This window comes from Ornithorhynchus anatinus, chromosome 11, assembly GCF_004115215.2.
Source record: "Ornithorhynchus anatinus isolate Pmale09 chromosome 11, mOrnAna1.pri.v4, whole genome shotgun sequence".
Lineage (NCBI taxonomy): Eukaryota > Metazoa > Chordata > Mammalia > Monotremata > Ornithorhynchidae > Ornithorhynchus > Ornithorhynchus anatinus.
The window spans coordinates 12,870,336-12,985,316 of record NC_041738.1 but is presented as its reverse complement, the minus strand read 5'-3'; the positions used below and the strand labels follow the sequence as shown (position 1 = coordinate 12,985,316).

At 55.1% G+C, this 114,981-nt stretch overlaps 2 protein-coding genes and 1 non-coding gene across 7 annotated transcripts; 1 reads left to right on the top strand and 2 right to left on the bottom strand.

Annotated features, from left to right (window-relative positions):
• The first annotated feature begins 4,957 nt into the window (after positions 1-4,957).
• FBXL20 (F-box and leucine rich repeat protein 20) lies at positions 4,958-84,506 on the top strand. 5 transcript variants are annotated; one of them, XM_029074386.2, is made up of 15 exons: positions 4,958-5,085; positions 42,147-42,208; positions 57,868-57,922; positions 63,065-63,139; positions 63,906-64,000; positions 65,025-65,093; positions 68,822-68,917; positions 72,464-72,590; positions 74,355-74,429; positions 76,923-77,053; positions 79,190-79,250; positions 80,055-80,099; positions 81,246-81,302; positions 82,609-82,821; positions 84,355-84,506. In XM_029074386.2, the coding sequence occupies exons 1-15, from the start codon at positions 5,038-5,040 to the stop codon at positions 84,460-84,462; spliced, it is 1,317 nt and encodes a 438-aa protein (XP_028930219.1). In that variant the 5' UTR covers positions 4,958-5,037; the 3' UTR covers positions 84,463-84,506. The 5 variants fall into 5 exon arrangements, with proteins under 5 accessions (XP_028930219.1, XP_028930221.1, XP_028930220.1 ...); XM_029074388.2 differs by lacking the exon at positions 4,958-5,085 and adding an exon at positions 5,481-5,587; XM_029074387.2 differs by lacking the exon at positions 4,958-5,085 and adding an exon at positions 5,481-5,594.
• Positions 84,507-92,004: 7,498 nt separating this feature from the next.
• Positions 92,005-103,555, bottom strand: LOC114814955 (transcription factor CP2-like protein 1). Its single transcript, XM_029074384.1, is given in 16 exon segments — positions 92,005-92,284; positions 93,060-93,111; positions 93,567-93,739; positions 94,142-94,224; positions 95,292-95,382; positions 97,182-97,275; positions 98,091-98,121; positions 98,123-98,143; positions 98,265-98,362; positions 99,186-99,296; positions 99,389-99,541; positions 100,349-100,455; positions 100,565-100,670; positions 101,963-102,036; positions 102,762-102,913; positions 103,367-103,555. Coding segments are annotated over 16 exon segments (1,467 nt in total). The 5' UTR covers positions 103,450-103,555; the 3' UTR covers positions 92,005-92,246.
• Positions 103,556-103,810: 255 nt separating this feature from the next.
• On the bottom strand, positions 103,811-103,948 carry LOC114815276. The gene has a single exon (XR_003763040.1). It is a non-coding gene; the product is annotated as a small nucleolar RNA SNORA7 (small nucleolar RNA).
• Positions 103,949-114,981: the final 11,033 nt, after the last annotated feature.

Here is a 114,981-nt window from a genome sequence, read left to right as displayed (position 1 = left end):
GCACTGTACTAAGCGCTCGGTGTAACCACAGGCAGACCCATTGCGGCCACAACGAGCTCACGGTCCAGAGAGGGGAACGGGAGGCAGTCGGCGGCTTCTGACTCGGTGGGGGGTAAGGAAGAGGGAAGGGGGGACGGCAGCAATCGGAGCAGGGATTTCCAGGCGGTGGCCTGGGAACGGCGCGGGATAAGAAGTACAATGCCCAGCAGGGCAGCTTGGGAGGAGATTTGTTTTTATGTGATTGTTAAATCCCTCGATGGTGTTTGTTAAGCGCTTACTGTGTGCGGAGCACTGTCCTAAGCGTGTGGGAGACTATATAGATGAGCAGCGTGGCTCAGTGGAAAGAGCACGGGTTTGGGAGTCAGACGTCATGGGTTCGAATCCCGGCTCTGCCGCTTGTCAGCTGGGTGACCGCGGGCAAGTCACTTCACTTCCTCTGGGCCTCAGTTCCCTCGTCTGTAAAATGGGGACTAAGACCGTGCGCCTCACGTGGGACGACCCGATGACCCCGTATCTCCCCCGGCGCTTAGAACGGTGCTCTGCACAGAGTAAGCGCTTAACAAATACCAACATTATTATTATATGAAAACAGGAGGGCCCGCAGAGTGGCCTAGTGGAAGGGAGCCAGAGGTCATGGGTTCGAATCCCGGCCCTGCCCCTTGGCAGCTGGGTGACCGTGGGCAAGTCACTTCACTTCTCTGGGCCTCAGTTCCCTCATCTGGAAAATGGGGATCAAGACCGTGAGCCTCACGTGGGACGACCCGATTCCCCCGTGGCTACCCCAGCGCTCAGAACGGCGCTCTGCACAGAGTAAGCGCTTAACAAACACCAACGTTGTCATCATCATTAAAGAGCTTGGATGCGGGAGTGATCCTGGCGCTGCCGCTTGCCTGCTGTGTGACCTTGGGTAAGTCATTTCTTGGTACCTCAGTCTGTAAAATGGGTATTTAATACCTGTCTTCCCTCCGGGCGGCCCTGTACGGGACGGGGACTGGCCTTATATCATCTTGGACCTACCCCGGCGCTCGGTACAGGGCTCGGCACATAGAAGATGCCTAAATGTATATTGCGGTTATTCATATTTCCACCAGTCCAGCCCCCCCGCCTCCCAGCCAACAGGGTTTTCAAGCCTCGATGGGGTCACAACTTCCTTTTGTGGTCTGTTCCCTCTGTTGGAACGTCTGTGGTGTGCGTGGTATTAAGCACTTGGGGGATTAGGATCGAAAGCGGTCCACGGGCATTGAATTAACAGTCTAGCAGGGGAGAGCTAGAAAATGGATGACCTGGAGAAGCAGAGAGGTTTAGGGGAAAGAGCCCGGGCCTGGAAGTCAAAGGACCTGGGTTCCCATCCCGGCTCTGCTATCCGCCTCCTGCGAGACCTTGGGAAAGTCACTTAATCGCCCCATGCCTCCGTTTCCCCCTCTGCGACGTGGGCATGAAATATCTGCCCTCCTCTAGACCTCAAGCCCCAAATGGGACGGAGGCCGGGTCTGACCCGACTAACCCGTCTCTCCCCCGGCGCTTGCCAAATACCGGAATGGTAATGGTTCGTCGAAGGGAGAGAAAGATATGCGGACGAGCGTTTCAGCAGGGTGTGTCGGTCAGTATGTACAAAAGTCTTTCGTGAGCGGGTGTGAATGAGCGGTGTGCCGAGAAGCGCCGAGATCCATCGAATCGTATCCGTTAAGCGCCTGCTGTGTGCGGAGCGCTGTACCGGGCGTTTGGAAAATACAGCGGTAGAGATGATCCCCGCCCACGCCGGGCTTGCGATCAAGAAGGGGGGAGACAGACATCACAGCAAGTCACCAGGCAGCAAAATAAACGAATAGAATTATAGATACGTCCCCATCGAAACAAGTAAGCGGGCCTTAAGATAAAGAAATAGAATTATAAGTATATATACAAGTGGGGTGGGGAGGGAGGGTAGAGCAAAGGGAACCGAGATGGTGGTTGGTGGGTGGGGGTGTGGGCGGGAGGTGGAGGAAAGGGGGGTGTAAGGACGAGAAAAATCACGTGGAAGGTGATTTCAGAAGGACTTCGAGGCCGGGAAGATCCGCGGCCTGGCGGATTTGAAGGGGGAGGGAGTTCCAGGCAGGGAGGAAGGTGTGGACAACGATTCGCGGGTGAGAGAGAGGAGGGTGAGGCAGTGAGTAGGTTAGTTGGAAAAGGGGGGGGGGGGGGGGGGAGAGTGCAAGCTGGGAGGCAGTGGGAGACGAGAGCGGACGAGCCGGGAGGAAGCGGGAGAGGAGAGCGGATTAAAAACGGGGAGAGTTCACGGAGTCTCGTCTCACGCCGTCGAGTCGTCTCTTCCAGAACGCCCCACCTCCATCTGCCGTCGTCCCGGTAGCGGATCCGTAGAGTTTTCTGGGTCAAAATAAGGAAGTGGCTCACCGCGGCCTCCTTCCGCGTGGAAAACTTAGGTCTCCGCCCTCGTGTCTGTCCCCCGCTGCCCGGCACGGGTGCGTTTTGACCGGTAGCCGACGGCCTTCCACTCGCTGGCCACCGGCCGGGCCGGGAGTGGAACGGACAGGCCTCTGCTTGACTCTCCCAGGCCTGCGCTCTTTTTTCCACGAGGCCTCACTGCCTCCTGGAAGTGAGTGAAGGCAACGGGGGCCCAGCACAGAAGCGCCGGCAGCGTGGCTCAGGGGAAAGAGCCCGGGCTTGGGAGTCGGGGGTCATGGGTTCGAATCCCGGCCCTGCCCCTTGGCAGCTGGGTGACTGTGGGCGAGTCACTTCGCTTCTCTGGGCCTCAGTGACCTCCTCTGTAAAACGGGGACGAAGACCGTGAGCCTCACGAGGGACGACCCGACGACCCCGGAGAAGCAGCGTGGCTCGGTGGGAAGAGCCCGGGCTTGGGAGTCAGAGGTCATGGGTTTGAATGCCGGCTCTGCCGCTTGGCAGCTGGGTGACTGTGGGCGAGTCACTTCACTTCTCTGGGCCTCGGTTCCCTCATCTGTAAAATGGGAATTAAGACCGGGAGCCTCACGTGGGGCAATCTGACCACCCTGTATCTCCCCCGGCGCTTAGAACAGCGCTCTGCACATAGCAAGCGCTTAACGAACACCAACATTATTATTAATTCCCATTTTATAGATGCCGCAGAGGCATCAAGCGGCTTGCCCCACAGCCAAGAAGCGGGGGAGCCGGGATTGGAACCCAGGTCCTCCAGGCTCCCACGCCCTCGCTCGACGTACTAGGCTCTGCTGCTTCTCGGGCTTTCCAGGAAGAGCGACGGGCGCCGTAAAGTCATCATAAGGGAACGTGACGGATTGTCGCGTCCCGGTTACCGAAACCCCCCGGAATCTAGGAATCCGCGTCCCGGGCCCGTGCTTCACAGTGGGGCTGTCAAGCCGGGGCCCCCCCCCCCCCCCCCCCCCCCGTGGGACCACCCGATGACCTTGTACCTACCTCAACGCTTAGAAGACCGTTTGGCACGTAGTACGTGCTTAACAGATATCATCATTATTACATAGGAATCACCTAACCAATACCATCATCATCGTCATTATCATTATTATTATTATCTACCCCAGCGGTTAGAACAGTGCTTGGCCCATAGTAAGCGCTTAATACCATCATCATCAATATCATCATTATTATTATTATTAATAATCTACCCCAGCGGTTAGAACAGCGTTTGGCCCATAGTAAGCACTTAACCAATACCATCATTATTATCATCATCTACCCCAGCGGTTAGAACAGTGCTTGGCCTGTAGTAAGTGCTTAAACAATACCATCATCATCATTATTATTATTATTATTATTAATAATAATCTACCCCAGCGGTTAGAACAACGTTTGGCCCATAGTAAGCACTTAACCAATACCATCATTATTATCATTATTATTATCTACGCCAGCGGTTAGAACAGTGCCTGTAGTAAGTGCTTAACCAATACCATCATCATCATCATCAATAATTATTAATGTACCCCAGCGGTGAGAAGAGCGCTTGGCCCATAGTGAGCCCTTAACCACTACCCTCATCGTCATCATTTCCATCATCAGTTATTAATGTCACCCCAGCGGTGAGAAGAGCGCTTGGCCCATAGTGAGCCCTTAACCAATACCGTCATCGTCATATCATAGTATATCAATTGATATACCAATCTCAATTGATATTAATTATCGATGTTACCCCAGCGGTGAGAACAGCGCTTGGCCCATAGTAAGCACTTAACCAATACCCTCATCATCATCATAATATATCAATTGATATATCAATCTCAGTTGATATTATCAATTATCAATGTTACCCCAGCGGTGAGAACAGCGCTTGGCCCATAGTAAGCCCTTAACCAATACCCTCATCATCATCATTAGCGTTATTAATTATTAATATACCCCAGCAGTGAGAAGAGCGCTTGGCCCATAGTAAGCCCTTAACCAATACCCTCATCATCATCATTATTATCATTATCAATCATTAACGTACCCCAGCGGTGAGAAGAGCGCTTGGCCCATAGCCCTTAACCACTACCCTCATCATCATTTTCATCATCAGTTATTAATGTTCCCCCAGCGGTGAGAAGAGCGCTTGGGCCCATAATAAGCCCTTAACCAATACCGTCATCGTCATCGTCATCACTATTATCAATTATGGATAGCATTATTCCTGGGGGGGCGGGGGGCGGGTGGGAGCGCCCCCTGGCGGGCGGAGTCGGGTGGGCGCGCCCCCTGGCGGGCGGAGTCGGGTGGGGGCGCCCCCTGGCGGCGCCACGGGGCCCGAGGCTCCGCCCCTCCCCCCCCGCCCCGCACGCTCGTTTCTCCCGCCAGGATGACGTCACGGGCCGACTGCCACCAAGCCGCGCTCCCATTGGCCGGCGCCCGGGCCCCGCTGCCCATTGGGCGGGACGCCCTCCCCGCCCCCGCCGCCGCGCTCGCCCCGCCGTGCATGGCGCCCTCCCCCTCCCCTCCCCCCGGGGCCATGCACTGGAACAGACGCTCCGCCGCCGTCGCCGCGCCGCAGCCCCGCTCGCCATCCCCGGGGGCGGGGGAGGCCGCCTGAGCCCGACGGAGACCCCCGAGCGGAAGATGGCCCCCAGCCGGGATCGCCTGCTGCATTTCGGGCTCAAGGCGACAGTGAGTGACCCCGGGGGGGGACGGGACGGGGACGGGGACGGGGACGGGTCGCCAGATGCGGCGTTGCGAGGTCCTGCGCGCCCCCCCCTTCCCGTCCCCCCGGTCGTGCCCCGCGGCGCCGCTGGGGGGCGACGGAGAGCGGAGAGGGACGCGCGCGCGCGCGCGCGGGGGGGGCGGCGCGCGGGGGGGGGGTCTCGCGCCGCTCCCCCTCCCCGCGCGTGCGCGTCGGGGCGCGCGCCACCGTCCCCTCCGCGCGCTGGCCGCGCGTGCGCGTCCCCCCCCCCCCCCCGCGGGCCGGGACCCGCCGACCAATGAGCGGCGTCGTTACTGGCGGGTGGGGGACTGTTTTTGTTTTGGGTTGAAGTTGAGGCCGAGACGACGACGAGGAGGAGGAGGAGGAGGAGGAAGGGGAGGAAGGGGAGGAGGCCTGGGCCCCGCCGGGACCGTCCCCTCCCCCGCCCGGCCTCATGAGGAGGGACATGAACGGGGTCACCAAGGGCAGGTTTGAGGTGGGAGCCGGACCGGGGGGAGGGGGGGAGGGGAGGGGAGGGGGCGCCGCCCTCGCCGGCCCCAGTCGGAGGCGCCCAGCGCTTAGCGCAGGGCTGTGCGCGCGGGAGATGGGGGAGGGGAGGGGACGTTGGGCCCGGCTCGAGGCCCGAGGGTTTGCTGAGGGGGGGCGGGGGGGGGGAGGCCTCGGCTCGGCTCGGCTCCTCCCCGGAGCGCGCGCGCACGCGGAGACACAGAGTCACACACACAGTCACAGACACACACACTCAGACACACACACACACTCAGACACACACGCAGTCACAGACTCACACACAGACACACACACTCAGACAGACACACACGCAGTCACAGACTCACACACAGACACACACACTCAGACAGACACACACGCAGTCACAGACTCACACACAGACACACACACACACTCAGACACACACACACACACACAGTCACAGACACACACACACGCAGTCACAGACTCACACACAGACACACACACTCAGACACACACGCAGTCACAGACTCACACACAGACACACACACTCAGACAGACACACACGCAGTCACAGACACACTCAGACACACACACACACAGTCACAGACTCACACACACACACACGCAGTCACAGACTTACACACAGACACACACACTCAGACACACACGCAGTCACAGACTCACACACAGACACACACACTCAGACAGACACACACACACAGTCACAGACACACGCAGATACACGCACACTCAGACACACACACACACACAGACGGACAGTCACATACAGACACACACGGAGTCACAGACACACACACACAGACTCACAGACACACACACACACACAGTCACAGACACATGCACAGACACATACAGACAGTCACAGACACATACAGACAGTCACAGACACAGACGCACACACAGACACAGTCACAGACATACACGGGCGCACACACACAGAGTCACAGATGCACACACGGGCACAGACACATAGTCACAGACCCACAGAGACACACAGACAGTCACAGACACAGTCACAGACGCATACACAGTCACAGACACATAGACCGTCACAGACACACACACAGAGTCACAGACACACACACGGGCACAGACACATAGTCACAGACACACACACACAGAGACACACAGACAGTCACAGACACACACAGAGTCACAGACGCACACACAGAGTCACAGACACACACAGACGCAGACACATAGACAGTGACAGACACACACGCACAGTGACAGACACACACAGAGTCACAGATACACAGACACCCTCCCCCCCCCCCCCCCCCAGGACAGACAGAAGGAAGGAAGGAGCGGCCGACGCCCGCGGGGGAAGGAAGAAAGGAAGGAAGTCCTGCCCGCCCTGCTCATCCTGCTCACCCTGCCCTCCTGCCGCCCTGTCGCCCTGCCACCCAGCCATCCTGCCACCCTGTCACCCCACCGTCCTGCCATCCTGCTCCCCCCACGGCCTGTTCACCCTGCCATCCTCTCACCCTGCTCGCCCTGCTCGCCCTGCCGTCCTGCCACCCCGGCGGCCTGTTCACCCTGCTCACCCTGTTGTCCCACCACCCTGTCACCCCACCGACCTGTCACCCTGCCGTCCCGTCACCCTACAGGCCTGTCACCCTGCCCCCGCCCCCCAGCTGGCCTGTCACCCTACTGGCCTGCCATCCTGCCACCCTCTCGCCCTGCCATCTCATCACTCTGCCATCCTGTCACCCTACTGGCCTGCCATCCTCTCACCCTGCCGCCCTACCGACCTGCCACCCTGCCATCCTCTCACCCTACTGGTCTGCCACCCTGTCGCCCTACCGACCTGTCACCCTGCCACCCTGCTCGCCCTGCCACCCCACCGGCCTGCCCCCCTGCCATCCCCCCGTCACCCTACCTGCCTGTCACCCTGCTCACCCTGCCACCCTACCTGCCTGCCACCCTGCCACCGTGCCATCCTGTCACCCTGTCACCCTGCCATCCTGTTCACCCTGCCATCCTGCCTCCAGGAAGGAAATAAACAGCCCAACCGCCCGCCACGATTAACGGGGCCTCAGGGGAGACCCTTCCCCACTTCCCCCTTGTGACCCAGCCCCCCTCCCTTCCCCTCTCCACCCCCACCCCACCTCGGGTTGGGGCATCATCCCCTGATTGCATCCGCTTGTACGGTCCCCTCCCGAGCGCTTAGTGCAGCGCTCCGCACGCAGGAAGCACTCGGTACGGTGGAGTGATGGCACAAACGCGCTCCCGAGCGCTCAGCGCGGCGCTCTGCGCACAGGAAGCGCTCAGTCTGTACGATGGACTGATGACGTGATTGCCCGTCCGAGAAGGAAGTTGGGGAAGGGAGCTGGCGGCCACCAAAGTTGGGGGACCCGAGCCCCCTCCCGTCTCGGCTTCTGAAAGGCCCGCTTGATTTCGGGGGAGAGAAACGCCAGAGAGGACCGTACGGCGTTCAGTACGGTGCCAGACGCGTTGCAAGAGCTTAACGCGTACCACTGTTGTTATTACCGTAGTTATTATTGTTACGATTATGACAGAGAGGCCTATCCCACGGAATCGGGAAGTAAACGGCAAATCTGAGTGAAAGACAAAAGGAAAGGGATCAGACTCGGAAAGTCTTGGAAATTTTTCATCCCAGAGAGAGCGCGAGTGTGTGTGTGTGCGCGTTCTGGTTTTTTCTAATGGTATTTGTTAAGCGCTTACTATGTGGCAGGCACTTTACTAAGCGCTAGAGGAGATAGACGGTAATTTGCCAGTACCTGTCCTACGTGAGGCTCACAGCCTTAAACCCCCATTTTAGAGATGAAGGAACCGAGGCACAGAGAATAGTGATGATCGTAATGATCACGGTCTTTACGTGTGTCCATTTTCCAGATGAGGGAACCGAGGCCCAGAAAAATGAAGTGAATCGCCCAAGGCAGACGAGGGGCGGAGCGGAGATTAGAACCCGGGGCCTCCGGCTCCTCGGCCCATGCGCCGTCTGCCGGGCCACGCCGCTTCTGCGCCCGTGGCTTTGACTAATGCCAGGGGACACTGCCGTGGAACGACTAAAGCGTGCATTTGGGGTTTCAAATGAAATATTCCGGTAAAAGGCGGGGCCGTGTGATCGAAACGTTATTGAGTGGAAGTCTTGCAGCCGGGACACCCGCGAGGGGAGACCAAATATAGAGAGACATTTAGGGTAATAGTTATTGCTTTTTCTATTCGGGCTCATTCTTGGCCAGTGACTTTGCGCCGTAACTCATTTTAGGGTCAATAAATAAATCATCGTTGGAAGCCGTTCTTTGTTGTAGCCGTGCTTTAAAATTACATTAGCCTTCCTCCGCTTCCATCATCCTCGGGCCTTTTACCGAACGGCTGCCGGGAATAACCAGCTCTGTCACTCTAAAGTAAAATGCCGCTTAGCGCTCTTTTGAGCTAAAGTAGAAAGACCCTTTAGTGAAGAAAACGTCTTCCTGCCCTGATAGGTAGGGAGGCAGTTAGCAGCTAGTGTTTCCTAAATACGTCCTCAGGTGGGGAAAGGGTTGAGGAGAAAGGCCCACTCAAGAGCCGAGCGTAGCGTCGTCGTGATTACAAAAGCGTTTGCTTATAAAACCCAGATGAGGCAGAGCTCTGTAACAATGTGGAAGAGTCAAGAACAGAGGAAATAATGACGCGCTTTAATGAGTTTCATCATCAAAAATGAGTGTGCCTAAAAGTATTTACCACCCGCCACCCCCCCCCCTTCTTGGCTGGATTTCACTGCTTGTAAATTATTAGTAAACCGGAGGCATATATGAAGTCACGTGCTTATTGCCAGCTGCATCGAAAATGTCTTAGAGCTTTAAACGGGTTGGAAAAATCTACCCTGCAGTCGAGTTACCTTACAGGTTTGTGTTTGTCAAACGCAGGCATTCTTTTTCCTCAACGTGTTTGGTGTTTGGTGGTGGGGGGTTTTTTTCTTTCGTTTTTTAACGAGAGCCCTCCAAATCAGCTGTATTTGACCAGTTCGGAGTTTTTGTAAACAGGTATTAAAATATTACTTGGGAAATGTGTGATCAAAAGAATCATTTCTAGTACTAATGACGGTGATATTTCTAAAGTATCGGGCTGAGTGCTGGAGGTAGAGACGGATACATTGCCCGTCCCACATGAGGTTCTGCACATCGTAAGCGCTCAATAAATACTGTTGAATGAATGAGGCCCAGAGTTCTTCAGGGGGAGGGAGAACGGGTACTGAACCCCCCCACTTTACAGGTGAGAAAACTGAGCCCAGAGTAGTCAAGTGACTTGCCCGAGGTCCCCCAGGAGGCAAGTGGCCGAGCGGGGATCGGAACCCAGGTCTTCGGCCTCCCGGGCCCGGGCTCTTCCCACTAGGCCACCCTGCTTCTCGGTAAGAGCTAATTTAAAAGCATTTTAACTCCGAATTCAAAAAAAAGAGACGGCCTTCTCATTTTGCTGGCCGAGGTTTTTTGGGGAGGGCGTCAGAAAGGCAAGGTCTATCGAGTATTCCGCGTCACTCCCTGAGAGCCTCTTAGGCAGGGTGTAATTGGGTGAGACTGGAAGTGACTGCCTTGAATCCCACGGCGCCGCTGGTGACGAGGGTTGGAAGTTTTTAACGAGTTTTTAAAATCTAAGGGCCAAGAGGGTGGGGCGTGAGATGGGGGATAGGACCGTCCTTGAACCGTCCAGCGGCCTTTGCTGTCAAGCCTTTAATCCAGTGGTCGGCGCAGCGTAAGCGCTCGGTAAATCCCATTGATGGACCGGTCACCCGTTCATTCAGTCTGAGCACGTACTGTGTGCAAAGCACTGTACTAAGCGCTTGGGAGAGTAATAATAATAATTACGATGGTACCTGTTAAGCGCTTACTATGTGCCAACCTCCTTCTGAGCGCTGCGGTAGATATAAGGTGATCAGGTTGTCGCACGTGGGGCTCACCGACTTCATCCCTATTTTATAGATGAGGGAACTGAGGCCCGGAGGAGTGAAGCGACTTCCTCAAAGTCACACAGCTGACAAGCGGCGGAGCCGGGATTAGAACCCACGACCTCTGACTCCCAAGCCCGGGCTCTCGCCGCTGAGCCACGCTGCTTCTCCAATACAGTACAAGAAGACATATTCCCCCAGTACTTAGCCCGATACTTTAGAAATCCACGGTTGTTATTAGAATGATTCTTTTGATCACACTTTTCCCACTGAGCTCCCAGTCTACAGGGGGAGACGGATGTTAATCTACACAAGTAAATAATTAAATCACCAAATAATTCAGATCTGTACATAAGTGCTGTGGGGCCTGGAGGGAGGATGAACAAAGGGAGCAAGTCAGGGCGACGCAGAAGGGAGCGGGAGAAGAGGAGAGGACGGCTTAATCGTGGAAAGCTTCCTTCCAGGAAGGAAGCTGCAGAGCGCCCGAAGAGGAGGACCGTTAGACACCTCAAACTGCCTCATTCTCATCGCTTAGTACGGTGCCTAGCACATAGGAAGCACTTAAATACTATCATTATTATTAATAAGTCTGAAGAAATGTGGAAAATTTGGCTGCTCCGCTCCCTGTTGGGTAACTTGGGAATTAAACCCAACAATGCTAGCCACCCTGAAATGATAAAATACAGGCATTTTTACTTCATTTTTCGCAATTTCTTTCCCAGCCCACGCTCCTCTGAGTTTGAATCTCGCCCTCAAAATTCAGCGCCGAGTAATCCTCACGGTCTGTGAAACGTAGCGGCCCCTACCAATCTCTTACGATTTGGCCCGCGTGGTCAGCGTTAAAGCCCTTAACAGTGTGTGGCCAACGACCCTTCTTTGAAGTTTACCTTCTGTGAACTTTTCTACCATCTTCACAGTTAGAAAAATCTGTCTCTGCGCGCAGGACACATCGAGAAAAAGTTGCAGTAATCCTCATGAACTCTTTGCGTCAGGGGCAGGTGGTTTTATCGCTGTTTTTCCAGTGGATCCTTGTGTGGCAGGCCAGAGTGTGAGGCGGGACGGTGCTTAGCCCGACCCACCCCGTGGCTCCTCGTGAGGCCTTTCCAGCGGAGGAAAAACGTCTGCTTTAGCCATCAATTAACATAATGATGATGATTGTGGTACGAAGCGCTTGCTTTGTGGCAGATACTGTTCTGAGCGCCGGGGTAGATTCAAGATAATCAGTTTGGACACAGTCGCTGTCCCACACGGGGCTCTCACTCTCAATCCCCATTTTCCCGGAGGAGCCAGTTGAGGCCCAGAGAAGTGAAGTGACCGGCTCAGCGGACTCGTGGCAGAGCCGGGATTAGAACCCACATCTCCGGTCTCCCGGGCCGGGGCTCTTTCCACTAGGCCTCGCTGTAATCGTGGTATCTGTAAGGCTGCCCCACCCCCCCGGCTTCCAATCTCTCATGCCCGTTGTGTCCCCTGCACCCCTCCGCAGTCTCCAGCCCCCCAGATCCGACGGACCGTAGATCTCTCCCCCTAAAATCCCACCTCCCTCAACGAGCCCTCCCCATTTAACTCCCGACAGCCACCTCCGGTACGCAGGAGTTGATTTATATCTCTCCGTCGGTTACTTGTGTACGGAAGTGCCGTCAGGTGCGCAGTCCATAATTGGGGTTGCTCTCTCGGCAAATATTTTTGGTGCCCGCCTCTCCCATCGTGAGACTGAGCCGTTCGTGGGCCGAGACTGTGTCGCGTGTTCTCCCGAGCCGTAGCCACCGACTAGGCGATAATATTCGATTACTCCTCATGTCGATCAGTAATAATAATCGGGGCGTGAAGCACTTAGCGTTTGCCAAGCACCATACCGGACACCGGGGTAGATGCAGGATAATCCGGTCGGACACGGTCCCTGCCCCGCTGTAAACACCAGGGAAGGCGGGTGTCGAATCCCCGTTTTCCGGATGAGGAAGCTGAGGCCCAGTGAAGTTATTTGTCCCAGGTCGGAGCTGGGATTAGGGCCCGGGTCTTACGAAATCAATCGGTGGTATTTCTTGAGCGCTTAGCGTGCGCAGGGCACAGTACTAAAGTGCTTCATTTCACCAAGAAAAGCAGAGTGGTTTGCCCAAGGTCCCGTAGCGGGCAAGGCGGCAGAGCCAAGGTTAGAACTTGGGTCCTCGGACTCCCAGCCCGGGGCTCTTTCCACTAGGAATGAGTGCCTACAGGGTATGGAGTACTGAACGCTTTTGGGGGAATATAATGGAGTGGGCAGACGTGGCCCCTGCCGTCAAGGGGTTGGCAGTCTAGTGGGGGACACTGACCCTAAAATAAATTAGAGAGGGAGCATGGTAAAGGCCGGATGGACGTGAGTTAGGGCTCAGGTAATGGGATATCTATCAATCAACCGTATTTATCCAGTCCTTGCTCTGGGCAGAGCAGGGCACCTAGCACTGGAAAGAGTACAGCCGAGTAAGAATAATAGATATGATATTTGTTAAGCGTTTACTACGTGCCAGGCACTGTTCTAAGCGCTGGGGTGGATACAAGCAAACGGGGTCGGACAGAACCCCCGTCCCTCACGGGGCTCACCGTCGCAGTCCCCTTTTGACACGTGAGGTAACTGGGGCACCGAGAAGGGACTTGCCCAAGGTCGCGCAGCCAAGCGGTGGAGCCGGGATTGGAACCCGTGACCTTCTGATTCGCGGGCCCCGGCTCTGGCCGCTACACCGTGCGGCTTCTCAAGTAGATACGATTCCCCTTCTCGAGGAGCCTGTGGTTTAGGGGGCGGAGGAGGTTAGTGAAAGAAATAAATTACAGGTAAGGGGAGGCGACCCATTGTGGCTCGGTGGAAAGAGCCCGGGCTTGGGAGTCAGAGGTCATTCATCCATTCAGTGGTATTTATTGAGCGCTTACTATGCGCAGAGCACTGTACTAAGCGCTTGGAATGTACAAATCGGTAACAGATACAGGCCCTGCCCTTTGACGGGCTTACAGTCTCATCGGGGGAGACGGACAGACGAGAGCAAAATAGCAATTAATAGAATCAAGGGGGTGAACATCTCATTAAAACAATAGCAAATAAATAGAATCAAGGCGATGTTCATTTCATTAACAAAATAAATAGGGTAATGATAGGGTAATAATAGGTCATGGGTTCTAATCCCGGCTCTGCCAACTGTCAGCTGGGTGACTTTGGGCAAGTCACTTTACTTCTCTGTGCCTGTTACCTCATCTGTAAAATGGGGATTAAGACTGTGAGCCCCACGTGGGACAACCTGATCACCTTGTATCCCCCCAGCGCTTAGAACAGTGCTTGGCACGTAGTAAGTGCTTAACAAATGCCGTCATTATTATTATTATTAACTATAAGGAGATATCCATAGACTCTGGGGCAGGGTGAGACTAAATGCATCAGGGGGTGAGCGTATGTAATAGATACTTCCCTCTTAAACGGTGAGCTCTTTGTGAGCAAAGAACGTGTCAGTTTACTGGTACATTGTACTCTCCTGAGCGCTTAGCACAGTACGAATGAATCCTTAGCAGACAGCTTCTCCTAATGGCCCGGTTCTGTTCCATTAAAAATGGGCAAAGTGTTGAAGAGAGGGAGTAGCGCCCCTCTATTTGTGCAGGGTTTCTTCCCAACCCTCTTTCCGTCCATCTGTCGCGATACCATTTTCTACGTGGGCCCGCTGGATGACCGCTGAGGCCGCGGCAATGATATATTAAAAAAAAAAAAAGCAAACCCCCAAAAAACGAAGAAAAAAAACCAAACAGGCCCCAGAAGAACGAACCCTCGTACCATGTAAATAACCACATTTTCCAAATTTGTTCGGGTGGAAAACCCGCTCTGTTTTTCCAGGGGATGTCAGTCACTCGTTCCATTTTGTGGAAAGAGCTCTGCCGGGGAAAAGAAGTGCCGAGGCGGGTGGGGCCCTCGAAGCAGATCCCTCCATTTCGAAGGACCGAGTCTGGGGGAGAGGCGACGGGATCCACCCGTTCTGCTGGACTGTGCTCTCCCAGGCGCTTAGCACAATGTTCGGCACACAGACGCTCGTTAGTTCCCACCGGGTGATTTGATTAGGTGAGCAGAGCAGCAGCAGAGCAGCTTTCTGTGGGCTGTAAGCTTGTTACGGACAGGGCACGTTACTGCCGATCCTGTGGTACTCTCCCAAGTGCTTAGTACAGTGCTCTGCACGTAATGAGCGCTCGGTCAGTACCACTGATTGATTTATTAGGCTAGCGGGGCGGCTCTCGTTAGCCTCTAAGCTTGTTCTGGGCTGGGAACGTGTCGGCGGATTCCGCTGTACTCTCCCAAGCGCTAAGCGCAGCGCTCCGCTCATCGTGAGCGCCCGGTAAATACCACCGATTGATTCTTTAAGTAAATCCGGGTTAGGCAGTCGACGGCATCCGGAAGATACCGGGGTCCACTGGCTGTCCGAAGCTCAAGCCTGAGGTCGGGGCCGCCAGGCCTAAATTTGCTTGTCGTCCATTGCTGTCTTTGAGAAGTCATTTTGTTCGTGTTGCTCCGCCCCAGTACGCTTATGATTACTACTATTATTATTGCTAATATTATTACTGTTATTATTGCTAATTATTATTATTCCCAGTATTTGTAATTACTACTATTATGATTGCTAATTATAATAATTGTAATACTTGTTAAGCCCTTCCTATTTGCCAAGCATTGTTCTAAGCGCTGCGGTAGATACAGGTTAATCAGGTTGGGCACGGTTTCCTGTCCCATGTGGGACTCTCCCTCTTAATCCCCATTTCACAGATGAGGGAACCGAGGCCCAGAGAAGGGAAGTGATTTGCCCGAGGTCACACGGCAGGCGTGGGGTGGAGCCGGGATTAGAACCCAGGTCCCGGGCCCGCGCTCTATCCACTAAACGTGACGGCTTCTCGGTGGTTGCGAATATGCAGCGATATGCACAGTACCGGTCAGAACTCGGAGCCAACAGAGTGTGGGCCTGGGGAATTTTGGGTCTGGATTAACAATAATAATAATAATAATAATTATGGCATTTGTTAATCGCTTATTGTATGCCAGGCACTGGGGTGGATACAAGCAGATGGGGTTGGATACAGTCCCTGTTCCACGTGGGGGATTAGACCAGTGGCTAAAGAAGGGGAATGTGTACCCCAGGGGTAATGGAGACAACGATAATGGTAAATAAAGTGCGCAGGGACTGGGTTTGAAAGATCAGAACAGACCCTGCCCCATCTGGGGCTCGCCATCTAAGCGGGAGGGAGAAGGGGAATTTTTTCCCCATTTTACAGATGAGGGAACTGAGGCCCAGTGAAGTGACTTACCCCAAATCACACAGCAGGCAAGTGGCAGAGCGGGGATTAGAACCCAAGTCCTCCCCAAAGCACTTGTGCACATTTGTATATGTGATTTATTACTCTATTAATGATGTGTATATATCTATGATTCTATTTATCTTGATGGCATTGACCCCAGACTAATTGTCTTGTTTTGCTGTCTGTCTCCCCCGTTTAGACAGTGAGCCCGTTGTCGGGCAGGGGTCGTTTCATCTCTTGCCGAATTGTCCATTCCAAGCGCTTAGTCCGGTGCTCTGCACATAGGAAGCGCTCAATAAATGCGATTGAACGAACGCATGAATGACTCTCAGGTCCGTGCTCTTTCCACTAGGCCACGGTGCTTCTCATGACGTTTTATATAATGCTATGTGATATATAAAGGCCGTATCGTACGGTGGGGCCTCTGGCCTGTTGAGATCGTCCCGCTCGGCACCTGCCCCGTTTCCTAACTCTGAAAGGGATCATCTGGATAATTCTGCCTCCGCCATGAGGCTGCCGCTTGTTTCATTAAGTAATGCTCTCCCTCCCTCCCTCCTCTGAACCCGAGGCGTGTCTCCTCTCGAAGCAGTCACCATCTGGGGGTCTTCTCTCTCCGGTTCTGGGTCTCGATCCGTCGGCGTCGAACGTCAGGCCGTCTGAAGGCGTGGGGTGGGCGTCCGTCCACGTGAGCCCTCCCGGCGTCGAGGGGTGAACCGTTCGAAGTCGAGGTTTAGCAGGTTTCTTTCGCGGCCGTTAACGCTTTCCCTTTCCGAGGGTCACGGGCCTCCTTGTGATTGATTCCGTATCTGGTAAGGAAAGGGTAAATAAGGTTATCCTCGGTATTACTTTTAATTTTATGGGGTGTCAGTATTATTTTTGATTTTATGGTATTTGTTAAAGCGCTTAATACGCGTCAGGTTCTTGAACGGTAGACACAGACAGGGCGGTCCTCAGGTGAACGACAGACATTGATTTCCCCTACCCACTTCCCGAACTTTGGAGTGTTCTCTGGGGATTGAATTTTTCTGTTGGATTTGCAAATAGATTGGTGTCCAGCGTGGTTGGAAACAAGGCTCCATCAGGTCTTTTAATGCGTGGGGGGGGGAGGGATGTTTGAACATTTCTTTCCCCCCATCGATGCTGCGAGTTCTCTACCTTTCCCATCTTATAATAATAATAATAATGGTGGTGGTGAAGCACTAATTCACCCTGTCCCAAGGCAGATTCATCAGGTACTTGTTTTCGGCATCTGGACGCTTCTTTCCCTACCACCGGTGCTGTGCGTCCTATACCTTTCCCATCTCATAATAATCATAGTAATAATAATAATAATAACTGTAGCGTTGGAGCGGTCACTCACTCTGTCCCACATCAGGTTCATCGGGTCCCCGTTTTGGTGTTTGAACATTTCTTTCCCTACCGCCAGTGCTGTGAGTCCTATACCTTTCCCCTCTCGTAATAATAATAATAGTAACGATGATAATAACTGTAGCGTTGGAGCACTCATTCACTCTGTCCCTCATCAGGTTCATCACGTCCACGTTTTGGGTGTTTGAACGTTCCTTTCCCACTGCCAGTGCTGTGAGTCCTGAACCTTTCCCGTCTCATAATAGTGATAATAATAATAACTGTGGCATTGGAGGGCTAATTCACTCTGTCCCACATCAGGTTCATCAGGTCCATGTTTTGGGTGTTTGAACGTTCCTTTCCCCACCAGCGATGCTGTGAGTCCTACACTTTTCTCATCTCGTAATAATAATAATAATCATAGAAATAATAACAGCTGAGTCGTTGGTGTGCTAATTCACTCTGACCCACATCAGGCTCATCAAGTCCTGGTTTGGGGTGTTTGAATGTTCCTCACTCCACCACCAAAACTGTGAGTCCCGAACCTTTCCCATCCCGCGATAATAATAATAATAATAGCTGTGGATCGTTAAGCACTAATTCACGTTCATCAGGCCCTTTTGTTGGGTGTTTGAATTTTTCTCTCCCTCCCCCCGGCCCCCCGACCACTGTGAGCCCTATATTCCTTTCCCGTTTTCATAATAATAAAAACTGTGGTGTTTTAAGAGCTTATTCGTCCTGTCCCACTTCAGGTTCCTTTAGGAAATAGTTCTCTTGCCAGCGAAGAAGTTTGTTTTAGGAATCCTTACTAATTCTGTGGCATTTTGAGGCTATTTTTAGACAGTCGAGAATAAAAATTCCATGACCAACAAAACCCAGGAAGAAAATAAAACAAATGTCCCGAAACTGACCATATTTAGATGCTTCTCCCGGTTTGTCCCCTACTTGCTCCTCTCTACTCAGCAAATTCCTCGACCACGGGTCCAAAAAACCTAAGAGAGTGAAAACAGGGGCCTTCGCAACTGGGATCTCGACTTTAGGAGAGAGAAGCAGCTCCAGCTCCCCGAGTTTTCGCAGAAGGATTCAGACCTGCTGGGAAATGGATCGATAGGTTGTGGTTCTGATGCAGCAATATTTGCGTTCGTGGGAGCCCAGCTACTTATCTAGCTGTTTTGGAAAGTCACGCTAAATACTTAGATTGCGACTGAGCCAAAACAAATCTGCAATTGTCTAAGGAAGGTTTTCATTACAGGCCCGGTTCTCCCGGCAATTATTTTAAGTGGCTACCCCGTATAAGATCTGTACTCGATGGGCGTTTCCGCACACTCATATAGACACTCATACATATATGTATATACGTATGAATACATGTGTGTATATAAGAATATAAAAATACAATAAAATAATAATAATTGTGGTATTTGTTAAGAGCTTACCAGGTGCCAGGCAGTGTACTAAGCACTGAGGTAGACTCAAGCAAACTGGGTTGGACACAGTCCCTGTCCCACTTGGAGCTCACAGTCTTAATTTAGCCCAGTGCTTGGCACATCGTAAGCACTTAACTACCATAATAATAATATTTATTATTAATTTCCATTTTCCAGATGAGGTGACTGACGTACAGAGGAGTTAAGTGACTTGCCCAAGGTAATTCAGCAGACATGGTGGAGCTGGGATTAGAACTCGGGTCCCTCTGACTCCCAGGCCTGTGCTCCACTCACTAAGCCGTGCTGCATCTCATATGTGTGTGTGTATATCTATATATATAGATATCTATATATATGTGTATATATATTTATAAAAATGTGTATGTGTGTATATATATATGTACATATATATATATATATATATAAAGAGGGAGAAAACAAACACTTCTACATCATCATACTCCCCCAAATTTGCCTCGGTGGTGCAGCTGGAACATTAGAAATCTTGGGTCGGTGGTTCTGGACCGAGTCCAGAAGGGGATTAGTTGGTCCTAATTTTGCTGGTCCCTTTTATACCCGGAGTCTCTCATGCTCATGTAATTAATTAATCATGCCTCTTGTTAAGCGCTTACTGTGTACCAAGCAGTGTTCTAAGTGCTGGGGTACATACAGGGTAATCGGGTTGGACAGCCTCCCTGTCCCATATGGGGCTCACAGTCTTCACGCCCATTTTACAGATGAGGGAACAGAGGCACCGAGAAGTGAAGCGACTTGCCCGAGCAGACGTGTGGCGGAGCAGGAATCAGTACCCGGTCCCGGGCTCTTTCCACTAGGATCAGCGTCGGGCACCGGCAGGGCCCACGTTAAGCAAAGAAACCCCCCAGATGCCAACCCACCAGATGCCAGCGAGAACGGAAGCAAGTCACCGGGCGAGAGCGAGATAAAGGGAATCCAGACAGTTCCTCCGCAGTTGCCCTGGTTCTGGGGCAGTGGCCAAATTTAACCGAGAGGGGCAAGGGGGCAGAGTGCCAGAGGATTGCCCAGATTGGCTTCATGGCAGCTACAAACTCCCATGGCATTTACTTGCCGGGGCCCTTTCTTCACCAAGTTCCTCGCCGAAAGCCAAGAGAAACCCAACCAGTGGGCCCTGCCCTTCCTCCGGTGCCAGGGAGAGGGTGCCCGCCCCGGGTTTAGGATGCTCAAAGGGCCTCCGTGGCAGCTGCCCTTACTGTCTGAGCGGCATTTGGGCAAGCAGCCTTGGAATCTGGTGGCTCTGTGGCCAGGGGAACCGATAAAAAGAAAACAGGCGGGACTGGATCAGGGCAAGCGGTCCGGGGTGCCGGCTACTCGGCGGGGTGTAGTGGATGAGCACTGGTCCGGGAGCCAGAAGGTCATGGGTTCTAGTCCCGGCTCCGCCTCTTGTCTGCTGGCCGAGTCACTTCTCGGGGCCTGCGTTACCTCATCTGTAAAAACGGGGATTGAGCCTGTGAGCCCCACATGGGACAGGGACTGCGTCCATCTCGATTTGCTCGTATCCACCCCAGCGCTTAGTACAGTGGCTGACACAAAGTAAGCGCTTAACAAATGCCATCATTATTATTACTCTTGCCCGTAGCCGTTTTTGCTACGGCTTGCTGGGATGGAGGATGGTCCTGGCAGTTTGCGGGCTACCGAAATGTAGAGATGGGCTAGAAACGTGTTGAGGGGCAGCTGTGGGCCTCTGCAGACGAGGAGTGGAGGAGCCCTCCTTTCCTCTTCTCCCCCTCCCTTCTGCGGCGCCGTGACTCGCTCCCTTTATTCCCTCTCCCTCCCAGCCCCACAGCGCTAATGTCCATATCTGTCACTGATTTATCGTAGTATCTGTCTCCCCCTCTAGACTGTGGGCAGGGAATGTGTCCGTTTATTGTTCTGTTGTACTCTCCCAATGGCTTAGTCCAGTGCTCTGCGCACAGTAAATGCTCAATAAGTACGATTGAATGTGCGAATGAGTCGTAGCAGAGACACAACATGGCCTAGTGGAAAGAGCATGGGCCTGGGAGGCAGGGGACCTGGGCTTCTTGGTGACCTTGGGTCTCAGTTGTCTCATCTGCCAAATGGGGATGGAATGCCTGTTGTTCCTGTTGGTTGTGGGTTCTAATCCCGGCTCCACCACTTGTCAGCTGTGTGACTTTGGGCAAATCACTTCACTTCTCTATGCCTCAGTGTCCTCGTCTGGCAAATGGGGATGAAGACTGGGAGCCCCACGTGGGACCACCTGATAACCTTGTATCTATCCCAGCGCTGAGAACACTGCTTGGCACAGAGTATGTAGCAAATACCATATTGTTATTATAATTATTCCCTCCCCTACACACAGTGCTTAGACTCTGAGCCCCATGTGGGACGGGGACTGGGTCCAACCTGGTCATCTTGTGTCTGCGCTTAGTTTTTAGTCCACTGCAAGTGTTTTACAAATGCCATTATTATTAGTAGTAGTAGTAATAGACTGTAAATTCGTTGTGGGCAGAGAATGTGTCGTTTTATTGTTACATCGAACTCTCCCGGGCGCTCAGTACAGTGCTCTGCTCACAGTAAGTGCTCAATAAATACAATTGACTGATGGACGAGTGGGGTATTTATCACATCCTAAGCTCTTGCGTGATACAACTGAGCAAAAGACTCATTGCCTGTCCACAAGACTCTAGTTCCTAGAATGTTTGGGAAGAGCAGGAGTCTGTTTCTTCCTCCCTCTCCCCCCCATGTATTGATGATGATAATTTTGGAATTTAAGTGCTTCCTATATGCCACGCACTGTGCTAAGCACTGGAGTGGTATCAGCTCCCACATGGGGCTCACAGTCTAAATCCAAGAAGGAGGGAGAACACCTATTGAATTCCCATTTTGCAGATGAGGGACCTGAGGCCCAGAGAAGTTAAGTGACTTTCTCAGGGCCACCCAGCAGATTCAGCCATTCACTCAGTCGTACTTATTGAGCGCTTACTGTGTGCAGAGCACAGTACTCAGCACTTGGGAAAGGACAAGGCAACAATAAGCAGACACATTTCCTGCCCACAATGAGCTTACAGTCTTGGGGGGGGGAGGTGGGAGAGAGTTACTTGGTGGAGGTAGGATTAGAACCCAGGTCCTCTGACTCCTAGGCCCATTTGTGCTCTTTCTGCTAGGCCACACTGCTTCCATAGTTCTATAATCTCTCAGATTAATTTTGTGAAGACGGTAGGGCATTAAGGTGGTGGCACCTGAGGTTGGAAGGATTTGGAAAACCACAGGCCCCAGGTAGTCGTGCCATTCTTGCGGACGAGCTCTGGGCATCCAGGTTGGCAAATATTCCGTTCTTCCTACCCCAAACTCTGCCCTTTCTGCCTGTTCGGCATTGAAGCAGAACTATTTTAGCGGCAAACCTGGGGTCTTAACCAGCATGCTGTAAGTATTTGGATGGTGGTCCGATGCGCTTCGGGTCGTGGGTTCTAATCCCAGATCCACCACTCGTCTGCTGTGTGACCTCGGACAAGTCACTTTGCTTCTCTGGGCCTCAGTTACCTCCTCTGTAAAAAGAGGATTAAGCCTGTGAGCCCACGTGAGGCAGGGATTGGGTCCAATCCGATTTGCTTGCATCTACCCTAGCGCTTAGAACGGTGCCTGGCAAGTAGTAACGCTTAACAGATCTCATAATTATTATAGTACTATTATTATCGGTTCCAGGAGTCTAGCTAAAGGTCAATTCTCGACTGACCTCTTGAGGGTAAGGGGTTTGTGACCGAATATTCCGTCCTGTCTCGAAAGGGTGCGGTTAATGCTTTCCCTGCGTGCAGTTCCGGTCAGGACGAAGCCAATTAGCTGTGCTGATCTCAGCCCCGTAAGCTGCTTTGGAATCCATCCCGTCTCTGCCACGGCTAGTGAAATGTGAATAGATTTACTTTCCGGGGGCCACCACGCAACTGACCAAAAGCTTGAGAAACACATTTGACTCAGCTGGTTTAATTAGTCTTGGCAACTCTAAAATAATTATGTCTAGAAAACAAATTAAGCTCGACACGCTGGAGTTTTCCCCCCCTTTTCCCTAAATTTCGGTAACTGACGATGGCTTGGCTTGAGATGTGCCACTGCAACATGAAAAGCAGCACGGGCCTCGGAATCAGAAGCACCTGGGTTCTAATCCTAGATCCGCCACGTCGGCTGGGTGACCCTGGGCAAGTCACTTCACTTCTCTGAGCCTCAGTTACCTCATCTGTAAAATGGGAATTAAGACTGTGAGCCCCACATGGGACAACCTGATTCCCCTGTGTCTACCCCAGCGCTTAGAACAGTGCTCTGCACATAGTAAGCGCTTAACAAATACCAACGTTATTATTATTCTCTGTGCCTCAGTTACCTCATCTGGAAAATTCGGATTAAGATCGTGAGCCCCATGTGGGACAGGGACTGTGTGTCCGACCTGATAAGCTTGTTTCTAGACTGTAAACTGGGTGTGGCCAAGGATCGTCACTCTTTATTGCTGAATTTTACTATCCCAAACGCTTAGGTCAGTACTCTGCACACAGTAAGCGCTCAATAAATATGATTGAATAAATGATTCTTCCCAGCGCTTAGTACAGAGCCTGGCACATAGTAAATGCTGTAAAAAAAAAAAAAAAACAAACCTCAGGCAGAGCAAGAATTTTGTCCAGGTGCACCTAAAACGAGGGATAATTTTGCAGTGAAAATCACGGACTCTTCTCTAAGGACCCCCAGTTTTGTAATTATTGATGGTATGGTTTTTATGGTATTTGTTAAAGACATACTATCCATTGTTGTATTTATTGAGCGCTTACTGTGTGCAGATCATTCATTCATTCAGTAGTATTTATTGAGCGCTTCCTATGTGCAGAGCACTGTACTAAGCGCTTGGAGTGTACAAATCGGCATCAGATAGAGACAGTCCCTGCCCTAAGACGGGCTTACGGTCTAATCGGGGGAGACGGACCGACAAGAACAATAGCAATAAATAGACTCAAGGGGACGAACATGTCGTTAAGACAATAGCAAATAAATAGACCACTGTACTAAGTGCTTGGGAAAGTACGACACAACAGTAAGCAGTGATATTTCCTGCCCATATGAGCTTACAGTCTAGGTGGGCGGAGGCAGACATCACTACAGATAAATAAAATGACAGATATGGACATAAGTGCTGTGGGGCGGGGAGGGGAGGAGAGCAGAGGGAGGGAATCAGGATGATGCAGAAGGGAGGGGGAGCCGAGGAAAAATGGGGCTTAGCCCGGGAAGGCCTCTTGGAGAAGATGGGCCTTCGGTAAGGTTTTGAAGGGCGGGGGAAAGTAATTTTCTGTCGGATTTGAGGACGGAGGGCATTCCAGGCCAGAGGCAGGATGTGGTCTAGGGGCTGGCGGCGAGAGAGCCGAGACGGAGGCCCAGTGAGAAGGTTAGCACCAGAGGAGTCAAGTGTGAGGGCCGGGTTGCAGAAGGAGAGGAGCGAGGTGAGGTAGGAGGGGGTGAGGTGATGGAGAGCTTTAAAGCCAGTGGTGGGGAGTTTTTGTTTGATACGGAGGTAGATGGGCCACCACTGGGGTTTTTTGGGGGGGGGGGGTGTGTGACATGTCCCGAACGGTTTTGTAGAAAAATGATCCGGGCAGCAGAGTGAAGTATGGACTGGAGTGGGGAGAGGCAGGAGGCTGGGAGGGCAGCAAGGAGGCTGCTGCAGTCATCCAGGCGGGAGAGGACGAGTGATCGTATTAACGTGGTAGCAGTTTGGAGGGAGAGGAAAGGGCCGATTTTAGCGATGACGTGAAGGTGGGACCGGCGGGATTTGGTGACGGATTGGATATGTGGGTTGAATGAGAGAGAGGAATCAAGGGTAGCCCCGAGGTTACACCAAGGAAGGACGGTGGTGCTGTCTACAGGGTTGGGAAAGTCAGGGGGCGACTTACGAGGTACCAGACACGGTTCTCAAAGCTAATCAGGTGGAACCCAGTCCAGGTCCCGCATGGGGCTCGCGGTCTTAATCCCCTTTTGACAGATGAGGGAATTGAGGCTCAGAGAGGCGATGCGACTTGCCCAAGGTCACACAGCAGACAGGTGGCGGAGCCGGGATTAGAAGCCAGCTCCTTCTGATTCACAAGTGACGGTATTTCTGTTGATTTTTGCACTCATTTGTCCGGAGAAGGGGCTTGGGCTGACTGCATTCATTCAGTCAGTTGTATTTACTGAGCGCTTACCGTGTGCAAAACGCAGTTGCCCGCGTTTGGGGGAGTACAGTACAGCAGCATCCTCAACCCCTGTGGAGGTCCTCATCCCTCAAATCGAGCAAGCCACGGTCACCGTTGGGACCCGTGAAGGTTGATTTAACTAGCCGTTAGGGACCAAGGGGTGCAGGAACTGCAGGCTTCATTATCAGTCAATCCATCGGTCGTATTTATCGAGCGCTTACTATGTGCAGAGCGCTTGGGAGAGTACAGTACATTAATAGAAAAACATATTCCCTGCCAACAGTGAGCTTATAGTCTAGAGAGGGAAGCAGATATTAATATAAATAAATAAACGATGGGTTTTTAAAATAGTATTTGTTCAGCACTTACTTCGTGCCAAGCACTGTACTAAGCGCTGCGGTGGATACGAGCCAATAAGGTTGGACACAGTCCCTGTCCCACATGGGGCCCACGCTCCTAATCCCTATTTTCCAGACAAGGGTACTGAGACTCACAGAACTTAGGTTCCTGGCCCACGGGGAGTTTACATCCGCCAGGGGAGACCAACAGAGGTGGACCCCGAGAGCGCTCAAAGTGAATTGAGCGGTCCTAGATACGTGCGTGCGTAGGAAGGAGGGGGTAGATAAGTTCCCAAGTGCTGGGCGGGTGACGGTGTGATCCTCAAGTGACAGGCATCAGCTCCTGGGGACAGGGAAGGGGTCGGCCACCCCTAAAAGTCCCCGGGCCTGGGAATCGGGAGACCTTTAGACCGCGAGCTCGTTGCGGGCAGGGAATGTGTCTGTTGATGTATTGTGCTCCTCCAAGCGCTTAGCACCTAAGTAAGCGCTCAGTAAAGACGACTGGATGAATGAATGTACCTGGTCTTTAGTCCCGGCTCTACCCCGGGCTTGCCGTGTGATCGTGGGCAAGTCGCTGAACCTCGTTGGGCCTCCGTTTCCTCCTCTGTAAAATGGGACTCAGATACCTCTTCTTCTTTCATCTTAGTGCCTGGTACGTAGTAAGCGCTAAACAAATACCGTAATTATTATTATATTATGTCCCCCGGCCCCCCCCACCCTCCCCCCAGTGAGGGGACAGGGTCTCTCATCTTGCTATTTCGTACCTACCCCAATGTTTAAACACCCGGTGCTCGACACACATGAAGTGCTTAATAAATACCCAAATTATGTACACCAGGAACCATTTGTCACATTCAGTACTGCAGTGGACACAAGCACCCTGTCATTCATTTTGCGATTCTTTAATGACAAGTGCTGGTTCTCTCACCTGGCTTGGGCATCCTGAATCCTCACCCCGCCTCGACTCAGTCCGTCCATGGAATCTTTTGAGCGCTGACCCAGTTGCGGAACACTGTAGTAAGCGCTTGGGTGAGTACAAGGCAGTAGTAATTACCATCTCCACCTTCAAAGCCTTCCTGAAGGCCCATCTCCTCCAAGAGGCCTTCCCAGACTAAGCCCCGCTTTTCCTCATCTCCCACTCCCTTCTGCTTCGCCTTGACTTGCTCCCTTTGCTCTCCCCCCTCCTTCCAGCCCCACAACACGTATGTATATATCTCTCATTCTATTTATTTGTATTGATGTCTGTCTCCCCACTTCTAGGCTAGAGCTAGTTGAAGGCAGGGAATGTCACCGTTTATTGTACTCTCCCAAGCATTTAGTACAGTGTCTGCACACAGCAAGCGCTTAATAAATATGATTGAATGAATGAATAATAATTGTGGTATTAAGGACTGACTATAGGCCAGGCACTGTTCTAAGCACTGGGTTTGACACAAGGTAATGGGGTTGGACACCGTCCCTGTCCCACATAGGGTTCACAGTCTCAATTTCCATTTTACGATGAGGGAACTGAGGCACAGAGAAGTGAAGTGCCTTGCCCGGGGATCACCCAGCAGACGAGTGGAGGAGCTGGGATTAGAACCCGGTCCTTCGGACTCCCAGGCCCGTGCTCGACCCCCTAGGCCACGCTGCTTTTCAGCGGGGTTGTAGACACGACCCCGTCCTCCGGGAGCTTACCATCTAGTGGGGGCAGGCGGACATCGTAATTAATTTCAAATAATAGAAGCCGTAGAGTAGGAATGCCCTCCAGTGCTCGGCACAGTAAGCGCTTAACAAACACCGACATTATTATTATTATTATATCCAAAAAAGACTCTTCCCTCCGCTTCAGGGCCTTATTAAAGGCCCGTCTCCTCCAAGGGGGCTTCCCTCCAACCCTCTTGTCCTTTTCTTCAACTCCCTTCTGCGTCGCCTTAACTTTCTCCCTTTATTCATCCCCCCCCCTCAGCCCCACAGCACTTCTGTCCCCCTCTGTAATTGATTTATTTATGTTGATGTCTGCCTCCCCCTCTAGACTGTAAGCTCGTTGTGGGCAGGGAATGTGTCAAATGCTCCCAAGCGCTTAGTCCAGGGCTCTGCACCAAGTGGGGATTGGGACCGTGGGCGCCATGTGGGTCGGGCCCTCTGTCCAAGCCGATTGATTTGTGTCCGCCCCAGGGCCTGGCGCATAGTAACGGAGCGTGGCCTAATACAGGAGCAGCGTGGCCTAGTGGCAAGAGCCCGGGCTTGGGAGTCAGAGGTCATGGGTTCTAATTCTGGCTCCGCCACTTGTCTGCTGGGTGACCTTGGGCAAGTCACTTCACTCCTCCGGGCCCCAGTGACCTCATCTGGAAAATGGGGATTGAGACTGCGAGCCCCACGTGGGCCAACCTGATTGCCTTGTATATTTCCTCCGGTGCTTAGAACAGTGCTTGGCACATAGCACTTAACAAATGCCATAATTATTATTATTACCATAAAAATAAATAAGTGCCACGAATTAATTGAACAGTGGAATGTTGTGGCAGGGGTGGCCAGGGAGGAAGAAGAGGGAGGTGACGGAGGGCTCATTATGGGCGGGGAATGTGTCCGTTTAGTGATGTACTCTATTCTCCCAAGCGCTTAGTACAGTAAGAGCTCAATAAATAGGCTCGAACTACTGAGTGTAGTCGACTGACGGATATGAATTTCTCCCCACACGGTGACTCGCCATACGGCGTATCCAGCCACTCCCTCCGTCCCCACACAGTTGCAGGTGGCCGCCGGTCCCTCCCGAGGGGGAGATCCTGATAAGCCGAGCATCCCAGGGTTCAAATCCGGTATCTCCAAGGCCCAGGGGCAGACGGGCCTGGGCTTTTCTCCAGGGACTGGAGGGGCGGGGCCCGGGACTTTCTTGGAATCGTTCCCAGAGTCGATTAAGGGACCAACTTCCACTGGCTTCCTCCTCCTCCTCTTCCTCCTCCTCCTTTTCCTCCTCCTCCTCTTCCTCCTCCTCCTCTTCCTCCTCCTCCTCTTCCTCCTCCTCCTCTTCCTCCTCCTCCTCTTTCTCACGGCGCTCTTCCCCCCGAGCTCTGCCAGGTGTAAGTAGAAGCAGCGGGGCCTGGTGGAAAGACCACAGACCTGGGAGTCCGGAGCCTTGGGTCCTAAGCGGGATTCCGCCACCTTGGGCAAGTCACTTCACTTCTGTGCCTCAGTTGCCTCATCTGGAAAGCGGGGATTAAGATTGTGAACCCCACTTGGGACGGGGACTGCGTCCAGCCTGATGATCTCGTATCTACCCGAGCACGTAGAACAGTGCCTGGCACATAGTAAGAGCTTAACAAATACCATTTTTTTTCAAAAAAGGGGGGGCACACCCACTCAAAGACACCTCCTGCCTTGTGTCATCGCTCAACGGCCCTTGGCCCAGGGGGAACGAGGAAACCAGGCCCCCTCCCTTGAACTCTCACTGCCCTTTATCCTGTCCTCCTTTTCTTTGCTTCTCCAGGCCGGTGGTCAGGTGGCCGGGATTGGGATTTGGTCGACCCCCACTCTGTTGTTTCAAGAGGGATTAACGGCAGGGTCAGAACCCCCACAGGGCTGTTGGGTTTTCTGTTCGACACATGTACGGGTTCATCAAGTTGAACACAGTCCCTGTCCCCCATGAGGCTCACAGGCGAAGTAGGAGGGGGAAAATAGCCATTTTCAGGTGAGGAAACTGAGGCACGAAGAAGCAACCTGCCCAAAGTCACACGTCAAGCAGTTGGCAGAGCTGGGATTCGGGCCCAGGTCCTCTGACTCCCAGGCCCGAGCTCTGTCCCATAAGCCACGCTCCTTCTCCATCCTCGTGTCTGTTTCCACCTCCCAAGCCAGTCAACCTAGCAGTGAGGACAGCGGGAACAGGAGCAGAAGCGGCGATATCCTCTCTTCGGGGCATTCCGCATTCTGGAAATTTTTTCCTAAAAGTCTAGAATAATAATAGTAATCGTGGTACCTGATAAGCACTCACCGTGTGCCAGACGTGGTTCTAAGCGCTAGGGTAGCTGCAAGTTAATCAGGTCGGACATGTCCAGCCCGCCCCTCGTGGGACTCACACTCTTCATCCCCATTTTACAGATGAGGGAACTGAGGCCCCGAGCAGCTAAGCGACTTGCCCAAGGTCACACAGCAGACATGTGGCAGAGCCGGGAATTCAGTGTTTATCCCCACTGGAGCAGCTTGGAGCGGGTAGGAGGGACGTAGGGAGATTTGGTTGCCTTGGGGGTTTTTTGGTGGTTGTTTTTGTCGGGGGGAGGGGGTCTGTCGTTGTCGTCGTCTATTTTTTCAGTGGACTCTGTAGCTTCAGGATTCTGGGGCCTTTGAGGAGACGTTGAGCTCTGGTTGTGTTTCCCAGGCAGCTAATTGCTTAAAGTGCAGTCTGACCACGCATGTCTGCTTCGGCACTGTTCGGGGTCATTCTCATTCAGTCATATTTATTGAGCGTTTACTGTGTGCAGAGCACTGTACTAAGCGCTTGGAAAGTCCAATTCGGCAACAGATAGAGACAGCCCCTATCCAGCGACGGGCTCACAGTCTTGTGGGGGTGGGGGTGGTTTTTGTGTGTCTGTGTGGGGGGAGCTGGGATGTGTTAAAAACAAATTGTCATTTTTGTTAAATGCTTAGGTGGCAAGCACTGTTCCAAGCACTGGGGTAGATAGAAGATAATAAGGTGGCACACAGTCACTGTCCCGCATGGAGTTCACAGGCTGAGATTCTAACATTATAGAAATGGCTCTCTAAGAATAATAATTATTATAGTGTTTGTTTAGCACTTATTATGTGCCATGCCCTGTTCTAAGCACTGGAGTAGATCCAAGGTAACTCAGGTTGTACCACGTGGGGCTCGCAGTCTCAATCCCCATTTTCCAGATGAGGTCACTGAGGCCCGGGGAAGTGAAGTGACTTGCCCAAGGTCACCCAGCAGACCAACGGCGGAGCCGGGATTGGAACCCACGGCCTCTGACTCCCAAGCCCGGGCTCTTGTCCGATCAATTTTGAGTTAGAGAAACAGCGCGGCGGAGTGGAACGGGCATGGACCTGGGAGTCAGGAGGTCCTGGGTTCTAATCCCGGCTCTGTCGCTTGTCTGCTGTGGGATCCTGGGCAAGTGACTTCACTTCTCTGGGCCTCAGTTCCCTCATCTGGAAAGTGGCGATTGAGTGTGAGCCCCATGTGGGACAGGGACTGTATCCAACCCAATTTTCTGGTATCGACCCCAGTGCTTAGTACAGTGCCTGATACATAGTAAGTGTGTAACAAATGCCACTGCTATTATTATTATTATTATTATTATTATGGTCGTTATTCTTTCCCTGCAATTTTCCTGTGATGGGCGGATCATATTCTCCCATCTGGAAAAGGAGGATTAAGACGAGGAGCCCCATGTGGGACAGGGACTCTGTCTAACCCGATTATCTGCCATCTACCCCAGTGCTTCCTCCAGTGCCTGACACGTAGTAAGCGTTTAATAAATGCCATTATTATTACCAATGTCAATACTATTATTGTCATTATTATTATTACTCCTTCCCCCCAGTTTTCCCACAATGGACAGATCGTGCTCCAGGTTCTTAGAGGAAAAAACATGTGGGGCGGGGCTGGAGAGGAATTTAATTGTGTTTTTGAAGCCCATTCGTCAATTGATAGTTTTTTGGGAGGAGGAAAACAATAGGGACCGTTTCCCATCTCCGTAAACCCTTCCCGTCCCCGGGAATTCTTCGGGTTCACCCACCGCGGCCCACCTGGGGTCAGGCTCGGGGTGACTATTTTAAGCCAGACTCCCGCAGGAAGTCAGACGCGGCACGTCAGAGTTCTGGAATAGCCTCCGCCGGGGGAGGGCACTGCAGGGTGTGCAGTTCCTCGAGTCTGAAAACGAGCTGGGCCGAGAATTAATTGTGGTCTTTAATTTAATTTAATTTAATTGTGGTACGCGGTAAGCGCTTACTGTTCCCCATTTTACAGGTCAGGTGACCGAGGTCGACCTGGCAGCCCGCTTTTCTGCGGGCTTCGTTTTGTCTTAATCGTTCGATGGGGGGCTTAATTGTCGGTCCGTGGCCGGGAGGGAGCAGTGGAGAGGGGGTGCTTAATAGTGGGGAGGAGGGCGGAGGCCAAGTGACTTGTCCAAGCAGAGCGGCAGAGCCGGGATCGGAACCCGTGAGCTTCTGACTCGCGGCTCCCTACGCCGCGCCTCTCTCTCTCCCTCCCGCCTCACCCTTCGCCCAGAAACACTATCTAACCTTGTCTTCGCTGCCACTTATCCCCCCCGGTTCTCCTCTTACCTCTCTGCCCACTCCTTCTCAGTCCTCCTCCTTCACGGGCTCCTCCTCTGCCCCCCCGCTCTCTAACCGTGGGAGACCCTCAAGGCTCAGTTCTGGGTCCCCTTCTGTGCTCCATCTTCTCCCACCCCTTCCGAGAACTCTTCGGCTCCCTCGGCCTCAACCACCAAGCCCTCCGTGACCGATCCTCCGGCCCCCGTCGTCTCTTCGTCTCGGCGGACTCACGTTCCCTCCGGCCCCCTAGACGTCTCTGCATCCGTCCCGCCAATACCTCCCGCTGCGCGTGGTCTAAAAGCGGACTCGTTATCTTCTCACCCGGATCCCGTCCTGCCCTGGACTCTCCCATCGCTGGAGACGGCACTCCCAAGCTACCCTTATCCTTGACTCTCCTCTCATTTAACCCGCACGTTCGGGCCGTCACCGAACCCTGTCAGTTCTGTCTTCTCAGCGTCTCCAGAATCCGCCCCTTCCTTTCTCCCCGCAAACTGTGAGTCTGCCGATCTGTTCATTCCAAGCGCTTAGTACAGTGCTCTGCACATAGTAAGTGCTCAATAAATACTATTGAATGAATAAGCACTGGTCGTGACCTGGCCGGACTGCTGCCGCAGCCTCTTTGCTGACCTCCCTGCCTTTTTTTTTTTTTTTTTTTAAGGTAATTGTTTAAGTACTTACGTGCCGGGCACCGTACTGAACGCCGGGGTGGAAACAAGCTAATCAGGCCGGACGCAGTCCCCGTCCCCCGTGGGGCTCACAGTCTTAATCCCCCAGTTTACAGATGAGGGAATTGAGGCACAGAGAAGTTAGGTGACTTGCCCAAGGTCACGCAGCAGACAAGTGGCGGAGCCGGGATTAGAGCCGTGGTTCTTCTGACTCCCGGACCCGTGCTCTGTCCCCTAGGCCGTGCCGTCTCTCCGGCCTCCTCCCTTTCCATTCTGCGGCACGGTCATTTTTCTAAAAAAAACAAAAAGCCTGCCCTGTCCACGTCTTCCCTTTTTTCAGAAACCTCCAGTGGTTGCCCACTCATTCAGTTGTATTTATTGAGTGCCCTTTGTGTGCCTAGCACTGTACTAAGCACTCGGCAAAGTACAACACACAAAAAAGTGACATTCCCCGCCCACTGTGAGGTTACGGTCTAGCCATGACATTCTCCCCACCCTCAACCCCAAAGCACTTGTGTACATATCTATAAAACTATATTGTAAATGATTTACATTAATGTCTTCTCCCCCTCTAGACTGTGAAGTTGTCGTGGGCAGCGAGTGTGTCTACCAACTCTGTTGAACTCTCTCAGACACTTAGCACGGGGCTCTGCACGTGGAAAGCGCCCAGTAGATATCATTGATGACGATGGTCTGGTACTGGTGAAGACCATGAGTCGATTGGAGGGACTTCATTGGTAAACGACGATGATGGTATCTGTTAAGCGCTTACGATGTGCCGAGCACTGTACTAAGCGCTTGGAATGAACAGATCGGCAGAGAATAGACACAGAGGGAATGTGTCTATTGTTCTACTGTCCCCTCCCAAGTGCTCAGTACAGTGCTCTGCACACAAGAAGCAGCGTGGCTTAGTGGCAAGAGCCCGGGCTTGGGAGTCAGAGGTCACGGGTTCTAATCCCGCCTCTGCCTCCTGTCAGCTGGGTGACTTTGGGCAAGTCGCTTCACTTCTCTGTGCCTCAGCGACCTCGTCTGCAAAATGGGGATTAAGTCTGTAAGCCCCTCGTGGGACAACCTGATTACCTTGTATCTACCCCAGTGCTTAGAATAGTGCTTGGCACATAGTAAGTGCTTAACAGATACCATCCTTGTTATTATTATTATTCAGTTCTCAAAGCGGGCCGTCTTCCTAAAGGTAAGGGTGGACTTGTGAGCTTGTGTCGACCGATTCTGTTGTGTAGTGCTTCCCCAAGCGTTTAGTACAGTGTTCCGCACAGAATAAGCACTCAATACTACTGATTGATGTAATAATAATGTAGTAATAGTGGTTCTTGTTAAGCACTTACTATGGTCTAAGCGCTGGGTTAGATACAAGTTAATCAACTGGACACAGTCCCTGTTCCACATTGGGCGCTCACTCTTAATCCCCATTTTGTATAGATGAGGTCACAGAGGCCTAGAGAAGTTAAGTGATTTGCCCAAGGTCACACAACAGACAAATGGGTGGAGCTGGGATTAGAACCCATGACCTGACTCCCCATAGTCAGACCTGGTTGAGGCCTCTAAGAGCTTGGTAGAGCAGATTTGAAAAACCACTGTTCTGGGAAAGCTCGCTTCTGTTTTTCTAATCGGACAGTCAGTGGTATTTATGGAGAGCTTACTGTGGGTAGAGCACTGTACTAAATGCTCGGGAGAGTACAGTACCGCCAAGTTGGTAGACGTGTTCCACTGAGCCACACTGGTTCCACTCATCAGCATCCTCTCAAAATTTGCCTTTTTTTTGTTGTTGTTGTTTAACCACCAAGTCGGATTGTTTCTGTTCCCTCTTTGACTGTTAGAGGATAGCAAATGTCGCTCTTCGATTCTTGAAGATCCTTTTCGAGTAACAAGAGTTTCTTTTTCGAGAAGCAGCGTGGCCTGGAGGAAAGAGCACGGGCCTGGGAGTCAGAGGACCTGGGTTCTAATCCCGGCTCTGCCAATTGCTGGCCGCGTGACCTTGGGGAAGTCACTTCACTTTTCCAGGCCTCTGTTCTCCCGTTCTTAGACTCCTATTCTTAGACTGTAGTTCTCCTACTTGGACTGTGAGCGTTCATGTGGGAGAGACCGTGTCCAACCTAATTCACCTGTGTCCACCCCAGTACTTAGCACAGTGTTTGACACATAGTAAACGCTTAACAGCTGCCGTAAAAAAAAAAAAATAGCTTGGGTTTCCTCTGTGAATTGGATTTCTTGTGATTTCTTTCGGATTGCTTTATGGAGTGCCACAGCCAGGGAGGCCTGGGTAGTCTGAGCTGGATCTGTTTCCTTCCCTCCGCAGCAGAGAGAGGAAAAGCAAAAGTATTCCCTCATCGGAACACTGGTGATGTTCACAGGCAAGATAGTTCTGGAAATCTCTCCAGAGCAGCGAAATGTCGTGTGTGCGTCTCTGTGTTTGTGTAATGTGAAATTACTAGCTGACATATGCCTTGGAAAATTCCAAAGGTTCTGCCAATTTTCCAGCCCTGGCCTCGTTGCTGGAATTTTTACATGGGAAAGCAAAACCGTCCTGTCCCTGGACTTACCAACTTTTGTGGCTTTTTGTGAAGCAGGGGTTGGGCGATGCGCCGGCCCCCGCTTTGACCGAGTACCCCGGCAACTTCGTGGCCTGTCTTCTTGTTCGTGTAATCATTCCAGCAAATTTTTTGAGCACTTATTGGGGGCAGAGCACTGTGCTAAGCACTTGGGAGAATCAGAGAAGCAGCGTGGGTCAGTGGAAAGAGCCCGGGCTTGGGAGTCAGAGGTCATGGGTTCGAATCCCTGCTCTGCCACTTGTCAGCTGGCTGACTGTGGGCTTCTCTGTGCCTCAGTTACCTCATCTGGAAAATGGGGATTAACTGTGAGCCTCACATGGGACAACCTGATTACCCTCTATCTACCCCAGCGCTTAGAACAGTGCTCTGCACATAGTAAGCGCTGAACAGATACCAGCGTTGTTATTACAGTGCGACAAAAGGCAAGCACATTTCCTGCCCACAACGAGCATCTTGTCCTGGACAGACACTGAGGCATCTTCATTATGCCCGTGTCTCCCCTTTCCAGGAGTGGGTGGGGAACCCTCTCCTTCGGTCCCTAGCCTCGTTTAATCGGCGGGGGAAGGCAGTCTTCAATCAGTCAATTATACTTTTCGACCCTTTACTATGTACAAAGCAGTCAGTTCTATTTACTGAGCGCTTACTCTGTGCAGAGCCCTGGGCTAAGCGTTTGGGAGAGTACAATATTACAGACACATTTAGAGTACCGTTCTATGCTCTTGGGAGAGTATAAAACAAGGGAATAAGCAGACACGTTCCCTACCCATGAGCGTAGCAATAAGCGCTTAGTACAGTGCTCTGCACACAGTAATCGCTCAATAAATACGAGTGAATAATAATAATTATGGTATTTGTTAAGCACTTAGTATGTGCCGGGCACTGTTCTGAGCACTGGGGTGGATACAAGGTAATCAGGTTCGTTCATTCATTCGTTCAGTCGTATTTACTGAGCACCTACTGTGTGCAGAGCACTCTACTAAGCGCTTGGAATGTAGGTGGTTGGACACAGTCCCTGACCCTTACAGGGTTCACAGTCTTCATCCCCATTTTACAGATGAGGGCACTTGGGCCCAGAGAAGTGAAGCGACTTGTCCAACATCACACAGCAGACAAGGGGTTGGAGCGGGGATTGGAACCCATGACTTCCTGACTCCCAGGCCCGCGCTCTACCCATTAGACCACGCTGCCACTCACTTTTGCAAGTGTGACGCGGTGGTGATGGTATTCAATACAGCGCGTTGCAGCCGATCGGTAAATACCATTATCCATCAGTGGCCGAGCACCCGCCGTGTACGGAGCACTGTCCTGAATGTTTGGGAGACGACCGGAGAGCTAGTAGAAATGATTCATTCGTTCGGTCATACTGATCGAGCGCTTACTGTGTGCAGAACCCTGCACTAAGCACTTGGGAGAATACAGCGCAACCCCAAACAGACCCATTCGCTGCCCACAACGAGCTTACTGACTTCGGGGAGCTTACGAACCTAGCCGGGGAGACCGAGGCTTGAAATCATTTTGACCGGGGTGGGGGAAAAGAAAAATGGCTGTGTGAGAGAGTTGGTGCTGAAATAATAAGGAATGTAAGATTCCCTACTAAAGGGCTTCAGGGGGTTGTGAGTAAGCAAGTGGGTATTTTGGAGCTGAAGTGCAAATTGAAATATGACCCCGGGGGGAGAAGGTGAATTCGTCAGGAAAGGCCTCGGGGAGACCTTTCAGAAGGTCTTTGAAGAAAGGGAGAATTGTATATTATTGCTACAGTAGCCCTACTTGAAACTGTGAATAAAATGAGTATTTTCCCAGAGCCCCCGGTGACATTTCAGCTAGGCCTTCTCCCCTTCCACACCTCCTCCACCTTCCATCCTTCTGTCCAGTCTGCCTCGCCCCCTGCTCTCCGGTTGCTTTTATTTAAGCCCCTGAATGTCAAGGAGGAGAAGGAACGTTCAGGCTAGAGGTGGGAGATTGTAAGCTCCTCCAGGGCGGGGATCAGTTGGTCCTACTCCGTCGTGTTATCCCGAGGGCTTAGACCAGTACTGTGCACACGGTAAGCGCTCAGATGCCGACGGTGATGATGCTGAGGTGCTGCAAGGAGTGTTAGCTGGTTGTGGGTAGGGAACGGCGTCCCACCCGATAAGGATGTGTGGACCCCAGGGCTTAATACAGTGCCTGGCGCATAGTAAACACATAACAAATGCCATAAAAATAAATAATTGTCATGGATTAATCAGTAATTGTGATATTTGTTAAGCGCTTGCTGTGTGCCAAGGGACCGTACGAAGCACTGGGGTGGATCCAAGCGAACGGGGTTGGACGCAGTCCCTGTCCCACCTGGGGCTCACAGTCTTAAACCCCATTTTACAGCTGAGGTAACCGAGGCCCAGAGAAGTGAAGCGACTTGCCGAAGATCACCCAGAACAGACAAGTGGCGGAACCCGGATTAGAACCCAGGTCCTTCTGACTCTATCCACGAGGCCACACAGCTTCTCTGTTGAAGCGTTCTTGGTCGAGTGCTTATCGTGAGTGGAACAGTGTAACTGAGTGTTTAGGGAGATATAGAGTACAACAAATCTGCGAGACACGTCTCCTGCCCACAGAGAGCTTACAGTCTAGAGAGGAGGGAAGATATTAAAATGAATTTCGGCTGTGTCCGTAAGTGCCGTGGGGCTGAGGGAGGGCGGAATATCAAGTGCCGAGTTCAGTGGGCCGAGGAAAAACGTCCCTTCCCTCAGGTTCTGGAAAGGGAACCAGTCAGTTGGAAAAACATCTGGTGTGGGCTGGATGTGGAGAGCGGCAGAATTTACCGAGTGGAAAAAAACAGCTCGGAGAGGGTCCAGATTCTGAAATATTGCTCCCGATTACTGAGGTTTTCCATTATCAAAATTTGTTCTTGGACCTTTGCCGTCGTTATCGCCGTCGGTGGTATTTATTGAGCACTTACTATGTGCAGAGCGCCGGATCAAGCGCTTGGGAGAGGACAGTCCAATGGGAATGTGGCTCTGATTCCTAATCCGAAGATTGATTTTTTGTGGCTTCTCTCCCCACCGCTTTCAAACACGCTCGTGTCTCCCCCGACCTATCCCTTGACCCCACGGCTCCCTCGGGTTATTGCCCCATCTTCCTCCTGTTCCTTTCCAAACTCCTTGAGCGAGTTGTCTGCACCCGCCGTCTCAAGTTCCTCTCCCCCGATTCTCTCCTTGCCCCCCTCCAGTCTGACTTCCGTCCTCTTCACTCCAAAGAAACTTCCCTCTCAGAGGTCACCAGTGATCTCCTCCTTGCCAAATCCAATTCATCCTCCTCAGTGTCTCAACTCCCTTCGCCCCCCTCTCCTGGAAACATTATCCAACCTTGGCCTCACTGACCCCGTCCTCTCCTGGTTCTCCTCCTCGCTCTCTGGCCGTTCATTTTCACGGGTTCCTCCTCTGCCTCCCACCCTTAATTGTAGGGGTCCCTCGGGGTTCAGTTCTGGGTCCCCTTCCATTCCCCATCTACAACCACTCCCTTGGAGAACTCGTTGGCTCACCTGGCTTCAGTTACCACCCCTGCGCGGATGAGTCCCAAATCTTCATCTCCAGCCCTGATCCCTTTCCCTCTCCGCAGTCCCGCATCTCCTCCTGCTTTCAAGACATCTCACTTGGTTATCTTCCCATCGCCCCAAACCTAATATGTCTAAAACGAAACGTATCTTCCCACCCAGACCCCGTCCTCCCCGTGACTTTTTCTTCCCTATACACGGCACCACCATCCTCCCGTCTCACGAGCCTGTAACCTTGGCGTGATCCCTGACTCCTCTCTCTCATTCAACTCACAGATTCAATCCGTCACCGAATCCTGTTGGTTCCACGTTCACAACATCATTAAAATCTGCCCCTTCCTCTCCATCCAAACCACGTTAATCCGATCATTTATCCTCTCCATGATGACAGTCACCAGCCTCCTTGCTGACCTCCCTGCCCCCTGTCTCTCCCCACTCCAGCCTGTACTTCACCCTGCTGCCTGGATCGTTTTTTACAAAAACATTCAGGCCACGTTTCCCCATTCCTCACGAAACTCCAGTGGCTACCCGTCCACCTCCACGTTGAACAAAAACTCCTCACCATTGGTTATAAAACAGTCACCTTGTCCCCGCCCGCCTCACCTTGCTACTCTCCTTCTACAACCCAGCCCGCACACCTCGCTCCTCTAATGCCAGCCTTCTCACTGTACTTCGACCTCGTCCGTCTCGCCGGCAGCCTCTCGCCCACGTCCTGCCTCTGGCCCGGAACCCCCCCCCCCCCCTCAAATCCGACAGATTTATACTCTCCCCACCTTCAAGGCCTTATTGAAGGCACGTCTCCTCCAAAAGGCCTTCCCTAAGCTCTCTCATCCTTTTCTTCAACTCCCTTCTGCGTCGCTCTGACTTGCTCCCTTTATTCGTCCCCCTTCCCAGTCCCACAGCACTTCTCTCCGTATCTGGAATTGATTTATTTATATTAATGCCTGTCTCCCCCCTAAGCTCGTCATGGGCAGGGAATGTGGGTGTTATATTGCTATACTGCCCTCTCCCAAGCGCTCAGTACAGTGCTCTGTAGACAGTAGGCGCTCAGGAAATGCGATGGAATGAATGAAGAAATGAGAGAACGGTGGAGGGGTGTTGTCTGCACTGGGTGGGCCTGTGGACCTCTGTAGAAGGGTTCAGTCCATACTGGGTTGGCTTGGCCAGGATTGGCTGAATTTCCAATTCTCTCCCGTTCATTAGCCTGGCCTGCTGTGGATCTGACACTTGGGAAAAATATCTTTAAGCCCCAAGCCTCCCACCTCCTTCCTGAAGCAGACTTGAGCAAAGCTGTCCCCTTCGGGACCGCAGAGCTCACTGGAGAGCAGTCGGTCAGCGGTATTTATTGAGCGCTTACTGTGTGCGGAGCGCTCTTCTTAAGCGCTTGGGAGAGGACCATCCGAAAGAGTTGGCAGGCGTGTTCTCTACCCACAACAAGCCTACGGTCTAGAGGGGAAGGTGGACATTCTAAATAAAGAAATCAATTTCAGCCGCGCAAGCAGTACTGACAGTAGTAGTAATTACGGTGGTAAGCACTTACTCTGTGCCCCGCCCCGGGCTAAACGCTGGGATGGATGCACGCAAATCGGGTCGGACCCAGTCCCCGTCCCACGTGGGACTCTCATTCTCAATCCCCATTTTACAGGTGAGGTAACCGAGTCCCGGAAAAGTGACTTGCCAAGGTCACACAGCAGACAGATGGCAGAGCCGGGATTAGAACCCACGACCTTCTGACTCCCAGCCCTGTGCACTGCCGCTTTTCTTAGCAGCCTCCCCGCGCAAGCTAATACTGGGCGGGTTTTCCCGGGGTGCGGGCCGGTTAACTCCATCCAGTTTGGCCCCCGCCCGCTCCCGGTTCCGTTGGCAGGGGGACTGTGGGAGGGGGCCCCGAAGTGGTTTCTTGGGGCTTCTTTTCTTGGGAATCGTGAAGTCCGTCGTTAACTAAGGCGGAGAGATGCTTCCCGCTCCGTTTACTGTTAGAGCGTACTCGCCCAAGGGCTTAGTACTGTGCTTCGCACACAGTAGGCGCTCAGTAAATACGCTTGAACGAACGAACCAATGAGATGTTCCCCGGTGTCTCTATTAGCTTTGAAAGACTGTGGTCCTTCAGGTGCAGCTCCTCTCCATTGGCTTTAAAGCCGTCCGTCTCCTTGCCCCCTCCTACCTCACATCGCTTCTCTCCCGCAAGCCAGCGTGCCCACTTTGCTCCTGTAGTGCCAACCTCCTCGCCGTACCTCCGTCTCGCCTGCCTCACCGCCGACCCCTCGCCCACGTCCTGCCTCAGGCCCGGAGCGCCCTCCCTCCTCTAATCCGTCAGACAACCACTCTCCCCCGCTTCAGAGTCTTGTCGTACGTCCGTCTCTTCCAAGAGGCCTTCCCAGACTCAGCTCCGCTTTTCCTCATCTCCCCCTCCCTTCTGCGTCGCCCTGACTCGCTCCCTTTTCCCTCTGCTCCCCCTCCGCCCTCTGCTCCTCCCCCTTCCCCCTTCACCTCCCCTCAGCTGAGCCCCTTTTCCGTCTGCTCCCCATCCTCTGCTCCTCCCCCTCCCTCCTTCCCCTCCCCTCAGCACTGCGCTCATTTGTATATATCATTTATTACCCTATTTATTTTGTTCACGAGGTGTACGTGCATCCCTCTGATTCTCTTTGTCATGATAACGTTGTCTTGTTTCTGTTCCGTTCTGTTTTGCTCTGCCGTCTGTTTAGACCGTGAGCCCGTCGTTGGGCAGGGATGGTCTCTATCTGTTGCCGGATTGTCCGTTCCAAGCGCTTAGTACAGTGCTGTGCATATAGTAAGCGCTCATTAAATACCACTGAATGAATGAGGAACAGAAAAGTGAAGTGACTTGCCCAGGAACTCTGGTGCCGTTGAAAAAAAGACCGGGAGCGGGGGGAGTGAATCCGTTTTCCGAATGCTCCCGGCCACCTACATCCCGTTCGATAAATCTCAGAGGCGGGGAAGAGTGGGGACTTTGAATTTGGAAACAAATAGTCGCTCCCTTTGTTCTTCCTCCCTCTCAGCCCCACTGCCCCGACGTACATGTCTGTAACTTATTTGTATTGATGTCTGCCTCCCCCCGCCTAGACTCTAAACTCGTTGTGGGAAGGGAGTGTGTCCGTTAATTGTTTTGTCGTATTTTCCCAAGCGCTTAGTACAGCGCTCCGCACCCAGCAAGCGCTCAATAAATACCGAACACCATTGATGGGTGCATTTCCTTTCCCTTCCGCGAACAGAGGGCCCCTCCTCTCCCTAAGACGTGATGGTTAAATCAGTCGGTAACGTTTGTAGTAACTAGACCGTGAGCTCCTTGAAGGCAGAGTTCTTGTCGCGTGCCCTCCCAAGCGCTTAGTATGGAATTCGGTACTCAACGCCCCAGGCACAACTTTCCGACTTGGGCCCGTCTCAAACCTCCCGTCAACTGTTCGAAAATCTCCACCGCCGGAGTGGTCACACGGTGAGTGGTCACCGCTCACCGATGGCCGTCATCCAGCGCAGCGGTTCGCGGCAGGACAGTCCCGTCCCCCCGTACGTACCGAGAGCCCGCGACCGTCAAGAGAAGCGGCGTGGTTCGGCGCACAGGGCACGGACCGGGGATCCGGGTTCCGATCCCGGCTCTGCCGCTCGTCTGCTGGGCGACCTCGGGCGTGTCATTTCACTTCTCCGAGCTTCGGTTCCCTCATCTGTAAAATGAGATTGGGAGCCCCACGTGGGAGACGGACTGCGCCCGGCCTGATTAGCTTCTATCTCCCCCAGCGCTTAGAGTCTGGCGCATTGTAAGCGCTTAGCAAATACCATAAAAAAAAAAAAATTGATTTTCTCGAGTACCTAGTGCCGCGTACGGAACGCCGTGTCGGGGGGAGCGAGACGGGAGCAAGACACTCTTTCCCCTGCCCTCGAGGGGCTCCCGTTCGAACAGGGGAGACGGGCGAGACGTCCCCGGGGGGTGACCTTTAACCGGTCGGAGCGGCCCGTGGTGACCGGTGAAGTGACCCTCTTCCTGGTGGTTTTGCCTTTGCAGATGTTCTCGAACAACGACGAAGCCGTGATCAATAAAAAGCTTCCCAAAGAGCTGCTGCTGAGGTGAGTCCGAGGGAGGAGGGTTTTTCCTCCCCGGGGGGGTTGGCGGAGGTGGTGGTCATCGGCCGTCCGGAGCCCTCCCCGGGACCAGCTTCGGGAGCGGCGGCCGGCTGCGGGTTCCATTCCCTTCGGCGGGGAGTCGGGGTCTTCGCCGGGCACTCGTTCGTTCATCCGGGTGTATCGATTGAGCACTTACTGTGCGCAAAGCACTGGACCGAGCATTTGGGGGAGCGCACCGTAGCGATCAACATTCCCCGCCCACAGTGGGCTCACCGATCGTAGTTATCGAGTGATGTCAAGCGCCATCCTGAGCAAGAGAGGCGGCGTGGCCTGGGAGTGAGAAGGACCTGGGTTCTAATCCTGGCTCCGCCACTTGCCCGCTCTGGGAACCGGGGCCTGCAAAATGGGGATTCAGTACCTCTTCTCCCTCTTAGGATGGGAGCCCCACGTAAGACCTAATCTTCTTGTATCTACTTCAGTGCTTGGCATCTAGTAAGCGCTTAGCAAATACCAATTATTATTATTACTTAGACTCTGAGCTCCATGTGCAACAGGGACCATGTCTAATGTGATTAACTTGTATCTACCTCAGAGCTTAGAACAGTGGTTGACACAAGCACACAATAATAATAATAATAATAATGGTATTTAAGTGCTTACTATGTGCCAGACACTGTACTAAGCGCTGGGGTGGATACAAGCAAATCGGGTTGGACACAGTCCCTGTCCCACGTGGGGCTCCCAGTCTCAATCCCCATTTTACAGATGAGGTAACTGAGGCCCAGGGAAGTGAAGCGACTTGTCCGCGGTCACCCAACAGATAAATGGCGGAGCCGGGATTAGAACCCGTGACCTTCTGACTCCCAGGTCCGTGGTCTCACTAAGCCATGCTGCTTAACAGATACTACTTAAAAAAAAAATGCCCTTCTTCCTCGACCATTTGTTCCATTCTTCGGTTTTCCACTGACGCTCAATACTCCCGAGCTTGCCGAAAACTTGGTAAAGAGCCGCGGCTCTCTTTCTCTTTCCCTTTCGCTGGGGTTTTATGATGTCTGTCGCTAGGCAGAAGCAAGTCTGTAAACATTCGGAACACCATCAAAGGAAGGTGTTCGGCGAGCAGCTCCCTCGGCTTGCAGTGGCACAAGCCGATTTGTTTCCATCCTGCTGGAGGAAAGGTGACCGGGGAGGGGTCGGATACGGGGAGGTACCCCAAGCGCTTTAAATTAAGCAGGAGTCGGGAAGCGGAGGCGGGGGCTTCCGGGAGACGGCGTCTCCCTCCCGCGGTCGTGACTGGACGTTGAGGAAAGGCTGAGGCCGTGGCTGCCGGGAAGGGTCTTGTAGAGTGGGATCTGGCGGGGGTCGGCCCAGGTGCCGGCAGTGGTTTGGACCGGGACGTGTTCGTGGGGCGGGAAGAGGTGGGGCAGCGCCTAACCTCCGCTGGCCTCCTCAGCCGGTCGATCGTAGTCATCGAGCCCTTACTATGTGCACGGCACTGCGAGAAGCAGCCCGGCCTAGTCGATAGAGCACGGGCCCGGGAGTCGGGAGGTCGTGGATCCTGATCCCGGCTCCACCGCTTGTCTGCTGTGCCATCCTGGGCAAGTCCCTTCACTCCTCTGGGCCTCGGGGACCCCGTCTGGAAAATGGGGATTGGGACTGTGAGCCCCGCGGGGGACGGGGACCGCGTCCACCCGCTCTGCGAAGGGTTGCCTCCGGATTGAGCACCGTCTTGACAGATGGAGTTTGGGGAGTTCGTGGCCTCCGGCAGGCAAGGCGAATCACCGCCTCCCCTGCCCGGGCAAAGACGGGACACTCGCTGCGTCGGGAGGGAGGGGAAGGCGGCGAGTTCAGACACTGGGGCCGGGCGGAGCTCGGGAGCCACGTGGCGGAGCGTAGCACTTCACGCCGGCATCTGGGTACTAGCCCGTCTTCAGAAAGAGGGGACCCCTGGAGCCAGCCACTTCCATTCAGTCATTCAATCGTATTTCCGTTCCCCTCCCGCCCAGCCTGGGTCGGGCACTACCACTGAGTTCCTAGAACACCCTGCTTCCGGCTTAAATAATAACGATCGTAATAATTGCGGTATTTAAGTGCTTCCCCTGTGCCGGGCACTGTACTAGGGTGGATACAAGCAAGTCGGGTTGGAAACGGTCCCTGTCCCTCAGGGGGCTCAGTCCTCATCCCTGTTTTACAGATGAAGTAACTGAGGCCCAGAGAAGTGAAGTGATTTGCCCAAGGTCACCCAGCAGACAAGTGGCGGACCGGGGATTAGAACCCATGACCTTTTGGCTCCCGGGCCCATGCTGTATCCGTTACACCATGCTGCTTGACCTGAACTCTTACGCTGGTTCCTTCATTCATTCGGTACTATTTATTGAGCGCTTACTGTGTACAGAGCACTGTACCGAGCGCTTGGGAGAGGACAGTACAATATACAGACACATTCCCTGCCCACAGCGAGCTGGATCTCCTCCTTCCATTGAAAGGCAGAGTTGTTTTTTCTTTTCTTTTTCATGCTATTTGTTGGGCACGTACTATGCACCGGCGTAGATACAAGCTGATCAGGTTGGACACAACCCCGTCCCCCGTGGGACTCATTCACTCGTTCAGCTTAATTATTGAGCGCTTACTGCGTGTAGAGCACTGTACTGAACGCTTGGAAAGTACGATTCGGCATTAAAGAGAGACAGTCCCTACCCACGCAGGACTTACGGTCTAGAAGGGGCGGGGAAGACAGACATCATCACACCCATCTCACAGAGGGGCCAACCGAGGCCCAGAGAAGTGAGGCGACTTGCCCAGGGTCCGCCGGCGGAGCCCAGCTCCTCCGACACCCGGGCCCTTTCCACCAGGCCTCTCCCGGTTCCTCGGCGGCGGTTCCGAGCTCCGGCCCCGGGAAATTCCTTTGGCCCCGATGGACGGTCACCCCCTCTCGGGGCGAGACGAGCTGCATTTACGTAGGGGCGCCTCCCGGAGATGAATGCGCGCGTCGAGAGGACAAAGAGACCTGTGTGTGTCGAAGCAGCCCGGCTGTGTAGCAGCCTGTTCCCCGACGGAGCCGCTCTGAGGGAGGCATTGATGACCACGCAACTGGGAGGTCAAGGGATAGAGAAGGCCACACAGTTGGGCCCACGCACGCCCTTTTCGCTAAGGGCGACCGGTTTCTGGGAGGAGGTAGAGAGGCGTTGATGCCCGTAAGCTGGCGGGCCCGACGGACTTCCCGGGGTGGGCAGCGGCAGTCTGTCGATTGTTATGTCGCGCTCTCCCAAGCGCTTAGTACGGTGCTCTGACCCAGTAAGCGCTCCGTAAATGTGATGGAATAATAATGAAAGCGGTGGGGGGGGGGGTGTTACGCGCTTACTATGTGCCCAGCACTGTTCTGACGCGCTGGGGTAGATACAAGCACATCGAGTGGGCCGCAGTTCCCGTCCCACGGGGGGTTCACAGTCTCAATCCCCATCTTAGCTTTGCGTGTGACATCAGCCAGTCAGTGGCCACTTGCCCCATCTGCCCCCTACCCTCGGCCCCCGTCCCCTTCCACTTCACGGAGAATTTAACTCGCTTCGAACGGCACCGCGTCTTCCCTAGCCAGGGTTCTCGCCGGGCCTGGCGGCTAGAAGGCGGCTGGGGAATCGGGCAGCGTTCTCGCGGCGCCCGTCTGCCTGGAGGGAACTCCCCACCGGGCCGGGGCCTGTGGTTCGTGGGGAAATCACCGCCCTCCGTCACCTGCCGCTTTCTGGCGGTCCGGTCGCCCGCTAATCCGATAGCCCCGGCCGTTTAGAAGTTAGCCCCCGGAACAGCGGTTCCCTGGAACCCCAGCTGGCGTCTCTGATGGCGGGCAGAGGGAGGCTCCGAGAAATAGCGCCCAACTGGGCCGTACCCGGGGATATCTGCGTGTGGTGTGGGCAAAGAATTCTTTCTTCCCAGACTCCCTCCCTCTCGCGTCATTTCTGTCGGGGCAGCCTCGGCTCCTGATACTGAAAATGTCTGTGCTTTTTCAGTTAAGGTGATTCAGGCTGCGGAAAGCCACCGGGAATTCCTTCCTGGGCTTCCGTTAGACTTGGGTCCCGTGAAAGCCCCGTAGGGATTGGCCGGTCCAGAGGCAGGAATCTTCCTCCTCTCTCGCCCCGCTCCGGTCTATTCTTCACTCCGCTGCCCGGCTCATCTTCCCGCAGAAACGACCTGGGCGTGTCACTCCCCTTCTTAAACACCTCCAGTGGTTGCCTACCGACCTCCGCTCCAAACAAAAACTCCTCACTCTAGGCTTCGAGGCTCTACGTCACCTCGCCCCTTCCTACCTCTCCTCCCTTCTCTCTTTCTACCGCCCACCCCGCACGCTCCGCTCCTCCGCCGCCCACCTCCTCGCCGTCCCTCGGTCTCCCCTATCCCCGCCGTCGACCCCCGGGCCGCGTCCTCCCGCGGTCCCGGAACGCCCTCCCTCCTCACCTCCGCCAGACTGATTCTCTTCCCCTCTTCAACACCCTACTTAAAACTCACCTCCTCCAAGAGGCCTTCCCAGACTGAGCTCCCCTTCTCCCTCTACTCCCTCTCCCGCCCCCCCTTCACCTCTCCGCAGCTTAACCCTCTTTTCCCCCCATCTCCCTCCGCTCCTCCCCCTCTCCCTTCCCATCCCCTCGGCACTGCACTCGTCTGCTCGACTGTATATATTTTCATTACCCTATTTATTTTGTTAATGAATTGTACATCGCCTCGATTCTATTTAGTCGCCATCGGTTTTTACGAGATGTTCCTCCCCTCGACTCTATTTATCGCCATCGTTCTCGTCCGTCCGTCTCCCCCGATTAGACCGTAAGCCCGTCAGACGGCAGGGACCGTCTCTATCTGTTGCCGACTCGTTCATTCCAAGCGCTTAGTACAGTGCTCTGCACATAGTAAGCGCTCAATAAATACTGTTGAATGAATGAATGAAAGGAATGGCGGAGGCGGGGAAGCTGTGGGCGACTCTCGGCGGCTCAAAGAAACCGTGCCCTTGTACCGCCCCTTGTACCCTCCCGCCGGACCCTCCTTCAGCCTTCTCGGAGGGGAAGAGCATCAGACGGCAGCTCCCCGGGGGCCCTCTCGCTCGTTCGTTCAGATCGTATTTATCGAGCGCTTACTGTCTGCAGAGTACTGTACTGAGTGCCCGAGAGAGTACAGTACAACGATAAACAGACACATTCCCTGCCCACAATGGGTTTACAGTCTAGAGGGGAAGAGGGATGTTAATAGAAATCAATAAAGTACACATAAAGTGCTTTGGGGCTGGAAGGGGAGATGAATGAAGGGAGCAAGTCAGGGCCACGCGAAAGAGTGGGAGAAGGGGAAAGGAGGATTTAGGCAGGGAAGGCCTCTTGGAGGAGGTGTGACCTTGATAATGCTTTGAAGCGGGGGAGAGTCACTAGGATTTGAGGAGGGAGGGCATTCCAGGCCAGAGACAGGACGTGGGCGAGGGGTCGGCGGCGAGAGATGAGATGAAGGTACAGTGAGGAGATCAGCATCGGAGGAGCGAAGCGCGCGGGCCGGGTTGTAGTAGGAGAATAGGGAGGTGAGGAAGGAGGGGGCAAGGGGATCGAGGGCTTTAAAGTCAATAGTGAGGAGTTTCTGTTTGACGCACAGGTGGGTGGGCAGCTGCCGGAGGTTCTTGAGGAGTGGGGAAACATGGCCCGAGCATTTTCCCACCAGGCCCAGGCCAAGACCCACACAGCCAGCGGGCCCTGACACCGTAGGGGCCGATGCCGCCGACTGCCGACCGGCGGGTCGGATCCTTCCTGGCTCGAGAATTCTGAATCATCTTTCAGCATCCGGCAGCGGCCGGAAAGCCCTTCCACGCTGTCTGCGGGAAGACGAGGCTCGGGCCCTGGACGCCCTTCTGAGACCAGCCAACTGATTTGCATTCCAAAACGGGGGGGGGGGGGGGTGACTTCCCTCGGGGCAGTGCAAAATAATAATAATATTGGTTAAGCGCGTACTGTGTGCCAAGCACCATATTACGCCCTGGGTTGGATACAAGCAAATCGGGCCGGACACTCCCTGTCTCACGTGGAGCTCGCAGTCTCAATCCCTATTTTATAGATGAAGAACTGAGGCGCAGAGATGTGAGGTTGCTTGCCCAGGGTCACCCAGCGGACATGTGGTGGAGCCAGAATTAGTGCCGTTGACCTAGGTCCATGCAGAATCCACTACACCATGCTCTTATCTAAAGGAGGAGGGGGTTTGAAAAGGAGGATCTGGAAGGGAAAGCAAATCCGCCACCTCCCTGTCATTCCGCCTCTCCCCCCGGCCGGTGTTGCTCTGCCATAAATACACGCTCCTAAATAGCATCCCTTCCGGCCACCCTGTCAGGTGACAGATGGGGATTACAGCCCTCCGTGCTAATTAACTGTGTCTGTCTCAAGGCCTAGCGGATAGAGCGCGGGCCCGGGACTCAGAAGGACCTGGGTTCTAATGCCGGCTCCACCACGTGTCTGCTGCTTGACCTCGAGCGAGTCGCTTCTCTGGGCCTCCGTTCCCTCATCTGTAAAATGGGGATTAAGACTGGGAGCCCCACGTGGGCCAGGGATCGTGTCCAAACTGACTGGCTTGGATCTCCCCCCGGCGCTTAGTCCAGTGCCTGGCACAGAAGTGCTGAACAGATTCCATTAAAAAAGAAAAAGGCGGGTCTGGAAAAGGCAGAGTGCTGTAGCGTTTCCTCGTTCATTTGTTCGGTAGCATTGAATGCACATTCCAGGGAGAGGGCTGGATTGAATCCTGCAGAGAACTGGAAAGAAAGGAAAAAGCACAGGCCTGGTCCCTGAAGAAATTAAGACCTGTTAGAGGAGACATACCAGGAGACACAAGGAAACAAAAGTCTACTGAGGCATGGGGCATGGGGACAGGGGCTATCGGTCGGTCGATTTCATTTATCGAGCGCTTACTGCGTGCAGAGCACTCCACCAACTCTCCGGGAGAGTACAGTGTAACAGGGTAGGTAGGCAAGTTCCCTGTCCACTGTAGCTTCGGTCTAGAAGGGGAGACACATTAAAATTCATGACCGATATCAACGTAAGTGTTGCGGGGTTGAAGGTGGGGTGGATAAAGGGGACAAATCTAAGGGCAAGGAATGGCACAGAAGGGAGTGGGAGAAGGGAAGAAGAGGGTATAAGTAGGGGAAGGCTCTGACGGCGGGAAGAACGGCGGCTCGCTGGATGTGAAGGGGGGGAGGGCGTTCCGGGCCAAAGGCAGGATGTGGGTGAGGGTCGGTGGCGGGATCGAGGAACAGTGAGCAGGTTGGCATTAGAGGAGCAAAGCGTGCCTCTGGGTTGTGGTAGGAAATTGGTGAGATAGATAGCGGCCAAGGTGATTGACCGCTCTAAAGCCAGGGGGAAGGAGTCTCTGGTTGATGCAGACGTGGATGGGCAACCGCTTGAGGTCCTTAAAGAGTGGGGATTCACGGATTGAACTCTTTTTAGAAAAACGATCCGGGCAGCAGAGCCAAGTGCGGACCGGAGAGGGGAGAGAGGCAGGAGGCCGGGGGGTCAGCGAGGAGGCCGATGCAGCAGTCAGGGCGGAATAAAATAAAGGATAAGGGCTTGGATCAGCGTAGTAACAGTTTGGATGGAGAGGAGAGGGAGGATTTTCGCGATGTCGTGAAGGTAGAACCGACAGGCTTTACGTGGGTTGAGTGAGAAAGAAGAGATGGGGATAAATGCCAGGGTTACAGGGTTGCGAGACGGGAAGGAGGTGGTGCTGGCTACGGAGATGGGAAGGAGGAGGGGGAGGGCAGGGTTAGGTGGGAAGAGGAGGAGATCTATTTTGGACATATTAAGCTTGTGGTGTCGGGGGGGGGGGGGGGGGGGGGTTGAGGGGGGGCATCCGAGGAGAGATGTCCGGAAGGCATCTGCAGAAAACGCAGCTGCAGAGGAGAAAGATCAGGGCCGGAGATGTAGATATCATTATCCTTATTATTTAATTGCCTTCTGCGTTAGAGTGTTAGCCCTTTGTGGGCAGGCAGAGTGACACTTGCTTTATCCTGAACTTCCTAAGCGCCTAGTACATTGTACCGCACCAACTGGGCCCTCAGTAAACACTACTGTTAATTATTCCCATCGACGTTGTTTGAGTATCCGTTGTGTTCGGAATACCGAGCTGGCGACAGAAAACGGTTTCTGGCCTCACGGAGTTTGCCATCTAATAGTGAGCACAGTTTGGCACATATTCAGAAGCTTGTGTGTTTTGCGGGGGGGGGTTTAATGGTATTTGTTAAGTGCTTACTATATGGCGGGCGCTTGTACTAAGCGCTGGGGTAGATATAAGATAATCAAGTTGGACACAGTCCCTGTCCCTTAAGGAGCTCACAGTCGAATAGGAGAAATGAAGTTGAATTACAAAAGACGGTGAAGACTTTAAGCTCGTTGTGGGCAGGGTTTGTGTCTACCAACTCCCTTATATTGTACTCTCCCAATAAAAATTATGGCATTAATTACGGTGCTTGTCAAGTGCTTACTGTGTGTCCAACGCTGTTCTCGGTGCAAGGTAATCAGGTTGACCCCGGTCCCTGCCCCACGTGGGGCTCACCCTCTTATCCCCATTTTACACTTGAGGTAACGGAGGCCCAGAAAAGTGAAGTGACTTTCCCGGGGTCACCCAGCAGACATGTGGCGGAGCCGGGATTAGAACCCAGGTCCTTCTGACTCCTGGGCCGGTGCTCTCTCACTACACTATTCAGTGTTCTGCACACAGTAAGCACTCCGTAGATACGACTGATATAAAGGAAGGGAAGCAGTTCCCGTTATCAGCATCCGTTCTTCCTCCGCCTTAGGTGGTGAGGCCCGTGAGGGACAGACTGCCTGATCTGATTATCGCATATCTACCCCAGCGCTCAGTACCGACGCCTGACACGTAGCAAGTGCTTAACGTATACCTTTATCATCTTGTCCTACGCCGTCGGGTCGTTTCCGACCCTTAGCGACACCACGGACACATCTCTCCCAAAACACCCCGCTCTCCACCTGCAACCCTTCTGGTAGTGGATCCAGAGAGTTTTCTTGGTAAAAATCCGGAAGCGGTTTGCCAGCGCCGCCTTCCGCGCAGTAAACCCGGGTCTCCCCCTCGACTCTCTTCCGGTTGCCCAGCATGGGTGAGTTTGGACTTGTAGCCGGTGGCCTTCCACTCGCTACCCACTGCCCAAGCTAGGAATGGAACCGACAGGCCTCTGCTTGACCCTCCCTCCCGTAGCCGAGACTGGTAGTGTACCGGAAACTCCCCAGGTGCGACCCTGAGAGGGGATCATTATCATCAGAGAACCTAAATTGATGTACGCTTGAGTGACAAGATGAATGGAAGCGTGGAATCCTGCAGGAAATACCTCTTGGAGACTGCGGAAGACTTTGAAAGTGGGCAGAATGGAGTGGGGAAGGAGTTCTCTGCGGGGGAAAGGTGTGAGTCGCTGGATCTGGTAATACTAATAATAATGATAGTGGTAATAATAATAACAAGGTTGGTATTTAAGGGCTTACTACGTGCACAGCGCTGGGGTAGATACAGGGTAACCAGGTCGTCCCACGTGAGGCTCACAGTCTTCATCCCCATTTTACAGATGAGGGAACTGAGGCCCAGAGAAGTGAAGGGACTTGCCCACAGTCACACAGCTCACAAGGGCCAGAGTCTACTTGTTCAGCGCTTACTATGTGGCAAGCACTGGGGATAGACACAAGTTAAGCAGGTCGGTCACAGCCCCGTCCCACACGGGGCTCACACTCTTAATCCCCACATTCCAGATGAGGGAACCGAGGCCCCGAGAAGCGAAACGACTTTCCCCACGTCGCATAGCGGACGTGTGGCAGAGCCGGGATTAGAACCCAGGTCCTTCTGACTCCCAGGCCCGTGCTCCGTCCACTAAGTCACGCTGCTTCCCACAACGGATCTGTGACCGCTCAGTAGCCGGACTCTTTTCTTAGAAGACTCCCACCTAGAATGGGGTGTCAGCAGCCCCAGCCTTCAGACTCATCCCTCGGTGCTATTTACTGAGCACTTACGGTGGGCAGAGCCCTGGACTGAGCGCTTGGGAGGCTCCACCACAACAGATCCCGTCCCACAAGGAGCTTCCAAGCCTCAAAATGCCGTCGGAGCCGCGGCGTTTCGAGCGGTGCCGGGGAGCTGCCGCCCTGCCGGGCGGCGGCCCCTCGTCGCAATTCGGGAAGAGACGTGACTCACTTAACCGTCATTCCCGCATCCAAAGTAGTATCCGGCTGCCTGGGTGTGCTTCCGGGCCCTGATGCCGCCTGGTCTCGGAGGGAGCGGGGGTGGATCGTTTTCCCCAGCGCATGAATTGGACCAGCGGGCAGGGAAGCAGCGGGGCCTAGTAGATAGAGCCCGGGCCCAGGAGTCAGAAGGACGTGGGTTCTAATCCCGGCTCTGCCACTTGTCTGCCGTGGGGCCTCGGGCAAGTCGCTTCACTTCTGTGGGCCTCAGTTACCCCATCTGTAAAACGGGGATTAAGGCCGGGAGCCCCACGCGGGACAGGGACCGTTTCCAACCCGATTTGCTTGCGTCTGCCCCAGCGCTTAGAACAGTACCTGGCGCGTAGTAAGCGCTAAACAAGGACCATAATTATTATTATTCAACACGCTCGTCGGGCCGGCGGAGCGGGTTCTCCCCGCCCCCTCCAAGGTGGCGTTGGCGGGGCGGCCCGGCCGAGGAAGAGGCCCCATTGAGCAATCGTCCGGTGGATCCGGTCCAGGTGGCCCGCCGATCTCCATCTGGGGGCCTGACTTATCCAGCCGGGCTGCCTGCCTGGATCAACTCAACTAGATAATTGTTCCGTCTTCCTCGTTGTCCACACAGACTCTGCCAGCGGGTCCAAGAGTTCAGACCGGGGATGTGGGCCGCTCTGCCCGGCGCTTGGTCCACCTGGGCTCCGTCGGTTTGGTTTGTTGTTGGGTTTTTGGGGGTATTTGTTAAGCGCTTACTCTGTGCCAGGGAACGTACTAAGTGCTGGGATAGATACCAGACAGTCCGGTTGGATACGGTCCCTGGCCCACGTGGGGCTCGCGGTCTTAATTTTATAGAGGAGATACCCGAGGCGCAGAGAAGCGGCATGGCCTAATGGATAGAGCACGGGCTTGGGTCTGCTGGGTGGCCTTGGGCGAGTCGCTTCACTTCTCTGGGCCTCAGTTCCCTGAGATTAAGACTGTGAGCCCTGTGCGGGCCGGGGACCGAGGCGAGACGCGGGCGAGAGGGCAGCGACTCGGCCCTCATCTGCCCAACTCTTCCTTTCTGGGTCACCTGTGGGCTTGAACTTGTACCCTTTAAGCCTTTGATATTCACCCACCCTCAGCCCCACGATCCTTAGGTATGTATCCGTAATTAATTGTATTGTCTGTCTCCCCACCTCTAGACCGTAATAATCACGGTGTTTGTTAAGCTCTTAGTATGTTCCAAGCACGTTCTGAGCATTCCTCGTGGGCAGGGAACGTTTCTCCCAATTCCGCTGTCGTGTTCTCTCCCGAACGCGTCGTCCGGTGCTCTGTACGCCGTAAGCAGTCCCGAAATGCCATTCGTCGATTGGTGGATGGATTGGTTAGTCTGCCAGCCGTCAGTTCCCCCGGTTTGAGATGGCGTTTCCATCCGGGAAGCCGTCGGGTTTTTGAGGTGCCGTTGGGCTTGTAAACCCGTGGCGGGCAGGGAATGTGTCTGTTCTGTTGTTATAGCGTACTCTCCCGAGCGCTTCGTACAGTTCCCTGCACACAGTAAGCGCTCGATAATTACTGACCCGCAGTTCTCCGTCGCGGGGTGACCTCGGCCGGGGCGTGGGGGAGCCTCGGCCGGGTGTGGGAATAATATCTCGAGGGGCCAATTTTGCTCTGGCCGGGTAGACCCGAGCTTTCTGTCCACGGCGAGGGAGGCCGCGATGACCCTCCTACCTGCGTATTGTCCCCTGTGGCTTTAAGGGCAGACAGGTGGCTTAATAACGATAAATGATAATAATTATGGTATCTAAGCAGTTACTACGTGCCAAGCACCGTTTTAAGCACTGGGGAAGGTACAAGGTAATCAGGTTGTCCCACCTGGGGTTCGCGGTCTTAATCCCCATTTTGCAAATGAGGGAACCGAGGCACAAAAAAGTGACTTGCCCGCAGAAGACAGATGAAGGAGCAGGGATCAGAACCCCTCGTCCGTGGCCTCGCCACTGGGCCATGCTGCGTCCATGGCTTGTTCCCCCTCCTCTTCTGCGTCATAGGCGGTTCCCGACAGAGACCCCCAACCGGTCCCGTCTTCCAGGGGGCGGGGCCCTTTGCCAGTCGTGCCTACAGCCGTTATCCTCAGCCCCTTCCTGCTCCTTTGCACCGTCGTCTCCTTCCCCCCGCCTGAAGTCCTCAGGTCGCCTCTCTCGCGTGAGGCCTCCACTCGGGCTAATTAAGGGAGGGATTTGGGACAGGTGGAGAGAGCTGCGTGACACACCCGGTCCACTCCACCTTCGATCTGTGTCCCTTTCTCGAGGAACCACTCTTCCCCCCCCCCCCCCCCCCCCCGGCAGGCTGCCTGACAACTGCTCCTCACCGCAGAGAGCCAGATCACACTGTAATGAATGCCCCCTTCTGTCAAGCAGTCAGTCAGTCGTATTCATTGAGCGCTTACTGTGGGCAGCGTACCGTTCTAGGCACTTGAGAGAGTACGTGATAACAATAAACAGACACATTCCTTGCCCTCGCTCCTCCCGCCCGGCTTCGCGCGGCCTCCGCTCCGCCTCCCCTGCCCTGTCCTCCCGGCAAGCGCGGGCCGGGGCTCCCCGAGACGTGCTTTCATTTAGCCACGTGAAGCGACTCATTCCACGGCGCCGTGTTCAGGGACCTCTCCCGGCCCCTGGGTGGTATTTTGCTGAGATGGCGGGACCTGAATCGGCGGCACTGTCTAACCGCATTGCCCCCGTCCCTCACCCTTTCAGCCCGTTTAATCTGCCATCCGTTCGGACCAACCTTTCACCCGGGCAGTTCTACGGCTGAAGCGCATCAAAGCACGACAGTAGCTCGTAGTAAATATGCGCGCCCAGAGGAAGGATTCGGGGACAATCTGTAACTTCAGATGGCAGCTGTCGCACATTTTCCCAGAACGGTGGTGTTTCTTAAGGGCGTAAAATATGTGCCGAGCGCTGTACTGAACGCTGGGGTAGACCCAAGCTGAAGAGGTCAGACGCAGTCCCTGTCCCACACAGGGCTCACAGTCCAAGGAAGAACGGAGATTGACTCCCCAGCTTACGTGAGGAAACTAAGTCCCAGAGAAGTGAAGTGAGTTGCCCGAGTTCACCCAACGGGCAAGTGGCAGAGCCGGGATTAGAACCCAGGGCCTCTGACTCCCAGGCCCTGGCCCTTTCCACTAGGTCGCACTGATTCTGATGTTGATGGTAATACTTGGATAATCATTAGAACGACCAAAGTCGTGAGCTCTAATTCCGGCTTCCCCACATGTCTGCCGTGTGACCTTGGGTAAGTCTTCCCCCTTTCAGACTCTGAGCCCATTATTGGGCAGGGAATGTCTCTAACTGTTGCCGAATTGTACATTCCAAGAGTTTAGTACAGTGCTCTTCACACAGTAAGCGCTCAGTAAATGCGAATGAATGAATGAAAGTCACTTCGTTTCCCCGTGCCTCAGTTCCCTCATCTGTAAAATGGTGATAGAGACTGTGAGCCCCACGTGGGACAGGGACCGCCCAACCCAATTTGCTTGTAGCCACCCCAGCGCTTAGTACGGTGCTCGGCACATAGTTAAGCGCTTAAACACTACAGTTATTATGAATAATCACAAAGCATCTGATAATGATACGATTTCAAGCTCAAGTAACCAAAGGCACCGTCTGTTTTTAAACCTGAAAGCTTTTGACTAAATTCATCCCTGGTCTTCTTTTGTATCTCACTGTCTACACCGCCTATTCCCAGCCTCCCGTGGTGTTATCCACCTCCAGCTACCTCGGACCGGTTGGAGGAGTTTGGAGGCTCCAAGGGAGCGGGAAGAATTAAGCTCGCTGTGGTTAGGGAACACGTCTACTAATTCTCCCAAGCGCTTAGTACAGAGCTCTGCGCCCAGTCAGTGCTCAATAAATACTACCGATTGCACAAGAAGAAGAAATCGTATTTATTGAGCGCTCTCTGCACTGTATTAAGGAAACGCTCGGATGGGAGGGGGGGGATGAACAAAGGGGGCGAGTCAGGGCGACGCAGAAAGGGAGTGGGAGAAGAGGAGACGGGGGCTTAGTCGGGGAAGGCCTCTTGGAGGAGATGGGCCTTCAATAAGGCTCTGAAGGGGGGAGAGTCATTGTCAGATACGAGGTGGGAGGGCATTCCAGGCCAGAGACAGGACGTGGGCGAGGGGTCGGCGGCGAGATAGACGAGCTGGAGGCACGGTGAGAAGGTTAGCGTTCGAGGAGCGAAGTGTGCGGGCCGGCTTGTAGTCGGAGAGTAGAGAGGTGAGGTAGGAGGGGACAAGGGGATTGAGGGCTTTAAAGCCAGTGGCGAGGAGTTTCTGTTCGACGCAGAGGTGGCCGGGCAGCCACCGGAGTGCCCTGGGCCACGGCCTCGTCCGGCAACGCGATGTGGCTTCTCGATCCCTCTTCGCTTCAGCCCAAAGGGTCGGTTCAGTCGAAAAGATTTTGCGGAACAAAGCAGTTTTTAGTGATTCATTTCCCGCCCTCATCGCCAAGTCCACAAGGCAGTGTGTTGAGTACAGACTGGGCAAAGTGGGAAATGCAACATTGGATTTACACTTCTTTTGACCGCGGGGCAACTAGCATTACTAATAATGATCGTGGTATTTGTTAAGCGCATACTATGTGCCAGGCACTGTACTAAGCGCTGGAGTGGATACAAGCAAATTGGGTTGGACAGAGTTCCTGTCCCACATGGGGCTCGAAGTCTGATAAAATACGTGGATATTCCTCACCGGCCTCTGAAAAAGATTCGCCCTCCGGAGAGACTCTGAATTTTATTTTAAACCCCAATGGGTCTGGACTCTTATGGCCAGACCGCCTCTTAGGGTACTTGAACTTTACCGGTCGTCTAGGGGCAAAGCAAGTTAGCAGTTTCCCCCAGCTGGTAAATGGTTTACGTTGGCAGCGAGCGTTTAAGGTGCAGGATTAAATATCTCATTCTGTTTCCACAAAAGGGGTTTCTGTTGTCCTTTTGGTTCCTGTTTGAGCTGCTCTTTTGTTGGCAGAAACTGCCACCTGTAGAGAGGCTCCCCTCCTGTTTCCATGCCTCCTCTCTCCTCTTTCCCGCCCCCCTCTTCCCTTTCCCGCCCCCTCTCTCCCCTTTCCCACTCTCTCGCTTTCCTTTCCCGCCCTCCTCTCCCCTCTCTCTCCCCTTTCCCTCCTCTCTCCCCTTTCCCTCCTCTCCTTTCCCGCCCCCTCGCTCCCCTTTCCCGCCCCCTCTCCCCTTTCCCGCCCCCTGCCTTCCCTCTACTGGCCCCTCTCCTTTCCCACCCCTTCTCCTCTCTTTCCCGCCCCCTCGCTCTCCTTTCCCACCCCCGCTCTCCCCTTTCCCGCCACCACGCCTCTCCCCTTTCCGACTCCCTTTCCCTCCTTTCTCTCCCTCTCTCCCCTCTCTGTGTAGTTCGGAGTTATTCCTTTTTAATGATCTGTACCCAAAAGAGGCAGCCTTTTGGATTCAATAACGTTTGTCTTTTGTTCTCTCCCCCAGAATATTCTCTTTCCTGGATGTAGTCACCCTGTGCCGCTGTGCTCAGGTCTCCAGGGTAAGTACGGCCTCTGTTCTTCTTTCCGTAGGATCTCGGGCTTGCCGTCTTGGAACTCCGTTGCCCGTGATTGTGGACAGCGGTATTGTCTGTGGCCAAGACAGGAATTAAAGCAGGGCTAGGGTTATAGAAAAAGTTCAACAGAGGCCCTTCCCAGATTGGAAAAAATATGGGCAGGAGTTCCCAGTGAAATGCCCGGAGGGCTCAGGAGCCACAGAGGAGACAGCAGTCTGGCCTAGTGGAAAGAGCACGGGCCTGGGAGACGGGAAGCACGTTGTTCTAATCCCGGCTCTGCCACGGGTCTGCTGTGGGACCTCGGGCAAGTCGCTTCACTTCTCTGTGCTTCAGGTCCCTCATCTGTAAAATGGGGATTAAGACTGTGAGCCCCGCGAGAGACAGGGATGGCGTCCAACCTGATCAGCTTGTCTCTAATCAGGAACAATACTTGACACGTAGTAAGCGCTTAACAAATACCATCGCTATAATTATTATTATTATTACCTTTAGTCCGACAGGGCCTCGACTGCCTCCTCTCGTCGAACGGGGTGACCCTGGCATTCACTGTCAATCACTGGCGTTCACTGAGCGTTTACTGCGTGCAGAGCACTGTCCTGAGCGCTTAGGAGAGTAGACTGAGCACATCACATGGGACTTGTCAACTGTGTGACTTTGAGCAAGTCACTTCACTTCTCTGTGCCTCAGTTACCTCATCTGTAAAATGGGGATTAAGACTGTGAGCCCCACGTGGGACATCCTGATTCCCCTGTGTCTACCCCAGCGCTTAGAACAGTGCTCGGCACATAGTAAGCGCTTAACAAATACTAACGTTATTATAGGGCTGTGTCCAATCTGCTCAACTAGAATCTGCCCTAGTGCTTAGTACAGTGCCGAACGAATTCCGTGACTCCCCGGATTATTCTAATACAACGGAGTTGATAACCCATTCCCAGCCCACTAGGAGTAGTCTACAGTTCCCTTCCCTTCCCCCATGGGTAGACTCGACATCATCTTTCTGAATTCCGGAAGCCAGGACAAACTGGCCGTGGCATCCTTGACCGTGGGCCTCCCCCATCTTTCTCGGGGCCAGAGAGCCCTGGCCATTTGGGGTTTGGGAGAGGTTTTGGGAAAGTGATCTTATTACCTGCCGCTGCATCTATAGCAGTATCCCCTCTAGACCGTAAGCTCTTGTAGGCAGGGAATGTGTCTGCTTATTGTTGGATGGTACTCTCCCAAGCTCTTAGTACAAGGCCGTGCACAAAGTAAGCGCTTGATTGAATGACGGCACATCTCCTCCAAGAGGGCTTCCCTAACTAAGCCCTCTTTTCCTTTCCTTCCACTCTCTTCTGCGTCGCCCTGACTTGCTCCCTTTATTCATCCCTACCCTCCCAGCCCCGCAGCATTCGTGTACATATCTGTCATTTATTTGTTTATATTAATGTCTGTCTCCCCTCCAGACTGTAAGTTCACTGTGGGCAGGGAATGCATCTGTTACAGTCTAGTGTACTCTCCCAGGTGCTTAGTACGGTGCTCTACACAGTAAGCGCTCAATAAAGGCTATTGACTGACTCCATACTGGTGACTTGATGGAGCGGGTGACCGACAGCTCGGTGACCCCCTCTGTTAGCCGATCCCCGATTGGCTCAGACAGCGGCTTCGAAGCCTCCCCGAGTGGGTCGGGACTGCTCCGAGCGGGCGCTCAATGTCAGATTCTGTCCGGTCCAGCCTGCCAAGGCCCGTGGCATCTGAAATTTGCTGGCCTGCCGGCCCTCCCTCCACGTGGTCCCCAAAGAGGACCGATATCCACTCTCCGAAGAGGACCTTTTAAGATTCAGGCCATCGAAGAGTTCCGCTATGCCCCCTCATAGTCATCCTTTTCGAAGGAAAGGGAGCGGAGGCCTTGTCACCCCAAAAGCCGACTCGGGGGGCCCAGCAGAGAAGAGAGGGAACAAGCTGCTTTTTCCAAAATGGCTTGTTCTGGGCCAGACCTTTTGCCCTCGGTGCTGGCTCAGAGACCTTCTCGGGCCGGGGCGCGACATATCTTCCTGGCCAGGGTATCGCGTTAGAGATGATCCCTGTAATTTTCTTTTATTTTTTTCTCCCCTCGGCCTCTCTAAGACCCAGAAACCTTCAGTCCCGGGGTCCGAGCATATTTAGCTGCAGACTGGCTCCCTCCTCAAATGCCTTCTCGCGTGGCAGCTGTAATTTGTCTGTATTTCTCTTGCAGACCCAGTGTTTTTCCCAAGATGTGACAGTGGCTTTTTATTTCCTTTTGAGGAAAGAACCTGGACACAAAGCTAACGCTTAAAGGTTCTTCTTTAGAAATGTGCCCGGCGAAGATGGATAGGACAGCTGCTGGCTTTGGATATCTGTCGGACAGCTTGTGCACCCTCAGAAACTTGTTCAGCCTTGAATTCCAACCGCCGGACGTTCCCCCGACCTCTCACTTTCCTCAGCTACCTCTCGCTTTCTCCTCAGTTGTTCCTTCCAGAATCCAGCAGAGCCCACAACAGGATTTGTGGGCTAACTTCAGGACTTGAACGCGTCTGCCAACTCTGTTGTATTGTACTCTCCCGAGTGCTTAGGACAGAGCTCCGCACACAGTGACTGCTCAATAAAGCAGCAAGAAACAGCGCGTTCTAGAAGGTAGAGCCCGGGCCTGCGGGGCAGAGGACCTGGGTTCTAATCCCAGCTCAGCCACTTGTCTGCTGTGACCCTTTGGACAAGTCACCTGATCTTTCCGTGCCTCGGTTCCCTCATCTGTAGAACGGGGATTAAGACCGTGAGCCCCATGAGGGACGAGGACTGCGTCCAACCCGATTAGGTTGTTACCCCAGCGTTTTGTACGGTGTTTACAATACCGTAAACAAATAAATGCATGCCGTTGATTGATCAGAAACCTCTTGAGACCCACAGATCAATAGCTGGTATTTATTGAGTGCTTACCTTGGGCAGAACACTATTCTAAGTTCTTGAGAGAGTACAAATGCAACAGAATTGAGAGACACACTCCCTTCCCACAAGGAGTTTACAGTCTGGGGGATCAGCAGATCCCTGATTTATGTTAAAGTTCTTGAACCCGTGAAAACCTCCCCTCTCTCTATAGAAGCCCCAGTGATCTGCTCCTTTAAACTTCCCAGGACATTATTTTCAGAGCAAGGACTCTTCCTTTCTTAGCCCCTTTAGAGAAGCAGCGTGGTCTAGTAGATAGAGCACAGGCCTGGGAATCAGAGGATCTGGATTTTAATCCCGGCTCTGCCACTCATCTGCTGTCTCATCTTGGGCAAGTTACTTCACTTCTCCGGGCCTGTTACGTCATCTATAAAATGGGGATTAAGACTGTGAGCCCCACGTGGAACATGGACTGTATCCAACATGACTAGCTTTAATTTACCCAGTACTTAGTACAGTGCCTTGCACAAGCATTTACCAAATACCATTAAAAAAAAAAGGAGCCTTGTATCAGTCATGTCTCCTGGGTGACGTTTTGGGCTTGATCTTGGCCAGGATATGCTTTTAGAGAGACCTATCAGCCTCGGTCTCACTACCGTGCGTCCTTTTGGAAGAGAAGAAAGGTGTTTTTTTGTGGTTTGCTGGGGACCGGGGCTGTTATTTTTATGGTATACGATAAGCACTGTGTGCCCAGTGCTGTTCTAAGCCCTGGTGTAGTTACAGAGTAATCAGGTTAATAATAATAATAATGTTGGTATTTGTTAAGCGCTTACTATGTGCAGAGCACCGTTCTAAGCGCTGGGGTAGACACAGGGGAATCAGGTTGTCCCACGTGGGGCTCACAACAAAACCCCGGTTGCTTGCAACAGTGGTGGGACTCTTAAATCCCCTCATCCTCCCTGCACTCCAAGTCCTCTGACAATGGATGACCTTTTTGAAGCTGCCACAGGGGCTAAATCAGTCCCATTTCAAGCCTCCCCATACCGCACCCTTGAGCAGACATGAGGGAAGTTTCCATTGGTCTGAAATGCAGTGTTTGGGGAGGACGGTTTATGGTATTTAAGCACTTAAATGATAGTAATTGTCGTATTTCCTAAGCTCTTACTGTGTGCCAGACACTCCTCTAAGCACTGGGGTAAATACATGCTAATCAGGTTGGACACAGTCCCTGTCCCACATGGGGCTCCCAGTCTTCATCCCCATTTTACAGATGAGGGAACTGAGGCACAGAGAAGTGAAGTGATTCGCTCAAGGTCACACAGCAGACAAGTGGTGGAGTGATGATGGAAATGAGCTCTGTCTTCCCCCCGCAGCCCCCAGCTAGGTCCAGCTCACCCACAGTCCTTAGGTCAGGAACCTGAGGGGTGCATACGTGAGAGAAAACAGGAGGCTTATAGAATTCCTCTTAGCTTAGTGTACTGTTTCTGCCCTTCCCCATTTGGCAAGCGGAGCAAGGATCCTGGCCGATTCCTCCCCTAAGCCATTCCCAGGAGGGGAGCCCCGAAGACGTCAGCTAGAACACGACTCCTCCCTTCCGCTGAGGTGCGCCTCTCCCCCCCGCCTCCTCTCACTTAACCCGTGACCCCTCGCCGACCTTTCCCCGGGCCGCCTCTGACCTGGGTCCATTCCACCCTACCGGGACTGAATCAGGAAGTTGAGGGGAAGCAATGCTTGCCCTTTTGAGACGTGAGGCACCGAATGGGAAGGTCACTGAGCGCTTAATGGGTGCAGAACACAGTACTAAGCACCGGGGAAGGTACAGTATGACATTCAAGGCACATTCTTTGGCCACAGTGAGTTTACAGTCTAGAGGGGAAGACAGATTTTAATATAACTAAATGACAGATATGTACACAAGCGCTGTGGGGCTGGGAGCGGGGGATGAATAAAGGGAGCAAGTCAGGGTGACGCAGAAAGGAGTGGAAGGAAAGGAAAAGAGGGCTTAGACAGAGAAGGCCTTTTGGAGGAGATTTGCCTTCAGTAAGACTTTGAATGGGCGGAAGGTAATTGGGAGGCATATATGTGTATATGTGTGTGTGAAATCCTGTCCCGGGAGGACAGAGCCAAACACTGGCTCTTTTTGTTTGAGTGAGTGCGCACGCACACAAACGCACATATACACACACACGGAGCCTCCCCCCCGTCCCAGCGTTGACCACACACTGACTCTCTCTTCCCTTCTTTCTAATAAAGGCTTGGAATGTTCTGGCCCTGGATGGCAGTAACTGGCAGCGTATTGACCTGTTTGATTTCCAGAGGGACATCGAGGTATAATTAAGTGACGCGTGGTCCCGATTCTCCGGTTAAAAATGTAATTACAGCCCGAGCCAGATGAATGCCGCCAAAAAGCTCTTCCTCTGTCCCCCGGAGATGGAAACCCCTCATTTCAGTGCATCTGAACCTCAGGGTCGCCTCGGAAGGTCTCGGCGGCCAGAGCGATCTCTCCGAGAGCCCAGGACTGTGGAAGGGCGAGGGCCTGCTTGAAACTGCACGGAGAGAGACGCGGCCAGGGGGTGGCCAGGCAGTGTTCAGCTTGGGGTTTCTCCTTCGAGTTCTCACCCCGTACCGTGGCTGCTTTTACTCCCCACGGAAATCAAAAGGGAAGAGGAAGGTGGCTCCCATTTCCCTGAAACAAGTCTTGCTCGGTCAAGACATTTCCCTGGAAATCCTGGGCAAAACAAGGGTCCGATTGGGAGATCTCATAGGCCGGGCCCCAAGACTTCCGGAATCCTATGCCTGGCACAGAACTCCCGTTTCTTCAGGACGGCAGGGATGTGGTTCTCGGGAGGGTCTGTGCTGGGAGCTGAGGTCGTCACGAGAACGGAGCGGGACGAATGGAAAGTTGCCAAGTTTGGTCTTCGTCATCCCTCGTGGCCTCCTCCCCTCCCCAGTTACCCTAGCGGCTGGCTGCTCGGGTAACTGACCACGATGGGCACCTCAACAGTCAGGGAAAAGTGCAAGTGAAAGGGAATTGAATACGCGGGCCGTCCATCCCGATGCTCACCTGACCTTGTGGGTGTCTGTCTCTTGCCAGGGGAGAGTGGTGGAGAACATTTCTAAGAGATGTGGGGGCTTCTTACGGAAGTTAAGTCTTCGCGGATGTCTTGGAGTTGGAGACAATGCATTAAGGTAATGGCACGGGCAGATTGGGATTAGGCTGCACCCCCTCTTCCGGAGCCGAGGACCATCTCTCCCTCCACGTCCGGGGGCAGAACCCATTTCCAGCCCCCCGCCCGCCCTAACTCTTTAGCCCTCTCTCACCCCGTCTCGTGTCAGCGGCTCTTACGGCGTTGGAGGTGTCTGGGGAGCTAGTTGTGGTTTGGGGGACCAAACCAAAGGTCACAGGGACAGACTTGCCCGTGATGGCTCCGGCTCCGTGGCCTTTAGCAAATCCCTCAACCTCCCCGCATCAAGACGGAGGCCGGCATTTAACTGTGACACCCAGAGGTATCAAAAATTAGAATTCAAGGCCTGGTGGTCGAATCCGTGGCCTTTAGCAAATCTCTTAACCTCCCCCCGGCAAGACGGAGGCCGGCATTTACCTGTGACACCAAGAGGTATCAGAAATGAGAATTCAAGGCCAGGTGGTCGAAAGGCATTGTGCAGGAATAGGGTCAGCAAACCGGGGGACGGAGGGGAAGAGTGAGCAGTAGCCAGAGGCGGAGGTGGCCGCCTCAGCCTCTGGGGGTGGGCAAGGGAGGAAGACGTGTCTTTCCTTTCACAGAAGGTTTGGCCCCGGGATCTTTCGGGGGGAGCGGGATCAGGGGAGGAACGCCCAGGCACGTGGCAGCCATCCTGCCACCGTCACGGCCCTGCTCACCCCAACCGGTCGCTCTTCGGCTGGCGGAGGGCGTCAGGGCCCGCCGGAGCAGGAGCGCGGAGTCTGAGACCCCTCCAGGGGAAGCCGGGGGATGTGGCCGAGGGGCCGCTCTCTCCCCCAGCCCCACCCCGACCGGGGACCTCCACGGGACGGAGACAGTCGGTCGTATTCATTGAGCACTTACCGTGTGCGGGGCACTGTACCGAGCGCTGGGAGGAGTATAACGGGCACGTTGGCTACCCACAGTGATCTTACACGGTACAGCCCAGACAGCTGGGGGCCTCAGCTTTACCCCTTCTGATTGGTGGTTCTTCTTGTTCTCCTCCCATAAAGGACCTTTGCACAAAACTGTAGAAACATTGAAGTTCTGAACCTGAACGGGTGTACAAAGACGACGGACGCGTAAGTACCGCGGGGTTGGGAAGGGGTTTAATGATGTGCTGAACACCTTCCGCCAAATTAGGCAGCCGGTCTTATTTGTTGAGCTCCCACTGTGGGCAGAGCACTGTGTGAAGCGCTTGGGAGAGTGCAGTATGACATTAAACAGACACAGGCCCTGCCCACAACGACCTTACGGTCTAGAGGAGACAGATATAAATTTGCTTGTATCCACCCCAGGCGTTTAGTGCAGTGTCTGGCACGTAGTAAGCACTTAACAAATGCCATCATCATTGTGAGGAGCAGGATGGCGTGGTGGATAGAGTAGGGGCCTGGGAGTCGGAAGGTCATGGGTTCTAATCCCGGCTCCTCCGCTTGTCTGCCGTATGGCCGTGGGCAAGTCACTTCACTTATTGGTGCCTCAGTTACCTCATCTTTAAATGGGGATTAAGGTGAGGCCCAGGTGGGGCAACCGGATTACCTTGCATCTACCCCAGCGCTTAGAACAGTGCTTGGCACATAGTAAGCGCTTAAATGTTATTATCATTATTATTATTATCTGTGCCTCAGTTACCTCATCTTTAAATGGGGATTAAGGTGAGGCCCAGGTGGGACAACCGGATTACCTTGCATCTACCCCAGCGCTTAGAACAGTGCTTGGCACATAGTAAGCGCTTAAATATTATTGTCATTATTATTATTATCTGTGCCTCAGTTACCTCATCTATAAAATGGGGATGAAGACTTTTGAGTCCTCTGCGGGACAGGGACGGTGTCCAACTCGATTTGCTTCTATCCACCCCAGCGCTTAATGCAGTTCCTGGCACACAGGAAGTGCTTAATACCATAATCATTAAATAAAAATAAATAAGTGACCTCAGTTGGGACAAAAGGGTCAGGAGAAGTGTCCCAGAGTTCAGCTCTCGGCAGGGGAGCAAAGGGAAGGAGTTTCTAATCTCAATCCAGAGAAGCCGTGTGATCTTTGAGATATATACAGCAGCATGGTTTAATGGAAAGAACGCAGTTTGGGGAGTCAGAGATGTGGGTTCTAATCCTGGCTCTGCCACTTGTCTGACCTTGGGCAAGCCACTAAACTTCTCCGTGCCTCATTTACTTCCTCTGTAAAATGGGGATGAAAACTGTGAGCCCCACGTGGGATAACCTGATTACCTTGTATCTGCCCCAGCGCTTAGAACAGTGATTGGTGCATAGTAAGTGCTTAACAAATACCATAATTATTATCATTATATATATATATATAATATATATATATAATATATAGACAACATTTATATATCTAGATGTATTGCATATTATATGTGTATATAAATATATATATAGTTTTTTCATGGTGTTCAGTGCTGACTAGGGGCCGAGCATTGGAGTTAGATTGACAGAGACATGATCAGACGTGGGCTCGGCCCTACGTGGAACTTAGAGAGACGTCTGCAGTGTTTTAGAGGCAAGGAGACCACCCCCCCATCCCCACCCCCATTTTCCCAGATGAAGAACGAGAGGTCACCCAGCAAGCCAGTGGCGGAGGTGAGACTGCCCTTCTCTGCCCACTAGGCCACACCACCTCTTCTTCCCTTTGCTCTCTCCTGGTCTTGGCAAGGGGAGCGAGTAGCTGGAACCCTGCAGACTTCAAGGCTTTTGCATTCAGAAGGTCCGTCGTGCCAGCCGGACAATCTCTGCTAGGTAGCGGCCCATGGGATGCCTTCAGATGTAGAGAAGCGATTAAAAAATAAAAAATGTGGTAGCCGGTTCCGGAGTGCTGAGTTGGCAGGTCCAGGATTGCTGACTCTTCCAGAGATGGCATCGGCAGGGGTTGGAAAACGACGGAGTCTAGGCGGCAGCGATCCAGAGATCAAAAACGTAAGGGTTCGCGGCTCCTGCTTGTTCCGTTCCTTGCTCGAGCCCGGAGCCTAGAGAAGGGATTGAATGTCTGAAGGCCACTACCTTCCAGGACACCGGCCTCGAACCGTCCAGAGAATACTGGTCTGAAGTGACCTCCCATGTGAGAGAGAGGAGAGAAGGAGTGAGAGAGGGGGGAAATGAATGAGAACGAATGAACGAACTACCGAGTTGCTGGCTTTTCCCTCAGAGGGCCATTTTGGACAGAGATCTGCTCCACGTTTAGAAGTCCCATCCTACTGAATTCCTCTCAGCCGGTTAGCCACGGGGCAGGGAGAAGGTGAGGGACTGGACTCTTCAGAGGGAAAAGTTGTTGGAGAAATCCAAGTATGGGCACTGAGCCCAATATCAGACCCAGGATCACCTTCATCTCCAACATCTCTCCCCAATCTCAGCTCAGTGTCCTGTTGGCCAACTTTTCCCCTGTTGGCACTCTCATCACCTGGAGAATTGCCTTATCATTATTATTATTATTATCATTATATCGTCATTATTATATTTGTCAAGCACTTAGTATGTGCCAGGCACTGTTCTAAGCGCTGGGGTAGATACAAGCAAATCAGGTTGGACACAGTCCCTGTCCCACATGGGGCTCACAATCTTAATCCCCAAGTAGGAGGAGGAAGTAGGATTTAATCCCCATTTTACGGCTGAGGAAACAGGCCCAGAGAAGATAAGTGACTTGCCCAAGGTCTCTCACAGCAGGCAAGTGGCAGAGCTGGGATTAGAACCTTTCCGCAGCCTTAAGAAGGACCCGCGGCATGGGACGGTCGATCTTTACCTTGGGGTTGCACACTGTGAGCGCTCAATAAATGCGATCGAATGAATGTTGGGCCTCCTGAGAGCAGGCCTGGATAGCCTCCGATCAAACAATTAATTAGTGGTATTTGTTGAGTGCTTATTCTGTGCAGAGTAATGTACTAAGCGCATGGGGAGAGTACAGTATAAGTTGCAAGCCTGCTGTTTCTGCAAAGACCAAAACCATCTCTAGAGAGTAAGCCAAGCTGGGCCCGTAGCGACACCCGTGAACATTTCCAGATGGGAATCAAATGCGTCCTTCCTTCACAGGATTCTTTGCTGAGCTCAGAGCAGTCCGTCATTCGATGGTATTCTCTGACCGCTGATGGCGTGCACAGCACGGTACTAGACGCCTAGGACAGTACAACAGAGTTGGTAGAATGATTCCTTGCCCACGAGGAGCTTAAAATCTACAGGAGCATCTCTTAATGGAGAAGTTGCCTGCTTTTTTTTTTTCATGGTATTTGTTAAGCACCTACTATGTTCCAGACCTTGTACTAAGTGCTGGGTTAAATACAAGTCAATCAGGTTGGACACAGTCCCTGCCCCGCTTAGGGCCCACAGTCTTAATCCCTATTTTACAGATGAACTGAGACACGGAGAAGTTAAGTCACTTGCCCAAGGTCCCGCAGCAGGCAAGCGGCAGAGCCGGGATTAGAACGCAGGTCTTCTGACTCCCAGGCCCGGGCTCTATCCACTAGGCCACGCTTTGTCTCGGGAGATCGCACCTGCCCCCTTGGGGATTTTCCTCGTGTCTTCTGGTTTCAGGGGATTTTATGACCGAAGGAAGTCGGTCGACTGCCATGTAGTCAGTCGTATTTATTGAGCTTTTATTATGTGCAGAGCACTGTACTAAACGCTAGGGAGAATACGATATAACCGTGTAACAGACAAAGCCCTGCCCTCAACGAATTTGCAGTCTAGAAGAGGAGATAGACATTAATCTAAATAAATAAATTACCTGACTATGTAACATGGGGAGGGGGTCTCTGACCTGCGGTCTACTTGGTGCCAATTCTGTTTCCCCCCTTCTCTTCCAGGACATGTACTAGCCTCAGCAAGTTCTGCTCCAAACTCCGGCACCTCGACTTGGCTTCCTGCACGTCGATCACCAACATGTCCCTTAAGGCCCTGAGGTAGGCTCTGCCCGTGGGACGGCATGGGGTCTGGCCGACGAGCAGCTTGACCTAATGGTCTGACCCGGTCACCTTCCTACGGCTCGGGCGAGGAGGAGATTCTCTCCACTTAGGACTCCATGCCTAGCGAAGCAGCGGAAAGAACCTAGTGGGAAAAGCCCAGGCCTGGGAATCGGAGGACCTGGGTTTCATTCATTTATTCATTCGATGGTATTTATTGAGCGCTTACTGGGTGCACAGCACTGTACTAAGCGCTTGGAAAGAGATAGAGACAGTCCCTACCCAACAACGGGCTCACAGTCTAGAAGCGTGGAGACAGACAACAGAACGAAGCAAGCAGACAGGCATCAATAGCATCAAAATAGATAAAGAGAATTATAAATATATGTACATCATTAATAAAATAACCTAATCCCAGCTCTGCCACTTGTCTGCTGTGGGACGTTGAGCAAGACCTACGCTTCTTTGGGCCTCAGTTCCCTCATCTGCAAAATGGGGATTAAGAAGATGAACCCTAGGTGGGGCAGGGACTGTGTCCAACCCGATTATCGTGCATCTGCTCCCCGGAGTTTAGTACAGTGCTTGGTACGTAGAAAGAGCCTAACAAATGCCTTACAAAAATAAAATAAAAAAGAGGGCATGAGCCCAGGACTCCAGGGATCCCAAGGTTTCCCACGGGGCTGCTTCTGCAGCGATGCAGCGGGAGCGTTTTTTGGTCTGCGTAGCCCGGGGATGTGTTCTAAAGACCCTTGTCTTTTAATCCACCCTCGGTGATGACTCATTAGAGAAAGCATAACGATATTGAGAAGCAGCGTGACCTAGTGAACGGAGCACGGGGCTGGGAATCAGAGGACCTGGGTTCTGATACCGGCTCCGCCGCTCGTCTGCTGCGTGACTTTTTATTTTTTTAATGGCATTTGTTAAGCCCTCACCGTGTGCCAGGCACCCTTCGAAGCGCTGGGGTAGACACAAGATAATCAGGTTGGACACAATCCGTGGCCCACATGAGGCTCACAGTCTTAATCCATCTTGCAGATGAGGTAACTGAGGCACAGAGAAGAGAGGTGACTTGCCCAAGGTCACAGAACAGACAAGGGGCGGAGCTGGGAGTAGAACCCGCGTTCGTCCGACTGCCAGGCCCGTGCTCTATCCACTGGGCCACGCTGCTTCAAGCCACTTCACTTCTCTGTGCCTGTTAACTTTTCTGTAAAATGAGGATTAAGGCCGTGAGCCCGTTGAGGAACGGGGACTCGGTCCAACCCAACCGTCTTGTACCCTTCCTTCCCAGTGCTTAGCACGGTGCCTGACACGTAGTAACCACTTAACTCTACCGGGGCTGTGGGTGACTGTACTGACTCTCCCAGGCCTGTGGAGAGAGAACTAGTAAAAAGGAAAACATGGGCCACAAGATGCTAAGCTGGCTCTTCCTAAGATTCTCCAGAGGCCCTTAAGGCCAAGTGGAAAATGGGAGGGCAGGGACCGAATCTGTTAGACCTTCCCGATCACTTAATAGAGTTCACTGCCCGTAGAAAGCGCTTGGAAAATACCAGTCCTACGAGGGGGAAAACCACAGAACGAGGAAGTGAGGCCAGCGTGCCGAAGAGGATTGGAAAGTATTTGATTAGTCAGGGGCCAGATTAGCAAAGCTCAAGCCAGAACGGGATTGTAGAAAACACAGGCCTGCACAGCAACCGCAGATCCTTCCACCCCTCCCCGGCTGGGCAGCAGGCGGGGGCCGAGGACGGGGCCGCCGGCCGCAGGCGAGGGCAAGCGGAGAGGGACGTCGTCAAGAGACGGAGGCTCCCCGCTTGCTCTTTTGCCTCGGCCTCTCCCGTGCCTCTCGATGGGGAGCCGTCGCCCCCGAGCCAGTTCCCCTAGGGAGGAAAGGCTGCAGAGCCAGGTTAAGGGGGCGAGGGAAATCGTGGGCCGGCCTAGAGGACCGCGGCCTGGGGAGCTGTGAGGAACTGGCAAGGCAGCGTTACCCTTGCAGACTTGCAGGGCGGACTGGAGACGTCCCGGAGGGCTAGGATCGGGCAGAGTCTCGGCCACTCTGCCCCCCGGGGAGGGGCCCTGGTCTGTCCAAGCCGGTTCTTGTGGCAGCGGGAACTGGAAATTACCTCGGACGGATCCTTCCCCACCTGCAGCCACCAAATGGCCAAGTGGGGATTGTGACCAGTAAGTCACGCCGGACCAGTTCTCTCCCGGGGTGCACCGCACACAGGCAAGACCGCCAGGAGAGGTTCGGATTCCTCCCTTCCCTGCCTCCTTGCCGTAGGACCGGGGAAACACGGTCTTGACCACGCTCCAGGGCCACATCCCCGACGGTAAGCTCGTTGTGGGAAGGGAAATTGCCTGTTTATTGTTGTATTGTACTCTCCCAAGTTTTTAGTCCAGAAAGTGCTCAGTAAATACGATTGAATGAATGTGACTTGCTCGAGGACCCAAAGTGAACCTCAGAAACTGAGCGGCGAAAGAAGCGGAGATGGCTGCCAGGTCCAACTGATTGAAAAGGAGCATGACCTAAGGGATAGAGCATGGGCCTGGGAGTGAGGAGGATCTGCCTTCTAATCCCACCTCCACCACTTTTCTGCTGTGTGACTTTGGGCAAGTCACTTCACTTCTCTGTGCCTCAGTTCCCTCATCTGTAAAATAGGGATTCAGACTGTGAGCCCCATGTGGGGCGTGGACTGTAGTCAACCTGATTACCTTGTATCTACCCCAGCGCTTAGAAAGGTGCTTGACACAAAATAAGCACTTAACAGGTACCATCATCGTCATTATTATTGTTATTTCGATCACTCAGTGGAGGAGCACTAGCTAGCGATTCGTTTTCTCTTGTACTAGGGGAGAGTAAAATATGAACAGAATTAGCAGGCACGTTCCCTGCTCATAATCAGCCTACAGTCTACAGGGGCCCTTGAGTCAGGCAAGAGAGAGTTCGGGTGGACAGGAGGAAGACCGTGAGGCTGGTAGAGGTCTGCATTAGATTACCACAGCGGGAGGGATTCCATCCCGGGAAACCTTCGGAAAAATCCAGACGTCCCCGAGCCGGGCAGTTGAGGCGACCTCGGCCTGGGGACGGGGGCGAATGGACCGGATGACTCCTTGTGGTTTCATCCGCCCGGTGACTCTCCGGGCATCCAAGTAGGGTGGGACCCTAGGGTACTCCACGGCACAGACAATAAATCTGGGAACTCCAGGCCTTAACAAGTGGACTCCCCAGGCCTCGAAGGACGGGTGATGTCTTGAGCAGCCGTCCCGAACCCCGGGGATTTTCCGTTAGTCTGAGTCCGAGGTGTCCACAAGCGGCTTTGGCTCTGAACATTTGAGCCGGTGGTTCTGCGAAAATGGGCCGGTGTTGGTGGGGTGACTCCTCGCTCCCCGAATCTCACGGCCAGAGGAGCTGACCCTGATTCATAGAGCGATGTCCATGTCACCGGCATGGGGGATAATGTGTCGGCAGGAGAGTCCGTAGACAGGAATTTGGGGTTCTGAACTCCGGGGATGGGATTTTAATTTTTTTTCTCTTTCCCTTTCCTCGGCAAGCGAGGGATGCCCGCTGCTGGAGCAGCTAAACATTTCCTGGTGTGACCAAGTGACCAAGGATGGCATTCAGGCGCTGGTGAGAGGCTGCGGGGGACTGAAAGCCTTATTCCTTAAAGGCTGCACCCAGGTAACCTAGAGCAGGGGGCACCGAGGCAGCGCATCCCTCTGGAAAGAGAGCGCTTCCACCCCACCGTTTCCTGTCCCGGTCAGGCTCAAGGGGATGGGAGAGAAGGGCAATCTCGGGGTTTTCTCCTTGGAGATGAAGGCTGTTAAAGGGATCGGCGTCTGACGAACCGTCTCCAAACCGGGGGCAGGATGGCTTTTCTTTAGGCAGTTACGCTGAGTGGTCCTGTGGGCCAAAGCCCATCTAGGCAGGTTCTCCCCTACTGGGCCCAACCAGCCACCCTTTAACTCCTCTGAGTCCTCCCCGGGTGGCTCCTGCCCTTCAGAGCGATTCCTTTTCTCTCCGCCAGCCGCAGTCCAAGCCCCGCCCGCGGCCCAACCCCGGTCGCTTGGGAGGGGGCTGTTTGCCCAGGGGTCGGTGCGGGGGCCGGGGCGGGTCGGGAATGGGAGGGCCCGGATGCCCGGAGTCACTTCTCAGGATGCCAGTTGCCTCCAAACAACAGCTTGAGCTTCTGGTTATTTATGGAGACCTGAAAAATATTGATTGGAATCCATCCTTGTCATCAATAGCTGGCCATCTGTTCCCAATCCTGGCAGGCTTGGCAGCGATCTTTTCAACGGCAGAACCCCCTCCCCCCACCCAACGTTTCCCTCCCTCACCCACGCTCGCACACACAAAAAAACACACATACCAGCTTCCTTTTTCAGCTCCAAAAGTTTTGTTTCTCGAGAGGACTTCCGTCTTCGCGTATTCTCCGCAAAATCCAGGAGCAGCATGGAGCTGACTGGTCCCCTCTAGACTGTAAGCTCATTGTGGGCAGGAAATGTGCCTGTTTATTGTTGTATTAGGTCTCCCAAGTGCTTAGTATAGTGCTCTGCACACAGTAAGCCCTCAATAAATATGATTGACTGCTCGTCTCGGCTCAGCTCTCAGCGGGCTGGGAATCAGGACATGGACTTGACCTGGTCGTGGTGGGAAAGGGAAGAAAAAAAGCGCCTCGGTGTGTGTCTGTCCAGGATGGCATGAGGTGGAAAAAGCGATTCCATGCGGGGAGCCTCCTTTATTCAATCAATCGGTCAGTCAATCGGTGGTATTTATTGAGAGCTTGCTATGCTCGGAGCACTGTACCGAACGCTTGATTAGTACAGCCTGGCCTAGTAGATAGAGCACGGGCATAGGAGTCACAGGATCATGGGTTCTAATCCCGGCTCCACCACTTGTCTGCTGTGTGACCACGGGCAAGTCACTTCACTCCTCTGTGCCTCAGTTATCTGTAAAATGGGGATGGAGACTGTAAGTCCCACATGGGACGGGGACTGTTTCCATCTCGATTTGCTTGTATCCACCCCAGTGCTTAGTACAGTGCCTGGCACAATGTTAGCACTTAACACCATCATTATCATTATTATTATGGGTTCCAATCCCAGCTCTGCCACTCGTTTGCTCTGTGGCCTTGGTCAAGTCACTTAACCTCGCTGTACCTGAGTTTCTTCATCTGTAAATTGGGGATTAAGACTGCGAACCCTGTGTGGGACAGGGACTGGGTCCAGCCCAGTTGTCTCGTATCTACCCCAGTGCTTAAAAACAGTGCTTGGCGCATAGTAAGCGCTTAACAAATACCGTCGTCATTATTAGTACCAGAGGAAAGAGTGGCCCCGGGGAGCTCCCAGCCATGTCGATTTGAGGCCGTCACCGTCAAGCCTCTGTGGGGCTTGGCGAGACCCCTGTCAGAAAGCGGAGGCTCCAGTGTTTTGCTTTTCTCCTCAGCTCGAAGACGAAGCTCTCCGGTTCATCGGCGCTCACTGTCCCGAGCTGGTGACTTTGAACCTGCAGACCTGCTTAGTAAGTAGCGGTTTTTCCGCCTGCGCTTTGTTGGGGTCTGCAGAGGGAGCAGTTCACCCGAGGGCCATTTCATCAAGCACGGATCGAGTCCCCTGCCCCGCTCCAGTCCTCTGCTCACACACACACTCCCCCAACCACCCCACCCCGTGGCGAGTCGGGTGAGAAAGCATCTTGTCCGGCTGGGCCGGACAAACCTTCCCGGGGGCCTGCGGGGCTAACTCACCGACCCGGATGCTAGCGGGAGTGGTGGTCTGCCCGGGAGAGGAGCCTCTCGTGCCAAGAAGGGAAGTCGTCGGCTCTTCTTGGGGGCGGGGGCTACGAGGCAGGAGTCGGGGATTGGGCCTCTCCGTGCAGGTCATTGTGAGCGGGCGAGCCATCCCTCATTCCTGCTGCTTCTTGAGGAGGGCCAACCCGCGGGACTCCCGGCGGGCCCGACGACTTTGGCTTAGCAGGCACTAGGGACACCCCGCCGGGGTCAACCTCAACCCCACAGCAGTGCTCCCCAAAGTGGGTGTCCAAGGAAGGTTGATTTCCTCTGTAGTAAAGGAATCTACAGGCTTCACGGGCGTGTGAGGCCCCTAAACCATCAGCGAGCTGTCACTCCTCTGCTGCCTCGCTCACGCCCCAGCACTGAGAGCCTGCCTGGCCTCTGAACACGAGCATCCTAATCTTGACAACTCGTTTCTTTACTGACATCTTGAGCCTTTCTCCGGGGGCCTGGGGAAGCCCTTTCTGTTGCTTCTCCCAGAGACGATCATCTGGTTCCCCGGCTCCTCCCGGTCCCGGCTCCTGACTGTGGACCGACCTCCTCGAGCTCCCCCAGGTGTTAGCAGGGGCTTTTCTGGGGTCTTCGGGGTAGGCGTCAGAGTCTTTAGGTGGCCGGGGTAAAGTTCATCAATGTTCATCTCTCTAATGCCCCTTCAGGCAGAGGGCTGCCCCATCGCCCTCAACACTCAGGCGTACGTGAGTACTCGCACGTGAACGCTCACACATTTGCTCGTCCTCATCCTGAGCCACCTACCAGACTCTGTTGGATGGAAGGCCTCGGCCGCTCGGCTCCCCTGGCCTCTCTCTCAACAAAATCCACCGTTCAACCGGCCCTCCGATCGAAGACGTGCCCCTTTTTCTCCTCTCCTAAATCTCTCCATCCTTCTCTCTCTTCCCCCAGCTTCCTTCCCTCCTCCGCACGTCACCGTTATCCCCACCCCCATCACCACCACCCTCCACCTGGGAGGGCTAAGCCCCGGCTCAGGGGCCCCGGGCTTGCCACCAGCCACCAAGTCAGTGGTCTTGCCCCTCCGCCCTTTCCAGAGCAGAGGAAGTTAGACCCAGACTTTGGCCGCTCCGACCCGGCCCCGCCACCGGGCAACCGTCATTAGACACTCGGCCACCACCAGGTCGTGTGGAGAAGGTTTGTTTGGAGACAAACCAGAAGGAGTTTGAAGAGCCGATTTAGTTTCACGTCGGGAGAAACGTTGCAGTCGCCTACCCGGGCCGATCCGCTTTCCCAGCCGGGAAGCGCTCGCGTGGAACTTGTCCCTCGAGGACCACTAGAAGGGATCGTCATAGCGACAGCATCCTCGTCCTCGTAGCCCAGCCCTGCTCGACCCTCAGGCACCGGCCGTCCCCAACCGACGCAGAGGGATAACTGGGTGTCATTTGGGGTCCACCCCCCCACCTTTATGTCCGGGGATTCCCAAATGGCTTCCATCCGGTTGAACCACGGATAAGAAATGTGCAAGCAGCTTCCCCACCCGTGACACACGTGTGCGCGCACACACACACTCCTTGACTAGAAGAAAAATCAGCATTTGAGTAGATTTCACCTTTGAGGTAAAAGCTTTCCTGGTTCCCCAGCCCTCCCTTATGAGTTTCTTGTTCTCCTCTGCCCCTCCCTCGTGGGTTTTGACCGGCGCGGGGCAAACGGTAGTGTAGACTGGTCACGCGGCTGTCCTCGGGTCCTCAAAAATTCAGCTTGGTCTCAAATTTGCCGTGGCCCCACCCACGTTCACCAGACTCCTCTCTCCCCCTCCTCCCAGACGTTCCCCAACTCAGTTCACCCACTCCCGACTCAGGAGACCGAGGACACAAGCAGGCTACTCGTGAAGGTTCTGGGGTCTCCGTCCTCCAGCAGAGTTTAAAGAGAGCGGGGACACCAGTCTGTCGTGGCTACCTTGAGATCTAATGATCTCTAGTCGCCCCTCACAGTGGTAAAACTTGAGGATTCTGGGATTCGCCTGTGGAGAGCAGTCTCAAGAGTCCCCCCCACAAGCACGCAGATTTTTCAGAAGAACGGACTGGCGAAGCAGAGATTCGGTTCGCTTGGTCGGGGCCCGCCGTCTGATTTCCATTAGTCCCGCTACCGGATCTCTTTTAGGCCGTGGGCCCTGGGCTGTGGTTCATGGCCACAGTTGCCTGCGTTTTCCCCACCCTCCACCCCACCCTCCTTCCCGAGATGACTAATTTTGGGTCTGTTTTGATTTTTACTTCCAGCAAATCACAGACGACGGTCTCATCACGATATGCAGGGGCTGCCACAAGCTGCAGTCCTTGTGTGCCTCGGGCTGCTCCAATATTACGGACGCCATCTTGAACGCCCTAGGGCAGAACTGTCCCCGCCTCAGGTGAGGGCGCCCCCGAGAGACCCCCTCCCCTCCGTCCACCACCGGCTGGGAAGAGGGTTGGGGAAGCACGGGGGTGGTCCCGCCTCCCCACCGTGGAGGGGTCCAGAAGCAATATGGTCCTCTCTAGACCCCCCACCCATCTACTTGGTACTCCATTTGGAATCCATCGAGTGGATCAGGAGCATCTCCAAGGGAGCCCTCCTTTCCTTTTCCAGACGTGTTTTGGAGGGCGTTGAATTTGGCCTGGCAGAGAGATGCTGACTCTTCCACACTAGGTGACCCAGCTCAGATCTCTTGAACGTGAATTTATCCAAAGGCCTCTTGGACCTGCCGAGATTTGCCCCTTCCGTATTCTTACGCCCGCCCTCGGCAAGGAAGCGTGGGAGCCCTTCTACCCACTCTGTTTTGCCATTCTCTCCCAAGTGCTTAGTACGATACTAGGCCCACTGTAAGGGCTCAATAAATACCACCGGTTGATTGTTTTAAACCTAAGTAGCTTCCCGGATGGTGATGCCGGGTGGAAAAGCCACCGGGCTTTAGGTCTGAAAGTGTGATCCCCATGTTTTTTGCTTCATCTGATAAATTGGGGGCGGGTAAAGGGCCCACATAAGTTTAAATTTTGTGTCTCTCTGGTAAGGACAGAGGGCCAGCGCAGTGCAGATTCAAATAGGCATTGTGTTTGAGAAGGGAAGGCTACTTTGTGGGGACAGAGCTGCTAGATCAATTTAACCCCAGGCATCCCTCAAGAAGCAGCGTAGCATAGTGAAGTTAGAGAAGTAGTGTGTCATAGTGGATGGAGCACGGGCCTGGGAGTCAGAGGACCTGGGTTCTAATCCTGGCTCCACCACTTGTCTGATGTGTGACCTGGGGCAAGTCGTTTCACTTCTCTGGGCCTCAGTTACCTTATCTGTAAAATGGGGATTAAGACTGTGAGCCCCATGCGGGACAGGGTCTGTGTCTGACCCGATTCGCTTGTATCCACCCCAGGGGTTAGTACAGTGCGTGGTACATAGTAAGCGCTTAATAAATACCATCACTGCTATTATTATTTTTACCTACCCCAGTGCTTAGAACAGTCCCTGGTACATAGTAAACACTTAACAAATGCCTTTTTTTTCCGAAAAATCACTTTACCCTTGTTGGCCACAGTTTCCTCAACTGTAAAATGAGAAGAATAATATCCACTTCACCCTCTCTCACGGGGACGTTTTCAGGGATAAAATGGGGTAATTGATGTGAAAACACTTGGTAAAACAAAAAAGCGCTCTTCAAAAAACTATACGATTATTCTAAGGAGGGAGGGAAGGGAAAAAGGCCTTTGCCATAGAGTGGCAGAGGAGTGGAGGCAGGCCCACGCCATTCCCCAGAATGTTCTGTTTTCCAGGAGCAGGATATTCCCTCTGGGGTCGGCGATGTAGCACGGGGAAAGCTGTAATAGTCGGCAGTTGTGGCCTTAACCGAAACCAGCTGCTGGATGAATCTTTCGGGGGTTTTCCCTAGACTGTAAGCTCCTTGTGGGCAGGGAATGTGTCTGTCTACTCTGTTATAGTGTACTCTCCACACAGTAAGCAGTTAATAAATACCATTGATTGATTTTTTTTTAATGGTATTTGTTAAATGCTTACTATGTGCCAGGCGCTGTACATGGGTAGATTCAAATTAAATCAGGTTGGGGACAGTCCCTGTCCCACATAGGGCTCACAGTCTTAATCCCCATTTTACAGATGAGGAAACAGAGGCCCAGAGAAGTTAAGTGACGTGGCCCAAGGTCACAGAGCAGACAAGAGGTGGAGCTGGGATTAGAACTCAGGTCCTTCTGACTCCCAGTCCTGTGCTCCATCCATCAAGCCACCCTACTTCACTCCGATTGATTTTCCTTGAAATCACCGTGATTCTAGTGAGAGCCGTGGGACCTCTTGTAGGGTGACTGAGAGTGGGCGAAAGTGTCAATTTGCAGACATTTTTGATGCTTTCACTGCCCTTAAGTAGTATTCAGCTTGAGGGCTACTTGAGGGCTTCTCCTGTGGCTGGTGCTGCTTTTGTTCCTAGAAGCGCTGTGACTTGTCAGTCTAAAAAATGCTTTGTAGGCCGGAACCTGCGTTTCAGCCTCGCTTTCTCCTCCCATTCTCGGTACAGAATATTGGAAGTCGCGAGGTGTTCTCAGCTGACAGACGTGGGCTTCACCACTCTGGCCAGGGTGAGTAGCCGCTTATTTGGGGGCCCGACCTTAGAAGGAAAGGCGTGGGAGGCAGGGAGCGGAAGAGACCGAAAACTGCCCCCGATGCTCACTGACTCCCGTCGTGAGACCCTCCCGTCACAGAGGCGAGAAGCTCGGAAAGGACAGCGAGCAGGGCAGAGAGCTTGGGAGGCAAGGACGCGGTCGGCTGTTGGCCGGGAATCTCAGGCAGTGATCGATCGGACTGTGTAATCAATCAGGGATTTCAGGCAGTGGTCAGGCAGACTGTCAGGACCACGGGCCTCTTTGTTTTTCTGAGGGAAGAGGAAATGACTTTTCCCGTGTGGAAAATGGGGAGGTTCGGTGGGCTTTCCGGGGCATTGGGCAGGTTCGGCGGCTTTAGGGCCAAGCTGTCTCTGATGGGAGCGGAGGAATGTGAGGAAGTTCACCTGCTTCCAAACAGACCTTCTTTCATGGGGGACCCTCAGCTTCTTCTGAACAGAACTTTGTTCGAGGAGGACCTGGCGCTTGCCCACCTCCAGCGAAACTGAGTGTAGAAAATGCTGGGGTTGAAAGGACCCGGTAGCTCGAGTCTCTGGTGCTTGCAGTAGCCAGAAGAACAGAGCTTCTAACCTTTGCCTCGAGGGTTCGGTCTTCCCGATCCTCCGAAGTCTCAGTCTGGGAGTTTGCGGTTGGCAGGGGCAGCGGGAGGCTCCGGGAGGCTGGTCGCACCGTCGGACCGTGGCCCGGACGGGTCACGCCAACCAGGCTGGCCGCCCTGAGGTGCAGCGGCCTCCCTGTGACATTCCGTTTCCCCTGTCGCAGAACTGCCACGAGCTCGAGAAGATGGACCTGGAAGAGTGTGTTCAGGTGAGAAAAGCAAAGTCCCTCTGGTCCCGGGGAGATTTTATTGGGAAAGTTAGGGCCATGGAAAGGCCTGTTTGAACGGGAACCCCGGGAAGCAGGAGGCCTTGTTGAAAAGATTTTCTTTTTGTTTTTAAATGGAGATTCCGTCTCATGGTTACCACCCCCGCTCAGGTTCCTCTGCCTCTGATACCCAAGGCACCTCTGCCCTCTGGGACTAAGAAGCAGACTTTGTACTCTTTCCCTGGGCCAGGCCCCAACTGGCAGATTAAGTGGCCACCCCGCTGGAGGCCTCGGGGAGGAGACGACGGAGTCGCCCCCCCCCACTAGCAGTTCCTTCGGAGGGACCAAGAGTCCACTCTTAAGTATCTGCCGGGGCCTTCAGGACCCCAACTCAAAAGGCCAGCAGCCCGCGGTTCTCTCGGAGGCAAAAATGGTTCCCTACGGTCTGTTCCCTGCATCCGTCCCTTTCTGACATCTGCAGTGAGTGGTCCATCATAAGCCGCAGTCGCGTCTCTCGAACCACCCCAGAGAAGGCCCTTGAGTGGACGGTCTTGGCTTAAGCCGAGGGGAGAGCTCCACACTGGGGAAATGGCAGCGCAGGTGGCTCGGACCTCAGGGTCCTCAAGCTTAGAGGAGATCGTAATCTCGCAGCGGGTGTTAAAGGTTCTTCCCTGCCCGCTCGCAGTTGGGGTCAAGTCTCACCGGGTCTTGCGGGCAGCCCCAGCCCCAGCCATGCGAATAATAATTTTTGTACTTGTTAAGTGCTTACTGTGTGCCAAGTACTGTTCTAAGCACTGGGGCAGATTCAAGGTAATCAAGTTGGACAGGGTCCCTGCCCACACGAGGCTCACAGTCTGTGAGTAGGAGGGAGTAGGATTAATCCCCATTTTACAGATGAGGAAACGGAGGCTCAGAGAATTCACTTGCCCAAGGTCACACAGCAGAGGCAGGATTAGAACCCAAGTTCTCTGACTCCCAGGCCCGTGCTCATTCCATTGGGCGACACTGCTTCTACAAGCCCGGGCAACCGCAGGTGGGCACCCTCTCTCGGGGACAGGGAGGCCCGGATGGCTCTTACCGGGCACCCCCGCAGCCCGGGCGAGGCAGCTGAGATGCCGGCCTCTCGGGCCTGCATCCTTCTCTTTCCAGATAACGGACAGCACGTTAATCCAGCTCTCTATCCACTGTCCACGACTCCAAGTGTTGGTGAGTTGACCTGCCCGGAGCTTCCCAGTTGTCGCTTCCCCGAGGTCCGGGCCGGGGCCGCCTTCCATGCTCCTCCCTCTCCCCTTCCCTCCCTCCTCCCCTTCCCTCCCTCCTCCGCCAGCTCGACCAACCCTTGCCTCGTGCCACGTTGGTGGTGAGCATAGCTGCCTTCCAGGCAGTTGACCCGGGTTTAATTCCTGGCCAACTCAGATACATTTTTCCCGCTAGACTAGAGGCTTGTTGTGGGCAGGGACTGTGTCTATTGTGTTATACTCTCCCAAGCGCTTAGTACAGTGCTCTGCACACACAGTAAGTGCTCAATAAATACGAATGACTGACAGGGATAGCTCCCTGGCTCGCCACCTTGCAGAGGAGCGGAAAAGGGCCCGACTGAAAGGAGACCCTCCGGTAGACACCGACGGAGTCTGCTCTTTCCCGAGCGAGACTGTCAGCATGGAAAAGCTGGGGATTCCCACTCCTCCTGGAATGGCGTCTAAGGCTTCCAAGGTCCCAAGACGGAGGCGGGCGGAAAACATGGCCAATGCCTCAGCCCCGGGGCCGGCTCTCCCACACGACAGTCAAGTGGAGCCGCCCGGCGAGACCCCCCGGGCTCTGCTTCCTCCACACTCGGAGGGCATCGCGGCTGGCTGGGTAGAGGTCGGTCGATCAGTCGATGGTGTTTATTGAGCACTTACCTTGCGGGGGGGGCACCGTACGAAGCGCTTGGAGAGTACAATGTAACAGACGTATTCCCTGCCCACAACAAGCTTACGGTCTAGAGGATCCAGCCTGGCCTTGGAGGACCGCCGACGCCCCGGGCCCGAAGTCGGGGGCGGGTCCCCCGCTCCCTGGATGGGCATTTTGGGGGACAAAAGCAACTGCTCACGTTGAGAAGCGGGAGCTGGGCAGAGGAGGAGAGGATGCCCGTGGCTCCTACGGGGGAAACCCGGCCGTTGGCGAAACTGGGGAAATCCCGTCAGCGGCCCGATGGGGCGAGAGACTTGGGGGTGCAGAGCAACAGCATTATCGGTAAATATTCTGGAGGCCTCCACGGGTTTTGGGCTGGGTGCTTCTTTCTATTTCCAAATTTAGTCTGCTTCCACAACGGGCTCGGGTCAGAGAAAGTCCTGGCCTGAGACCTTTTGGAGAAAAAGAGCACCTGGAAGAAGCATTCTCGTGCCGGCAGTTGGCATCACTGTGCCCTCAAGGGGGGCCAGAGGGATCTGTCAACCCTCCCAAAGCCCCCCCTCCTTTCTTTACTCTTCCCCCCTCCTCCCGCCCCGGACCCCTGCCGGTTTGGCTGCAGAGTCTGTCACACTGTGAGCTGATCACGGACGACGGGATCCGTCACCTGGGCAACGGGGCCTGCGCCCACGACCAGCTGGAGGTGATCGAGCTGGACAACTGCCCGCTGATCACGGACGCCTCCCTGGAGCACCTGAAGAGCTGCCACAGCCTCGAGCGGATAGAGCTGTATGACTGTCAGCAGATCACCCGGGCCGGGATCAAGAGACTCAGGGTAAAGGCCGGCCCCGAACCGTCCCCCCACCACCCCCCCCAGTGCCGGCTGGAGGTCGTCGTCTCCGCGGGCTCGGGCACCTGAGGCGGAGAGGGAGTGGGGGGAGATGCCGGGGACCCCGGAGCTCCCCACACTAGACCAGTCGCTCCTGAGACGCGGACAGTCAGTCGTCCCCGCCTTGTAGGCCAGGAGAGATGCCCCGGGCTGGGATTAAGCTCCAGGTTGGCCTGGACCCTGTTTTCTTGGCTCGGGTTAGAGCCCTTGGCCTTCCCAGGAAGCTGACATTCCCACCGCTGGGGCTGGGAGCCAGGGCCCTTCCGCTTGCCACGTCCAGAGCCACAGAGCTGGCGGTAATGGATCAATCAATCAACAGTATTTATTGAGTGTTTACTATGCGCAGAGTGATGTTCCAAGCGCTCGGGAGAGGACGGTGCAACAGAATCGGCAGCTGCCCATAATGAGCTTACAGCCTCTTCATTCACCGATTCATTCAGTCGTATTTATTGAGCGCTCACTGTGTGCCAAGCACCGTCCTGAGCCCTTGGCAGAGTCCAGTGTAACAATAAATAGACATTACCTGCCTGCAGTGAGCTTACAGTCTGGAAGGGGAGATGGACATTAATTAATATGAATAAATAAGTCGTTTTTAACCGTTTGAGGATACGAACATAAGGGCTGTGGGAGTAGAGTGAATATCCCTTGTCCAAAGGTCACAGATCCAAGTGCGTTAGATGACGCAGAAGGGACAGCGAGCTGGGGAAAAGAGGGTTTAATTGGGGAAGGCCTCATGGAGAATATATGACCTTAACTGTGCTTTGAGGTGGAGAGAGTAGCGGCCCGGCGTATACGTAAGCTTGTTTTGGGCAGGGAACGTGTCTATTTATTATTATATCGTACTCTCCCAAGCGCTTAGTACAAAGCTTTGCACACAGCAAGTGCTCAGTAAATACGTTTGAATGAATAGAGGGAGTTCCGGGCTAAGGGGAGGACTTGGGAAAGAGCGCCCTGGCGAAATAGACAAGATCGGGGCACAGAAAGAGGGGAAGAGGGCAGTCCCATTAGAAAATCAAAGCAGGTGCCCGAAAAGCCATTCTGGAGGGGGAGCGGTTGTGCCCAAAGCAGCGCTCGCCCAGGTTGCTCCCACAGCTGGTTCACCCGGGTAGACTAGGCTCCATCCAGGTTGCTCTCCTCCCGTCGACATCACAGGCCCTCACGTGGGGGTAGCTGCTTCTTCCGTTGTCGAGTGTCCTAGCGGGTGCTCAGAGATGGTCAGTGTCTTACCCCGGGCCAAGCAGGATATCAGAGCCAGGAGTGGACCGAAGGCCTCCCACCCCGGCCCGGGACAACTGGCCCACTCCACCTTCGGCTGGCCTCCGGTCTCCGTGGAGAAGAGGCGTGTGGCCAGGTCCCTCGGATTCGTCCCGCGTCCAGTGCTCTGGGAGGCCCCGGTGCCCAGTCTGGAGCGTCCCCCGCCCCCAGGGGACTTCCCAGAGGGCCGCCCTCTCCTTTAACGACATCTCTGTCTTCTTTCAGACCCATTTACCCAATATTAAAGTCCACGCTTACTTCGCGCCGGTCACCCCGCCGCCTTCGGTAGGAGGCAGCAGACAGCGCTTCTGCAGATGCTGTATCATCCTATGACCCCGGAGGGCGTCGACCGTGGCGGAACTGACTATTTAAGGACACTTTCTGGCTCGACCGTGGAGTCTGTCCGACGGCGGCGGTGGTAACCCCCAGCCTCCCAGACCGGGGCCTCCCCACCCCTCTCCGCCCCCCAGAGCCACCCATCCGCGGCCGCGCACCCCCCCCCCCCCGACGGCGCCGGATCCGCTTCGGCTTTTTCTGGCGGGCGGATTGCCGTCTTCCGGAACCGGTCCCGCCGGGCGTGCTCCGGAGGAGCGGACGGGGGACGGGGCGGGGGGCGGGCGTGGAGGAGGAGACGGGAGCGTTCCGGCCAGCCCGGCCCCGCCCGCTGCCACCGGGGATGCGTCCCGGGAGCGGGCCCGTCGGCCCGTCGGCCCACGCCTCCCGAGTAGGAGGTGGTGTGAACGAAGCCCCCACGCACAGTTAACCTTGCATCCAGGGACCAGGGGGAAAAGGAACCTCCGCTGCCCCAAGGGAGCCGGAGGCGGCCGCCCCGTCCGTCCCCCGGGAGGCGGGATCCCGGTGCTTCTCAGCCCGTTCCCCCGTCCGCGGGCTGAGCGTGCTCACCCCGATGGGTCTTCGGTTTCGCCTGTGTTAATAGCTTTCTGCCCTCCGGGGCGGCTGCGACGGAGCTTGAAATCTCTCCCAGTACGACGCGTCTCTGTGTCTCTGTCCGTCTGTCTCTCTCCCTCTCTCTGCCTCTGTTTTTCCTCTGTCCCTCTCTGTCTCCTCACGGACCCACTCTCGTGTTCTTTTAGCCTCTCCCCGTTCCTTCCTCTTCGGTCTCCGATCGATCAGTCGAGGTCCTCGGACTCTTTTTAAAAAGCGAAGGTATTTATCAATAAATGTTGGAGATTGCCACTTTTTACCAGAAGAGGGCTCTGCCTGACGTCCTGTCGGTCGGAAAGCCCGCAGAGAACCTCTCGGAGGGAGCCAGGTTGAGGCGGAGAGGGCCCGTCGCCTTTTTTCTTCTTTTTCCTCTCTCCCCAGAAACAAATTAAACCCTCGCCGTGCCGATCGGCCCCGGGGAAGAGACCCCGGCCTAGGCGTGGACGGCGCCGGCCCAACGCCCCGTCCCTCCCGTCTTTCCCGAGGCCGAATGGCCCGCCCCTTCTCGGGGACCCTCCGGGAGAGCGGAGAAGAGCGTCCCTGGGGGAAAACCCAACCGAACGCCGCCCCCCCCCCCCCCCCCGGTCCCCTCCCCGTCCGCCCGCCGGCACCTCACCCCGTGGTGCGGTGAATTGGGGGCGTGCCCAGCAGCCTGGCGTGGGTGTATGTGTGTGGGTGAGTGCGTGCACGTGCGTTAAAGGTAAGTGTTTTGGTGGGGCATACGGGCTAGTAAGCGCCCCTCCAGCAGTCTTCCCCGCCCCTCCTCTCCCCGGCTCAGACGCTGTCACGGGCCGCTGCTGCTATTTTGGCGGAGAGGGTCTAGCCCGATCTGGTCGCTTCGGAGGACCGGACCCTCCGCCGTCCCCCCCGAGGCTTCAGTGTCCCGGCTCGGTGGACTCCCCCCGCCCTCCCCGAGAGCCTGTGGTGAGGGCAGCGGAGGAGGTTCTTTCCAAAGCATGGGAAAGGCATTTTCCCAGCCCCGAGGGCCACGCCTCCCACTCGTTTAAGATGTGAACAAGCCCACCTCGTGGGCCCCAGACTCCTCGGGGTCTCCCCTCCCTCCCCTCCTTTCCCATCCCGAGTGGCCTCGGCAGTTAAGGGGAGGGGTCATCGCCACGCGGGCCGGCTTCCTTCCCCGCCGGCAGTCAGCGTCGGCTCAACGACCGTGGGTCAGGGGTCGTCCGAGAATCGGATCGGGTTTTTCATTTCATTTTCATCCCATCTCGCCCTGCCCCTTAACCCCAGAAAACGCCGCCCCCACCCCCCCGTCTTTCCTCTGTCACCCCCCTCCGAGCCCGAGCCACTTCCTCCCTCGGGAGGTCGGACGCCGCATCTTTCAAGCCGCCGCCGGCAGCGGTGTCGGTCGCGTCGGTTCCAGGCTGAAACTCGGAAAGGGACAGAGAGCTTTCTGAGATGGGGACGGCGGGCACGTCTTTGGGGTCTCATTTCCCTCCCCAGGGCTGGTCGGGTAATCGTTGGGGGCTCCAGGCAGCTCTTCTTGGGTGCTCTGTGCAGGAGCACCGGGGTGGGGGACAGGGCCCGGACCTCCCCCCTCACCGTGACTTTGCTCTTTCCGGGATAGATGTGCTTCCGCGTCCGGGTGATCTTGGCAACGTTCCGGGTCCAATCGTGGGTCCTCTGTGTGCTGGGCACAGAGGCGGGGCAGGGTCTGCATGCTGGGCCCGCTGGAGGGGGAAAACGTAGGCTGGGGGACGGTGGGGAGGGGATGGTGAAGCCCCCTCCTGGTCGGAGGGGCAGGCTGAACAAGGAGGCGCCAGCTCTGTCTTGCATTTTTTCAAGGGAGGGCTTGGGAAGGAGTGAGCGGGCCCCTGCTGTCTTACTGGTCCGGGCACCGGCCTCAAGCCTAGGCCTCTGAGCCCACCACGGTCCCTCACTAGGTCTGTGGGGCCCAGGTGGAACCACCGGGGCCAACTCTCGGTTGTGAGTGTTGGGGGTGAAGAGGAAAAGGATTTTAGCTGTGGGGGAGGACCGTCACCGGGGAACCGACATGCCGGAAAGACCCTGTCCGGGGATCTTTTCAACCCCAAAAGGGCCTTCTCGGGACTTGTCGAAGAGCTGAGGCGAGCGAGGTCGGGCATCCGACATACCGCCTTGGCAGCCCTCATTCCGTGGAGTGGGCATCCGTGGATCGAACCCCCCTAAATCTGCTGTCCCCATTCCCCTCACCCCCAAATCGCAAGCGTGCGCTGGTCCAAGTGTCCGGGGGTAGCTGGGATAGGGTCAGAGGTAGCTGCTGTTGAAGTGACCCCTTCCTTGAACGTCAGAATCTCCGTTCTCACCTTCTGCGTGTGTCTCCCCTCTCCCGCGTTCTCTCAGCATCACCCCATTCTACCCCGTCCCGCCTTTATTTATTCCTAATGTGTATTTATCACTCATGGCTGGCCCATGGGGTCACCACCTTCCCCTTTCCCCAAACCCAGATGCAGGGAGCATCAGGGTTCCTCCCTGTAGTGCCTCAGTGGATCGAGAAGTTCCCGGGGGCTGGGGGTCCCGGGCCCACTCCTCCACTCCAATACCTTTTGCTATTGCTACGGAATCCACCGGGCATCTGGTCACAGAGTGGCCTTTTGCCCCAGCCCTGGGCCCGGGCATCCCCCCAGCCCTAACTCCCTTATAGGCTTCTTGTTTTCTCCTTTGTCTCTTTTAAGGTTTTGAGGTTGGTAGCTTTTTTTTTCTTTAGCTCTGCTTCCGTCTCTCCCGTCTCCCGGGGCCGAGAAGTCGTGCGGGCGCGTGTTAGGGCTGGGCTCTCAAGCCCTTCTAGCTCAGCGGAGTCGTCGACCCCCAGGGAGGACGTGCTGAGCCGCGGACCGTGGAAAGTTTGCCCCAACTGGACCTCTAGCTCGAGGTCAGCGGGGCCCTGTTGTGTGTGTCTGGTGGCTCGAGCTTGTAAAGAGACTGCCCGATGCCCCGGAGCAGGGTAACCCTGGCTTCCGTCCTTACCCTCCTGGCACGTCTTTCCTGCTGTTCCCTTTCTCGTTGCCCATCGGACCATCCTCTCTGAGGATCTCCTTTAGACCATTACACCTCCGGTCTCGTCCCCTCTCCCCCTTTGGACAAACCTTCCTGAACTGGCACCCTCCCTCCCCGTCCCCTCGGTAGGTGCCCGAGTGCCCTTCTCCTGTTGGCCGGCCACCGGGACGTGCAAGCCAGAACCGCAGCGTGTGAGCCCTTAGTCCTGTAGATTCGTGAGCGAGCGCACGTTCTGAGTTCTGTGGAAACCTGGGTTCTCTCACCCGGTCAGGTGGTCGGTGTTTCGATGCCTTTACCCCTCTTCCCCAAGGGTAGACGGATGTTGCCAACTGGGGTCTGGATACCCTGCCAAGCCCCGGGGGGTGATGAGCAGTCAGCGAGGTAGGGTAGAGACTCGCTCAGCCTGTGGTGAGGGGTTTGCTTGCCCAGGAGGGGAGGGTTTGTGGATCTGGCTCGGTTTCCTGTTCCCTGGAGGCGGTGGGTCCTGGCAGCTGTTGGACCTCATTTGCTGAGCTGGGAAGGTGGGGGCCGGGTGTCCTGCCCAAGCTTGGCCCTGGTGCTTTGACTGAACCCTGGCCGGAGGTCGGGTCTGTAGAGAAGGAGGAGGAGAAAGGCTTCGGTCTAGGATTCCCACCCAATCCACCCGTGCTGGAGGCTTCTGTCCCTGTGGGACACGGCGGACAGACATCTTTTGTAGCCTTGGAGGTCCCTCTGGAAAAGGGTTTCTTTCCTGGCCTTCCCGGCTAGCCCCCGCCGAGGTGCCGTCCACCTCATCCGCTGCTGAGGAGACCGTGTTTGGAGGTCACGGGGGGAGATGGGATGGGGCGGGTTCAGGCTCACCCACCTCAGGGACCCCACAGGAGCGGGAGCTTTTGGGGGATGGGCCCTCATCGCTTTTATTTCCCCTCCTACCACAATCTGTTCCTTCCACTTTGCCCCCTAGAGCAGTGAGATCGGAGGGTGCAGAGAGCCGTTGGAAAGATGCCCCAGGTTAGACTCGGGCGGCGCCGTCCGTGGCCTCTCCCCTCCCCTGGCCTTCTCTGCCCTACTTTCCTCGGACCCGGCGGGGCAACTGTGCCGGTGGCGGTTGGTGCCAGTCGGGCAGCTTCCGGGTCCCGCCCCCACCTCCTTGCTGCTTACCCACAACACTGGGCTCCACGGGCCCCGCCCGTCTGAATCCCGGCCATTCAGGAGATGGAGGCCGGGACCGTTCCCTTCCCGCGTTGCCCGACTTGGGGCAGGGGAGACCAGCAAGCCCGGGCAGCTGCCGGCGGGGCCGGAAGAAAGCTCTTGGCTTGGGTTCTTTTGCCTCCTCTCCCCGCATCGTGACTCAGTGTCACTTTGTGGTCCTATTCTAGGAAAGCTGCTCAGCTGGGGGCCCGAAACGCTGCCAGGAACCGCCTCAACCCTGGTCCCCGCAGCCTCCCCGGGGCCAATTTTTAGGAGCCAAAGCCATGCGTCGCCCCACGTGGGCATCCGGGACCCTGGCTTGGCTCTCTGCTCCCGCCTCTCCTCCGGGGGACGGCGCGGTCGCGCTCGCCGGCACCCCCGGCCCGGGCCGCAGACCTCCACCGCCCTCCGGGAGCCGGATCAGGGCTGGGACTCACCCTTCTTGGTTCATTTCCGGCCCGGACCGGCAGAAGACGCCTTGGGCCTCCCGGGGTTGGAAATGGAGAGCCATGAGGATGGGCTCCCCGGCTGATCCTGCCGGACTGGCCCTTGACTGGCCAGAAACGACACCTGGCCCTCCCGTTGGTGTGGCCAGGTGGGCCGGGAGGCTCTGGGAGCCGTGGGTGCCCTCTCCCCGACCCCACTCACTCCCAGCAAGAGCAGGGGTGGGGGCTGGGCCCGCCGAGAGGGTGCCAGTGATGGGGCAGTTGGGAGTGGGATGAGGCTGGCCTCTTAGTGCCCCCCTCTTGGCCGTGCTGAGGCAGAGGAAACCACTTGGCCGCTGCTCCCTCTGTGCCAGCCACAGCTGGGCCTCCCCCCACCTCACCGGCCACAGCCCCCCCCGGACCCTTCCCCTTTGTCCAGGTCAGAGCATTTGACCTCAGTCCGGCCCCATCCCAACACCTCTTCCTTCTTTCAGCAGGGGTTTCTCTCTCGGCCTCGAGAGGAAGGTTTCAGTCAAGTCGTGGCTTCGAGGTTCAGCCGGTCGTTTCATAAAGGGATTTATTTATTTTACAAAGTAGCGTGGGGTCCCTCCACGAAGCGAAGAGGGTCTCGGCTTTGTCGCTGCTGGGCCTCTGAGGCAGAGAAGGTGTCGTCGGGGGGTACCCGCAGCTGCCCCCCCCCAACCCTCCCCCCTGTCCTGGGCTCCTCAGCCCCAGCCCACAGGCTGGCACAGAGAAGCAGCTTCTCTGCCCTCCTGCAGCAGCAGCACGGGGGCAAGCTTTGGTGGAGGGGCAAGCAAAGGGGACCAGGGAGAGGGCAATGGGCCAGGACCCCATCCTCTGCCCAGGACACACATTCCTGCAGTCCCCAGCCTATCCCTTCCCCCTCGGGGAGTTTTCAAGCTGTTGGGAGGTGGTCCCCTGCCCCCTCAGACTTCCCCCTCCACCACAGACCTGTTCCCACCCCAGCCCCCTGCAGAAGACACGGGGGACGGGCAAGGATTTCTTTGGCTTTCAGTTGAGTGACTTTGGACTATACTACAACACAAAGATATGATCTTTTTTATAAATATATGTAAAGTAAATTGTTATATAACTATTGTTTCCTGTATGTTCTAATTTTGTTTTATGATGTAATTAAAGGAAAGAAGCCGGGTGCTGATCTGGCATTTTATTTTCCTGCAAGGGGGTGGAAGGAGCAGCCCGTCCCCTCCGGCGTTTGTCGTAGAGGCTGAGGAGATGTCCCCTTTTTGCCCCCCTCCTGCCCCTGTTCTTTCCCCGTCCTTGCTCCTGGGAACAGCAAGGGCCACGGCAGGAACTGGGCCTCTTTCCCTGCGACAGCATGGCCCGCTGCTCACTCCAAGCCAGCGAGAGGCAGCGAGCCGGGGCCCAAAACCCTCTCCTACCAACTTGAGCCGGGACTGAGGGTGGGCGCGACTCCGGGAGTGGCGAGGGAGGGGTTGTCCCTGTGACATCCCCCTGACCACAGCCTCCACCCCCTCTCCCGAGACTGTAAACTCACTGTAGGCGGGACATGCGTGTTCGTTATATCGTACTCTCCCCAGCGCTTAGTACAGTGCTCTGCATACAGTAAGCGCTCAGATTCGTTTGAACGGAAGCATCCCCTCCCACAGCTGAAGGCCGAACTGGACTGGGCTCTGTGGTGGAGACGTAGCGTCTGGTTAGAGTTGAGAGAGGGCTTAGGCCTCTACTTCCTCCCGGGGCCTCCGGGGTCAGGTGGAGCTGTGCTTTCTCAGGTCCTTGGAGAGGAGATGACCGAGCCAGGTCCACCTCACTGCAGGATTGAGCATCCCCCGACCCCCTTGGCCTCCAACGTCCTGCCCCGGGGGGGAACCGGGCGGAACCGGGAAAAGCGTACAGCCAGGGAGAGGTGCTTCAGGGACTGAGAGCCCGCCACTTCGTTTCTAATAAGTGTCCACCCGTGTAGCACAGTCTTAAAACGAGCAGCGAGTTTAATAAAAACAAACCTTTTGAAAAACAACAGGGGTCGGTGCTTTCGGGAGCTGGCGCTGTTCTACTTCTCTACCTCGTTCCCCCATTCATTCACTCTGTCGTATTTATCGAGGGCTTACCGTGTGTAGAGCACTGTACCGTCACATCCCCCAACACGGCAAGGGTGAACGTAGAAAGCCTCCGCCACCGAAACGGCATGGGGCAGCTCCCGGCTAATGTCCAACGGGTTCAGTGGCCCCGAGCTTCCCCCCTTCCCTCTCCAGCCCCTGCGAGCTGGGGTGCGGCGCGGGAGGGGCCGTCTGAAAAGGCGGATAATCCGACGCTAGGCTCAAGTCCCCAGTTTCAACAAACTCCCCCCCCCCCCGACCCCGCAAACCTGACTCTGGGTGCCCCCCTCCCCGCCCTCTGCCTTCCAGAGGAGTGCTCACAGAGCAGAAATGGGCAGCGGGAAGCAGAGGGGAGCCGTGGAGGCTGCAGCCTGGTGAACCGGCCCGTGGGCCCAGACCCTTGGCCGAACCGCTCCTCTGGGCACCCCCTGGAGGAAGGGGGACGGTGACTTGGCTTCCGTCTCCTGACGTCAGAGCGGGACGGGACTTATCTCAGGATCAGGTGGTAGCCCTCTGGGCTCTGCACTATAAGCAACAGAAGGGAACGTTAGGGCAGAGGCAGAAGGCGAGGTATTAGGCCCGGGAGGACGGAGGGAGAAGAACAGGGCCGGAGAGGTTAGCGTCACGGCAGTGTGGAGGTGAGAACCAAGGCGGCCTGCACCAGCTCGTCCGAGCCCTCCTGCCCTGTTGGCCCGGGAGCGGAGGCCTTTCTTTCCCAGCCTCCCTCCAGCTCAGGGTTTTGGGGAGGGAGGTTGGGGGCCAGCCAGAAACCCAAGGCCCAAAGCTGACCGGCTGTGGACCGATGGAGGGTGAGTTGCCTCAGTTTCCCTGCCATTTATATGAGCAGTCCTCATTTCCTCAGACCCATGGGGGTCAGTGAGACCAGAGAGAGATAAAGCCCCTGGGGAGCACTAGCAAGTCAAAGTCGGCCCCGGGGTGATTGCAGTGCCAATAGGCACAGGCACAAGCGTAGCGAGTCAACCGCTCTGGGTTCTGTGCCCCTTGACTGGAGAGCTGGCAGGGGGCATAATCCAGGTCCTCAGGGAGCCCTCAAAGGCTTCAGACCCCAGCAGAAACTTGGGGGGATGGAGGAGCTGATCTCTAATAGCCGGGACAGATGATAGGTCATCAGGGTCACCGCTTCCCCCCGTCCCTCCCGCCATCCGTCGTCAGGCGGGACGTGGCTTCCAGGGGCAGGGTTGGGGAGGGAAGGGGGGCTCGATGGTATCTTGGAGGGAGAGGGTTGGGGTGGGGGTGACGCGCTAGTGGAAAAGAGGGAGAGAAAAGAAGACGTAGGTACCTTTCTTTACAATGGCCACAAAGCACGATTCATCCACCATGTTCCTGACCACCTGTAGAACGGAGTGGGGGATGGAGGGCGAGGGAGATAGCTCAAGGGCAGGGAGGGGCCCGGCGCAAATCCGACAAGACCGCAGCGGAAGGGATCGAGGTTAATAATAATAATGTTGGTATTTGTTAAGCGCTTACTATGTGCCGAGCACTGTTCTAAGCGCTGGGGTAGACATAGGGGAATCAGGTTGTCCCACGTGGGGCTCACAGTCTTAATCCCCATTTTACAGATGAGGGAACTGAGGCTCAGAGAAGTTAAGTGACTTGCCCACAGTCACACAGCCGACAAGTGGCAGAGCTGGGATTCGAACTCATGAGCCCTGACTCCAAAGCCCGTGCTCTTTCCACTGAGCCACGCTGCTAGGTTAGATCTAAGGAAGACTCTCCACCCATCCCCCCGCCCCACTTATCTCGTCCAGAGGAGATGACCACCCTCCCGACCCCCCCGGCCCCTTACCAGGTCACTAATAAGAACGAGGATGCCGGCGGGGCCCTGGCGGGACAGGCGATGGATCCGATTGGCCGGGAGGGTCAGGAGGTCAGCCAGCTTGGCTGTCAGTTCTGCCGAGCTGAGTTCTTCCAGGTACACTTCCTGGTACAGGGCTGGCGAGGGTGCAGGCATCGGGGGGCCTTGGGGAGGACCAGTTTCTCCTTGATTATGGTATTAAACCCTTAGTCAAGCCCTGTGCTAAGCGCTGGGGTAGATACAAGATAAGCAGGTTGGACACCGTCCCCGGGCAGCCTCTGTCCCACGCGGGGCTCACAGTCTTCCTCTGCATATGAGGGAACTGAGACACGGAGAAGTTAAGTGACCGGCCCGAGGTCACACAGCAGACAAGCGGTGGAGCTGGGATTAGAAACCGGGTCCTTCCACTCCCGGGCTGCTCCTCAACATGCTTCACAGGGAAGGGTCCTGCTCCCTCCTTCCTCGGGGTCAGGGACAGCGGAGAGCGCGTTCTAGACCTTACCGCAGGGTCGGAGGGTGGGGAAGACACATCTGACCCCTGACCCCCCCCCCCCCCGGGGTCTTACTTGAATCTGGGGTCTTGGGGCTCTCGCCTCCCGGAGGCTGGGCTTCACGGGAGATGTACAGGGTGAGCCGGGGCCGGACGGACCTGGGGCAGAGGAACAATCTGCAGGTTAACCCTGCCCACTCGGAGGGCACAAATGCCACCCAAGAAAGGAAAGAGGACGAAGGTCAATTCAGGTGGCAGGACCTGGGAGAGAGGCTGGGTCTGCCTTGTGGAGGCCAGGCTTCTGGGCCATTGCTCATCTGAACTCCCCCTACGGGGAGGGGTGGGGGTGGGGGGCACTGGAGAGAACTGCCTGGTGGGGTGGGGGGTGAGAAAGGTCGGACCTCCCCCGTGGGCTCGGGGTCCCCAGCTCCGAGGTCCTGCTGGGGAAGGTGGTCCCAGGACTGTGCCCCTAAGCCAACACCCTCCACTTTCAAACAGCAAACAGAAACTCCTCCCCATCCGCTTTAAAGCAGCTCATCCCCTTGCTCCCTCCTACCTCATCTCGCTACTCTCCTACTAGACCCCAGCCCGCATTCTTCGCTCCTCTAACGTCAGTGAATTCACTGTACCTCCTTCTCGTCACTGTACCTCCATCCCCTCCATCTTGGGCCGACCTCGAGCCCTCCTCCTGCCTCTGACCTGGACCGCCCTCCTTCCTCATATCCAAACAGTGACTCATCCACCTCCAAAGCCTTATTGAAGGCCCACCTCCTCCAAGAGGCCTTCCCTGACAAAGCCTTCCTCTCCTCTTCTCCCCCTCCCTTCTGTGTTGCCCTGACTTGCTCCCTTTATTCATCCCCCTCCTCCCAGCCCCACAGCACTTTTGGCCATATCTGTCATTTATTTATATTAATGCCTGTCTCCCCCTTTAGACTGTAAGCTCGTTGTGGGCAGGGAGATTGTCCGTTACACTGCACTCTCTCAAGCACTTAGTACAGTGCTCTGCACCTAGGAAGCGCTCCATAAATACGACTGACCGATCCTCCCTTTGCAGTAGCGTCCAATCCAGCCTGGACTCCAGTGGGACTGGGACAAAACCGAGGCCACGGTAAGAAGTTTTCCCAGTCGGGGCCCAGCCCGGTGCCTGGGCACATCTGCCGGCCCCCATCCCCACCCCCACCCCGGGCCCCCTGCCCACCCTCTGCCCGGCTCCCGGAGCCACTCGCCTGGCTTTCAGGGCGTTGGAGAGTCGGATGCCATCAGCCGCTCCGCAGATCTGGATGAGGTCCCCTCGGGACAGTTTCAGCAGGTCGGCGCCTGGCATAGGATGGCACGGGACTCTGGGACCCGCGCCTGCTACTACCCGCTCCCTCGGTGGGCAAAACCAAGTCTATACTGCAGCGGCATCCCCCACCCCCAACCCCGCACCCCTCAAAATGGGGCCAGACCCTTTCATTCATTCATTCGATCATATTTACCGAGCGCTTACTGTGGGCAGAGCACTGTACTGAGCGCTTGGGAGAGTGCAACAATCAACAGACACATTGCCCACCATCAAGCTCATATAATAATAATAATCATTATGGCATTTAAGCGCTTACTATATGCCAAGCACTGTTCTAAGCGCCGGGGTAGATACAAGGTCATCAGGTTGCCCCACGTGGGGCTCACAGTCTTAAATCCCCATTTTACATATGAGGTAACTGAGGCACAGAGAAGTTAAGTGGCTTGCCCAAGGTCACACAGCAGACAGGTGGCAGAGCCGGGATTAGAACCCACGTCCTCTGACTCCCAAGCCCGTGCTCTTTCCACTAAGCCACGTGGAAAGAGTACACTCGGAGTATACTAAAACAATAAACAGTGACATTCCCTGCCCGTACAAGCTTACTGTGTAGAGGGTGCGGAGACAGACATCACTACAAATCAATCAATGACAGATATGGACATAAGTGCTGGGGGGGCTGGGAGGGGGGAAGAGAAAAGGGAGCAAGTCAGGGGGATGCAGAAGGGAGGGAGAGATGAGGAAAAGTGAGGCTTAATCAGGGAAGGCCTCCTGGAGGAGGTGGGCCTTCAATGAGGCTTTGAAGGGGGGAGAGTCATTGCCTGTTGGATTTGAGGAGGGAAGGCGTTCCAGGCCAGAGGTAGGATGTGGGCTAGGGGTCAGCGGCAAAAAAGATGAGATCGAGGCACAGTGAGAAGGTTAGCACTTGTCTGCTATGTGACCTCGGGCGGGTCACTTCACTTCTCTGTGCCTCAGTTTCCTCATCTGTAAAATGGGGATTCAATGTCTGTTCTCCCTCCCCCTTAGACTGTGAGCCCCATGTGGGACAGGGACTGTGTGTGACCTGATTATTCTGTATCTACCTCAGCACTCAGAACAGTACTTGGCACAGGGTATTTAACAAATATCCCAATTATAAGCATGAGATAGGGTAAGATATAGACCCTGACCCCCAAGGGGGCTCACAATCTAAAAACAGTGGGGGAGGGGGTGACCAACAGACCCGTAAGACGCAAGAACGATAAACAGGACAAACGCAGGGCGATTTCAGGTTCCTCGTGGTTCAGACCGACGCACGGAAGCCACGGCCTCAATCTCTCGTCTCTCACACCTCCCCCCTCAGCTCTCGTTCGTCCTTCCACCACCCGGGTGCGGGGCAGGGAGAGGAAGGTGTCTCCCACTAACTAAATGAAGCCCAGAGAGGGTGAATGACTGCTGTACTGCCACACAGCACAACACGGCCAAAACTGGATGGAGTCTCCTACTGAACCCCAGGTTTGTTGCTTTTCAAAAAAATCACAAGATATTTATTAAGCCTTGACTGAGCACTGGGGTAGATACAAGCTAATCGGATTGGATGTCACCCTTGTCCCACATGGGGCTCGCAGTCTTAATCCCCATTTTACAGATGAAGTAACAGGCACAGAGAGGTGAAGCGATTTGCCCACGGTGGCCCAGCAGACAAGTGGCAGAGCAGGCATCAGAACCTAGGTTCTTCTGATCTCCAGCCTAGTGCTCTAGCCACTTGGCCGTGCTGGTTGTCGGTTCCCGGTCCGGGGCCGTGCCCGGGCTAAGAGGCTGGGGACCCAGCCGACGGACCCCTCCCCGGCCTTACCGGTGAAGTTGGCGAACATTCTGCAGAAGCTGGAGAAGCGATGGCGGTGTAGCCACTGCTGGGCCTCGGGAATGGAGGCTCCGGGGCTCAGAGCCTGCAGGGAGAAGGGATTGGAGACAGTGTAGGTTGGTGGGAGGGGAGGGGAGGGTGGAGAGGAAACTGCCCAGCCCACCCAGCCTGAGCCGGGCGACCCCCCAAATCTGACTCTGGGGTTGATTCCAGAGCGGGGCCAGAGCCGACCACCAGAGGACAGCATCACCACAACCCCGGTGGTGGTTATTATTAAGAATAATAATGGTATTTATTAAGCGCTTACTATGTGCCATGCACCGTTCTAGACACTGGGGTAGGTACAAGGTAATCAGATTGTCCCAAGTGAGGCTCACAGTCCTAATCTCCATTTTACAGATGAGGGAACTGAAGCTCAGTGAAGTGACTTGCCCGAAATCGCACGGCTGCCGAGTGGCGGGGTCGGGATTAGAACCCATGACCTCTGACTCGTAAGACCATGCTCTTTCCACTGAGCCACGCTGCTTCTCATGGCCTATTGGATAGGCCACGGGCCTGGGAGTCAGAAGGTCATGGGTTCTAATCCCAGCTCCTTCACTTCTCTGCTGTGTGCCTTGGGCATGTTACTTCACTTGTCTGTTCCTCAGTTACCTCATCTGTGAAATAGGGGATTAAGACTGTGAGCCCTCTGCGGGACAGGACACTATGTCCACCCCGACTTGCTTGTATCCACCCCAGAGCTCGGTACTGAGCTTGGCACATAATAAACGCTTAACAAATATTATTATCGTTAATAACCCTGGAAACGGGTAGGAGTCGGGTCTGGGGGCGAAGTGGGGAGGGCAGAGACGGGACCGGGTCTGGGGGTGGGAGGTTCTGGGTCTGAGGTGGGGTCATTACCTCGGCCTGGCTGTCCACGGAGCCGTCTGAGAAGGGGGGGGGAGGAACAGACCCTGCGGGGAGCAAACAAGGGCTGGAGGCCGGACGCCTGGGTTCGACCCCAGATTCACCCCCCCGAGTCTCCCGGCCGGGACGGACAGGCAGGCCTCCACCTCCTCCCTCCCCTCCACTCACCTCTCCGGGCTCAGCAGCTTGTAGGGGTGAGGGGAGGAGAAGCAGAGGGGGCTGGGAGGCGCGTGCGGGCTGCAAGAGGTTTCGGGCCATGGGGTGCACTGTGGAATTGGAGGTGGGGGGGATTAATAACGTTGGTGTTTGTTAAGCGCTTACTATGTGCAGAGCACTGTTCTGAGCGCTGGGGTAGATACAGGGTCATCAGGTTGTCCCACGTGAGCCTCCCAGTTAATCCCCATTTTACAGATGAGGTAACTGAGGCACAGAGAAGTTAAGTGGCTTGCCCACAGTCACACAGCTGACAAGTGGCAGAGCCGGCATTCGAACCCATGACCTCTGACTCCCAAGCTCAGGCTCTTTCCACTGAGCCACGCTGATTAGTGTGGCCTCACCTTCCTCAGCCGCCCCCCAAAGAAAAATGGTCACAGTTCTCTACGCACTTTTGGTTTTATTTTCTTTGACATTGTCTCACATGCCGTTTTTAATGTTTTATTATTCCCCATATGTCTGTCTAAAGTCCTCCCTCCCACCTATATTCATAGATTGTGAGACCCTCGAGGGACAGGCTCTGTACTTAACGCCCCCTCTTTCCCACTGCTCAGTAGATTGCTCCGTATACAGCAAGCGCTCAATAAATATGGTTCTACTACTAATAATACGATTCTGCTACTAATAGAAAGAGACCAGTGAGATCAGAATCTCTCCCTCTGTCTCTGTCTACCGAAGACCCGAGTTCTCGTCCTAGTTTTACCCACATCTACCGTGTGACTCAGACTGGTCACTCACCCTCTCTGGTCACGCATCCCCACCGGTACAAGGGGAGGAGCCACCCCTAGCCCTGCCCTCCCCCCCAGTCTAGCCCTGACCTCTCCCGACCCCACAAATCCAAGGTCCCACAAATCCAGGGCCCGGGCCTGTCCCCACCTCAGTGAGCACGGTGGTGTCGTAGGACGGCTGGTACTTCTCCCTCTCCAGGGGCGGTTGCTTCTCGATCTTCTCTCTGTCCGTCTTCTGCTTCCGATCTGCGCCCTTGGGCTGGGAGGGGCGAGGGGCGAGAGGGTCCCTCAGTGGGTCCCCTCTGGCACCTGCGGGAGGGATGGAGAGGAGGGGGCGGCGGGGGCGGGTACCTTGAAGACCTTGATGAGGCAGCTGGCGGAGTGCAGGTGGTCCGGGCCCACCGCCTTATCCCCCGGGCGGAACGTGTCGATCTGGATGCGGAAGGGGACGCCCTTCTCCCCACCGTTCTTCCGAGGGGTGAACTCGGTGCTGATGCAGTGCACCTGGGGGACCGAGGGGGAGAAGGAAAAAGGGGGACAAGAAAAGGGGGAGAAGAAAAAGAGGGGGGGAGGGGAAAGGAGGAAGGAGAGGAAGAAGAAAGGGGGAGAAGGAAGGGGGAGGAAGAGGAAGAAGGGACGGAGAAGGAAGGGGGAAGAAGAGGAAGAAGAGAGAGAGGAAGAAAAAGGAAGGGGGAGGGAGAAGGAAAAGGGAGGGGGGAGAAGAAAGGGTATGGGAGAGGAAGAAGGGAAGGAGAAGAAAGGGGGAGGAGAAGACGGGGGAGAATACAAGGAAGAAGAAAGTTGGGAGGAGGAAGGGAGAAGGAGAAGAAAGGGGAGAAGGGGGAGGGAGAGGAAGAAGGGAGAGAGAAGGAAGGGAAGAAGAAAGCGGGGAGGAGGAAGGGAAGAAGAAGGGGGAGGGGGCGGGGGAAGGAGAAGAAAGGGGGAGGGAGAGGAAGAAGGGAGCGAGAGGGGAGGGGGAGAAGGGGAGAAGGGAGAGAAGAAAGGGGGAAGGAGAAGGAAGTGGGAAGGAGAGGAAGAAGAGAGAGAAGGAAAAGGAAGGAAGGGGGAGAAGGAGAAGGAAGGAGGAGGGGGAGGGAGAAGAAAGGGGGAGGGAGAGGGAGAGGAAAAAGAAGGGGGAGGGAGAAGAAAGGGAGAGGCCGGCTGCCACTCGGCCCTCTCGTCCGCGTCAAGTGGGCAGGCGACGCCCAGGCAGCTCACGTCACGTTGTCCCTCCGGCCGAGCTCAGATTGCCCCCCGACCACCCCCCTCCATCCTCTTCCTCCTCTTCCTCCTCCTCCCCCGGCCCCGCACCTGCAGGAAGAGCGACGTCCTCTTGGCCGGATCCCAGAGGAACTCCACCGTGTTGAGCAGGGAAGAGAGGACCTGCGGCTCCACCACGCCCACCGACAGGGGGATGTCTGCGTTGGGGGAAGGAAGGGGGTGAGAAGGAAGGCCGTCAGAGCTGCCCCCTCCCCCCCACTCCGTCCCCGACCCCCTCCCCCCAAGGCCCCCTCGGCCGGCCCTCACCTATGTCCAGGATCCGGTCACCGGGGCGACTCCACCTCCAGCCTTCCAGCTGCTGCTGCTCCGTGTACTGCAGGCGCCGGTCGTGAAAAACCACGCGCACCACGCTCTGCCGGTCCGGAGGAGGAGGAAGAGGAAGGCCTACTGAGAGCTCACCTCCTCCAGGAGGCCCTCCCAGACAGAACCCCCCCTTTCCCTCTGCTCCTCCTCCCATCGCCCCGACTCCCTCCCTCTGCCCTAACCCCTTCCCCGCCCTAAAGCACTTGTGTCTATAAGTTACAGATCTACGATTCTATTTATTTTATTAACGATGTGTATATATCTATAATTCTATTTATCTATTCGGACGCTATTGAAGCCTGTCTACTTGTTTTGGTTTGTTGTCTGTCTCCCCTTTCTAGACCGTGAGCCCGTTGTTGGGTAGGGATTGTCTCTATGTGTTGCCCAATTGTACTTTCCAAGCCTTTAGTACGGTGCTCTGCACACAGTAAGCGCTCAATAAATACGATTGAAAGGAAGAGGGGGAAGAGAAGAGAGGAGGAAGAGGAGGTCGGGAGCTGGCCACCAGCTCCACCCACCCCCCTCCCCAACTGGCCACCTCTAGGCCCTTCTCCCTGCAGTCGGGATTTCACTCTGCTCAAAACGTGGTCCTGCTCAAGTCCACCCCGCTCTTAGGAACCCTGCAGTGGTTGTCCACCCATCTCTGCCTTACGCAGAAACTCCTCCTCCCCTTCTGCTTGAAAACACTTAATCAGCTCTCTCCCTCCTATTTATCCACTCTTCCCTCCCACTGTACCCCAACTCACATTCTACGTTCCTCTCAGGGCGTCCTATCCAGGAGGCCTCATTCTTCCATCTCCCACCACTGACCTCCCTCTCTCCTGCCTTCCCTCTGCCTTCAAATTCGATCGACCACGTTTCCCCGCCGTGTTTTAGAGACCTTCTGAATCAATCTTTAGTATTTATCGAGCGCCTACTCTGTGCGGAGCATCGTGCTTGGGAGAGCGTAAGTTAGTAGACACAATCGCTTCCTCAAGGAGATGACAGTCAATCAGGGAAATCGCCTCTCTTCCAGGCCACCTTTCGGGATTCATTTATGATCTTCCCGGTTTATGCCCACCCTCCCCCAAATGCCCCCTAAGCACTTCTTACCACCTAGGCACTTCAGTATTCACAAGCTTCCCGTAGCCCTTGAGTATATATTTTATATACTCTTTTACCGCCTGTCCTTAATTCATTTTAGCGTCTGTCTCCCTAGCTAGATCTTGAGGTCAGGGATCATGTCTACCTACTCGATGGTACCTTTCCGAGTGCTTAGTACAAGGCTCTGCACGCAGAGCTTTCAGTGCCCCGGGGGGTGCCAAGCTCCAGGGAGGGATGGGGAGGGGCAGGGGCACCCACCTTGAGCAGCCGTGGGCACTCTGAGGCATCACCCAGTTTGGGATTGCACAGCATCCGCACCTCATAAGACTGGCCTGAGGGAGACGGGCCGGAGAAGGGGTCGAGGGTGAGGGGCAGACCCCCTCCCTCTCCCCTAGATGCTAGTGATCCCAAAGCGATCCCACACCAACCCTCTTTTTCTTTCCCGCCACCCCCCGCCTCTTTTAATGGTATTTGTTAAGCATTTACTATGTTCCAGGCACTGTACTAAGCGCTCGGGTAGATACAAGCTAATCAGGTTGGACACAATCCACGTGTAATTCCCATTTTACAGGTGAGGGAACAGCGGCCCAGAGAAGTGAAGTGACTTGCCCAAGGTCACACGGCAGACAAGTGGCGGAGCTGGGTTTCAGGCCCGTGCGCTACCCATTAGACCATGCTGCTTCTGTCTTCCAAAAGCCCTCTCGTTCAAAAGTGGGTGAAGATGGCACCGCCCCTTCTACCCAGGGATAAAGGTACTCATTTAGCATTTATTACATGCCAAAAGCTAGGGTAGGTACAAGATAGTCAGGTGGATCGTTAGGAGGGCACATTCTCAGACTGGGAGAGCAGCTATTTCATCCCGTTTTGCAGATGAGGAAAACGAGGCCCGGAGAGGCTAAGTGACTTGTCTCAGGTCACGCAGCAGACCGACGGCAAGCCGGGGATTGGAACCCAGATCTCCTGACTCCCAGTCCCACGCTTTTTCTATTAGACCCCGCTGCCCTCTCTCTGGGGGTCGGCCACATACCCCTCCCCGTCCCCAGTGCCCCCCCGGTACCCTGGTTCAGGTAGGTGAGGGTCTCCTCGTGCTGCTTGACGGCTGGCGAGGTGGCGGCACAGAGCACGTACTGGAAAACGGGGCAGTGCAGGTCCGAGGTGGAGATGGCCTGAGGTTCCTCCTGCTTCAGGTAGGGCAGGGCCAGCGGCTCCCTGACGGGGCAGACGGGCACCATCCAGCTCTCCTGGCATCGACTACTTCGTGCCATCCAATGCCCGGGAGGGAGGCACCTTCCCAGCTCCCAAGGGAATTTGGAGCCTCTCCCCCGCCGCCCCCCCGCCCCCGGTGGCACAGAGACGCTAAGGGGCCTGGAAGAGCCTGCCTGTGCCCCCGAGGTTGGCACGGCTCTTCTGGCTCTGCCCTTCTGCTGGGACTGGGGGTCGGGCAGCCCTTCTAAACTCTGAACTGGGGCTGCAGCCAATTCCCCACGCCAAGGCAGGCCCCTGCAGCTCCTAGGGAATCTTCAAAGGTAAAGGAGGGAAAGGATGGGGGAACAGGGTCCCTGAACGAGAAATTCTGCCTCCCCACCCCTAATCCGGGCCACCGTGGAGACCCGGGAGTCCCGTCGCAGTGGTCCCCTCTCTTCCTGCCGGGGAGAAACCTACCTGAGCAGGTTGCCGGTGGGACTTTGGTAGACTTCTCCCGGACTGGGCCAGAAGTGCTCCGACTGGTTGTGCCAGAAAAGCATACTGGGGAGGGATGGGGCGAGGCGGCTTGGCCTAGGGAGGACTGGACTGGGCTAGACTGGACCGGTGGGCGGAGGGTCAGCAGAGGGTCGGCAAAGCCAGGGAGGAGCGGGGTCCCCACTGGGAGGGGCCGGGCGAGGGTCGGGGTCTTTATAGACCGGCGAGCACGTGGGGAGGGGGCGGGGGCCGAGCCTGGGGCCTGTGATTGGCCGGAGGAGGCCGGGGGGGCGGGCAGCGGCAGCCAGTCATTCGATCGGATTTAGTGAGCGCTTACTCGGTGCAGAGCACTGTGCTAAGCGCTGGGGAAAGTGCAGTACAACAATAGACAGTGACATTCCCCGCCCCGTTCCAAGCTCTGGGGAAGCTTGAAGCAGATTGCCTTCCGCTCGCTAGCCACCGCCCAAGCTAGGAACGGAATGGTTAGGCCGCTGCTTGACTCTCCCTCCCATAGCCGAGACTGGTAGAGTCCTGGAAACTCTCCAGGTGTGACGCTGAGAGGGGGATTTTTCCTATTACTGTAGACAGTACCACTATCCTCCCTATGTCACAAGCCCCTAACTTCGGCACTATCCTAAACTCATCTCATTCAACCCACATATTCAATCTGCCATCAACTCCTGCTGGTTCCACCTTCATCATAAATTTGCTCTTTCCCCCTCATCCGAACTTCTATTATTGCTAATCCATGCATTTACTCATATCCTGCCTTAACTTCTTAGTCTCCTGTTGACCTCTCAGCCTTCTGTCTGTCTCCACTCCAGTCCATACTTCACTCTGCTACAACATCAGGCCCGCACAGTCCATGTTCCCAGTGAGGATCACAGTCTGAGTGTCCTCTTCAATACAGAGACGCGAAGATGGTGAGACTAGGAAAACTGGAGACAAGGAGAAACGAAGATATAAAGACAGGGAGACACAGGGACTCAAAGATGCAGAGACACGGAGATATGATGATGGTGGCATTTGTTAAGCCCTTACTATGTGCCAAGCACTCTTCTAAGCGCTGGGGTAGATACAAGGTAATCAGGTTGCCCCTCGCGGGGCTCACAGTCATCATCTCCATTTTCCAGAGGAGGTAACTGAGACGTAGAGAAGCGAAGGGACTTGCCCAAAGTCACCCAGCTGATAAGTGGCGGAGTTGGGATTAGAACCCAAGACCCGAGACTCCCAAACCCGGGCTCTTTCCGCTAAGCCGTGCCGCTCCGAGTCAGTGAGAGATGCAGACCCAAGGGTGGAGACATTGAAGGCACAGAGACACGAAGTTGCAGAGACCCAGAGAGGCTGAGACGTAGAGATAGGAAGACCCTCAGGCCCACAGACACGGGGGCCCACAGACACGGATACCCCTCCCCCGGGGGACTCGGGGACCCCAGGGACCCCCACCCCCGAGGCGCTATCTGGAAAGTTTGTAGGGAGACATGGAAGAGACAGAGACAGAAGGACAACTCGGCCAAACAAGTGCTCACAGGGACAACTGCTGGACCTGAGTTCATCCAGAAAGGGACAGGCTGACCGAGCCCGCCCCCCTCCCCTTCGCCCCCCCACTCCAATCTTTCCTGGGTCATGGGGAATCACACGCTCGTACACAAATACAGATAAACTAAGGCTTAGTGGCAAGAGCCCGGGCTTGGGAGACAGAGGTCGTGGGTTCTAAACCCAGTTCCGCCACTTGTCTGCTGGGTGACCTTGGGCAAGTCGCTTAAGCTCTCTGTGCCTCAGTTCCCTCACCTGAAAAACGGGGATTAAAACTGTGAGCCCCACGTTGGGCAACCTGATTAGCCAGTACCTACCCCAGCGCTTAAAATAGTGCTTGGCACATAGTAAGAGCTTCACAAATGCCATCATCATTATTATCATTACTAAGCCCTGCTTTCCTCGACTCCTACTCCCTTCTGGGTCGCCTTGACTTGCTCCCTCTCTTCATCTCCCCTCTCAGTCCCAGAGCACTTCGGCACATATCTGTAATTTTATTGATTTCTAAGAATGTCCGTCTCCCCGTCTAGACTGTAAACTCACTGTGGGAAGGGAGTATGTCTGGTTTGTTATATAATAATAATAATGCTATTTGTTAAACACTATGCGTCAAGCACTATTCTAAGCGCTGAGGTAGATACCGGGTTGTCCCATGTGGGGTTCACACTTTTAATCCCCGTTTCACGGATGAGGTAACTGAGGCACAGGAAAGCCAAGTGACTTATAATAATGATAATAATAATGTTGGTATTCGTTAAGCGCTTACTATGTGCAGAGCACTGTTCTAAGCGCTGGGGTAGACACAGGGGAATCAGGTTGTCCCACGTGGGGCTCACAGTCCCCATTTTACAGATGAGGTAACTGAGGCACAGAGAAGTTAAGTGACTTGCCCACAGTCACACAGCTAACAAGTGGCAGAGCTGGGATTCGAACTCATGACCTCTGACTCCAAACTCCGTGCTCTTTCCATTGCCCCAGGTCACCCAGCAGACAAGTGGCGTAGTCGGGATTAGAACCCACGTCCTCTGACTCCCAAGCCCGTGCTCTTGCCACTAAGCCACGCTGCCCAAGCGCTTAACACAGTGCCCTGCACACAGTAAGCGCTCAACAAATACGACTGACTCAGGTGTGCGCGCACACACAGGCACACACAGAGAGACAGAAGCGAGGGTCCAAGGGACCCGCGGGGTGAAATCTCAGGTGGGAGATTGGACTGGAGCCTTTGAAAGGGGGTAAACTGAGGCAGGAGGCGGACCCGGGCCCCGTGGGGGGGGGGGAGAGAGAGCTGGGGAGGCGGAGGGTGGCTGAGGGAAGCCTCCAGATGTCCCCTCCCTTCCTCCTTTCCCCCCTCCCCCAGCCGGGGGTCCCTCCGGGGAGGGCTGGAGGACGGGGGCGCCGGGGTTCGGGACCGCTTACAGCAAACAAGTTGGGTTTATTATGGAAACAGAGAAGGGACGGGGATCGAGAGGAGGGGAGTCCGGGCTCCTCTCACCTTCTGCCCACAGGAAATTTGGAGAGGGGGCAGAATCCATCTCCCCCTCTAGTCTGTAAGCTCGTTGTGGCCGGGAATGTGTCCATTCTATTGTTCTCTTGTCCTCTCCCAAGCGCTTAGTACAGTCTCATCTCTCTTTATTGCTGTATTGTACTTTCCCAAGCGCTTAGCATAGTGCTCTGCACACGGTGTCTTGCGCCGTCATAATAATAACAATGATATTCGTTCATTCGTTCGATCGTATTTATTGAGTGCTTACTAGGTGCAGAACACTGTACTAAGCGCTCAGAAAGTACGAGTCAGCAACAGAGAGAGACGATCCCTGCCCCACGACGGGCTCACAGTCTAGAAGGGGGCAGGCAGCCGACAAACAAAACAAAGGAAGCAAACAGGTATGGTAAAAACGATGGTATTTGCTAAGCGCGTACGATGTGCCAAGCACTGTTCTACGCGCTGGGGTAGAGGCAAGACAATCAGGTGGTCCCAGATGAGGCTCCCACTCTTAATCCCCATTTCACAGAAGAGGTCACCGAGGCCCAGAGAAGTGAAGTGACTTGCTCAGAGTCGCACAGCTGAGAAGTGGCAGAGCCGGGATTCGAACCCACGACCTCTGACTCCCAAGCCCGGGCTCTTTCCACTGAGCCGCGCTGCTTAGCATAAATAGGACTGGCCTGTGACTGAGCGGCAGAGTCGGGGGCGTCGGGACAGACCGGCGACCCTCGCCCCCTCCCCGCCCTGAGGACCGGGACCTGCCCCCCTCCCCCCGGTGTTTATGGGGAAACAGGGCAGTGGGGAGGGGGCTCTCTCTCTCTCCCCCTCCCCCCCGCCCCCTTGTTGAAACTGCACACAGCCCCCCGCCCCCCGCCCCCGCGGGCCTGTTTGGGGGTAAACACGGGGCGGGGGGGCGCCTTAAAGCGTGACCGACCAGGGTGGGAGGGGGGCCCGGGGACAAGGCCTTTTGGGGGGTGGGCTACGTGAGAGGCGCCGGTGGAGGGGGCGGGACCGGAGCGGAGTGGAGCCGATCATTCCTGCGTGTTTACAGTACACAGGGGTAGGGTGAGGGTGGGGGCCGGGGGCGCCTGGGTCCCCGGCCCGGCCCCTGGGAGCCCCCTCCCTCTGCCCGCCCAAGACCCCCGGGGACCCCGCTGTCCCGCAGCCCGGGTCCGGTCCGGGTCCGGTCCGGCCGCTGAAGCCCAAGGAGAAGAGCAGAGGGAGCCGAGGACCGAAAGCCCCCCGGACGGGGACAGGGACGGGGACAGGGACGGGGACAGGGACGGGGACGGGGACAGCTCGGCCCCTCGCGCCTTCTGGCTCCAGGGAAGGTCCAGCACCGGCCGCTGACCGGGCCGCCTTGTCCGCCCAGGCGCCCCCCCCGGTTCCCCTCCCCCGGCCCCCCGGTCCTTCTTCCTCTCTTCCTGGCTCCCCCCCAGCCCCCTCTGGTCCCTCCTCCAGGCCCCCCGGTCCCCTCCAGGCCCCCCGGCTCTCTGGTCCACCACCCAGGCCCCTCTGATTCCCCCCCAACCCCCCATCCCTCCTCCAGGACCCCTCGGCTCCCCTGGTCCCTTCCAGGACCCCCCGACTCCTCTGGTCCCTTCCAAACCCCCTGGTCCCTCTCCTGCCCCCCCCCCGATTCCCTCCAGGCCCCCCTGGTTCTTCCCCAGTCCCCAGTCCCCCCTCCAGGTCTCCCTGGCCTCCCTGGTCCCCCCCACCAGACCCCTCTGGTCCCCCAGGCCCCTCTAGTCCCCCCAACTCCCCAGCCCCTCCGGTTCCCCCCCATTCACCCCTCCCCCCCGACTTCTCCAACCCCCTATGACCGGCAGCCTCCAGCGCTCGCCTCTGCTTCCCCCCACCCCAAACACCACCCCCATCTGCCTCCCCATCTTTCTTTCTCTACCTCTTTATCTCTGGATTTCTAAGACTGGTAATGATGGTGTTTGTTAAGCGCTTGCTAGGTGCCAAGCACTGTTCTAAGCACTAGGAAAAATACGAGGTAAGCAGATTGTCCCATGTGGGGCTCCCAGTTTTAATTCCCACTTTAGAGATGAGGTCTTTGAGGCACAGAAAAGTTAAGTGGCTTGCTCAAGGTCACCCAGCAGAGAAGTGGCAGCGCCGGGATGAGACTATCTCTCCGTCTCTCTCTCCATCTCTGTTTCCACCTCCATCTCTCCAACTCTCCGGCTGTCATCCCCCTCTCTGATCAGCAGAGAGGGACCTTCTGGGGCTCAGGGAAGGGACCCCCCCCCCCCCCACACACACACATACACATGCACCACACAAAGGTCAGAGGGAGGGGGGCAGGGGGCGAGTTCCTGGTGGCGGAGGCAGGGTTGGCCCCTGCTCTGCCTCTCCCATCCCCTTCCCGCATCCCAGGAGGGATTGACTCCAGGAGGGGTCACCTGGAAATCGGCCAGGACGGAGAGCTCCAGGCGACAGAAGAAGCCCCAGAGCCAGGACGGCGAGGCGTAACTGGAGAGGCAGGCCGGCGGCCCAGATCTCCTGGGAGCAGACCCTGCCCTGGCCATGCAGCCCCAGGCTTGTGATCACCCCGTCGGGGAGAAGGGCACCCGCCCATTCCCCATCTGCCTCCTTGTGTCCCTTCCCTAGGACCCTCCCCCTGACTCACCTCACCCAAGGCTGGGGCAGGCAATATGCTCCCCGGGTACGCTGTGCCAGGGACTCCTGACTTCCTGGCCCTGCTTTCGGGGGTCTTGGAAGGTTACAGAGGCTGGCCCCTCCTCCCCCACACCTTGGGGGTCCCTGGGTTCTAGACAGAATGAACGGGAGGAAGGGCACACGACCCTCCTGGCACCTATACAAGCACCACCTGCTGAGGGACCTGGGGCAAGTGACTCAACTTCTCTGGGTCTCCATTGTCTCCTCTCTAAAATGGGGATTAAATCCCCGTTCTCCCTTCCTCCCTAGCCTCTGAGTCCCATGTGGGACAGGGACTGTATTTGACTTTATGTTTGGCACATAATAAGCCTTCATTGGACACCATTATTATCATTATAAATATTTTCTCCAGAAAGCCTTCCCTGAATTATATTCTCCCCCTCCCATCTCCAATACCATCCCATCCAACCTCACCATCCTTTTCCATCCTTGTTTCAGGGAGTTTTTTTTTTTTCCAATAATAATAACTGTGGTATTTTTTAAGCACTTACTATACGCCGAGCACTATACCGAGCTGGGGTGGATACAAGCAAATCGGGTTGGACACAGTCCTGGCTCACAGTCTCGACCCTCATTTTACAGATGAGGAAACTGAGACCCGGAGAAGTCGAGTGGCTTGCCCAAGGTCACAGAGCAGACAAGCAGCAGAGCGGGGAATAGAACCCGTGACCTTCTGACTCCTAGGCCCACGATCTATCCGCTATGCCACGCTGCCTCTAGTTCACGTTGGAAGAACAGGAATGAATCGATCACGGCAGGCAACACCTCATGACCGGGCAGCCGAGAAGCCCCCCACAGGGGCATAGGTGGGGCCGAGGGCAAGGCCTGAGGCAAAGACAGCTCCTCTGTGGGGCAGTTGAGATGCCAGCCTTCATTAGGAGGTAAGATGAGGAAACAGAAGCCCACAGAAGTAAAGTGATTTGCCCAAGCTCACAAAGCAGGCAAACGGCAGAGCCGGGATTAGAACCCGGGTGCTCTGGTTCCCAGACCCGTGCGCTTTCCATTAGGCCACACTGCTTCTCCTCCATCTGAACCCCGCTCCTTCTGTCTCTACACCCGAACCCCAGGACCCCGCTCGCTCCTGAGGACCTTGGGGCTGGCATGCCTTCCTCCCCGAGCAGGCTGACTCCCCCTGCTCCCTCATCTCACCCCTCAGAGTCAGATTTGGGGTGTGGGGAGCTGAGCGGGTGGCAGAAGCTGCTTTGGAGATTGGCACTAGCCCAGAGGGCCCAGAGACCCCAAGCCGGGACATCCGCCCCCGACTCGGCAGAGCCCGGGAGCCCTTGGGCCCCAGATCGAGCGGGCCGTTCAGACAGACGGACAGACGGACAGGCAGACCGAAAGAAAGACAGGCCCCTCTGGCCCCGCTTAGCCCCTCCAGCCTCATCATCATCTTCCTCATCATCTCTTCTCCTGCATTCCTTGGATGCCTGCCCAGACCTGCCAAGAACCACAACACGATCCTTCGGCCACACTCCCTTCCGACCCCTTTACTGGACCCTCCCCACCACACACACAGGATAAACACCCAGACATAGATATCCATAGATATCCCATCACAGGCACACACACACACACACACACACACACACACACACAGAACCAAACTACTCCACCACAACGGTGATGATAATAATCATCATCATACGGAGAAGCAGCACGGACTAGTGGAAAGAGCACAGGCCTAGGAGTCAGAGGACCTGGGTTCTAATCAGGGCTCTGCCACTGCTCTGCTGTGCGACCTTGGGCAAGTCTCTTAACTTCTCTGTGCTTCAGTTTCCTCATCTGTTAAATGGGGATTAAGACTGTGAGCCCTATTTGGGACGGGGACTGTGTCCAACTGATTATCTTCTAAGTACGTGAGCACTTAGTACGGTGCCTGGAACCTAGTAAGTGCTTAACAAATTCCACGGTTATTATTAAATCAATCATTGTAAGATATATAGTAATAAGAATAGAGATATTTGTTAAGCACCTGTTATGTGCCAGGCACTGTACTAAGCACTCCCTTTGAGGAAGGAGGGTTGATGAGCTTTGGTCCTGAGACCTCGGGCCTGAACCCCTACAGAGAAATGGACTCTAGTGCCAGTGCCATGCCCATGACCACTTACACTCTCTCATCCAGCGCTTAGAACAGTGCTTTGCAGATAGTAAGCGCTTAACAAATGCCATCGTCATCATCGTCATCATCATCCCTGCCAGCCATGTTCCTGCAAGGGCACGGCGTGCCACAAGTGTGTAGGCGGGCAGGGGTGTTGCACGTTGTAAAGTGCAGGACATCCTTTGTCCATGTTATTCATTCATTCTTATTTATTGAGCCCTTACTGTGTGTAGAGCGCTGTATTAAGCGCTTGGGAGAGTACAATACAACAGTAAACAGACACGTTCCCTGCCCACAACGAGCTTACAGTCTAGAGGGCTGTTAGCCAGCTCCAGGAAGAACGGGGACTCCAACCCATCTCCTTCCTAATCAGTCCATCCAGTAATGGTATTTAATGAGCGCTTAGCATATATAGATAATAACGTTGGTATTTGTTAAGCGCTTACTATGTGCAGAGCACTGTTCTAAGCGCTGGGGTAGACACAGGGGGATCAGGTCGTCCCACGTGGGGCTCACAGTCTTCATCCTCATTTTACAGATGAGGTAACTGAGGCACAGAGAAGTTAAGTGACTTGCCCACAGTCACACAGCTGACAGGTGGCAGAGCTGGGATTCGAACTCATGAGCTCTGACTCCAAAGCCCAGGCTCTTTCCACTGAGATCGCTACTAAGCGCTTGGGAGAGTAGAATACAATAGAGAAGGTAGATGTAATCCCTGCTCACAAGGAGCGGCACGGCCTAGTGGATAGATCACGGGCCTGGGAATCGGAAGGACCAGCGTTGTAATCCTGACTCCTCCACTTGTCTGCTGGGTGACCTTGGATGAGTCACTTAACTTCTCTGTGCCTCAGTAACCTCATCTGCAAAATGGGAATTGAGACTGTGAGCCCCACGTGAGACTGTGTCCAACCTGATTACCTTGTATCTTCCCCAGGGCTTACTATATTCACAGTATTTATTGAGCGTTTACTATGTGCAGAGCACTGCACTAAGCGCTTGAAATGGACAACTGGGCAGCAGATAGAGACAATCCCTGCCCACTGACGGGCTGACAGTCTAATCGGGTGAGACAGAGGGACAAAAACAAGACCACGTAATCACGATAAATAGAATCAAGGGGATCGTGGCTCAGTGGAAAGAGCCTGGGCTTGGGGGTCAGAGGTCATGGGTGCGAATCCCAGCTCTGCCACTTGCCAGCTCTGTGACTCTGGGCAAATCACTTCACTTCTCTGTGCCTCAGTTCCCTCATCTGTAAAATGGGGATGAAGACTGTAAGCCTCACGTGGGACAACCTGATTACCTTGTATCAACCCCAGCGCTTAGAACAGTGCTCTGCACATAGTAAGCGCTTAATAAATGCCAACATTTTTTTTTTACTATAGTGCCTGGCACATCGTAAGCACTTAAATGCCATTTTAAAAAAAGCTTAATCAATAAGTGGTATTTGCTGAGCGCTTACTACGTGCAGAGCACCCGTACTAAGCGGTTGGGAGAGTACAAGACAGCAGAATTAGCAGTCACGTTTACCCTGCCCATAAATGTTCTTTCCAGGTGACTAACAGAGGGACCCGGTCCATCCGGATGCCCGCTCCCGGACCCCACACCTCCAGGCAGCCGGTTGGACGCCCCCACCCCGGACCCTCAGTCCCTAAGGACGGCCGGGACCCCCAAACCCCACCGGGTTCCCCCCAACTTTCCTCCCAAAACCTGGACATCCCACCCACTCCACGTGCAGTGCTCCCCGAGGCCAGCAGGGGGCGAGAGACTACACCAAGCGCCACCCCACCCCATCCTCACCCGTTCCGAATAATAATAATAATAAATGATATTCGTTGTCAATACAATAATGATAATAATAATAATGAGGGTATGTGTCAAGCACCGTTCTAAGCGCTGGGATAGAAGCAGGATAATCAGGTTGGACGCAGCCTCCGTCCCACATGGGGCTCCCAGTCTTTTAGACTGTGAGCCCGTTGTCCGGCTGGGATTATCTCTGTTGCCGAATTGTACGCTCCAAGCGCTTAATAATAATGTTGATATCTGTTGAAGCGCTTACTACGTGCAGAGCACTGTTCTGAGCGCTGGGGTAGATACAGGGTCATCAGGTTGTCCCAGGTGAGGCTCACAGTCTTAATCCCCATTTTGCAGATGAGGGAACTGAGGTCCAGAGAAGTGAAGTGACTTGCCCACAGTCACACAGCTGACAAGTGACAGAGCAGGGATTCGAACACATGACCTCTGGCTCCCAAGCCCGGGCTCTTTCCACTGAGCCACGCTGCTTCTCTAAAAGTGCTCTGCACACAGGAAGCGCTCAATAAGTACGATTGAATGAATGAATGAATCTCCATGTTAGAGATGAGGTAACCCGGGCGCAGAGCAGTGAAGTGACCCACCCAAGGTCACACACGGGCAAGTGGCGGAGGGGGGATTAGAACCCAGGTCCTTCTGACTCCCAGGCCCGTGCTCTATCTGCTGCCAAGATGGATACCTGGTGCTGAACCCCCTTGTCCCCAAATCCCCCCGCCTAAGTCCCCGGCCTAGCTTCCTGGCCTAACTCCGGCCTTGGGACTGGCATGACTTCCTCCTCAAGCAGGCTGAGCCCCCGCCTCCCAATCCCTCATCCCACCCCTCAGAGCCAAGCCTGAGGTCTGGGGAGCAGAGGTTGGCTTGGAAGCCGGCTCGGAGATTGGCACGCGCCCAGAGCGCCCGGAGACCCCAGGCTAGGCCTAGGGTCCGGCGGGCAGCCCAGACAGGCCCTCCGGCTCCTCTCCACCCCATGGGGCTCCTTCCCGCAAAGAGATATGCAGGAGCCTCCTCCCCCGCCCCCAGCTAGCCACCCCCCCCATCCCCCGTCCCCCGCCCCCCATCCCCAGCCGGCCCCCGGGGCTGTGACCCAATTTCTGCAGCCGGAGGGGCCCTGGGCCCGCCAACAGAGAAGCATCTGAGCTCGGCTCCCTGCCGGCCGCCACAGCCCTGCCTCCTTCCCTCCGCCCCGGCCCAAACTCGGCATCGGGTCACTGCAGAGAGGGTCCTGACCCCCGGGGCCTCACCCGGGCAGAGTCACACACACACACCCACACATGCACGTGGGCACACATGCACACGTGCACTCACATATACGTGACCAGGAGCTCCATGACCTTGGGCTCTCTTCTTCCCCAGAGCCCGGCACCCCCTCCCTCTCGGCTCCGACACCCCCGGTCTCCCCACTCGGCCCGGCTTCTGGAGCGACAACGGAGCCTGGGGAGGATGGGCCCTTGGGGACGATAGCATCTCTCCGGCCGTTCCAGCTCTCCCCGGCTCCTGCGGCCCCCTCTCCTCCTCTCCCTTCCCCGGAAGGCCCGGGTCCCCGGCTCCGGGTCCGGGGTCCCGGCTCCTCCTGCCCACTCCCTCTCCCTCTTCTCTCCCTGCCTCCGCCAGGGAGGTTAAGCGACTTGCCCGAGGTCACCCAGCAGAGCTGGGGGAGACCTCAAGATTCTTGGGGTCACAGGCATGGGCAGTCATTCATTCACTCATTCCATCGTATTTATTGAGCGCTTACTGTGTGCAGAGCACTATACTAAGCCCTTGGGAGAGCACAGTGCAACAACAGACAACGAGCCCACGAAGAGCTTACAGTCTAGAGGGCGGGAGGGAGACATTTATAGAAAAATACATACACACACACACCAACACCCATCCCGCCCCCACGAGTGCGTTCCTGCACGCACACCAGCAGCCTGGTGACGTCATTCAGTCCCGCCTCCCGCAGCCCCCCCACACCCCCACTTTCACCCCGAGTGATGACATGGCTGT

What these genes read in the sequence shown, in the direction of transcription:
- FBXL20 (XM_039913562.1), top strand. Translation starts at nt 29,235, where the DNA reads ATGTGGCAGAGCCGGGAATTCAGTGTTTATCCCCACTGGAGCAGCTTG. An exon ending in GCTTCACCACTCTGGCCAGG is followed by an intron (nt 79,251 to 80,054) that starts GTGAGTAGCCGC and finishes CCCCTGTCGCAG; the next exon opens with AACTGCCACGAGCTCGAGAA. An exon ending in GTCCACGACTCCAAGTGTTG is followed by an intron (nt 81,303 to 82,608) that starts GTGAGTTGACCT and finishes GTTTGGCTGCAG; the next exon opens with AGTCTGTCACACTGTGAGCT.